Source organism: Euprymna scolopes, chromosome 14 (genome assembly GCF_053919585.1).
Source record: "Euprymna scolopes isolate OS-2025 chromosome 14, ASM5391958v1, whole genome shotgun sequence".
Taxonomy (NCBI): Eukaryota; Metazoa; Mollusca; class Cephalopoda; order Sepiida; family Sepiolidae; genus Euprymna; species Euprymna scolopes.
In genome coordinates this window covers 54,675,819-54,802,184 of record NC_136495.1, presented here as the reverse complement: position 1 = coordinate 54,802,184, position 126,366 = coordinate 54,675,819, and the positions used below count along the sequence as shown (strand labels likewise).

At 33.1% G+C, this 126,366-nt stretch overlaps 2 protein-coding genes across 4 annotated transcripts in view; both read left to right on the top strand.

Moving 5' to 3' along the window:
- The first annotated feature begins 20,895 nt into the window (after nucleotides 1–20,895).
- On the top strand, nucleotides 20,896–90,264 carry LOC145293024 (peroxisomal ATPase PEX1-like). Of its 3 annotated transcripts, XM_080139314.1 has the most exons (21): nucleotides 21,033–21,172; nucleotides 25,304–25,390; nucleotides 34,868–35,008; nucleotides 39,207–39,290; nucleotides 43,843–43,957; nucleotides 47,841–48,679; nucleotides 51,077–51,227; nucleotides 54,515–54,743; nucleotides 57,346–57,569; nucleotides 61,351–61,509; nucleotides 62,668–62,822; nucleotides 65,065–65,242; nucleotides 69,394–69,602; nucleotides 70,828–70,962; nucleotides 71,840–71,904; nucleotides 73,020–73,079; nucleotides 74,817–74,899; nucleotides 77,102–77,205; nucleotides 81,896–82,234; nucleotides 83,256–83,416; nucleotides 89,622–90,264. In XM_080139314.1, exons 2-21 carry the CDS (start codon nucleotides 25,388–25,390, stop codon nucleotides 89,701–89,703), a joined length of 3,516 nt encoding a protein of 1,171 aa, XP_079995440.1. In that variant the 5' UTR covers nucleotides 21,033–21,172; nucleotides 25,304–25,387; the 3' UTR covers nucleotides 89,704–90,264. The 3 variants fall into 3 exon arrangements, with proteins under 3 accessions (XP_079995438.1, XP_079995439.1, XP_079995440.1); XM_080139312.1 differs by lacking the exon at nucleotides 25,304–25,390 and having other exon boundaries at nucleotides 20,896–21,172; XM_080139313.1 differs by lacking the exons at nucleotides 25,304–25,390; nucleotides 34,868–35,008 and having other exon boundaries at nucleotides 20,896–21,172.
- A 32,070-nt stretch (nucleotides 90,265–122,334) lies between these two features.
- The window catches only part of LOC145293023 (phosphatidylinositol 4-phosphate 3-kinase C2 domain-containing subunit beta-like), a 264,977-nt gene continuing 260,945 nt past the window's right edge, over nucleotides 122,335–126,366 (top strand). The window contains exon 1 of the mRNA XM_080139309.1: nucleotides 122,335–122,557. The gene's annotated coding sequence lies outside the window, so the exon portion shown is untranslated. The remainder of the gene's footprint in view (nucleotides 122,558–126,366) is intronic.

Sequence of the window (126,366 nt, the reverse complement as noted above, 5' to 3'; positions counted from 1 at the left end):
ATCCCACCTCTTCATTGTGGAGGTCTCTAGATACCTGAAAGCCTTCTATTCTAATAGTTTCTTCCTTCTCCTTCAGACTTGTACGAGCCTTTTCTAGTCTCGCACAAAAACACACGTTCACACCTCAAGCCATTTTTCTTGTCATACACATATGCGCACACAAGCATATGTGCGCACATACACATACGTACATATATTCACGTTCGCGTACATACACTCACGTTCACGTGCATATACACACACGCTAACATACACACATGTACTCACATACACGCACACGTATGCACACATGGGCAACGTCACTTCCCCTTTGAAGGAAATCCACACATGCGCAAAAGACCACCAGAAACAACTATAAAAGCAAGAGACCAGCTGTTTCCATCCTTTTTTTCAATTCGGCTTCCGAGCTGAGAGGTCGACGGACCAGCCGCCTCCCTTTCGGGGTGCGCGCGGCCGCGCACGTCACATCCCCTCCTACTGTATGTGGGGCAAGAGCTAACAGACAGTACATACACTTTATACGCTTTCTCTCTCCATGAACTGGATTGACTTTCTCACTCTTTTTTCCCTTTTGCTTTGGTCCATCAACCAGACAAGTTCGCGTCCACAGCTAGTGACCTGAAGACATTTCCATGTTGACAAGTACCAACATGTGCGCGCAGCTTTACTGATGGCAACCCTCTATCTTTTTCTTTGTCTACACGCTGGACTACATTACTCACTCCTCTTTCCACACGCGAACATGAACACAAGTTACACCTAAAACATTCATTTTTCAACAGAAAATAAACGACATGTTTATTTTATCCAGCAATTGAGTTTTGTTTCTTTCTTTCCATTCGTTTCATTATTTTCTTTTGTAGTGAGTTAGGATATTTATATTCTGGCCCGCAACAGACTATTAGACTTTGAAATTAGCTCCCTGTGAACATGATCCCAAGTAGAGCCTCTCATGCCTAACGTTTAGAGGGAACATGAGTTGGAACAGATACATTGAGAGCATTGCCAAGGCTGCTGTGAAAAAGGTGTGCTCTCTCTGCCGTGCTAAAAACCTACTTATGTCTGAAAGTATCCTGTACCTCTATAAGGCCACCATTCGCCCATGTATGGAGTATTGTTATCACATTTGGGCTGGTGCATCTGCTACTGGTCTTTAACTCTTGGAAAGGATTCAAAAGAGAGTTGCCAACCTGATAGGTCCTGAACTGCCATCTGAGCATCAACCTCTGTCCCATCGGCGAAATGTTGCATTCCTCTGCCTGTTGTACAAGTATTTTAATGGTGGATGCTCTGACAAACTACAAGCACTTGTATCCCCTCGACGTAAATACCCCCGACAGACCTGACAAGCAGCTAAATCCCAACCCTACACAATAGAGATCCGTAGGTGTAAGAAAGCCTTCTATTCCAATAGTTTCTTCCTCAAAACTGCTAGACTTTGGAACTCCCTTCTGGGATTCTGCTTTCCCCAACTGCACTGACATGCAGAAGTTCAAGTGTAATGTGAACAGACATCTTGCTGCTTATCTCCCTTCATAATATCTCTGCAACTTATGTCCCAGATAGTAGCCCCTCCCCCTACTTCAAAGTGGCACTGTGCCTTGTTTGGGGTGAAAATTGAATAGAAAAAAAAATGGCAATACACGATTGAGGTGAAAAAGAGCCAAAATAAATCCCTGCTTCCAAAGGGAGATATAATACCTGGGATGATGACCTTTCACTGAAGAGAACCATACTTCTTATTGGAATTATTGATGGGCTGTGATTATGGCGAGTTAAGACTAAGATAGACAGAGATGATTGCCCTTCAACTCCCATTTCCCCAATTTTAGGGCTTCAGTCTCAATTTTGTGAAATTATTTTATTTTTTATTTTATACAGAATACTTTTTTGTGTAGCTAAATTTTCCTCCCATTAAAACAAATCTTGTGTCTAACTTTCTCCTCGGAAGTAAGCAAATAGGGACTCACTCTTTTCACTGTCGCTTTTTACTTTTAATTCTTTCTATCCACTTATTTTCATAATTTATATAATTTTTTTACTTGATCTAAATTCGTCACTTAGTTGTTTTATATAATGTTAGTAAAGTTGCAGTATAGTTAACAGTTGAGAAATTGTAAAAAACAACAACAAATAAACAAATAATTCATAGTAAATGAAATAGAATTTAATTCTCTATCAACCTGCATCAACTCTGTAACATATGTGGTTTGGTTGTTTTTGTTTTACGGCATATCAACCCTTTTCGGGTTATTTAATGCCAACTCTAAAGATTTTGAAGAAAATCTTTTTTATAGAATATATTTGTTGTTTTCAAGTCGGTTTCTATTTAACCCATAGTTGGGACCCTAAAAGGTACTACCATTCCGGGTCAGTGGCAATTAAAGGGTGGTTCCACACACCCCAAAGCCTGCAAGCTGGGGCGTCACCACTGGATATAACTTAAACAGTAATCTTCACCGACCATTCTCACTGTCTGTTTCTGTTTCTGTCTGTCTGTCTGTCTGTCTGTCTGTCTCTCTTTCTCTCGTTCTCTCTCTCTCTCTCTCTCTCTCTCTCTCTCTCTCTCTCTCTCTCTCTCTCAGGTGTTCAAAAGAAGACTACCCTGGGCTTTCCCCCTTCATTCTTTTTCACAGCAATCATTGTCCTCATATGCAAATTAATACCATATGTATATTAATAAACCGTCTATAGACAAAAGTTTTTCTTTTCTCTTCCCTTTGATTCCGTCTTCCTAACAGGATAGACAGAGGTGCCGTTGCTTGTGTAAGTCACGTGTTGCATTATTTTCAATACACTGTAGAAGACGGTTATGTTCAATGCTTTTACCTATACTTATGTTTTTCTTGGTCCTCTTGGGGAGGCACGTAAGGAAAAGTAAAAATCATTGACGATGTTAGAGAGAAAGAAAATGTAGGGCAGGCTTAACTTAAGAACAATACGCATTTATTAATGTGAAAATGTCGACAGAACGACAGAAAAACAAGCCATTTTGGCAGAATTGTGTTGTGTCGTCAGTTCGACTGAATACTTTTTAGTTGAAATTTCATGAATCTTCAGTGCTTAGTTTTTTTGTGTGTTTTGTTTGTATTTTCTTTTGGTAGAATGTTATATTCTATAAAATATGTATAAAATACGTTTATAAGCCAAATTACAATGCAATATTATGAAAATAAACAAATGTTTATTTGTTTAAAATTGATATATTCGGGAGATAGTCTCCATCCTCAAAATTTTATACATTTCCTTCTTTTTTTTTTTCTCGCCATGATGTCAAATTGAAGAAAAAAAAAACAGTTAGTAAAGAGTCCATGTGTTGTCTGTTTGCGGTGTTATTTTGAAATGCTAGAAGAATACGCTTGGCGCATATGATATGAATGACTTGTTATATTCAATGTTTATTTTTGTGTTGTTTTGTTTTGTATGAACAATGGCGATTAAAAGTTAGAAACAGCATCTTTCTTTGATTTGTGTCTTGCTATTTTATTACAGTAAGAACATATGTCGAGTAGGTCAAGTGCAGGAAGGTTAAAATGCTCCATTGCAGGTACACATTGGATTTCTTCAACCAGAACTAGCTCCCATACTTACGAAGCTGTTTAAGTGTTGTCTTAAGGAGAATTGCTTCCCAACACCCTGAAAAACCTCATTAGTATGCCCTGTATTTAAGAATTCAGGTGATCGGTCATCTCCCTCTCAGTACAGACCAATAAGTCTCCTGTGTGTCATAAGTAAGTTGCTGGAATCTGTGTTAAATAGAGTAGTCTACCACCTCAGCAAAAATAACCTTCTTAGTGATATTCAATATAGTTTCCGTTCTGCTAGATCTACAGCAGATGTGCTTACGGTTATATCTCATAGGATTAGCAAATCTCTTGACAGAGGCTTCCTTTCTAGGGCAGTTGTTCTTGACATATCAAAGGCCTTTGATAGAGTATGGCATAAAGGTCTACTTCACAAGATCTCCAGTTATGGTATAGCTGGAAATGTCTTCTCAATTATTAAATCATTTCTGTCTGATAGGTACATAAGAGTAGTGGTTAATGGGCAGAAATCAGAAGCTCAGAGTATTAATGCTGGAGTCCCTCAGGGGTCCATCCTGGGTCCAACTCTCTTCCTAATCTACATCAATGATCTTCCAAATCACATCCTTAGATCATTCGTAGACATTTATGCTGATGATACTACCATGTATGGCAGTACATCAAAGACCGTTAATGACCAAGTTCTCTGATTCTCTCTCCTCTGATCTTGAGCATGTGGTACAATGGGAAAAGAAGTGCCCGGTTACTTTTAATGCATTTAAAACCAAACTTCTGTCTTTGCATCATCAACATTCTGATCCCCATCTGGCATCAATTGAAATGAATGGCTCTTATCTTGAGGAGGCTCCATGTTTTGACAAGCTCCTGATCTGAAATGGAACACATACATCAAATCTGTTGCCAAGGATGCTGGAAAAATGGTAGGATCCTTCTATCGATCCAGTAGATATCTCACTGCTGATGCAATTCTCTACCTATACAAGAGCCAAGTACATCCAAGGATGGAGTTCTGTTGCCACATCTGGGCAGGAGCTGCTAGAAAGTTCTTATCCTGCCTTGACAGGGTTCAAAACAGACTCTGTAGTCTAGTGGGGGAATCCCTTTTCTCTTTCCTGCAACCTCTTTCTCACAGAAGAAACGTTGCGAGCATGTCTCTGCTTTATCATTATTTTCATGGCAAGTGCTCGTCTGAGCTATAATCTATGGTCCCCCCTCACAAAACTTTCATGAGAAACACTCGTCTAGCTGAAAACACTATCAAAAATTTACCCCACTCTTTATCTGTGCCTACACCTAATCCTAGATTCCATGAACAAAGTTTCTTTCTTAGAACTGCATACCTGTGGAACTCTCTTCCTTTTGCCTGCTTTCCAGCTGACTATAATATGGTCGTTTTCAAGTCCAACGTAAACAAGTTCTTGATGAGCCGTTCCCCTTAAGTAATCCAATTTACCAAATTTCCACTACTAACAATTATTACAACATTGTCCCATTGACCACTTCACGCTTATTAACCCTTACCCTTGAGTGGCCTCTGGGCCTTGATAAGTGGTGACTCCTTTGTAAAAAAAATAAAAAATGGTGATTTTCTCCTTGGAGGGCTTCAATCCATGCAGTTTCCCTTCATCAAAGAGATGAACTAATTACTTCTCCTTCCCACGATATTTTTTTTTTACCTTTTTGCTGTTTTCCCACTCGTCTTGTTTTCCACTGCCACTTTTTCTTTTTTTTTTTTTTTTGACTCTGTGACCTTTTCCTCTTAGCAACAGGTTTCATGTGGTTTGATTGGTCTGCCTGGCCTGCTCATTAAAATGAGGGACTGATTCACGAGATATCCTTCGTCTCCAGTTACATGCAAAAAAATTTTTCAGGGAAGAGGTTCAAGTGAAAAAAAAAACAACAAAAATATAGTAATGGAGGGGCACAGGTCTATAATACATTCCTCTGAAAAGGGCACTTTTGAAACAAAAGTAAAAAGGGTAGGTGTTTGGGCACCCCAAGCACCTCCCCGCTCTGCACATCTTTGCTCCACCCTGTGTCAGGGAATTCTATCCTTTAATTTAAATTGGCTGGTCTGGATTAAAATAGAGGAACATGTGCCAGCAAGTCTTCTCTCATAATTTTCATGTTTATGGAACAGAATATGTGAATATAATAAGACCAAGGAAAACCTGGCTTGAGGATCGAACCGCATGGAGAGAAGGTGTAAAATGTCACGTGGTGTTACTCACACCAGAGTCGAGGACACTTGCAATATCTTAAATAAAACTTTCCTGTTCCATAAAAGATGGAAATGTCTAAACTTGACGACAATGTAGACTACTTAACGTTTGCAACAATCATAAATAAACACTGTGACAATTTCAAACTTTCTGAACTTAGTGCAGATAACTTTAAATGCTTAATATTCGTACAAGAACTGGTATCCACAAAAGATTCAGAAATTAGATGTAGAATGTTAACCAAATTTAATGTTATAAAAATTATCTGAAGACTGCCAAAGACTTATATGTATCAAGCAAGACTAAAAATCTATAAGTGTAAGCCATGTTTAGTTTCAGAACAGTTTCCGATGGTTCATTATTCTACACAAGTCCTGAGAGGTGACTGGTTTGTAGTAGACAGAACAGTTGCCGATGGTTCATTGTTCTACACAAGTCCTGTCAGTTGACTGGTTTGCATTAGACAGTTCTCGGATTGGAATCCACAGAGCAAAAGATTCTTCCGTGTCGAGATGAAAAAAAAAACATATGCGAAATTGCTACAGAAAGGTTTAATATTTATGGAGCAATTCTGGTTTCTGATTGGTTGGTAGCAGAATGTGAATTAATTTGATTCGTCAGTTCCTAGCAGCATCGTTTATAAACAGAATCTCCTGACTGTGCGGAATCATACCCCATTATACGACAAATATTGTAACATCCTCCCTATTTTTTTATAATGGGGAAATCCCTTATGTTTATTCTGCTTAAAAATAAAAATATATTTTTATATTCAATTATACATAACAAAATTAGAAATCATTTGGATCTTATAATTTTAGCATGTAAAAAGACGCCATCTTTAATTGTGTTCAAATGTCAAACAGATATATATGTGTACAGAGAAAAGAAAAAAAAGAAAAATGGAACTTATCTTTACCTTAAAAGGGATGGGTTTTTGAAAAAGAAGCCATTTCTTAAATTTGATTATGCAGTTTTGTAAAAAAGAAAGAAAAAAAAAGAAAACGCATACATATGTACATATAAATAAATATACATAAAAATAAACATATATGCAATATGTACCCGTTTAAAGAGGGTTTTTTGTTTTGTTTTGTCTTTTTTTAATTTTAGTTTTTTTTTTGTTAATTAAAACAATGCAAAAAAATAGGATATTTTTTAAAAATAAGAAAGAAAACTAATGTGCACAAAAAATAAAAGTCAATTCTAATTTATGTGCGTCTTAAAATAAGCATGCAAAAAGTATTTGTTGAAAAGAAAAATCGCACAGAAAATGTTTGCAAAAAAAAAAAATGATGCAAAAACTATTTGTCAAAAAGGATATTTACAAAAAAAAGGTTTTAAAAAAGTGACTTTTTTGTTACAGTTTTTTTTTTTATTTCAGTAAAAGTATTAGTTATACATTAGTAGGTTAAAGTGTTAATACAAACAAAATGGATGCAGTTTAATGTCTTGCCCAGAACTATTTTTATTGTGTCCAAGAAATATACCTTTATCGGTTTTAATATTTAATTTACTCTTTTATCGATATATGTGAAGCAACTTGAACCAAATATATGCATTCGGCTTAAATTAGGTTTTTTTACCACAGAAAGCTTCATGTGGGGTTTTAGATAGTGTTTTACTAAAACACCTGTTGCGTATATAAGCAGCCGCCATAAGTGCGTACGTTCAGAGGTTTGGGGGGAGTTTAGATTCAATGAGTAGGCATCTTGCCATTTCAAAAAATGTCCGCCATGCACGTTCTGCAGTCCCGTTTTGGTGTGGCAATCTAGGAGCTGATTTTTCATGCTTGATACGATTAGTAAAAGTTCAAAGTCTTTATTAGTGAATTCCATACCGTTGTCAAAGCAAATACACTCTACTTTACCGTACAGAGCCATGTCGGCTAAATATTTTTTAGTTGCTAGCAGGGTATCAGATTTGTTCTGTAAAAAGTAAACCATTATTAAACCTGAATGGTCATCTACGAAATTCAACATATATCTATAATGTTCTCTGGCCATCAGTTCCACGGAACCGTTCAAGTCACAGTGCACCATTAATAGGATTTTTTTGGCCTTCTTGTCTGGTATCTTGCTTTGACAGTTTGTCATTTTCCCTTGCATACAAATGTGGCACTTGAAGTTTTTTGATGTTTGTATTTTCATTCCATCAACTGCAGTCAGCAATCTTTTGATATCAGGAATATTGCAGTGTCCAAGAATTTTATGCCATGTCTGTAGATCATGGCAGGCAGTTTTTGATGGGACCACCTTATTTAAATAATATAGTCTTCCATTTTCTTTAATGTCGAATACAGTTCCATTCGGGTACACCGGTTTTGATTTATTGGGGCTAAAGTTTATATTTGCACCTTGTTTAGTGGCAGCTTGTACAGAAAATATATTTTGTTTAAATTTTGGGATTAGAAGAGCATATTGCAACAAAAAATATTGAAGAGTTGGACATTGTTCACACAAAGAAGATACATCAGCAAGCACATTCCAACTCTCCATCAAAAATAAGTCAAACCAAAAAAAAGACTCATTCAAAAACTAATGGATATTACTAAAGAAATGCGGACCTCAAATCTAATTGTAAAGGATTGGAGATATGGTCTATGTAGTCCTATAAAGATAAGTCACTTCAGTAAAAATCAGGAAAAATTACTATTTAGGCCCCCCGTTACCATTGTGGAGCCCTCCATTGGTTTAGAGATTGCCCATATCATTTTAAAATATCAATTTCTTACATTGCAAAATGAATAATGGAAATAAAACTCAGGTTAAATTCACAAAGAACAGACGAACAGGATGATATATGACATTCCAATTCGGTTTTGCGAATTCAGTATAAGGAAGTATGTACGAGTAAAAATGCTGAATAAAAATGTCAAATTACAAATAGACTCTGGGTCTTATGGCACTTCTACAGAATTGGGACGAGATTTTGTAGTTGATAAATGGGGTTTTCAGATAAAAAAAACAATGGTTTCAACTGATTTTTTGTCAATTCTAATAAGTTACAATGGTAGCTCCCAAATTATGCAATTGAAATTACCTGAATATTACTGAATTATTAAAGAAACAACATTCATCGTGTTAGCAGGTGAAAAATTGCCGCCATCTTGCTTAAATATAAATGGAAAATTACCTCCCTTTTGAGTTCTCCTGTGTTTTACGACTGTTTTCATCAAATTCTATTTTTTTTTATTTTCTTTAATAAATAATTTTCTACCTTATCGATCTTCGTAATCTTAGGATATAATCATCTTAAAAATATGAGGAATACATAGATACCATTGTTTTTATGTGAAATTCAGTATTACGATTTCCGAAATTTCGTCCCAATAGTATAGAAGCGCTGGTCCTATTTGTCCATAATCAACCTGTGCACATGGAAAAAGTTGAATAAATCAATCATGCTAAAAACATAGAAAATAGCCAGGTCGATTACTGGTAAAAAAAAATAAAATAAATTTGAGGGTAAAATTATTGCTAAAAGGAACTCCAGTGGAACCTCTAGATACAAAATTAACTGATTCCAGCTTTTTGTATCTTGAAAGTTAACACGTAAATCGGCTAATTCGTTCAAAGCCCTATAAAAACACTCATTAAATTTTATAATGAGGGTAAAACTAAAATGAAATAAGAGCCAAATAGAACCTAACCTACCTATTAATATTTGTCAATGAAGTAGATATTAGAACATAATGAAATAATAAACTTTGATAAAATTCATATGAAACTGGATTTTTGAGTGAGGTGATGTTCGAAGTTTATGAAACACTTAAAATGTATTTTTATTTTTTTGGTTTCTCACTTTTCATTACTTAAAACTTAACTTTACGAAACACTTCAATTTAATTTTTACATTTTCAATTTCTAATTTTCATAACTTTATTTTTCCCTTCTCTGGTCTTTCACCTTGACTTTGAAAAGAAATGATACAATTCTGCCTACGTTTTAATATGTTCCTGAAATGACTCAGGCAAATGTCATAAAATTGTGCAAGAGAACAACCTGTTCAAACGTTTTTCGAGGTTTTTCTTTTATATGAATTCTGTCAGTTTCTGATACGAAGATAGGATTTCTGTAATTTCTGCCATTGTCATATCTGTGTATTCCTTCTCGTTGCTGGCAGAGAACTGTTCCTGAACAATGTTCAGTTTCATGACCCCCCAAACTCCTTCGGGTCATCATCTATAGTAAGTTCGTTTCTGTGTTCTTCGAGAAGTTCATCAATGTTCTTCTCATTAACAACCAGCTGCGAGTGAAACAATTTCCTCAACTTAAGGTTGTAGAACATCTTCATCTTTAAATCCCTCAAAGTCTCATGCAAAAACAGAATCAGGTCACAGTTCAAAGTGCACCTCAAAACCTCCTGCTCTAAGAATACCACAATATCAAAATGCCCCTTCTAAAATTTCCATAGGGTGAGGTTTGTGCAGTCAATGATTTCAAAACATCGTTTGAAGAGATGTTTTATATACAGCTTCATTGAAATTTAAAAAAAACAAAAAAAACTTGCTGGTTTATAGACTGCAACATAGGTGGAAGAAATAGAAACTTGATAAAGGAATATTCTGGGAGAATATCATCTTTAAGTCCAGGTGGTGAGTGGCAGCATTGTCCAACATCAGGAGACATTTTAGAGGTATTTTATACAATCAGATCAAATGTGAGGATTATCCACTCGAACAAAAACTGCCTCATCATCAAGGAGTTTGCATTAGCCTTCCATATCACTATAAGCTTCCCCTGCATTACTTTGATGGACTTGAGGATTCTCTGAATTATATACCAGTAGAGACTTAACTTTACAATTACTGCTGGTTTTGCTACATAGAGCAAGGGTAATTTTATCTTTTATAGGTTTATGCCCAGGGAGCTTATTCTCTCCTATGATATAAATCCAACAAGGCAATTTTTTTCCAAAAAGTTAAAACTTGCTGTGGAATGTAGTCTTCCTGCAGAGTCAACTCATCGAATTTCTTAATGAAGGATTCAGCTGCTGTGTCTGGGCTGACAGTCTCCCCATTCTGCACCATCGAATGAATGCCGGTCTATCTTTCAAATTTCTCAAACTACCTCCATGAAGCTTTGAACTCTAGGGGTGCCTGCTGTGAGCTCTGCAATGTCTTTTCACCTGGATGGTCTTCTGTCTGAGCAGGGACAAGGTCACCAAAAATGGTGATGACTTTCTGACTGACTACTGTCTCGATGATAATGTCTCCAGTGATTTCCTAGTATCTCCATATCACCATGGACGTGGTTCATCTTATTTGAAAGGACATGCCCTAAGAAGGTGTTGCTGCTTTGATGTTTTTTTTTTCTGCTTCAGAATGGTATCAATCATAGATGAATTTCAGCCATACTCCTTCACAATAGCACTCAACTGCATGTCAGACACGTATTTCTCAAATATTTTCAGCTTTGTTTCTATAGAAAGCATTTTCTTCTTTCCTTGAATATCAGAAACATTCTTCAGTCCCATGGTTACAGTATGAGTTCAATAAAGCAACACAAAACACAACAAAAATGAATAATAGCAAATGCCGAAATAAAAGCTAGCTTGAGACAAACAAAACAAGAGACTGATCCATGCTGAGAAATATATTCGGCTAATAGAAGAAAAAAATTGAATAAAAAGTAATAGTATAAAATCTGTCCAGATTAAATCATTATTATAACTGCTAGAAAACTGACATTTTCATTTTTGAAAAGCTAAGAGATGGTTCAAATAACTTGCTATTTTTATTACTTTTATTTGATATCCAAATATAAAATTCTATTTAAAAAAAATGATTGAGAGACACCATAGTTTTTGTGATATTATGTACTGTCAGGTCGGCGGGGTTTCAATGGGGAGTCCGTTGGCCCCAACTTTAGCAGATATTTTCGTCGGGTACCATGAATCCGTTATGTTCAATTCTACAACTAAACCCACTGCATATTTCAGATATGTTGACGACACTTTTGCTATTTTTCCATCGCAAGGTGAAGCGTCGATATTTTTTAATAGGTTGAATTCTTTGCATGGGGCTCTTAAGTTCACTATAGAAAGTTAGAAAGACAATTCGCTTCCCTTCTTGGATGTTCTTGTCGAACGTTCAAAGGTGGGGGGGGGGGCTTTCTCACTACAATTTATAGAAAGCCGACATTTACTGGTCTATATGTGAACTGGTTGTCTTTTGTACCAAAATCACATAAGGTCAGCCTAATTAATACTTTGGTACATAGAGCCCTCATGATTTGTTCGCCTAACAGATTAGACGCCGAACTCGATAAGACCAGGGAAATATTCATCAATAATGGTTATCCTGTTGACCTTATTGATGACTGTATTTTCAAAAAGGTTGCGGACTTTAAATCCCCTAAAAAGTTTGGACCCTTGAAATGCCCAGTTTATTTAAAATTACCGTGGATTGGGGAAAAGAGTAATAGACTTTCCAAACAGATTCGCAGAAGTATTTACGACTGCTTTTATTCTGTGTCCTTGCATTTGATATATACTACGAGACCTGCATTTCCGTCTTTTCGCAAGGATAGTTTGCCTTACATCCAAAATAGCAATATTGTATATCAATTTAAATGCCAGTGCGATGCTGGTTATATTGGGCGAACATCCTTGCACCTTTTGACTTGTATAAACCAGCATGTTCCATCGAAAATCAGACAAGGGAGGATGGGGTCTGGTGGTCTCCCTCCTTCTGCAGCCTTGGACTCTGCTATTGGCCAGCATTTGGTTGACAACCCGTGCTGTGCCGATAGATACAAAATAGAATGATTCGAGGTGCTACATAGAGCGGACTCCAGAAACCATTTAAAGATTTTGGAGTCTGTCTCTATTGCGGTGCGTAAACCTTCTTTGTGCCGGCAAAAGGAAACATCCAACGCATTGTTTCTCTTTGGGGAACTTTGAATCTTTTCTTCCATTTTTTTTTTTCTTTCCCCTCGTTGTGCCAATATTTTAATCGTTTTTTAAACGTTAATAAATTTATTTTAGTGTCCCCGTACTTTTGGCACATTCAATAAGTTCCCCATTAGAACTCTTTATTTTCGACATAATATTATTTTGCACGCTATCGATTTTCTCCTGATGAGATGATAGCTGAAAGAGCTCTTGAGAAACTTCCACTTATTATTTTCAAAACTGTATATATATATATATATATATATATATATATATATATATATATGATGGTGGTCAAGGTCTGGTGTGGACGTGTGTTAAAAGCACACAGATGTCTTAGTGTCATCTTGTGCTTCTCCCAGACAAATTAACGCCACGTGCATGTCGTGACCACTGCCACGCAGACGGGGCTCTGATGAACGGCGAGTGTCCTGCACTGTATAACTGGACTTCCACTGCCTTGTGGGCCAAGGTGCTTACCAAAGGCTAAGGATGAGGAAACCCTGACAAAAACCTCCAGAGGAGCTTAGGCCCTATAAGCTGTGGCATACATGACCCACCGGCATGGGGAATATGCTCTGGTGTCCAGCAACCTAAGTCCCAGTCATGGATCAAATGGCATAATGGGTGGAGAGGGCTCCATAAGCCATGGTGAAGGCAACCTCTCTAGGAGAAGGAAAACCCAGATATAAAACCTGTGGCGATTGCTGCATCCAATGATGTTGATTTGCTCTTCTTTTTGGTTCAATGTGGCAGTTGTTTAGAGAGTGGATTGTCTCAGTGCAAAGTCTTTCCTCACTATAAAAAGCTTCTAGCACAGGCATTACTTGATATGTAATGGAATACACATTTTACCATCAATATGTATCTCGATAACAAAAAGGCTGGCTGTAGCCTAAAATGGCAAACGGACACTCAATGAGGACTGATGCAGATATGGGCGTCAATGGAAATAAAAGCTCTGGAACATCCAAGATCTGGACTGGCAGGTGTTCAGGGCACCACAGCTTGGATCCAGTCATCAGCAGATGTGCAGGACTGAAGAAGGTTCAGAGAAGTGACCGTCCAGTACATGCTGTTTGTGGTGCTCATGTCTGCCTCATTTGAGCCAGAGATGTATTAAGTAATGGCAATACTCGAGAATGATTTTGCTGCCATCATATATGAAGAAAATGGAGAGTTATATTTTTTGAATTAAAAAAAAAAAAAGTTTCTGAATCGGCTTAGATTTTTGCTTCAACTTAGAATTTCTTTCTAAGTTCTCTTGGTGAAGTTTGGTATCGATCCCAAAGTCCAGGTAATTTGAGACTGGCACGAACATTGATTTGTCAGGAATTACTTAATCATCCCAGAACCCCTGCTTTTATTGACCCACCACTGCCACCTCTCCCTCTCTGTGATTATCATATCTTCCTCAATGACTTTTCTCTAAGTTATCTTCCTTTTTCCTTCTAATAATTATGTTATTTTCTTTTTTCTTTCAAAATCACCCTTTCCTGTCCATGAGTAAGTTGCTGAATCCATGATACACAGAGAAGTGGTCAACCACCTCAGCAAAAAATAACCTGCTCAGTGACATGCAATATGATTTCTGTTCTGCGAGATCTACAACTGATGTACTTACTGTAATATCACACAGGATTAATGAATCTCTTGACAGGGTTTCGTTTCTAGAGCAATAGCTCTAGGCATTATCAAAGGCTTTTGATAGAATATGGCATAAAGGTCTACTTCACAAGATTGCCAGCTATGAAATAGCTGGAAATGTCCTCTCAATTATTAAATCATTTCTCTCTAATAGGCTTATAAGAGTAGTCGTTGATGGGAAGAAATCAGAACCTTAAAGGACGTCAGTGTTAATACTATATTAACACTGACGTCCTTCAAGGTTCCATTCTGGACCCAACTCTCTTCCTGATATTCATCAATGGGCTCCCAAATCACTCTCTTAGATCATTTGTAGACATTTATGCAGATGGCACTACAATCTATGGCAACACTTCAAAGGCCATCAATGACTAAGATCTTTCTGATTCTCTCTCTTCTGATCTTGAGAATGTGGTGCAATGAGGAAAAAGGTGGCTGGTTAATTTTAATGCATCAAAAACCAAACCTCTCTCCTTTCATCATAATCATTATCACCCTCATCACGTCCTAATTGAAATGAATGGCTCTTGTCTCGAGGAAGCTCTATGTCTTGACAAGCTTCTGGGATTGATTTTCATTCTTGATCTGAAATGGAACATATGCATCAAATCTGTTGCCAAGATTACTGCAAAAATGGTTGGATCACTCTACCGTTACAGAAGGTATCTTACTGCCGATGCAAACCTCTATCTGTATAAAAGCTAGGTATGCCCTAAAATGGAGTACTCTTGCCACATCTGGGCAGGAGCTGCTTGGCACTCCCTATCCAGCTTTGATAGAGTTCAAAACTGGCTTTGAAACCTAGTAGATGATGCTATTTTCTCTTCCTTGCAACCTCTTTCCTACAAAAGAGACATTGCAAACCTGTCTCTGCTCTGTTCTTATTTTCATGGCAATTGCTCTACTGAACTCCAATCTATTGTCCCTCTCCTGCTAAACTTTCACAAAAATCCCTCAACTAGCTACAACCACTATATACGATTTTCCCCACTCTCTATCTGTGCCTAAATCTAAACATAGATTCCATGAACAAAGCTTTTTTCTCTGAACTGCCCGTCTGTGGAACACTGTTCTGCTGGCCTGCTTTCCGGTTGAATACAACATAGTAGCCTTCAAATCCAATATAAAAAGTTCTTGTTGAGTTGTCCCCATAATCAAATTCTACCCAATTTACATCATTAACACCATAACGATTACTAAACTACCACCTTACATTCAGTAATCATTATCCTTGAGTGGCCTACGGGCCTTGATAAGTAGTGACTACAAAGTAAAAAGAAAAAAATTCTACTCCTTTCCTTCCTCTTCCATATAAAGTGCTTGATTTTCTTTTCTTTTCTAAATTAATAATCTTTTTTCTCTCTCTTTTCTCTTTTCTTTACCAAAATAACTTTCCCGTTGTCAGAGAAAATGTTAGCTTAAATTGCAAGAATCTATCTTTCAATAAATCGTCAATCACACCCTGAATCAAACTGTGTAAACGTCCCCAGATCTGGGGTTTTTCAACTCAGTGCCTGAGAATTTAAATTCTGCCTGTTTCACTTAACAGTGTTAAATGAATCATAAGAATTTATCAGCAGGGTCACTTGACTTCACCTGAGATGCATAATATTGCCACAGCCGGACTGACATGTATCAAGACTCTTCTTTTGTTGTATTTGTTTTTTTTTTGTTCAATATAATTTGTTTCTACTAATTACCGAGCTGTGTCTTTCTTTCAGGACCATAGAACAGTCACTTTTCTAAAACCTACTTTCTTTTGTATTTATACGTAATCTCTTGCACAGGTTTCATCTAGCTAAAACTTGTGTAGAAATACATTGAACAATTCAAACACTTCTGCACATACTCAGCTCCCCTAATTTCTTAAGAACTCAATTCTCGAAATAGCTAAAGCCCACCTGCCAAAACAACTTGCCTTACATTCTTGTATCCCTGCACCATTGAAACTGTTAAATAAAAATGGTTTGGTTGGAGAGAAGATGTTAAAATTTATATATGAAACACTGGTGATCCTTTTCTTCTTCATTTTAAGTCAGGCAGATACAGACGCTGCTACGCAATGGCTCTCTCTAATCTCCGGCAAGTATCTTATCACGTCCCACACTACAATTCCATATGTTTCAGATTCTGCCTATCAACAACTATTTTTATAGACCTATCAGAGAGAGAGAGAGAGAGAGAGAGAGAGAGAGAGAGAGAGAGAGAGAGAGAGAGGATTTAATGGCTGTAAATGCATAGATATTCAATAGCTAGCAAGCTTGTAGATCAAACTTTCTTTTTTTTTTTTTACATAGGCATCACCAAGAGACCACTCGAGGATAACCTTTGTGCCAAACTCTATCAAAGGCCTTTTGTAATATTATCGTCTATATAATTCATTGTTCACACTTTTACTAAATGCATACCATAGTATATACACTCTGAGGACTGTGGTTTTTGTAATTGCACAACAACTTGTTAAATCAACAAAGTTTTATTTACATTACAGTGATAATATGACAAGCGAGAGAGTTCAGGTCAGTATAGGGTGGTGGGTAGCAGTGATGGCAGAAATATGTTGGCTCTTCTCTTTCTTCTGTCCAACTTATTTTGTTTTAACTTATATTTATATTTACATAACCCCACATTCCTTGATCAGAATCTAATTGTTCACTTATTTTGACCTTCAAGTTGAAATATTTTCAGCAATTTCAATCTAGTTAATATATTTTTTTCTCATTGTTTCATGATCTCGATTCTTCAATCGGAATGTAGGGTAGACGTCATCGCTAGAAATCCGGTTTACATCTGATTTTGCCCGGATCTGATATTTTCCAGTGTTGTCCGTCACCTGTGCAAACACTTTGATATGTCAAATCCTATCATCTTAAAAATAAAACGCCCCCCCCCCTTATCTGTATACAGATTTATTGATCCCGTGTCCCTTGTCTCCTGAAGGATAGTGTAGCTTGGACAAAAGCTAACAAAACACTGTTTTTTTTATGGGGTCATTCATATATATAAACTATATAAACTCCAACACATGCTGCTCCAACCTCTTTTACTATCCTGGACATTCTTTCCAAGCAGTTATCGGAACAATATTCTCCTGAAAGCACATATTTGTAAAACTCCTCTTTCCGTACATTTTAACCATTTTCTGGTGCATACCATTCTTTATTATTTGCCCAAGTAAAATTGTTTCTTCTTACTAACAAGTCACCACTTATCAAGGTTTAAAGCCACTCGAGAATAAGGGTTAATGAGATGACTAGATTGTCAGTTTAATGATGAAGGATATTATGAGAGGATTGCAAATGATGAATGGAATGAACCAAATTTGATGAAGTATCAGGACAGCTTATAACAAATATTAGTTGACATTGGATTTGAAGATGATGTTGTTGTAGACTGTATATGTGAGGTTCTAGGAAAGAAACTCTATTCATGGAAATAATTTATGGTGACTGAAATACAAATTAAATTCAAATTTTTATTGCATTTTTTGTTAAATTAGAAGATCTGATATTATTGTGGATGAGCACCCTCAGCTAAATCACACCATCAATACCATAAATAAGATTATACCTTTTAAGTGATTATGTCTGAACAAACAAAACAACAACAAACAGAAATAGATTTTTAGGATTTATACTACTGGATCAGTTTTGCATATAAATTCAACATTCCACTTTCTAATCATATAATGTTTGAACAACATGTAATCGTTTAAGCTAAATCTTAGATGCAACTATGTTCCTGCTTTTATGGGGCAGAGATCTCTATATACCTTGACGTAGAACAAGGGTTGGCAACATTTGACACACGGGCTGGATTTAACTCGCAAAGCCATTTTGACTATCCCACAAGCTTCATTACTAATGACTCTATTTTTAATACAAGAGATGAAGATTTTGAAGTTAACAAAAGGTTTGCTGTTATCTTCCTCTGATCCACCCAACCAAATTTGAATACTATGACCACAAAAACACAGTCAAAATTCAATCACTTCCATTTCTGTGCAAAATAATTAAAAAATAAACATAAAACAAAAACTGAGAGCCGATTCAACTGACTGACAGGCAACAAACATTGGGCAGGGACAGCTTCCAAGTGCCAATGTTGTCTCAATCGGCTTTCTATTTCCTTCCTTCAACAGCAACCCTCTTCTCATCGCTTACTCCTGCCACCTATCTATGTAAATTGCTGGAATGTTTGAATGGGCCATATTTTTTATCTTTTCAATAATAGTTTCAAACATACACATCATAATTTCATCCATATATCGCTTTAAGTGATTTTTCACTTTGAATATTTTGACGCTCCTTAAGGAAAAATAATTAATTTGTTTTTTAATTCAAAATCTTTTGTTTTTCTGATTTCTCAGTGTTTATTTTCATTGTAGTTTCAAATGTTTAAATTGACAGGAGTTTGATATGTCATTTACCTTAAGTTTTCAGTAATGGCCTTTGCGTGGCTAGCAACCTGTCATTATAACACATTCCGGCCTGTGGAGTCAAATGAGCGGCAAACACCTACGTTAGTAATAGAGTTAAGAGAGAGAGATTTTTTATTACTAACTACTCAGCATATCCCCCACCCAAAAGCACACATTCTATAACCAAAAAGATCTAGTTATATGCACTTAAAATGCTATCCAGTTAGACAATGACCATAAATGGGATAATTATTTGTTACGGTAAACTTATACGCAAAATTGTCTACCCATACACTGGCAGTGTCAGAAAATCCCATTAAAAATGCGTGATAAAAACTTGAATAATTAGGTTTACTATCTTTCGAAGCTTATAACTATTTGAAAAATGTAATTCAAACCCTAATTTTTGTTTCAATAAAAGGTGAAAAGACCAAATTTTAAAATAATAACAAGTTTAATAGCAAAATATGCAATATTTTTTTTTAATCGCTTTTCTTTAAAAAAGATTTCAAGAAAATCAATGAATTTTAACTTACTTTGAATATAGTGCAAAATTTTGTTGAAAATTCAAAGACTCACGTTTTCTTTTTATAACCTTCGTTTATTTCCTGGATTTTTTCCATTACAGCTGTTTCATTGATGAGTTGGCAATTTTACGATTTATGTTTCTATTAAAATATCCTATCCCCACCAACTTCTTCAGATATTTATCCATTAGATTTTTACAACAAAAGGTATATTTTTAACATGCTGGACATCGTATTCGGGTAAAAGGATTTCCAAAGTGCCATGCTTCCTCACTTCCTCCATCTTTTGGTGTTATATATATATATATATATATATATATATATATATATATATATATATATATATATTCCAAAAAATCACTTACCTATAAAAAAAGACTAATCAATGGGTACTTGCATTCTTCATTGTTAAGAATTTATCCATATTTATATTTTATATTCTATGTCCTTTTTAAATAAAATACTTTTTTAAGCAAGGATTCAAAAATACCGCGATAATCAGATGTTTCACAACTGGAATAAAGGGAGACAAATGTCTCTTTATTTTATTCTAGTTGAAAACTTCGGTGGCCTGAAGTGCCAAAAATAATCTCCCTTTATATTGCTGGCTGTAATCAAAAGTTAGTCAATATGAGCCATCATACTTCAAAAATGATCACATTTCATTTATCAGTTTTTGCCGTTACAAAAAATTTCACTCGACCGATTTTCCATTTTTTTATTTTATTTTATTCTCTTAAACAAATAAATGACTTTTTGATTTAATATATTTTATTTTTTCTTTATGGAGTGAGTTTTTTTTTAATCTAAAAAAAAACATTGAATGAAGCAGAAAATCATTGTTGTAAGTATTCAATCTTTTCAGGACAAGATTTAAAAAATGTGAGGTTTCACTTAAAAAAAAATCAACGTGGTTTAAAAAAAAAAGGGGGGGGATTTAAACTTTACAAGTAAATTTGCACGAAACTATTCTTTTTTTTTATTAATTAGATTATTTTATTTATTGATCTTTTATCTTCAATTTGTGATATATATAAATCTGAGGTAAGAAAATTAATTATTTTCATTTTAATAGACATTTCAAAATGGGGGGGGGTAAAAAAAACGTTTGTCTAGAATATTATATTCGGTTTATGGGAAATAGCATAAAATTTCACATTAAACCTGCAAATATTGTAAAAATTGAACCAATAGAAAAATTTGGATATATTTTTAAATTGAAAAAATTTTAACTCGTAAAATTAAATTCATTTTATTAACAAAAAAAAAAAAAAATAAAATGGCTGCATGGAGCACGCGCAGGCACTTTGTAAACACTGTTGTTGTTGTTGTTTTTTTTAATAAAAAATAATATTTCTATTATTTTTCAAAAAACTTTAATAGTTTATTTTTAAGTATATTCCATAAAGAAATTAAACAAACCACTTTAAAAAGAGAAATTACGAGTTTTGTATATTTTATTCGCAGCTTTGTGTTAAGAGTGTCAAAAATTCCCAAAAAATTCTGACACACTAATTGTTTTTGTTTTTCAGGGTGTGCATCCGTAATCAACTAAAGAAACTAGAATCTCATGAGGGTAGCCGGTAGCTGAGGATTTCCTCCTACAAAATTATAATAAATGTGTCGAGGAGAGCCTTTCTAATCGATCTGTTTATATATTTGCTATTTGTTGTGTAACTGCTGAAGGGAGTGGAATAATAAAGGGAGTTGTCTATGAATGAAATTGCGTTCTGTTTAAAAACGTGATGAATGGTTTTGAGGCGAAGTCTACCTCCGCGCATTGAAGAGTTCCAATATAGAGTAGCAGACGTAATGTCCTACTTGGGACTAAACGCCAGGTACACCTCTGAGAAACATTGTTTTGGATACATTGCCCGTTCCCTCCTCCCAACTAGGCTTCGCCTGGACGACCAGGTAAGAATATGACTGATACGGAAAACATTTATTTCTGGTAGAACTCCATTGTTTGCCCCGGAAACTCAAAATCGATTCCATCTCGTGTGGAGAACAAACAGTAGTAACGACGCTCCTCATTCAATGGTGATCATTTACGCAGCAATTTCACTTTGTTTCGCATCAAAATATGAATGGATTATCATCGTTATTCTGGTTTAGATTTAAGTTTTACATTTTTTTTCATTATTAAATTATAATTTGCTAAGAATTTTAAAATTAATGTAATAACTTTCTATTCGGCAGTTTAAATGCTTCCGAACGTCTTTCTAATTTCCAAAGATCACGTAGTTAGTACTTACTTCATTTCTTTTTTCCACTATTAAAAAAAAATTCAAATTGTTGACTTGTTTACAAATAAACTGAAATGCATTCTGGTGGATTTAATCTAGTAATGAATTTATTTTTTAAATATGAGTTGTTGTTTTTTTTCGTTTTATGCTGTTGTATTTTATTTAAAAAACAATTAATTTATACTCTGTTAATAATGAATATAAAATTAAAAATTATATTAATTCAATTCTAATAATCGCGAGGAAAAAACACAAATACACGAAGGTGTTTCATACCTAATTTTCTGTGTATTCGATTTTAAAAAAAAAATTTTTTTTATAAAGTAAATGAAAACAACAGTCTCGTATTATTCTTCATTTGTTCATGTTTTTCTTTAAAAATAATACTCTTATAATTTGGTATGGTTAATAATTTTACAAACTAATGATACCTCAGGTGTAATAATTATATTTAATTTTAAAAATCGTATATAAAAGGAACGGATGCGAAGTAGAAAAATACTCCTACACAACAGCAGGTAAATGGTTTAAGAAAAACTGTAAAAAAAAAAAAAAAAAAAAAGTCACACCCTTTTAGCTCTAATTTGTTTAAATAAAAAAAAATGGTAAAACTATACAAACACCGTGACAGCGAATTAACCCTACCCCTAACCCTAACCCTAAACCTAACCCTAACCCTAAACCCTAACCCTAATCCTAACCCTAACGCTGTCACGGTGTTTGTATAATAATACCAAAAAAATTGGTACTCATGCATGCAGAGAGTGATCCGTGCTGAAATAATAACGTTATTATTTAAAATGCCATTCTTAACGTGGGAAGGGGAGGGTGTTTTGTACATAATCTGTACTTTAACCTTACAATTGAATAATAATAATAAAAAAAACATAAAACTTTAATTAAACGTGGAAATATGATTTAAAAAAAAATAGCGCGGATCACTCTCTGCATTAGCACCAAATATTTTTTTTAATTATACTTATGCAGAGAAGGCACGGTGCTAAAATAATTAATGGATTATTTAGAAATCCATTATTGATTTTAAAACTTGAAATATATAGCGCGATGTGTGTAGCAGCACTAGCACAGCACCTAAAAATTATTAAAAAGTTAAAAAACTTCAGATTCGAAGACTAAATTCATTCATTCGTAATAATAATAAATCTGAATGAATTGAAAAATACATAATTACCAAAAAACGTGAGTGTGGGAGGAATATGTTACAATAACATTTCAGAAAAATAGTAACGTATTATTCGCTTAAGAAATATTGAAAGTAAAAAAAAATCAATTTAAGGATGTTTTAAAAAAGAAAAAATGAAACTTCTATAGAATTTGAATCGAATTTTTTTAAAACTATATATGAACTAACTCTAACCCAAACTTTAAACTCAATTCAGCAAAAGTTCGTATGTTCGGTTCATATTCTGTAGAAGCACCTTTTACGTTAATGCATTGCTTATTATTTTCGATCCATTTTTAGATTAATGGTAAAGAAAAAGTATTTACGCCGCGTACAGACAAAAAACATGGAGAAATTGTCTCAATTTTTATTTATATATAAATTAATATCTTTTGGAGATATATATATATATATATATATATATATATATATATATATATATTTTAAGAGAGTTTTAAGGTTCAGGTTATTAGAAAAATAACAGAATAACGAGGGAGTTGTTTGGGAGTAATTATTTGTAAATAATGATTGTGTGTATGCGTGATCAGTTGTGTGCGCGTACGTGTGTATCCCCACTCCCTCCCTCCCATTACAAACACTTCTCTAGAAGACCATTTTGTTAGTTTTTCTCTCTAATAAACTTTTATCAATTATTTCATGGAGGTCAAGACTTATGCTAACATCACTAATAGCAAATATGTTAAATTCGAGGAGAAAATCACATGATTTTATATTTTTATCAAGATAAGCACCCAATCTTGCGAGTCTTGTCACCTGACACTGACTGCAAGTTGGGCTTAACGACAGACGAAAACAAGATAAGACACGGATTTATTCATTTAATAAAAGATTTAAAAAAAAAAAAAAAAATCAAGACGCTGAATGAACGGAATAATTTAAGAATAGTAAATTATCACCAACAAAAAAGTAACAAAAGTTCAATTTTCTTCGTTTAAAAATGTAAACTTTGTTGCTGTCCAATTAATTCTAAACAATCTTTCAACTGTCAAATTTTCAAGTTCAACATTTTACGTTCTTTTGAAATCAAATTTATTCAATAAGTTTTTTTATTTTTTATCGATAATATCAGAATCTTATATTATTGAAGTGCTTTAAAATGACAAAAATTCTGTTTTGGATTTTTTCCATTTTTGTTTAATAAAGTATATATACACACACACACACACACACACACACTTATACATGGTGGTTATTTGGGACAATTTTTTTGCTTTCATTTTTGAAGAACTCCTTTCAGAGCATGGCGAGACAAATCAAGAAGATCGCCCACACCCGAAAATGTCAAAAATTTGCCTAACATTTAGGTAACAACAAAATAAGTACATTAAAATAATACGAAAGCACAAAATAAATCATTAATTATCGGAACATATTGAATTAAAATAAAAATTATAAAAGTTGTCATTAAAATTTATAGTTTTCGAATAATCATTATTGAAATGTGTGTGACTTTTTTTTTTTTTTCAAAAGTTAAATTTCTTATTAAATAAAGGAACTTTCATAATTTTATTTTAATTTAACTAAATAACTAAAATGCGCAAGTGCTAAAATACAGTGTCTTTATATAGATCAACCTCTATGGTTGTATATATTGGCTCGGTAAAATAATCTGGTGTATTGATTTTAAAACTTGAAATATATAGCGCGATACGTAGAAGCAGTGGTATCTCACATATGCAAATGACCAAGTTATGGCGCAAGGTGACATCTCAGAGAAGGGAAAGAAAGCGGAGATAGATTTTTGGAACCTCGTGGCAGCGACAGTAATAGTAATATAGTAATTTTGCAGCCGTTAACAAAATTTGACTTTAGGATAACAAAAAGTTGATAGGAACAAACCAAACGACAAAAATAAAAAAAAAAACGGGGGACACCCCGTAGTAATTCAATCCAGCTTTATTAACATTACTACTAGCTGGCCGCTCAGTGTTTCCCAGTTGCACAATACGCTTACACATATAGAATCAATCTTCTATTGATTATGTATTACGAGGAATCATTTGCCCGTTGGACTAATTTGCAAAAAATATTTTAAAAATTAAAAAATAATAATGATAATGTTGTTCATCAAATTTCGTCTGTGTTTGTTTACAATATCACGTCAGCTGATGTTTTGGGCATGTCGATCTTAAAGATAGTCTTTCTTCTATTATAGATAAAAAGAAGAATTTTTACAGGGGATTATTTTAAGTTACACTGACCGATGTAACATAAAATATTCCACTGTAAAAATTCTTCTTTTTCATCTATAACAGAAGAAAGACTATTTTTAAAATCATATATTTTTCGATTTCCAATACTTATCAGATGAATTTCTGTACAAAACATATCTAAGAACACTTCCAGACATATAAATTACCTTTGTGTGAAGTTTGCAAAAGATAGGCTCAGCCGTTTCAAAACCTATGAGGAAGGAAATCTCTCTTTTTCACACACACGCACACACAAAGTGACTTTTATATAATAGAGATAAAAACAAAATAGTGTGTGAACTTTTCCTTTCATAGAAGAGACCTTATAGAACCCTGAACCGAACCGTTAAATAAAACACATTTATCTTAAAAAAAATTCAGTACTGTTTTTTTGTTTTTACAGAATGATATATCCAGTGTAACCACAGCTTGTAAAATGGTTATCAAGTAGTACTGACCTTCATTTGAATGCAGTTCATAAAAATTAATGGTAATAACCAATCAAATTTCATTTTTATTAGCGATGAGAAAATGGATCTCTCTAAAAACAGTGCACTCCTGTCGATTGAAGATTCATAAATAAACATGCAAAAAAATAATCTATTTTTTTAAAGTGTTTTTGAGAGATGGAAGTGAGGCAATCAGCGAACCAATGTTGGCATGACATACCTAATCAGGTTCATCTATATATATAAAAGACAAAACGGCCACACACGTTTTTGTATGTCCAGCAAAGGCTTTTTTTGAGGGGGGGGGTTACTATTTCTTAGAACTTTTTATATACTCCCTAGATCATAATATCTACGATTTGCAAAGGGACGTTGTCTCTAAATTTATTTTGATTGATTTTTATAAAATTTGCACTATTCCGTTCTGTCACGTGTTTGTTGGCATTTTTTGTATAAAAGCGAAACTGAATTGAAATAAAAGCAAGTCGCTGCTTCATGCCCGGCACATATTGAAAGGCAATCAGCTTTGATCACTGTGGGGAATACCCTTCATATCAAACAATTGCTATTCATTAAGGCACTGCCAAAGCTTCCCCGACTTGGGAGTAGCTGATTTCTCCCATGACGGCAGAAAGCTGAAAGCTTAACTGCTTACGGCCAAACTTAAGTACATGATTTCATTTCTTTGCCTGCGTGAATTCATTCACTTTCACTTTCTGCATGTCAACTTTTTCATCGCTAAATTATAATACTTTTTCACTTCCTGTCCCGTCGTGGCCGAGCAGTAAGATGTCACATTTTCTTTCACTTTCTTTTCTGCCTTCACGTCGAGGCCTCGGGTTCGAGCCTGACTGCCTACTACAACTTTTTTTTTTTCTCAACACACACCTCCAAACACCCAGGCAACGCCGGGCAAGTCTATAATATAAATCTCACCTGTCTATTTATATGTATGTATGTATGTATGCCTGCCTGAAACTTTCGACAGAGGCAATGGATTTTTAAGAGATCAATATCATTTTGAAGCTCGACCCTTCAGATGACAAATATCGAAAAAAATGGCTAAAAACATGAATTGCTTTACCTTCAAATGGACATTTTTCTACAGGGAGGGGTCGCTTTTTTTTTTCGCCAATATTTTCATAAGTCATGCTTCCTTTTCGATTGACTAGCCTTAATTTAAACTTTTGCCACTTCCGGTTTGGCGATGGACCCAACGGCAAAAATATCACTTTTATTTTTACGTTCTTTTCCTCATTCATGATACAGGTTCGAGCCTGCCTGCCTACTACCACTTTTTTTTTTGCTCAACACACCTCCAAACACCTGGGCAATGCCGGGCACCCAGGCTACATATAAATCATAAAATTATCTGAATTTTCATTAGGAAATACCTCTAGTAAGCAAATCCCCAGGATTCTCAGTAGTAGAAACATACTTGAATAGGAAGGAGATTCCAAATTCATCCTTTATTTCTTCTATCATCCTTTTAACATCTGTAATACAATTCTCAGTGTAAAGATTCCCACTAAGTTGATTTGTCATAGAAAACCCAAGACAAAACCATTTGAACTTCTGTGATTAGATATGAGGACTGGGTAACAACTTGTTTCAAGGTCTTCAAAATATTGGGAATAACTGAGCATACAACCATAGGTCCTAGTATGAGCAGAGATTTCTTTTTGAGGGGGCCTATCTTTGCCTTTGGAAAAATCAAAAAGCAGTCATTCCCTTGCTTAGCATACAGCAAAAAGCCGTAAGCTGTTTTAGAAGCATTGCAAAAGCATAGGAATTCAATAGCAATGCTTTCCTTCAAGGCCCTTTTAGGAAGCTCTACTTCACTTAGTATATTCAACTCCTTGGCCAGGGACTGCCAATTATCATTAAATTTTTTTTAGGATTTCCTGATTTTTTTTTCCTGAGTTTACTAATCAAATCTTTACCTTGAATAATAACAGAGAGGGATACTGATAGAGGATCATAAACCTTGAAAAACTGAGCCAATATACTTCACAGTGCTGACTTCAGGATCTATCATTGTAGATGAAAGGCTCACACAATCCTTTTCTTAGAAATAATATCTGAACACTTTCTTCAATAAAGAAAGAGGAAAGGAAACACTCTCATCCTTGTTCATCTCATCCTGCAAGCTCTGATTTTCAAGTTGCAGGATTCTAAGTCAAACCCAACTTCTTTCAACCTGTCACACACTGAATGGTAAAATTGAAATTACTGCTGGTCTTGACATATTATCGACATAAAGGTTGTTAAGAAGTATAGATGATGTTTTATCATAATTGTATTGTTCAGCATGATATTTGAGTATAAAACTCAAAATGAAAGGGATTGCATTAAAGCTGAAGATAAGTTATATCTGAAAGTGTGCAAATTATCACCTACTTTCATGAAAAAACAAAAACTATTTTTCTCTTAATTAATCCTTGGACAGACTTGTAAAATGCCTCCCTGAAATTTCTCAAGAGTACGTGATCATCTTTCTGTTTTTCTGTCAAATTGACACTCAAATAAGTTGCATCATTTAAAGACTCTGCCTTTTTGAAAAAAACAAAGATAATCTATCTCACAGAAGAGATGTTGTGAGTTTGTCTCTGCTGTATCGTTATTTTCATGGAAAGTGTTCGACTGAGCTTCAATCTATGGTCCCCCCTCGCAAAACGTTCACAAGAAACACTCGTCTAGCTGTAAACACTATCAATAATTCCCCCCACTCTTTATCTGTGCCTAAACCTAAACGTAGATTCCATGAACAAAGCTTTTTTATTAGAACTGCACGCCTGTGGAATTGTCTTCCGTTTTCCTGCTTTCCGGCTGACTACAATATGGTTGTCTTCAAGTCTAACGTAAATAAGTTCTTGATGAGCCGTTCCATATAAGTTATCAAATTTAACAAATTTTCATTACTAATGATTATTATATTGTCCAATTTCTACTGTACACTCTTTAACCCTTATCCTTGAGTGGCCTCTTGGCCTTGATAATGAGTTGATACCTATGAAAAAAAAAAAAAAAAAAAAAAGAAAAAGTCCAATGTGAACAAGTTCTAATTGAATCGTCCCCCTAAGTAATCCAAGTTACAAAATTCCCACTGTTTACTATGCTAAAATCACAATGACTAATGTATACCTATTAACCCTTATCCTCGAGTGGCCTCTGGGCCTTGATAAGTGGTGACACCCTTGTAAAAAAAAAAAAAAAAAAAAAATTCTGGTAACGACACCTGATCCTTCCTTAATAACTGGGCAATGGAGAACCCAGCAATAATTCTCAAACTCTTCCAAAGAAACATAAGCAGGTTCAGTAATTTCTATTTTCTCATATTCTCAGAAGATTTGTAAGTATCCATTGTATAGATTCCTTTTATATAGGATTCTCTCATGCTTTACACAATTTTTAATAATGGCATATAGTTGGATTTAATAGGAATAGATTCCTTTCATCTGTTGGTAAATCTACACAATACTTCTCATTTTTGAGGACAATATTTTTTTTAAATCATTGATTTTGCATTCACATACGCTGACAAGTCAGAATTGTTAACAATGCCTGTTGAGTTGAGAGAAAAGAATTCTTTGCACCATGATCAACAGAATGATATTAAAAGAAATGGAAATTTGATTTAAAATTCCTTCAATAAGGTAATTCAAGCAATCAGGTAAAACATGGACTGTCTTTGCAAAGGAAGAGAATTTGTAATGATTTCTGTCAGTTTTCAAACTTTCCCTCAAGAAACAATTGATAACACCACATTCTTTTTTTTTAATATCCTGGATTGAGGCAAAATCATATCTCTTCAACTGTAATCATAATCTTGGCAAAATGATATACTTTAGATTTCAGATTCAAATCATCGGTTAACAAATCAGCAAAAAGGGAGGGAATTTACGATTCCAATTTTACTGATACCTCATGTTGGAAAAGATTGGCACATTTAGTACTTTTAAACATGTTGATATGCATAGCACGACACTAGATGTAGATTTCTTCATATGAAAACATTTTTCTTTTAAAACGACACTAGAGAAAAAGAAGTTTTCATTTTTAGTGTCACCAAGACATTTTCAATGGATGGGTGGGTCTTCTCTCTTTAGAGAGACCTTAACAACAGGGCAAATACATTTATCATATGCTGATACCCACATGCTATGCAAAGAACCACTGCATTTTTCTTCTGTATTGGCACCTAGACATTTCTTAGAAAGGCTGAGCTCTTTAACATGTTCGATTTCTAAATTTATTTGAATACAACAGTGCCATTGTATAATAAATTTGATTAGATATCAGAGATATCACCTATGATAGTGCTATGCAAAAGGTAACTTTCCCCTCTTAGAGATTAGTCTTTCTAAAAATTCCCTGTTCCTAGAGATTAGTCTTTTCCATGGAAATTTTTGGAAACAAAACGTGAGCAAATGAGTTTACCTAAAGTAGAAGCTTGCTCATAAAAAAATCACTATTAAAGGATTTATCTAATTCTGTCAAGTGTGTTTTAACTTGCTCAATATATATCCTTAATTTTTCGATGTTTATAATTGGGTTAAGCTGGGTAAGAATGTCTTCAAATATTTTATTCTTAATTTAATTAATAATTTATCAGGATTTAGAAACAGTTCTTTCAATAAATTAAGAGTCCATTATAATTAATCTGACATAATGTTGAAATCTGCTATTAGTTTGAACGCTCTAGTTTGAAGTTTGGATTTTAAATAAAGCAATTTATCTGCTTTGTTATCCATCATGGCAATCCAGAATTCAATGCATTTTAGAAAGGTCCTGAACTCAAACTTGTTTGAAGAAAAGTTGCTGGCAAAAGACAAATCACTCGAGTTTCAGTTTTATGAGAGTTCTTTCCCTGTTTCTGAACCCCCCCCCCCCATCCCCTCACCTGAGCCAATCCTCTTGAATCTAATCAAACCCTCTTGAACCGTATCCGAAAACCTGTTAGCCAGTTCACAAACAAACATTTTTCTTCTGCTTCACACTTTAACAATATCTGGTCAGCTTAATCATCACAATCTGTTATCAATTTTTTAATATTTTGTATGTGGAAGTTCATGACTTATTTTCTACTCATTCGAGTGTTAAAATAATTAAAAATTTTGTTGGCTTCAACTTATTCTTTAGCTATATTTTTAGAGAGAGACATAATTGGGTAATCTTTTTTTTTCTTTTTTTTTTTTAAAACAAATAGCATGATAAACTAGCAAAATATGTTTTATCATTATGGTTGACGAAGTCCCTGTATGATGGAAAGGCTTTACAAAGTTAACCTTGTGTTTAGGCAAGTTTGTAACATTGAGGTACTTGAATGATATTGTGTTGTACATCTTGCACAAAGTACACAAAGAAATAACAGTTTTCACTGCTTGCCTGGACTTGTGTATCCAAAAGCCAGACAAACAAAGCTTACTGAAAGTATCTGCAATGTTTAAATGTTTGCACTTGAATTGACAGTCCATAGTAATTAAATCTATCACATTGCTATATCACATCAACAAAATAGAGTGCAAAATCTCCTGAGAGTAGAGGCTGGACTTGCCAACTCTTCTCGAGATTTGGTCAATCTTCTATTGTTTAAGTATAAATCCAACTTCACAACCGGGAGAGGAATTTCATGGTTGGAAGAATTCAACAGGAAGGATTTCTCTCTGAAAAGAAACAAGGACTGCACTAAGTTTAGCAAATCAACTCTGGCCACCAGCCCAACTTCCGCAGTTTTAGCACAAATCTGAATATGTAAGACAAAACTCTCACAATTTTGTTAAGGATGAAAATCTCAAAATTCATCATAGGAATAACATTCTAAATCACTAGTGAGTTAGTGATGGTATTGGCCAGTATCATCATTTGATTATCAGAACTCAGACACTTCAAATCACCAAGAAATGCTTTCACCAGCTTACCCACTCAGGCCCAGTCAACCAAAACTAAAACTTAAACTTCTCTAAAGTAATTCCTCTTATGATCAGATTAATTGGATTATCCGTAGTATTCACATATTTAATAAATATCATATCAAATCCCTGATCAGTTAATTTCCCAATTATTTCTAAAATCTCATTCAAATGATTTCAAATTTTGTCTTTATATTTTCCATGGCAAAACCACTTGAGTCTCCACTACAATTACAATCCTTTTCCTCAGTCTGCAAAAGCACTTTCAAAATGCTCAGAATGCACTTTATTGGCAGAAAGACAAATAACAATTTAAGTGAAGACAAAGTTCTCCTTGCTAACCTTAGTTCCCGCTAATCCATTCTGAAAGATGTAGGCTGCAAGCTCAAAGGCCTCCTGATAGGCATCGCAAAATATTAACAATGATGCAAGAGCAAAGAAGTCTATAACATATCTGGGAAACCTCAAACTGTAGAAGCACCAGATCTTGAAACAACTGGTTTCAAACATGTTAGAACTGATGGATCCATGTTTTATCCATTATCACATATTGCCACAAAAAACATCCTTTTTGTTGTGTTGAAATACTTGTTTTGAATAAAAATTTATTAAGAATAAAAAACATCCTGTTACCGGCTTAACTATGAGTTTTTCTTTTTGTTTAAGAACGGAACTCTATTCAAGTGGTAATATATTTGAGTGACCCAGTTTTGTTTTTGTTTTTGTTTTTTTTTGGTTCTTTTTTCTTTGCAGAGGGGAGTGTATAAGAAAATGAGGTTAGCATCCATTAATTCACTTGTCAATAAATCTTTATTTCAATCATTTTCATGATTAAAACTATATGATGTGCAAGGAAAATATCTAGCTATATATCTTATATATATATAAAAGGTGTTTTTTTAGAAACGTCAAACTTTAAAATAAATCAGAAAAATACTTTTATTATAGAAATGTGATCTAGGCATATGGTCCCACAGCTTGTGTGTATATGGCGTAATCCAGATGTCCAATTTTCACAAACTCTATGCATTAAATTAAGCTGTATTTCAGCAATAACGCATAGGATGTTGTCTTCCAAGTGGTCTGTTGTGTATGGTTTATCAGTATAGACATGGATTTTACATATCCCCAAAGAAAATAATCTAATGGGATTAAATTGCATGAACGAGGTGGTCAGTTGACAGGTCCATTTCGTGAAAGTATTTGTTCATCAAATGTTTCTCTGAGTAAATTGATAGTATGATTTGAAATTTGCAAACACTGCTCAGGTGTTAGTCTTGTTGCAGAGGACAGAGGAGTGAAGGTGCCAATCGACCATACAAGTAATAAAGTAGGCAAAAAGCAAATACATAGTGTCAATAGCAAAGAAGGATGACAAACACAAGATGATCGGTTAAAGACTTCATGTTTTATTTTCACCAAGAAAAAAGGTAAAATGTATGGCAATGAATTATAGATCAGTTGGAGTGAGACTAGGTGTCTCAGGAGTTAAAGATTCTTGGATCCATGAGGTAGGAACTTGTAGCAGCATGTCGGTGGGCACTGGACAGGTAGCCAGACGTCTGTGAGCATTGGAACAAGGTACAGGTAGCCAGATGTCAGTGGGCACTGGAACAAGTAGCTGGAGTCAGTTGGCACTATAGTAAGCAGCCAGTGGGCTGGTCGCTGGAAGTGCTGGAGCTGCAAGAGTGAGCTGGAGAGCTGCTGGAGTCATTGGAAGCTGCAGGAGCGAGCAGGAGGTGCTGCTGGAGTTTGAAGCAGGTTCAGGAATTGAGAAACTGAAGTGGTGGGCTGTGATGGGGATACCCAGGAGGCAGGCAGGCAGCAGTAGAGAGTTAAGTGTGCATCGGGTTCTGCCACCTCTGGTCCCCCGTGGCAACAACGCTGACTTGCCTTTCATCAAGTCGAAATGGGAGTTATCCTAACTTCTGAGCTGAACTTTTTAAAGAAAAGCATTTATTAAACAATCAATACATAAAGTTGTGAGTAGTGGTGAGAGAAAGGAATGCCCAAACCAAGAGATTGTGTTATGGTCAGAAAGAAATTGATATGAAATACATTTATTTTTATTTTGTTTTGTTTTTGTTTGTTTTTTTAAATTTTTTTTAGTACTTTTTATTTAATTAACATGGCATAATAAGAGAAAATAAATATTGGCTAGTCAAAATCAAACTTTGATTTATCAGCTTAAATTTTATTTAGGTCTAACGTCTAAAATCCAGTTGACTTAATTTTATAAGTTAGATATGAGTATTATGAGTAATTCTCTAATATTTATATGACGAATATTATTTAAATGTTAATTTCACCCTGGTATGATAAACAATAAGCAAATCATCTCTAAATGTTTTTTCTGGGCGTTACCCAAATTATTTCCATTAATTCAGAAATCTAAGCTCCAAGTAAATTCATCAACCAAATTAGTTTTGTTTAGTAGATTAGTTGGTTGAGCAATGGTGGTTTTATATACTAGTTTATTACATACTAGCTGGACACCCGGCGTTGCCCAATCGTACAATACACTTAAACATGATATGTTTTGCATATGTATTATTATAGAATCAATGCTCTATTGAATATTATATATTACGAGGAATAATTTGCCCGGTGAACTAATTTGCAAAAATTATAAAAAAATTTGAAAAAATAATGATAATGTCGTTCATCAAATTCTGGCTGTGTTTGTTTACAAAATCATGTCAGCTGATATTTGGGTTTGACAATGAATGCCCTGGAAAAAACACTTCTGATTAATGTTTAGTTTTAAAATATGCAAGCGAAGAAATGATTTTCAGCGATTTTTAAATGGTACATCTTCTTTTATCATAAATTGAACTCATTAATAAGAAAAAATTAAAATAAAATGGTGAGGTACACCAGGACTTGAACAAGGGACCATTTGATCTGTAGTCGAATGCTCTACCACTGAACTATATCACTAGATGACAATAGTTCTGTTTTTTTTTTGGGGGGGGGGGGTTAAGAAGAAATCTCTCTTGATTTGCTAAGAATTATCTTCTTTGGCTGGTGTAACGTAAAATATTGCCATATAAAAATTCTTTTTTATCTATTAGAAAGAAAGACTATTTTTAGGATTGGATTGTTTTCAATTTTTGAGACATATCGGATGAATTTCTGTACAAAACATATCTAAGAACACTGCCAGACATATAAATTACCTTTGAGTGAAATTGGCAAAAGATAGGCTCAGCCGTTTTGGAACCTATGAGGAAGGAACTCACACACACACAAAGTGACTTTTATTAGGAGAAATACACAACTACTGCCGGATTCTGCTTTTGGTATGAAACTCTGATGTTCATCAAAAGACGCCTGTATTGTTGTTACGTAATCATAAGCAGACAAAGTCAGCTTTAGTAGTTTTTACAAGTTGTTTATCGAATATTTCTTCATGAAAATTCTGTTTCATATGCAACTGCATTTTCCATCAGTGCCACAAGTTCATCCTTTCTTCATTATTGAATCACATCATGGCATCCACATCGTCGGCACCTTTTTTCAACTCTATCCTCATTGCTTCTTCCTTTTTCAAGACAAGAATTCAACCTCAAACGCAACCTGTTTTGTTTTTTTTATCATTTTTAGGTACATGTATTCAAGGCAACGTTTCAGAATGAGCAGACTGCCTTCTTCAGTTGTCACTACCGACTCTCCGACTCTCAAGAAAATGAGCTTCACATCAATGGGCTCTATGCAAACAAGCTGGGTATCCGAGAAAAGGATGAAGTAAGATTTTGCTTCCAATTTCAAAATCTTTTCACACTTTTTACCGGTTCCTTTTTTCAGAACCTCTTAACATTGATGACCTCTTTTAACTCCTGACACCTCTAACCCTTGATCCTTTCTTTACCAAAAATGTAAGGTTCAACAACAGGAAAGTATTCAGGATGTCTTGCTTGGCGACAAAATGCTAATGCAGTTAGCAAATCTAAATTTGGCTATCTTGGGAGTTAACCACTTCAAGATGACTCTACTTTTTCTTTTTTGTAATAATGAAAACCTATTAATCATTTATTATTCATAGTGAAATGGGGGTTTGACCATTGCTTCCAAACAATTCATTTATACTTAAAACCATTTGTGATTAAAAAAATAAAAATAAATAAAAATAACAGTAAACGTTAAAAGCATTTTATTGATTTTGTTAAATACTAACGGGTGAGTGCTTATCAAGTCTAAAATCTACTCAAGGATGAGGGCGAATGATATTTTCAGGTGAATGATGAAACCATTTTGATTCTATGAGAGGATTGAAAACTATGGAAGAAATGAGAATGGAATAGGAATATGGTTCTACAGGTATTTGTTGACGTAGGACTTGAAGACAACTCCATTGTAGTCTGCAGGGAAGCAGTTTTACAGTCCACATATTTCACAGATGAGAAGTTCTTGGAAAGAAAATCTGTTCATGGAGATTCCATTTTATTTTGGGTAAACAGAGGAAGAATGGAAAGTTCTTTGTGGCCATGGTAGGGAAAGGAGTTCTTGTTATGAATGTTTTACTAAGCGGATTCAAAGACTGGAGCTCAGTCGAGTACTTTCCATGGAAATAATGAGAGAGTAGAAAAATACTAACAATGTCTTCTTCTGCAAGAATGTAGCTGATTCTTATACAAGTAAAGGTTATATTTTCTAGGCCAATAGAATCAACTGCTTTTTTAGGAATCTTAAAAACAGATTGGATATATAAGTCTTCCATTTTAGATCTGAAGTAAAAATCTGTTCTAGGTGCTTATCAAAATAAGGGGTCTATTCAAGGACAGAGAGAGAGGCCTTTATTTCAACAAACAAAACAAGGAATCAAGTATTCATATCATTATTTACAGGATTTACATGTTTCCGACGGTTTTTCTCATTCCACAACTTTTATGGTACCCTCTTTCAGCAGCAGCTAAACAATTTCTATAAATACTAAATTTTGATTGGTTAATTTTTAAAATATTCAATTTTGACTGATAACCAATCTTAAAGAGTTGCTTTGAAAGCTGAGCACCAGTTTTGTACTGTTTATTTAAGCAACAAAAACGAGACTAAATCTGCTACTATAAATCCTTGACAGTTGTTTCCATAGCAACAACGTGCAAATCAATTACTACTAGACTTCTTGCTGGCTAATTCAAACCTAACCTTAGCCGTTAGGTTGACAGTCCTCACAGATAATATTAGAGATATGCACAAACTCACTCACACAGAAATTCACACATGTACAGACTAAAACAAATATGCGTGCGCACAATGATGTATGTGGTCAATGTAACCTCCAACCTTCTTAAGGTATATCATGTTGAACTCTGGAATCTTTCTCTTGAACTCTGGAATCTGCACAGAATTTCAAACAGAACCCTTTATTTAATCCACAGGGGTAGCATGCTTTCATTTCATCAGCCATGTCTGGATAAAATTCCTAAGTAATTCACAATAGTATTTTGGGTGCTGCTACACTGAGGATTGAACCTTCAACCCCCAGAAGAGTGTAACTTTTACAATTGAATTTTACCAATCACTCTATCCACTGTGCCATGGATTCTTACAGACAGAAAAGATTCCCGAGTTTGACAAGATTACACCTGAAGAAGATCAGATTATATCGACTGAAACATTGTGCAAATGACAGTCAAAATGAGAGCAGTAGTCTGAAAAATAATACAAATGGCAGAATCTTTTCTAACATAATTTATCAACTTTATTTCAAATCTTTATTCAACAAGTAAATGAAAGATATTAGTAAATAATTTATTGAATGTCCATGTGTCTTAACACAGAAAAGTGTTATGATGGGAGCCCTTGAGTCAGAACAAAGAAAATATAAGCATGAATGAGGAAAATGTTGCTATAACCATACACATGCAACTTGAAATAGGAAATTCATTAGATTGACAGAATTTGTGATATTCCGATTTACTTACTTGTAATATTCCAATTTACTTTCCTCCCCACAAAGACAGAGTTAGACACCAAGGTCGGTTTTTAATATTGGAGAAGGAACAAAAATAAAAATTGTCTCAGTCGTGAAGGATTTCTCCTCAACGAACCGAGAACAAAAAATTGAAGTGTAGTGTCAGAACAGATACTACACTTTAAAAAGTAAGCCCATGTTTGGAGATGTCGCCATCTTAATAAATTAGGTCAAACTGTGTCTTGTTTGGGGTGAAAATGCAATAAAAAAAAAAATTTAAAGGAAATTAATATATACAAAAGGTGCACCATTTCACAAATTAATTTTTATACTGAAAACAAACTTATATACTCTTCTATTCCAGAATGATTTATATATATATATATATATATATATATATATATATATATATATATATATACTAATTATTCAAAAGACATTTACATTCAATGAGTAACCTCATTTGGATATTACATTAAAGAAAATCTATTTGAATAATTAATTCCATGTTATTGTTTGTTGCAATATAATCGTTTTAGTTGTTCTATTTGGAAATATTATTTAAAGTTGATTTATTTCATTTATTTTTTAATTTAATTCATATTCAATTATTAATAGCTAACAACAGTTGTTTAAAACCGGAAGTAAAATTATTTAAGTTGTGAGAGTTTTTTCTTTAAGTATGAGAGTTACTTCATGTTTGATTTTCGTAGATAAAGATGGATGTGTTTTATGCTTCCCTAAGACCAACATATGGGCACTTTTCGTAACAAGTTAGAATATTCAACATATCTTAAATGCTATGTGACTAATCCCTCTGTCCGGGAATACGTTTTGACCGAGCAATGCTGGGTATATGCAGCTAGTATTACCAGTATGGCAACAATTAAGATGTAGGAGACAGTTTAAAATGTGTAAGTTATGTAACCATGTTTAGATTTTTCAATATTTTTGTGGCACATTAAATGTGACTGCTGCTGATGTTTTTTTGTGTGCTATGCATTAACTTTATCTTTTTGTGTGTGTGTGTGTTTTTTTTTTTTAATTTCAGCTTCACTTTCTGAACAATTCTTTTTTTAAATACTTTTACTGCCAATATTGAATGTTTTATTTTATTTATATTGTCCCCTAATTTCTGATTTTTTTTTTTTACTTAAAAAAAAAAAAAAAGGAATTTTTTTCTTATCAAAAAATAAAATTAAAGGCTTAAAGGGAAGAAGCAATACATAATTTTTTCAAACTTGTTATCTAGATTGATAGGAATTGAAAGAGGAAACTCAAATCATCCTTACATGCATGAAATATTGGATAGGTGTTTTTAATGGTCTCCTGTAAAGTGGTAGTCCTGGCCTGACTTCCCAGCCATGTTAAATTTTGATATATAGCCTAAAAAACTAATATGATATTAAAATACATGGTAGAAAATGGCAAATAATATGGGATATGTTTCCAAACAAATTATTGAACTAGGAAACGTGGAACTGCTATCTGACTGAATCCAGACATAATATTAAACAATCAGAATCTGTCATACATATCTAACACATACAAATTTACTCAAAGCAGAAGCACATTCTGTAATTATTACTCACGCACGAACATATTTGAAGAATTGATTATAACAAATATAATACTGCCTCCAAGAAATATTATCACACACTAAACCTCTTCATGTTGTTCAAAAATCTACTTTATAAGTAATAAATTGTCTAAAAAAAAACCCACTCTTTTCCAGCTTCCTATGGAGAAACCGGGGATGCAATTAAATAACTTATTATCCCCAATATTATATAAATACGTTGCATGAAATAAAATGACCTATGATATTGTAAAACAAAAATCCTAATCTATTAAAAAAATTTTTTTTTAATTTTGATTGTTCATAAAACATTTTTTTTTTTAAATTATAATGGTTTTAAATGATAATAAGTATGAACCAATTTTACTTCTATTGGAAAATGTAAATCAAATTGAATATTAAATAATTGTATAAGTTATAAATTTTTCTTTTTTTTTAATTTTCTGCAGATTGTTTTGGAACCTTTGAAAAAGGTGCCATTCTGTGAGAGTGTCTTTGTAGACCCTCTTTCAGTGAATGACTGGGAGATATTGGTAAGCAACTCTCTCTTTCTTTCACACACACAGACACACACAGAAAAATAAATTGATTTCTAGTGAATAATGATGGTTTTAAAAAAATTCTATACATGGACATAAAATTTCAAATTTATATATGTTCAATATTAAATTAGAATTTTGTATCGGGACAGAAAAACGTTTTATGTTATATAGATTCGTTATTGTGTAAAAAAATATTTAAAATTTAAAGGAAAACAAGCAAGTATTTGTTTTTTTATTTAATATTTTTATATCAAGACAGGTTTTGTCATCCATCTTGAATTTTAGTCTAAATGGATTTTTGTATAGTTTTATCTTCAAATCATAATCAGACTTGCATTTTGAAAATGACATGAAAAAACATCAGTATACTTTTTCTTTTTTTTCTTTTTATAATATCAATCAATTACTATATAAAAAATGAAAGAATTCAAGAGAGAAATTACTGCCATCAGGTGTCTATATGTAGTGTGTAACTGTTCCCTTCAAAGCATCTTGTTTATCTGCTTAGGCATGACTTATTACCAACTGTTCTGATATCAGCAGAAAAACTTTACTTCTTGACTAGGCCTGCTTTATGAAGACTGTGGTTATGTAAACATGTTCTCTCTTGGCATGCTGCATTTGAAGGCACGTTCAGTTCTGCCTTTCTTGGTTGTGCTTTGTTTCCAATTAGAGGTTGAGGCACTGGCCTGGTGATACAAGGATGAGATCTGATTTGATCCTAGTGACGACGAACAACTCTGCCATCTTCCAGTCTGATCAACAATATAAACAACCAAGCACATAGGCTCAGAACTAAAGTTCTATGCTTGTCCTTCATCAAATGAGCACATCTGAGCAGATTTGTTTATGGTGGATTTTTGGTCTTTTTCACTGTGGTATACACTGGTCAAAGTGGCAGGCCTTATTCAGTAGATTGGTGTGTAATGTTCACTTCATTAATAACTCTGCTAGAATAATTCTTGTAGTTGTGTGTGATGTTGTTTGGTCAATAAAAAATGTATCTTTTTTCCAGAGTTCCTCTCTTTAATCCATTCTTGATTAGTTCAACTGGATGTTTAGCTAGGTCATTTGATGCCTGATAATATGGACATACTTGTGCCTGATACCATTTTGTTTTGTGAACTCTGCCAACTCTGAACTGGTAAAATATGAACCATTGTCACTGATCAAAATATGCAGGAAATGATTTGTCTCAAAACAGCATCTCAATTGTCTAATTGTGGTCATCGATGTAGCTATGTGTGCACATCAATCTGTTTTGAATGTGCGTCTATAACAGGCAAGCTTTGACCATTATAATCTGCATAGTCAACATGAGCATGATGCCAAAGTTCCGTAGGTGTAGTGGTGCCTTAGCAGGTAATCCTCTGAAGTGTTGACATAGGTAACAGTTGTTAGCCTTCTCAGTTCATTTTTTTTTTTTTTTTTTTTTTTCAGTCATGGAATGCTAAATATAGAGGATCTTTGGCAAGATCATTCCTTCCCAATTACAGAGCTAGGACAACCCCTCTCCCCCCCCCAAAAAAAAAAGAATAGGATTATTACGAGCATACGTAAATGTGTTAATTAAGTTAATGATAGCTATTAAAGTGGTCCATGAGATGCATAACACAATCTGGTATTGGAACATCAATAATCTTCTGTAGAGGCAGACAGCTCATTGCATCAGATATCTCAACTACATAGTCATAAGCACTCATCAATAGTGACCATTGTATGATTCAGGGTGGTAGGGTATTTAATGTGTGCTTTGTTGGACTGAAGAGGCTAATGAGTGGCTTATGATCCGTGATGATGCCAAATGCATATCCAAAAAGAAACTGAAAGAAATTCATCACTCCAACGATGATGCTCAGGCCTTCCTTATCCAATTAGCTGTAATTTTTCTCTGAAGATGATGGTGTTCTAGAATAAAAGGCAACAGGATTCTTTGATCCACCAGGTTGACTGGCATCACAGGTGAATATAAATTCTTTTTCAGAGTCATAATAAGCCTAAAGAATCTTTGACTTGCTGAAAAACTGTTGATTACATGGTCTTCTATTTTGAGGAAACACCTTTCCATAGGAAGTAATAAAGAGAACCTTGCTTATCTGCAACATTAGTGTAACTCTGAAAGAGCTCCCAAAAACCCTTGAGTTTTGTTTTATTATGAGGAGTTGGTACATCCCGAACAACACAGATATTTTCTTTAGTAAGATGTAGACCTTCAGTTGAACAAATGACGTAATTAGGTGATGAACAATGCCATGAATTTGCATTTGTCCAGATGAATACATAAGCCAGATTCTAAGAGTTTCTTTAACATCCTATCAAGGTTGCTCAAGTGTTCAGAGTTTGTTGAACCATTTCTCAATATATCATTGTAATAGCAGATGACATGACTACATTTACTAATGGTGACTGCTATGTTGCCACAGAATCTAGAAATCCACATATTAGGAAAAAATTGCCCCGTCTCTCAACAAGAGAAAATCCCAAGAAATGCTAATTATATGTGTTTATGATCCTGAAAATAAACTTTTACATGGATCAATCAATAAGAGTATGAATTATGCTAATAAGTAGACATGACTTATCCATGATTTCAAAGAATTTATTGTAGCGACTATTTACATGCCAGAGATTAGTTTTGGTTGCAAGTTTTGGTTTTGTTTATATAAAATAAATAAAACTTCTCTTTAAATTATTTTAAAAAAACAAAACAAAACAAAAAAAAAACTGTTCAGTCATTTAAAACCAGACAAGAAGATTTGTTTTGCTTGGGAAACAACCAGCAACAATTGATACATGGACAAACAGAAACACATATACACATTTTTTCTTTATTTATATCTATACTCCTATAAATTTTTTTTTTTTTTTTTTTTGTGTGTATTGATATTTGTTGTGTCGAGGCACAATAGTAAAAAGAAGAAAATCAAGTCTAGGTTGGTTTAAGGAACAAGTGTATTTAACCTCACAGGTACAAAGGTAGGAAACTGGTATAACTGGCTTGCACGCAGCTAGTCAGTGGTTGTACTGTCGCTTCTTCCATCGGTGTAGGTATTACTGGCACTATATATAGTGAGAACCGGTGTAATTTTCCTTGTGTTAGTAAGGCCGGTGTAACAATATTCATATTAAAACTCCTTTTTTTCTATTCATTTAAAAAGAAAATACAACTTTCTTATATATGGGTTGGGAAATTGCATTCATCTGCAAAAGATCTAGCTAATTTTCATATTCTTTTAAACATTCATTTTAATTAATTCTTTATTAGTTGTTTCGGTGTTCTTATGGAATGATCATCTTTAGTTAACTATTACGTGTAATTACATTCATGCAGATAGTCTACATGGTTTATATTTGCGTAATATTTGTGTAAAAAGGTTATAGTAAACACAAACCTCTTTTTATATATATTTATGTATGCATATATATATATATATATATCTGTTTAAACACTTTTTTTCTTCCAAACTCCTTTGTCAGTTTTTGATCTACAGACCTGAAACTTAATATATAAGGTATTCGAATCCATGTGAAACTTTGTGTTTTAGCCGGGGAAAATCGGTGCAAAAGTGTGAAAATTAAATAAATGAAATTTGTCAGGTGATATTCGAATATGCATGCGTAACATAATAGCTATTTGTTCATGTTTTAATTTTTAGTCTTGTAGCAAACATGTCTCCATAGTTCAGGCATTAATGTCAAAGGAAAAAGTAAATTGTAAGCTAAACGTTTTGGTTTCAGTTTTTGATGGTGGTGCATGAGCCACTTTTTTTAAAAACTTTTTAAATCATTATTATACATTGAGTTCAATATAATATAATAATAAATACGAAATCTGCATTAATCAAAATATCATATTTAAACATATTTTACAACTGGGCAATACTGGACGGCCTGCTAGTATGTATATATATATATATATATATATATATATATATATATATATATATATGAACGACCATATGTAACTGTTTACCCTCAAATAATAAAATATATATCCTAGCAGAGCCACCCAGCATTGGATGGGAAACTACAAAATAAAAAATTTTAAGATAAAAACATAATGAACAAGAAAACATTATTCTTTGTAGAATTAAACTATTATGAAGTGAAGTAAAAAGTAAAATTCTTTTGAGAGCATTTGCAATATCAGTGTAAGTAAAAAAAAAAATGAATAGTTTAACTATTAGAAGTTTTTCTTCAAAAAGACCAGAAGAAATCTATGATCTTCAGCAACACTGTAAGATCTTAACAATGTAAAAAAAAAAAAGAAGTTTTGTATCACCTTGAAAAAGGCTCATGGAGTTGACAATTTGGATATAAAAAAAAAAAAAAATTATTTATTTGAAAAAGCATCCTGCCTCGTGTAATCTGGTTTCATAACAGATTTTCAAATTTTTTATAATATTGTATCAATTGCTAAAGATTGTTAAATATTTGTATAATTTTTTGAAATATTTTTATTTAAATAAAGGCAAATTTTTACTTTCTATTATTTCAAATTATTTTATCTTATTCCTTATTGTGATTTTTATTTTGTTGTTAGGAAAAGAATTCCAGTTTCATTGAGAATCATCTGCTTGATCAAGTACGTGTCGTTTGGGAAGGACAGATACTTCCGGTTTGGGTTCACCAATCTGTGTGCCTTTTCTTAAAAATAGGTACGGCTGAACATCTTCATTGCTATTCAGCTTTTATTTCTCTTTTCCATAACAATTATTAACTATCTTCTCGATGTTGCCTGTTAATCTTTTTACTTTCGTTTTGGTTCCTCCTACACCCATCCATCCGACACCTGTTTATAATTGATTTATTGTAAGAAAATATTTCCATGATAATTCAATAGACGTATATGTCATTAATAAAAATTAGTTTTGCAATAAAATCGATAAGGCGTCTTACAGATTATTAAAATCTAAATTCCACAAATATTTTCCAAGTTTTTAAAAAGAAAACAAAAAAAAACAAACTTTTAAACTTATAAATAACCAGCAGGGCTATTTGGTTTAACCTGAAGTTCTAATTTCTGTAAATCATGTAGATTACACAAAAAAAAAAATAAATAGAATAAACAATCTACTTAAAATTTTATGGTATGAAATATTTAATTTCATTTTGGGACAAAGTAAAAGTACAATTTAAACTCCAAGCCTTTTTCTGGAAGTGTAAAGTGTTAACCACGTTGATAAGTATAAAATGCACATTGTTAACTGCATAAACATAACAGGACTCCCTCCCTCCCAACCACACCTAGTCGAATGCGGGTCAAAACTAAAACAAATGACTTCCTTTCTTCCCACTCTTTCTTTCTAGTCTAATGTGCACCCATGAAAGACAAGGAAAGAAAGCGAAAAGATAAAGCAAGAATTTGTTTTTTTCCTTCTTTTAGGTGAATCTCTAAAAATTGTCATTAAATTTTTTCCCAATGTTTATATCATTCAAACACTACCGTATATGGTTAAGTGGCAGTTTTAGTCATTTAGAACTGCTTTAAAGCTTCACCACTCACTCATTTTTTGACCAAATTTCTAACAATTATTAGTTTATAGATCACCTTCTCAGCTATATTGTGAAAAAAAAAAAATTCAATTTTCATTCAGTAGAACAAAAGTTATGATGGATTTACTGGTGTTCAAAATCATAAAAGACGTAAGAAAGTGAGTGACGTTTTTATGACTGGTTTCCATAGCAACTATGTCGCTTCAGCAACTACTGTTGCTACCAATTCACCGCTCTCGCGAAAAGAGAAGTAACAAGTGAAACAGAATGAAAGGAAGATAATTGGATGGGATTTTATTGAAAGCAGACAAGTGTCATACATTGTTATTACATATGTGTATGTTATGTTTATGGGGGCAAAAAAATAAGACTGAAATCAAACAAAGAACAAGTGAATTTACTGGAAGCCTGGAAAAATCATGGATTATAATAGAAAAAAGTGATCATGAAAAGTAATATTGTTAAGCTTAAACATGGAAAAGTGAAGGACTAGTTGCTAAAACTGAAAAAGAAAAGGACAAGATATTCTAGTAAAAAATATAATAAATTCATAACTTAAAATATTGCAGCATTAAGAATTTCTTTTTTTAGATTCAATTCATAACATCATATAACCAATTCTTAATGCTGCAATATTTTAAGTTATAAATTTATTATATTTTTTACTAGAATATCTTGTTCTTTTCTTTTCCAGTTTTAACAACTAGTCTTTTACTTTTCCATGTTTAAGCTTAACCATATTACTTTTCATGCTTGCATTTTTCTATTGTAATATGAATTAGTTAAATGCTATCAGCGATTGGCTGGCAAAGTAACTCATCTGCATTGCTGATGACACAGATTAATTGATTGCCGTAACTATTTGTTTATGGCCAAGAGATGCTGACTTCACTTGTTTAGAAAAGCCACTGTCATCTTTCACCACAGACGCAGCACATAAACCAGTGACTCTTTACCTGACAAAGGCTGCTATGATCACCAGAAGCGGTGAGCATCAACTCCACTAAAAATAAAAATACATACACATCATCTTCATCTTCTTAATATTCATTTTACATGCTGTTGTTTATATGTTGGAAGGATTCTAAAAATTATAAACTAACCTATCATTGATCCGGTCCTTATTTTTCTTAAAGCCCATTTTTATCACTTTTTCTTATGTTTTCCTTGGTTTTTCTCTATGAACTGGACTTGCTACCTCAACTGTTCTACATCTATTAACCCAAGAATGCTCAGCCATTCTTTCAATGTGACTATACGAATCAAGTCATATCTGTAACACACATCTCCTTATACTGTCCAGATTTGATTTTCTTTTGGAGTTCATCAGATCTGACTGTCTAAGACTCGCATCACATATCTATTGTATCATTCTCATATCATTTCCCTTCATGCAACACATGTCCTCAACACTCTGATTAGATTTCACTTCCATACATCATCACACTGTGTATACATGCCTGGTAGACTCTTCCTTTGGTTGACAGTGGTAACACTCTGCTAGTTAGCAATAGCAGACTATGAACCAAACATAAATGTAATGGCACTGTGCCCCCCCACACACACGCACACACTGGGAGGGGAGACTTTGAAAGTTTATCATTCTCCGCATTTCAATCTTTATGCAATTAGAAACCATTTTCTATGAACTAAATTTTATCTTTTCAGATTTTTCTACTCCCAATCTACCATTCGAGCCAGCGATTTCAGTTGGAATTAGAAAACATTTAGAAAAGTAAAATTTTTAGCCACTTCTCAGATTATGAATTCATTAGTGAATATGCATTCAAAACAAAATGTTATCTATATATCTATAAAAGTGAGAATGTGTGTGTGTGAGGACACTTCTCAACCTATATACTCAGCAAATTTTTGATCTACAGACTTGGAATTTGGTATATAAGGTATTCAGACATATGGAAAACGTTTTAATTGGCTTTCATCTGCAAAAAGGACTGCTAAAGGGTCAGAATTTAAAAACTGGTACGTCGGGACATTGTATTTTTATCTGTTTGTCAACTGTTTCATGCCTGTACATGTGCGGCCGTGAAACATGACAGCTTTCTTATGTTAAGAATAAGTAGGTTTGAAAACACTTTTTAAATATTGTGACAAGCTGGTCTAATGGTTATAGTACTTGACTCACTGTTTTTAGGTTTTAGTTTCGATCTCAGCTCGAGTATTTTTTTACTTACAAGAAGTGAAATCTTTTGTTAATTGCAATAATTAAATTCTGCATTAATTATCTCCCCTTAGCAAGTGGTCCCCCTTAGATCTGAATAATCGCCTTATGTTTTACAAAAATCAACCCAACTTTAAAGCGATAAAAATAATGTGTTGCTGTTGGGTACGAATCGGCGAACATTCACAGTCAAGAGGTCTCTTCCTTTTTTTTTATACAGTTACTTAAATTGATTGAAATGACTTTAAAAAAGAAATTATTTAAAAAATATTTTCATTTAATTTTTATTTGAAATACTTGTGTTACATTATGTGAAGAATTCTTTTGACCCTCAACAAATTGCCAGTAGTTGTTTTGTAAACAACTGTGTTGACACATTTAGTTTTCGTAATAGTTGCAATGATAACAAATCTAGTTGTAGTTGCCATAGCCATCGCAGTAATGTTGCTCCCTTTCTTTTTCTCTTTCTTTTTGTTTTAGCCTCTTCTTTAGCTTGGGAGTTGTCATTCTAGCTCTATTTCATGCCCTCCCTTTTCTTTATAGCTGTAATAGTTTACCAAGATGATTGTATAGCATTAATCTCTTCCTAGGAATAAAGGTGGAAGAGCCTAAACATGACGTCCATTCACTGCAGTATTTAACACCCATTTATTGGCTCCTTTGCCACATTGACTTCCTGTTTTAATGCTTAGAGGCTTAATTTTCTAACTTGAATGGAAAATTCCTCTTTACTTAATCTACTTTCATGTTGAAAATTCTGTTACATCTTTAAAATTGTTGTTCAATGATTTTAAATAATATTCAAATTAAATTAAAAAAAATGTTTTTGTTTTTTTTGACACTTACTTTTTACTTCACTGTAGGAAAAATCCAGCCACCTAGTGAGTGTGTATTACTTCGGCAAGAGACAGAAGTCATCGTCGCACGCTGCACTCCCATTGTACCTACTGAAAGCAAAATGACAGAACATGCTCCTCCTGCCACAGCTCCCACGACATCTCTGTTTAAAAAATCTAAAAAAATGGCCGTCCATGAGATGCCACCATTAGATGTGAGTCAGTCGTTGTCATTGTATTCAGGACTCTTTCAGTATTTCCAGAGTTTTTTTATGTGGTCAAATGCTCAACCAGAAAGTCAGCATACTGAGCTCTTCTGCAGGAAGGGTGATTTCTCCCCCGATTCCGTCACTATGACATTGCGAGTGCAAGGCTTTAACGATCGTTGGGATATATTTAAAGGAGTCCAAGACCCATGTCAAAACAATTCAATAAAACCAAAAAATTTCCTCAAGAACCCGGGACTTGTTTTTGTTAATATCTGCGATGTAACCGAACAGTGTAATCTAGTGAAATCCATTCCACGTGTGTTTTTTGCTCGGATGATGAAGCTACGGTCACCACGTGAATCTCATGGGGCCAAACCGGAACCCGTGAGTAAGCGACATTCCTCATCAGAAGACGGCAATCAGCTGAGCAACATTGTTCAGGTGTGCCTTGTTGGTATCCACGAAATGATCTGTGAGGAGGACAATTCCCTCACAAGTCTTCTGAATGAAAACTGTGTGCTTGGTGGCCATGTTTTGATCCCTAATCCGCTGCGAATTGTGCAGCAGTTGGAAGTGACCAGCAAAGTCGAACTTCAAGCTATCCGAGCGCACAGAGTGAAATTACGCTATCTCTACATTCTTCCACTCAGAGTTACGGTAAGTCATTTCCAATTTTTTCGATCTTCTATTTATCTTTATTTTTAATTTATTACTGAGCACACTTAAACACAGTCAGAATTCTCTGGATTTTTACATTGTGGATATAAACTTTACCTGGAGTTCTTTATATACAGGGTGAGTATAAAGTAGGTGGACAGTAAATGATAACATTTATTTTGAGATTACATACACATACAGTTATATTAACTAATAAAATTATTATATTGACAATTAAATTTTATCATGAGCAATAACACAAAAGTCCTTAAATTTTATTAGCACAGGTATTCAAAATGTTTGCCATCACAATTAAAAGTTTGCATCTTGCGTTTCAACAAACATTTTTGCCCGCACGTGTTTGGGTATGAATTTCCTATGTCATTTTTCAAATCGTTGACATACCTTAGTTTTTTAACTATATTATTTGTCCATGAGTACTACTCAAAAGAAACAATTCATCGGGGTCAAATCTAATGAACATGCTGATCATTCAATTGTAGAGTCTATTTTTCAGGAAATGTTTCATTAAGATTAGTGACAAGCCGATTCTAAAACGCTTCCCAATTTTTGTTTCTTAATTCCTAATTCCGATTCTTTTTAAATTTTGAAATATTAGAGATTTCCCTTTTGATTGATTGAAAATGGTGAAACAACTGAAGATTTATTTTTCTTTCAAAACAAAACGGATTTGTATTAGTTCATTGTTAGTTACAAAAATGTTATTTGAATTTGTTCGTGAACAATTGAAAATAGGCAACAATTGGTGTGCAAAGTAAGAAAACAATGTAGGAACAGAATAGTTAACAAAGACCCCTTCTCATGTAAAAGATGAGTTTCTAAATAATAATGTTACTATTTAGAAAATTATTCTTAACATGAGGATGGGGGGGGGGGTGCTTTGTTAACTATTCTGCGCTTTCCCTCTATCAAAGAATGTTCATATTTTTTATCCTAATAATAAAGACTGATCGGTTATTGCTGCTGTAAATATAACATGTTGTAGATTAAATTATTTTATTGTAATTGTTATCTGCATGCATTGCAACTATGCACTCCAATAAACATGCAGGCTTATGCATGTTTACACCTTGATAAAAATAGTATCATGTTCACGATTTTTAACAACATGGTTGCCATTATACTGGGTGGAACGATAAAATTATCACCCTAGAAAAGACAACATGATTCCATTTCCGTTTGATGGAAACCAGTTTTCTTCTTTTTTTTTTCTTTTTTTTTGTTTTTTTTTTTTTGTTGAAGACCATCTCCTAGTTGGTCAGTTGTGTACAAATCCCAAGAACAATAGGAGCCTTCTATCATGTCTGAAAGTGCCACAATGTTCAACGAGCAAGATCAGAGATGCACTGCTGTACTGATCCAAGTTATGACAACAAGACCATTGCTAGCACCCTTAAAATGCAAATTGAGGGCAAAGCTCAACACATTGGATGACCCACAGTTATGATCTTTGGTGTGGTTTCAAGTGAGGGCCACATCATCCCACCTCAAATCCTCAAAGTCGGTTTGAAAGTCAACACCAAAGTGTACCTGGATGTGCTGAAGAGTGTGATGATCTCTGGTGCAATTAGGTGGCTGCTGGCAGACTTTGGGTTGGCAGCAGGACTTGGTGCCAGCGCAAAAGTCCAAAGAGACCCAGGCTTGACATCAGAAGAAGTGTTATGACTTTGTACCCATCTCTCACTGGTCCTCTTTCTCCCCTAACCTGTACCCGCTGGACCACTTCGTTTAGTCATACATTGAGAACATCACCAACATGATCTCCCTCAACACTAAAGCCATCCTGATCGCATGCTCCCAGTTCTGGACTGATATCGAGGTGGTAATTGAGGCTGAAGGCAGCTACATTGAATAGATGTCAGCTCTACTACATAATCAAGTTACCTGAATTGATTTTTTTCAATAAAAGTTTTAAAATAAAGCTGTAGTGTTGTTCTCTTTAAGGCTACAATTTTATTCTACCCTGTAATTTACCTGTGAAGCCATTAACTAGAGTTAAATTTAAGCAAAATAAGATATAATCTCAAAATAAAGTGAGACTACCACCAGCAGGTAAAGATGTGACAATAACGCAGTTCAGTTGGCATGGCCAGCCTACCTGTCCTCCTGACTATCGTCAGCTTCTCATCAAATACTAAATGCAAGTAACGTTACTGTCTTCTCAATGAACTCTTACTATCTCTCTCACCTGTATTAAATAAATCTACTTTTATTTGTTATCATATATCAGTATGTTTCATCTCTTCAGTATGCAACCCGTGCTTCTCAATTCCCTACCATTCATTAACAAAAGAGGATGGGATCGTCAGTTGCATAAACAGAGCATCTTATCCACAACAGTTTTTTTCTATTTTGAGTTTTTTTTTTTTTTTTCAGTTGTTTGGCCTTCAAGAAAGTTTACAGCGATTGGATGAGAAAACTGTTCGTAAAGCTTTTGAACAATGGATCATGAAAACGACGTCTGTCACCCGGCCAATGATTGTCTTTGACAGAAAACTTATAAAATTTCGAATAAAGAAAAAAGCAGGTAAGTTTATCACATCACCGTCATCATCTTTAGTCATTGCCATCGGAATCTGTGGGCCACACATGTGTCTGCCATCCTTAAATTACACCATATGTGGTCATAGAAGGCCGCCATTGTAAATACTACATACCAAGTGTTTAATTCTTTTATTTGTGTCTGGCCAAAGAAAACGTTTCATGAATAGTGGCACTGCCATGAAGATATACACAAACTCCTCATTCACTACCGTCCCATGCTGTTGTCTTTCGAATACTCAGGACATTTGCTTGTAATATTGCCAAGAGGAATTCTTTGATCCACACAATTGTTGTGCTTAACAGAAACAACAACTAGTTCATGGGTAATGGTGGTTTATTCTCTTAGAGTATTATGTGAGTTACTTCCCCTTTTACAATGATAAACTCATTGATCAAAGAAGGCTGACCTTTTTTTTTCTTTGCCACATCTCATTTCAAACTTCCTGTCATACCTTGACATGTACTTTTAACTTTATTTCTAAAGGAATTTTTCACTCTTCTTACCCATTCATGGAGGAGGAAGCTAAAAAGGTGCTTTGAATAACAACATTCGAACACCATCAGTTTACAGCCCCCCCCCCCCAAAAAAAAACAAGCAGATCTCTCTTCTTTGCTATTTCGTACTTATTAGTGACATCATATCCCGACACATATTCCTAACATCTAACTTGACTTCTAAAAGAATTTTAGACTCTCTGCTTAACTATGTGGACTACCTTTTGCCTGCTCCCCAAAGGGGGCAAACAAATCAGAACTTTGAATAACAATGTCTAGTTGTTAATTTGGTCATAGTGATTATGTGGCAGCTAAAGTTTCTGTGCCTTCTTCTCTCCTTGTCTCTGCAATAATGTAACAAAATAAAAGAACTTTGAACAACATCTAGTTATAAGTGGTTGTAGTTGTGATGTGGCAGCCAAGGTTTCTGTGTTTTCTTCTTCTCTCCTTGTGCTTAAATAATATAACAAAAGAAAAACATCAACAACATAAAAAAAACATCTGAACACGATTGTCTCACAAGCCAAAAAGAAAGACCTTTTTCTCTTCTTTACCATGTATCACTTCCAAAGAGCTCTTCTTTAAACAGCTTAATATTCGCAAGCAACATAAACTAGAACAAATACATTGCAAAGGCTGCTGCAAAGAAGGTGGGTTCCCTCTATCATGTTAGAAGATTACTCACACCTGAGAGTATCCTGTATCTCTACAAAGCCATCATTCACTCATGCATGAAATATTGCTGTCGTATCTAGGCTAGTGCATCTATCATTAGTCTCTTCCTCTTGGACAGGGACCAAAAATTTATCTAATAGGTGCCACACTGTCAACTAAGTTCCAACCCCTGTCCCATTGTTGCAATGTTGCATCCCTGTGCCTGTTTTACAAGTATTTTAATAGAATTTATTCTGATGAACTCATCACACTTGTACCTCCCCCGATAAACCTATTTAGCAACAAAATCCCACCCCTTTACTGTAGAGGCCCGTAGATGCCAGAAAGCCTTCTGCTCTAATAGCTTCTTACTTCAGACTGCTAAACTTTGGAATTCCCTTTGTTACCTGCTTTCCTGACTGTACTGACATGCAGAAGTTTGAATGTAATGTAAATCAACATCTCGCTAATCTTTTCTAAACATGATCTCAAATAGTAACCTCTTACGTCCAAGTGGTAATATCCATTGTTTGGAGTGAACATGATTTAAAAAAATAAATAAATAAATAAAAACAGGAGCCAGCGACAATGAACTCCCTCTATCTGGGGTTTTTTTTTTGTTGGTTTCCTCCGCCTAGATGTCTTTATCACAGCTGAGAAACTCCATCTACCTTTTGTATAGCAATCCTTAGAATATCAAAGAGAAACTAACCTGTGCTACACCTTGTCCAAGGGCGACGTAGAACTGTGCAAGACAGGAGCATTCAACTCCAAGATTATACATACCTATATACATAAAACATTGTCCCTATACTTATCATTAAGTCCACCTTTTCATATCTCCAAGCATTAGGAATTTGATAAACATTTTGTATATTTACACGTGAATGTAAATATGTAAATAAATCCACTTATATATATATAAAAGTGAGAATGTGTGTGTGAGAGGACACTTCCCAACCTATATACTCAACAAATTTTTATCTACAGACTTGGAATTTGGTATATAGGGTATTCAGACACATGGAAAATTTTTAATCGATTTTTATCTGGAAAAAGGGCTGCTAAGGGGTCAGAATCCAAAATTTTGGGGTCATCAGATTTTTATCTGTTTATCAACTGTTTCACGAATTGTTCGCATGACAAATTAACCATGTTAAGAATAAGTAAATTTGAAAATACTTTTTAAAGATTGTGTCAAACTGGCCTAATGGTTATCATCCTGAATTCACTGTCTTTATGTTTTGGTTTCAATCTCAGCTCGAGTATTTTTTTTTTTACTTACAAGAAGTGAACTGTTTAGAAAAAACATAATACATGCATGCACATTTCTCAGTTTCCATTTTATTTTTTTTTTACTTTATTTTTTTTTTTAAAAGGAATTTAACGTTACATTTAATACCTATGGTATTTTTGTTTATAACACATAGGAAATATGCCTTGATTAAAATATAATATTTATGCATATTTTATGACCAGGCAATGCTGGATGGCCTGCTAGTATTGTTATAAAGACAGTTTTTAGTTCTCTCTTTTTTTTTTTTGGTTTAATCATTTATCATGATTATCAACATATTCAGTTTAATGTCCATTTTAGATGCTGGCATGTGTTGCACAGCAACTCTGTTATCTAATTGTAATTATAATGAAGAGACTGATAAATAGCTTATATCATGATTATTCTGAAGCATCAATCTTGTTTGCTTAATGAAACCGGCATGTAGTTATACAAATTAGTTCTGTTGTGTCATGGGTGATTGATATGTCCAACAAAAAAAGATATTTTTGTTTAAAGTAGCTGAGTGGTCTTCACTACTGTAATCGAATAATACAATCAAGTAAGTCACCTTAATGAATGGGTGTTTGTAAACATAACCGGTAGTATCCTTAATGTTTAGGATTTCGGCATATATTTAACATCTCTCCCAGGTTGCTATACCCGTCCATATTTATGGCTTACATCAGCCAATCATATTCATTTGAGGAAGAACTCTGATGTATTCATATGCATTACATCAGTTAGTTTAATTCACAACTAAAAATTAAAAATATTTTGGATTTTAATTTGCTTTCATAATTTTGTAAACGTTCTCGTCTGATTGCGTTTTTTTGTTCTTGCAGATTATTGGGTTGAGGCACTTTTATCTTTTAACCAAAGTAACCATTGTCCGAAAACGGAGGAAGAATTGATTTATGTCGAGCTCCATCCAGATGCACTGAAATCTCTCCATTTGGTTATCCAGTTGGAAGCTGAGGCGGCAGTGTCGCAATTACAGAAGTCTTATCCAGTTCTTTTACCTCCGACAGAAATCGATCCACGTGTGGACACCATCAAATTAAATACAATCAAGTATGAACTATTTGTACATTGTGTTTTTAAAATTTTTTTTTTACAATAAGAAATCAGCATTATTTGGGTTTTTGTGAACTGGACCTGCTACCTCAACTGTTCTACATTTTACTCTCATCCATTATTTATTTATGGAATTTTGAACTGAAACTTTTATTTAATCCATGAGAGTAGATTGTTCTTATTTTATCACTCATAACCAGGTAGAAGTGTTAGTTTATGTTATTCCTAATTGTTAACACCGCTAGTAGGGATTGAACCTTCAATCTTCAGAAGACTTTCACTTAGATTGTTAAATAACGCTCTTTATCATTAGAACATTTGCCAGAATGATGTACACATTTCACAGTGGGGTATAAAGTTTCTCAACTTTAAATAAAAACTTTGCAAGTTTGAAAAGATGCCTTTGAAGAATGTCAAAGGTTACACTAACAAAAACATTGTGAATATAACAAGTAAGATGAAAATAATAGTCTGAATAATATAAATTGTTAATCCTCATCTCAAAAATTCCAAAAACATAAATGACAACAGTATCGAACGACTTCTCTGTACTTTTCCGGTGTTGATCAGGAATCTTTACTTTTATTTTTGTTTCTCATTTTATTTTTTTCATAACATATGCCTTTTGTTTTGCTTTTACCAAATTATTTTTTTTAATAGGATTTTGAAATTCTATATAATATATCTCTCTCTTCGTCTGTCTGTCCATTTCACTTTTTCTAAGAAACTACTGAGCTAATCTGGCCGAAATTTAGTATTTGCCTTTGCTATGATAAGGTGCAACGAACTAAATAGTATGGTATCGTTTTGATGCACAGTTAGGAATAGAGATTAATATTTAATGCAAAAATGAGCCCAAATTTAGCTATATTTTATCTTCAATTTGGCAGAAAGCACTCATTCTAAGTCAACAAGCTATAACTTTTGTCCATTTTTAAGGGCTAAAAAGTCCAGTATTATTATTAGTAGTAGTAGTAGTATTAGTATTATTATTTTTAGTATTATTATTAGTATTATTATTATTCAATTTAAAATGAGTTAGTCTCCTTGTTTATTTCTATTTTTAGGTAATTATTTTAAAATGTTTCATATTAACAGTGATCTTGGCTGGACTACATAACTTTGTAAATAAATTGTAGCTAAGTAGATTTTTATATTCCCAACTAGCCTGGTAGCCCAGCGTTGCCCGGGTGTTTGGAGATGTGTGTTGAACCAAATAAAAAACAAGTGGTAGTAGACAGGCAGGCTCAAACCTGTACCGTGAAGGAGGAAAAGAATGTGAAAAAAAAACGTGACGTCTTTGCCGTTGCATCCATTGCCAAACCGGAAGTAGCGGAGGTTTAAATTAAGGCTAGTCAATCGAAAAGAGGGGATGATTTTCAAAAATATCGGAAAAAAAAACTCCTTGTAGAAAAGTGCCCAGTTGAGGGTGAAGGAATTAATGTTTTCAGACAATTTTTCGATATTTGTCATCCGAAGGGTCGAGCTTCAAAACAATACCGATCTCGTGAAAATCCATCGCCTCTGTCAAAAGTTTGAGGCTTTACATACATACATACATATATACATACATTTAAACAGACAGGTGAGATTTTATTCCCAATAACATGGTACAACAATAATAAACTGTGGCATCATTCCTATTTATATATGCAATGGATTCCTCTGATAAGTATATAATACTTTGACTGTAATCTACTCAGAATTCATAGCAGAAGCTGTACTGGCAAGAGCTGGAGGATTATTGGCAGCTTTTGTTTGAAAGTGAGGACACCTACAATGAAGAAACCCAACAGATCCTAAATGCTGCTAAAAAAAACAAACCTGAAATGCCAGAGCCATAGATAAGTTGACATGATAAAACAAAAGCTGAATCGATTCTAGAGTTGCAAAAGGCCTCACATACAAAAACTTACCCAATTTCTGGCTTAAGTAACTAACAGCATTTCATAGTCATTATAACAGTTGCTTCATCAGACTATTGAAAGGTGAAGAGGCCACTCTAGCATAACTGTTAAAAGGTGAGACAACCCTCACATCCAAAATGAGTGAAAGACAATACTCTAGTAAATACAGACTCATCTGTTGTCTCACTTTGACCTACAAGCTCTACACTAGCTTGATTGCAGACAGCATCTATCAACAGATAGCTGTCTCTTTTATTCAGTTTGACTAACTTCTCAATTACATCATGTTGCCTCCAGAAGGATCTTTAAATAACTCCATTTTCACAGTCCAGAATTCATTAGCTGACCTAAATTTGTCTCTCAAGAAGAGAGTGGAGAGTAAAGTGTTGATAGCTTAATTGCTTAACACACGGTAATTACAAAGAAAAGTTGTGAGTTAAAACCCTAACTTGGCACATGAATATTTTTACTTTGATTTTATTCCAAATGAATTTAAACATTTCAAATTATAATATTAAGCAGATTGCTTTTTTTTTTTCTATAATTTATATGATTTATGGAAATTAGGACCCTTTGCAACACCATGTAGCCCTGCTTATGAAATAATACACTTATAAAAATTATCATATTTTATCATCAATAATGTCATTCTTTGTTTGTTTTTTTTTTTTTGTTTTTTTTTTGTCTTTCAGAGGTTTACAAGAGCAATCTACAAAAGCAATGCAGTATTTCCGAATGATACTCAGTACGATGGGTTGTACGACCATAACGCAGTCTCGTCCTTGTCTTGGAATGTTGCTGATAACAGGTGCCACTGGGACCGGCAAAACCATTTTCGCCTCTTCCATTTGTAAAGAACTCCTGGAACCCCCCATTCTTGCCTATCCGATAATTATTGCATGTAAATCTTTAGTCGGTAAGGATCACTCTCTGCCATCATCAACCAAATTACTTGCATTGAGATTTTTTTTTTTTTTTTTTTTTTTTTTTTACTACCTGCCCCTTTCTTTTCTACAAGTAATGATAATAATAATAATAATAAATATATTGCGTACAATAGTTTGCAGGTACAACTTATTAAAGGTGTATGTAATACATATGTCTTCTTCTTTTTGTATCATGGAATGTTCATGCTGTAGATCATGGTTAATGTTTGTAAATCATGGTTAGTGTTCTCCATAGACTTCAGTCCATTGTTAGTCCGATTTCTCTGAAGGCATCACATTGGCAGAATACATGGGGTAGGTTGCCATTACCTTCCCCAGTGCAGTGGCATCTGACTCGCCTGTTTGCACCTATCCGTTATCCTTAGATCATCCGCATAGCTGCAGCCGAATAACATAACTCTTAATACCATAGAACTGTTGATCTGCTAGAGATTCATCCTCCTATATGGCCATTCAACGTCCTGCTGCCGACGTCATCAGAGTTACCTTCTCCGAGATGCATTCTTAACTAAGACTAGGGATGCATTTCTCCCAGTGAATTAATGCACCTCCAAATACCAACCTGGAAATTTCTTATGGCAGCGTGGTACATACAGTGCCCAGCCTTCACAGATGGTCACCCATCTGGTATTGGCCAGGCTCATCATTGCTTAACTTTGGTGATCTGGCAGGTACCAGTGTATCAATGTGATTTTGTCATATATGCGTACATGTATGAAATGCGGAATCCATATGAAAAATGAGTTTCTAAATAATAATGTTATTATTTTGAAAACCATTCTTAAGATGTGGAGGGGGAATTTGTTAATTATTCCGTACCTTCTCTCTATCAAAGATTGTTCATATTTTTTATCCTAATTATAAATATTTTGTCGGTTATTAGATTGATTTGTTTTACCACTAACCATAAGTCTGACTGGCAACGTTATAAAATCATGTGTAATCTCTTAAAATCGTGCACCCTCCCCTTCAAAAAAATAAATGTACAAAATTTATCTCCTAAAGAAAAATAAAAAAAAATATAGTTTAACTGCTCTAGAATGATAGAATGTCTTGACAACAGATCAATTTACCTTAAATTTATTCTTTAATTTTTTAATTCTTTAAAAAAAATTTCAGTGTTCACAAAAATAAAAAGAATTTCATTTTTTACGGGGGTGAGGGAACACTGAACAGACAAAAGCCTACCAATGAAAAAATTATTCTTGTTCTTAAATTGAAAAAAAAAAATAGCTTTATATTTAATTTTTTATAATTATTAAACGTTTATCTGTAATTTTTATCTTGATAAAAATGTTTTTGCTTTATTTTTTAACATTTTTTCAGTACTTTCTAAATACAGCATTTTCATGAAATTATCAGTGCTTATTTTTTTTGTTTCTTTCACTAATTTTTAATTATAACATTTTATTATTTCAGAGAATAAGGTATTATTAGAGCTCTGCACCCTATGCTAATTCACCCAAAAAGAAAAATGAGATTCTTCACTCTCTTTTTAGGCAATTACATGTAAACATCTTGAAACCAATTTTGTTTGTTTTAAATCTTGACCATGTTCATTTACTGATGAAACTTTAGTATAAAATGTCATTGTTTAAAGTTATAAAAGACACACCTTCTCCCTGTTAACTAAACAATTACATGTGGTTTTGACTTTCCAGTCAAACTTACAAGGTTAATAGTAAAAAACTTAGTTAACAGCCCAAAAAGGTTAGAAAAATCGGGTATCATTTTACATTAAATTTATGTGTACAATTAACCCCATCCTCTAAATTCTAAAAACAATTGTTTTTTTTTTAGTGTGTTCACACATAACCACTTTTAAAAAAAGTAGAATCTAATACTTTTAGATGAGAGTACTTTTAAAGGTAGATATGATTTCTTTTTTAATTTGACAAACTTCTAAATGTTTTCCCTTTATGTATTCCATCCAAAATTTTAATTAACTCATTGTGGTATTTTCATCTACGTTTTTCACTTGTGCCAAATTCAAAAAAGAAATACAATAAAACATTCTTTCAAAGGATATATAAATAGTGACTAGACAACTGCCAGGATCAGAGCTAAACCAGCAAAATAAATACAAATGCATTTTAAATCTTTTAATACTTAATGATGAATTCTCAGAGAGACCCCATTTAAATGCTTAGAAAATAGATGCAAAAAAAGTTTGATCATTTCAAAAGGTTTGATAAGAGAATACATGTAAGTGAATTCTAGAATATTTATTCTGTTTACCATAATTTCCCAATAAAAACATTTAAAGTAAACTTGGAGAGTCAGTGTTTAATCTGGAAATGGGATTCCTCACCTATGGTCCTGTGTTTCTTTTATTTTCTTATTGTCAAGAATAAAAATGAAAAAAATCGAATTGGGAATAAGGCTAAAATTTTTCTGATTAAAATGCCTCCAAAAGTTATGTTTTTTTTTCCAATTTCGATTAATCGTTCTAAAGCTACTGATAATCCATCCCCTCCATACACATACACACATACACTTTTGATAAGTTATAATGTTGCAATAAACCTGAGCATTGTATGCATTGATTTCATTATTAAATAATGTAAAAAGTAAAATCAGTATTAAAAAAATAAAATTTTATTTTTGATTACTTCCTTAGATTATAATATTTAGTCCTGGTCAATATTTACTTTCCTTTTTTTCTTTTCATTAACAAAAGATGTGGGGGTGCTCTTTACTCCATATTTCGTATATACTCTTATTTTTCTCATGTACACTAGGGTCTAAAATTATTTAGATACATGTCTATACATTCACCAGTGCATCTGCTTACTTAACATGTATCATTCTTCTGAAGAGGTTGCACAAAATAAACAAACCTATAAACCATAATAACAGTATGCGTTTTGCATATAAATGAATGAGCTCCTTTTTTTAATTAAGAATAAAATTATCAACGTTATTCAGCACTATTTACTCTTGTGTATAGCATTTTTTACTGTTTTATATCATCAAAATTTTCTATTTTTAGAAGACACTTTTTTTCTAATGTAGAAATATACAATTTTAAAAGGAAAAATAAGATATTTGTATAAACAATATTTAACAAAGAGTTTATGTTCTTCCATTAAAATTTGTAACAACAAAATCGTAAAAAAAAGAATTTAAATATTTTTTTTTTAGTTTTTTTTAATTTATTATTGATAATTATATTATAAAAAAAGTCTGAGAAAAATTGGTTTACCTATAAATGGACATGTATTGCTGGGTGGAGGGCTTAGAGAAAAATAATTTTGCAGGTTTACAATTTTATTTTTAAATAGGATTTTTAGAAATTTGTTTAAAGTTCTTATTGTTGATTTCAATGAATATTTCCTTAATAGTAAATAAAAATATGATACAATATGCATTTATCAAAGTTATGCATAGGTAAAAAAAAATACACACACAATGTTGTTTTATAGTTTTATTAATATAGATATGCCAATTCTGTTTTCTGTTATAACTCAACTTGTCATTTGGATAAGTTGTTTTTAAGTGTTATTCTCATGGTTTGGTTAATATAATCTCCAGCCTTCTTCAGGTGCATCTCATTGAACTCTGAAATCTGCACGGAATTTTGACAGAAAGATTTCCATGTTTGACAAGACTCACCCAAAGAAGTTCAGAGGTTATGTCAGCCAAATGAATAATCTAACCACCAAGATAGAAAGAATACAAATAATGCAAAACAATGTTAATTTTGTTTTTATTGCAAAGATGTTTTGTTTTGTTTTTGTTCTTTTCTAGGTAAAAAATTGTCAAGTGTTCATTCGATTTTAGAGCAACAATTTGAAGAAGCGATGTGGCGGCAACCCTCCGTCATTGTCCTTGATGACCTTGATTGCTTATGCAGTCGAGATACAGACATGGACTTGGATCCGCTGGAAAATGTGCGCATCTCTTCAGGTACACATGGAGCAGAATTTACTTTTTTTTCTATTTCTAAGCATTAAATTTAAAGCTGTTTTAAGAATAAATTATTTGTTTTATGTAAGAAATTCATTCCAATTAACTTTACATTCTGAGATTGATGAAATCAAATATTTTCTTGAAAACATTTTTTTTTTTTTTTTCGGATGACGAATATATATATATATATATATATATATATATATATATATATATAAAATAACAATTTAGAACAAAAATGAAATAAAATTTTGATTGTCATGTGGGATTTAATGCATTTTCTGGAATTCTTGTGTTTCTTAAGGATTTTGAAATAAGTAAGGTATTTAGTTTTTCATCTATCAAATCTTAAAATTCAGCCCCCTTGAAACAATGGATGCCTCCTGTAAAAATGCTTACACTGAGAATTTTTAATGAAGCAAGGGTTTAATGAATCATACACCTCTTGAACCAATATTACTTCAATCCAGTAGCAAAGAGAAGTTCATAACAATGCTAAACCATACTGGAATAAGCAAAGAGAGACTAATGTTATTTTAGAGTTTTCCTTCTCCTAGACTAACTTCTCAATCAAGAAAGTCCAGTCTGTTCTACTATCAAACCCGACAAGCTACTAAGTCTCATCCCTTTACAGTAGAGATCCCTAGGTGCAAGGAAGCCTTTTACTCCAATAGTTTCTTCCCCAGAACTGCGGGTCTTTGGAACTCCCTTCCGGGATTCTGCTTTCCCAACTGCAATGATATGCAGAAGTTCAAGTGTAATGTTAACAAACATCTTTCTACTCATCTCCCTTCATAATGACCCCGCTAATTAAGTCCCTAATAGTAGCCCCCTGCTTCAAAGTGGCCCTGTGCCTTGTTTGGGGTGAAAATTGAATAAAAAATAAAAAAAATAAAAAAAAACTATTTAATCCATGGAAGGAGAATACATGAATTCGTACATTCTCCTAGGGCTATTACTGAATATCATACAACGAATGTAGCCACAACAAAATTTTAATCCAGTATACCAAAGTCATAGTCCATGTGTCATTACGATTTACATTTTAAAAATATCGATGAGTTTAAAAGAAAAAACATTAAAAATAGTTGGATTTTGAAAATAAAATTTAGTTTCATATTTATATTTTTCCTTTTGGTTTTGTCTTACTTCCAGTGATCTGTGACTTTTTGAAAAAACTCAATACACTCCATCCTCGTGTTGCTGTCATGGCAACCAGTGAATCAACAATGACGCTCCACCAAAAACTAATGACTTCACGAGGCATGCATTACATTCAAATGGTCCTTAATATTTCGCATCCAGACCTTGTAAGTACAATAACACATGACAGCATCTACAGATCATTCTTCCATTTGTCCTTTTATTTACATTGTTTTCATTTTTTGATTAAAAGAGGCATTTCCTGCGTGTGTGTGTGCCTGTGTGTAATAATAAAATTGGCAGATAAATGTCTGTTTAAAAAATATGATCTAGTTTTTTGAGTGTTTTATGACATATCAACCATTTTCGTGTTATTTAATGCGAATTACACTTGTAATCCCTAAGATCTTCAAATCATGTTTTGTAGGTGTATAGTTTGTAAATGATAGATTTTATTTTTTTCATAATAGATGGGACTTTGACCACTTTTCTGGTTCAGAATGGACCTAGGAGTAATACTAGCCAATGGTGACTTCACACTTCTTAAAGTTTCCAAATTAGGACCTCACTGGTAATATCTTAACAATTAGTTGGAAATTATTAGCGATGAAATGAGTTCTAATACATTCCTCCTGAACAATTTATTTTTTACTTAAAACCATTTATTAGTAGAGCAAAAAAAAAAAATCAACATAAAAACAATAAATTATAATAAGTTCAATCGTCTATATGAAATGAGATGAAACAAGTCGATTAGGTAAAAAAAACATGCCTGATATATCAATAAATCAAGGGAGTTAACTTCATGTTTTGCTATTTAAAAAAAGTAACATTTTTTTTAGTAAGAAACCGTTTCTACCAGATATGATTAAAAAAGAAATTATTTAAGATCTATAGTCAATCATTGTATTACCAAACAGATAAAGAAAAAAAAAAACGTTAACAAACCATGTTTTATGACATGGTGGTAGGTTTGCTCAAATAAACAAACAAAGAATAAAAGATCTTTTCTCTATTTTATTTATTTATTTAGTTGATTTTCTAATATTTCATTGAGTTTTTCATTTCTTGCCCTGGATAGTACACAAAACTACATCCAATAGTGAGACCCTAATCCATAATTGGTGGTGGTGGTACCCGTTTAGTTATCACTACTCCCAGATCCACTCTGTTGACCCAGATTGATAGTACATATACCATATATGGATTAAATAGGAATTATCATTTCAGATTGTCTACAAAATATATTTCAATGAAAGAATTTAATCTACAACCAAATCATATATTAAACATTTCTTTTGGCATAACTCAACAATTGTTGACGTGATGTAAAAACCAACAATCAACCCTAATCTTTTGTCTTTAGAGACAATGGATACTCTTTGTATGATAAGCTTTTTTTTTTATTTATGGAAACCGCTCCAGACAAGGCATGAGGCCACTTGATGTGTAAGGAGCTAACAAGAACGAAAGATGATTATTGTAACAACAGGAGATGCTTACTGGCCTTAGTTTTAACAAGATCAAGGCTATAAGTAGGAGGCAAGCAGTCAGCAGAAAGATAGTTCCACAAGCCTGCAATTCTTGGAAAGAACCTACTGGAAAAAGAGGATGTAATACAGTGAGATATTAAAACAGCGAATTGATAAAGACCACTAGATCAAATTTTTGCCGATAATTAATCCGTGAAAAAGAAAAAAAAGAAAGATCTGTTCATCATTTTGTGTTTTTCTGTCAATCAAATGAAAATATTTTATTCAATTAAAACAGTTGCAGCAAAAGATTATTACTTTTTTATGCATTTTTTTTTTTTTGATAAAAATAACTAAGTCCATGTCTGGTTAACTCAAGTTTTATGTGTCTTCTAATAGTTTCTGGGCTAAATTTGTGCTGTAGATGCAAATATTATGTGATCAGTCAATAAAGAAACACAGCTCTAAACAACAAGGAATTTTATTCACATGGGAAGAAACATCATGTCATAATATACATTATGGAGAGAGTGTTTGTATGGATCCAGCAGTGTGTCTGTGTGTGTGTGCATCTATGTGTGTGTGTGTGTATGTTGATAAAGAGTAGCCTACTCTGTGTGTCAGTGTCATTGATTGTTGCCTGTAACCGCAAATTAGACAAAAGTAATTTTCTCGCACATTTGTAAGTGTGTTTATGACATGGAGATTAATGCATGTGTGAATCACTACTCATGCTAGCGATTGCTTCACTTGAAAATTTGCTTTACATAAGTTTTGGATCAGCCTTTTCTCATTGATTATTTTTATGTTAGCTGAAAGAAACCTCTGCTCTCTGATTGAAAAATATTTTTATGCGACTGATTTGCAAGCAAATTTTTACTTTATTTTTGCAGAAAAATTCTTAACTGCAATGAACGCTACATTTTTTTTTTTTCAGAAAACCAGAGAAGAAATTCTCCAAGGTTTACTTGAAACGAATTTAGCTGTCAATCCTGATTCTATAAAAGAAGTTGATTTAAAGAAAATTGCTGTCAAAGCTGAAGGATTCGTTGTGCAAGATTTGAAGAAACTTGTCAATCGAGCCATTCATGCTCATCTCCAGTATAAACAGTCAGGTAAGCAACCATCAAAACCCGAATGTCCACTTGTAGAGATGTGTATTAATAAGTCAAATCGGTAAACTGTGTTTGATATAATGATTATAGGAATTTTGGGTTATACGCAACTAACATACTTCCTAACTTCCAGCATGACTACTACAAGAAACAGTGACAACGCAAGTCAGTTTCTTCACTTTGATTGTTTTTCAGTATTTCTATTATGAAGCGATTTATTGAAATAAAATATAAAAAAAGGACATTATGGAAAAGTATACAATAAAAATTAACAAAATTATACAGATAAAAACAACAGTATTTTTTGCACTTTTAATAATAAAATTTTAAAAAATTTATTTGAAATTTTATAAGAAATATGTTTATGAAAGTATAAAAATGCGTTTTGGGGGAAATTTTAAAAAAAAAAGGTTTTATTTGATTTTATATAATAAATATGTTTATAAAAGTATAAAAATAAAATTATTAAAATCAAAATAAAATTTCTGAGATTATGAACTTACCTAACCGAGGCCTCATGTGGTTTAGTTATGTACACCATGCCACCTCTTTTATCAACTTCATTCTGAGTAAATTGAGGAAAATGTGGCTCAAGAGGCGATCTAACTGCATGCAATCTGATATCAACTCTTTGAACCAGACTGCATGAAAGACGGGCTTGAAATGTTGCCTTGTATTGCCCACTGTGTAGTCTGGGATACTCCCAGCACTTTAAATACTAAAACTGGATGGAGAGAAAGTATTTGTTATCATTGCATGAGTTACTTCCCTTGATCTGAATTCATCAACTTTACTGATCAAGTTATCTCATTCTGTCCAGATGTAAATTTTCTGAAATTTAATAGTAAAAGACAGTATCTAACAAAACTAAATATTTATATGCTCTATGCTTATTTTCTAAGTTTGGTAACCTTTTGGAGATGACAATGAACAGTTGTGTGGTTTGAGGAAAATCTCATTGCTAATTCTCCAATTGACATTGTTCTCTTTAAATAATGCCACAAAGAGTTCTTCGTCAAACATTCTTTTAAAATAATCTTTTTATCATAAAATTAATGCGCCACTGAATATTCTTAAGATGAAATAAATATAATTTTTTCACATGTAATATGTAATCTCATTAGGAAAAAAATAAATAACTGACAGCATGCTCAGGACATTTGGATTCGTCTTGTTCTATTTGCTGCCAACCACTCAGTCGTCCTCTTGCAAACGGTCTTTTTATAACGTCTTTTTAGGGGAGCTAATTCATTGATATGCAAATCAATGAACATTAAAGTACATAATTATTTGTAACAATTTTATGCATATTTATAATTATATTCAAGTAAAATTAATGCAAAATCTAAGCTTTTAAAATTGGTTAAGTCGAATGGGCAATAGAATTCGATTTTGGAATAATTCATTTTAAAATAAGTAAATTGGAATTTTTACCTCAATGATACCAGTTATTTTTCAATTTCTTTTTGTATTGAATTTCATCATTGGAAATTGGATGATCTCATTTATTAAAATAGGCACGGTAGGTAATAACATATATACAAACGTGAATAAGCATGGTATTAATTTTGTTTTTTGTTTTTTTGTTTTTTTCACCTTTTAGCAGCCATTACAATTCTTTCAAATAAATAATTATAATGATTTTGGTGAGAATTTTTTACTGTCTAACCTCCAGCTGAATTTATGTTGCTTCCTTCAGAAAAAACCACTTCCTATACACATCCAGACACAAATCTACACAACTGAATTACATGCAAAAAATATCACCAGAAATGGTGAGATAGGCCAGGGTTCGTACAGATTTTAAAAGTCCTTGAATTTTGACTTTTACCTTGAAAAAGGCCTTTTTTCCATTCTTACTTTGAAATATCCTTGAAAATATTGAAAATGTCTTGAGAAAGCCTTGAAAATCATATTCTGCATGTTCAGTAAAAATTTGTGTCAAAATATTAAAAAAATAATTGAAATAAATACTATTAAATTATTTTTTAAATATTAATAAGCATACCATTAAAATATATTTTTTAAATATCTATATATCTATAAACGTGAAATTGTCTGTGCATTTGGTCTAAACATTTGAAATTTTACATAAAAGGTATTCAGACATGCAGTACGCTTTTTAATCAGTTTTGCGGCGAAATTTTGGCTGCCAAGAGGTCAAAGTTGAAAGAGTTGACCTTTGCAGACTCTACCAAACTCCTCCACCAATTTTGGGTCTAAACACTTGAAATTTTAGATGTAGGTTACCTGGACATGAGTCAAACTTTTTAACATGTATATACATATACACATAAAGTTTTGACCAGTACATATTGAATTTTGTTAGGAGAAGGTCTTGAAAAACTCTGAGAATGGACATTGAAAATAAGTACGAACCCTGTACTCAAGTAAGGTAAAATACTTTGTCAGACTTATTGTCTAACCAGACGGTGATTAAAAGAGAGAGGATGAAATATTGAAAAAGTGTCACAAGCAGTGTAATAGTCCTAGCCTGGCTTCTCAACCATGCGAGTATTAGAGGCAATCAAAGAGCTGACATACAAAAGGAGCAGTTAAGTGAATAACAGTTCTTCAACTTCTTCTATATGCAGATTATAAAACTAAGATCATGCACAACATGAAAAGAAAATGGCAAACAATATGGGATCTTGTTTGCAAACAAATTGTATAAACATCAACCAACATTTGGAAGAATGAAGTAATACATATAAGTACATCCAGGTTTTTCCTCCTTCAAAAAATATGATTCGCTGGTTAAGCCATACCGACTGGTAAAGCCACCTGAGACAGATGTCGAAAGGGACAACACAAGCCTCATGCCAGGAATGCCAGCTTTAACCACAAACAACCATTCATTCAGGCAACTCACCAGATTATTACTCTAATAGTAGCAAAACCCACTCAGCTACTTCAAACGAATATATTCCTTTTGTGGGATATATCAAAGAGAAAACTTGGAACTGCTGACTGACTGAGTACAAAACTTAGTAATAAGCAAAATCAGGCATATATATCAAACACACAAAATTTACTCAAAGTTGTTGCACCTCAATGCACCTTCTACAATTAATTACTCACAGACAAACATATTCTAATCGACTGTAAAAAAAAAATACAGGAATCTTCTTATTCAGTTGTAGGCAGGTTTTCATAGCTTGTATGGGTCTGTCTTTTGGCAGCTGCTCAGACATGTGTTCGCCATTTAGTTTGGTCCATGGTATCCCTCTCATGAAATTGTTAAGTTTTCAAGTTCTCATTGATAGTTGCAGTTTAGGTTTTGTGTGAGCAACAAAAGCCAGACAAGCCATCAGCTTCTATGATGCAGGCTTTGCAAAGTTACTTAGAACAGCCATAGTTTGTTTGAAACAAAAATTTTACTTGCAAGAAATACGCCAGTTTCTTGGGTGATTTCTTCTCTTAGCTAAACATTTCCCCCCTTTGTAGGCCTGCTACTCATAACATGTAACATTGTATATTTTTTTATATATTTCTTTTTTTACAGAGGAGTCACCACTTATCAAGGCCCGGGGACCACTCGAGGATAAGGGTTACTGACTGTACAGTAGTCAGTAGGATAATATAGTAATCATTATTAGTGGAAATTTAGTAAATTGGATTACTTAAGGGGACAGTTCATCAAGAATTTGTTTCCGTTGGACTTGATGACAACCAAATTGTAGTTAGATGGAAAACAGGTAAACAGAAGAGAGTTCCACAGGTATGCAGTTCTAAGAAAGAAGTTTTGTTCATGGCATCTACGTTTTGGTTTAGGCACAGATAAAGAGTGGGGAAAATTATTGACAGTGGTTTCAGATAGACAAGTGTTTTTCATGAAAGTTTGGGGGGGGGTCCATAGATTAGAGCTCAGACAAGCACTTGCCATGGAAATAACAATAAAGCAGAGACAAGCTTGCAACGTCTCTTCTGTGGGAAAGAGGTTGCAAGGAAGAGAAAAGAGCATCCCCCCACTAGGCTACAAACTTTCTATTATATCAAATAAATACATTTTATAGCACAAAATGATCTAAAAAGGTTTGATGTGGTGTAAAAAATTTTACATTTGAAAAGGAGGAGTAGGGATGTTATTGATTAATTTTCTAGACAATCAATAATTGATTTTCACTTTGATTTTTTTTTTTTTTTTTCAGATTTTTCTGCAACTGGCTGCAAATTACAACTTGACATGTCAGAATTGATGTTGCAGCAAAAAGATTTTGATTCTGCATTTGTTGGATTCTCTCCTCTTTCTCTCCGAGGGATTGAGCTTCACAACTCAGAAACGCAGGGCTGGTCAGATGTTGGCGGATTAAACGAAGTGAAAGAATTAATGATAGAAACTTTTGTTTGGCCGGCAAAGGTAAGAAGATGATTTCTCTTTCATTACGGACTAAGCCAAAAATGGCAGTGTCATTGCCTGTTGAGACTTGGCCATTTTTGGTTCTAGTTATAAATCATATTTTTACATGTGCAACAAGATATGTTAATATAAATTTATGCTAAATAAATACAAGGCTCTACTTGTTAATGAGCATTATTGTATGAACATTTACAGGAGTGTTTATCCAACCTCTATGAACAAAATTACACCTGGAATATTATATATAATCAGATTTTGAAAATGTTTCTTGTAAATAAAGTGAGAATTTCCCCTATTTCTTTGACTAGTATAGCTCCTTAAACAAAAGATTCATATTGAATTTTGCTTCATACATGCTTAGTCGCTTATGACATGTTTTCTGAAAAAAAATGTTAGTTTTTATTTGAATTCACCAATTTTTATATTTTATTCACTCCGCCATTTTCTTTTTGCTGAGTAATTTCAATGCAGGAATAAGAATAATAAATTCTTATCATTCATTCCAAAACACTGTGAGAGAAACGCATTAGAAATATAATTAGAGACATTTTATTTTTTTTTTTTTATATTACACTGTCTACTTTCTTCATATAAATCACTACATCTATCAGCAATTACATTCATGATAAATAAGATTTTGCAAACTTTTGTTTTTAGATTACAAATAATAGACAAACATCCAAAATCAATGATGTTCTTAGAATATGCATAAAAAATCGTCCACTACACTTTATTTTAGACTCAAACCTAATGCAATATTACATACTAACACATGCTTAAAACTTTTTGTTTACTTAATGAAAGAAAAAGGGTGCATGTTCATCATTGGAATAGTTGCTCCATATACGAGTGCTGAGCATTTGTGTACTGGTTCATGCTAGCAAAATGTCAGTTTTTACTAATCAGCAACAAAATCTAGTGTAATCATGGTTTCACACAAGAAAGTAACCATGGAGATACAGGCACTCATGAATAATATAAATTACATTATTTACAAAATAGATTTAATCACGCAAAATAGTACTTTCCTTCCAGTGTTTATGTATTGACATTATTATTCAAAATCCCTTTTGCTAGTTATTTAAATTTTCCTGGGCAACGTCCATGCACGGATCTGCTAGTTAAAAATGAAATGCTGTTTATTTACAGTCCATTTAATTTTTTTTATAATTTAAAATTCTTTGTTAATTGATCAAGTATCTTGTTTTTACATTTCTGTTTTCAGTTTCCAGAATTATTTAATAAATGTCCGATTCGGATAAGAACAGGGATTTTGTTGTTTGGTGCGCCTGGAACAGGCAAAACCTTGTTGGTTGCAGCTCTGGCCAAAGAATGCCACATGAACTTTATAACAGTCAAGGTGAGTTCTTGCCTCCTTTGCAATCATTCAGCACAAATCAGTTTTTAAAGATAAAATATTTATTTCCATTTTATATCCAGTTACAAATGGCATTACATTACAGCTGCTCAGTTGTTGTTGTTGGTGGTGGTTTTACAGCCACATCAATCCTTGTTGGGTCATTTTGTTGTATGATGGGTTTGTTTTTTTTCTGGTGTACTGAGTCTCTCAAACATGTGTACGAAGTGTGATGTATGGAAGAGAAACCTGGCCATGCAGCATAGAGAAGAATGATATTAGAATGATACAATTTATGCTTGGTGTGAGTCTTAAAGACTGACTTAGTTCTGATGACCTTATAGGAAAATTAAATCTCAACAGCATAGAGAGAGATGTGTGAAGGACATGAGATTTCGATGGTATGGGCACAGTGAAAAAATTACAGAGCTTTTTTTTTATGTAGAACAGCTGAGATAGCAATCAGATAACAGAGGAAGACCAAGAGAAATATGGTCGGAATTGATAAGAATGGTCTTTAGAGAAAGAGATGAATAAAGACCTGGCCAGAAATAGGTTAGTTTCGAAGTGAATTTCTAAAAGCTCTCCAACACATGCTGGATAGAACTTGAGGGTTGGTTATTTTTTTCTTCTTCTTTTGCTGCTGTTGGTATTTGGAGTAGGAGGGAATCTGACTTCTGCACAAAACTCACGATTGTTTGGTTTACATGAAGTCTTCCTTGTTGCTTGAAGCTATTTATTATATCTGCATGTTGCAATCTGTGAGGAACAAAACTTTGTGAAACTTCTATTTCCACTGATTTTGTTTTTGTTATTTTCTTAATTGACCATTTCTCTTTCATTGATTTTTCACATTTGAATTTGGATTTCTATTTTCTAGGGTCCAGAGTTGCTTAATAAATTTGTTGGGGCCAGTGAACAAGCTGTACGAGATACATTTAATAGGTAAGATATATATTTATGTTTCTTTTTTCTTTTTTTCTTTTTTTCTTTTTTTTTTTTTTTTTTTTTTTGTTTAAAGCACCCTAAACAAGGCATATTACAACTGAAGCACAAGGGGTTGCTGTGATAGGAGTCACTTTTTTTTTTTTTTTTTGAGGTGGGGGTCTGGCGAGATCTGAGCAGTAAGATATTTGTTCACATTACATTTAAATTTCTGCATGTTTGTACTATCGGGGAAGCAGAGAGCAGGAATAGAATTTCAAAGCAAATGGTTTGAGGAAAGAAAGTGAGTAGAAAGATTACTGGCATCTGGGGACCTTTACAGTGAAGGGGTGGGATTTTGCTATTAATAGTTACTTGGTATAGTACGAATGCAGTGAGTTTGTTGGAGTACAATGTAAGAAAGACTGGAGATGGTAAAAGACTTAATAGGTTGGAAATTCTTTTTTAGGAAGAGACGAGTATATGAGCAGGAATAATATGTGAAAAACTCTGGCGTCCTACAAAACCACATTACCTTTTATGTTCGTATCTTTTAAATTTTACATTAATTTTTAGAGTGGGTCCCAATGATGTACTTAACATTGATTGCGTGTGTTGTTGGGAGTGCAAGTACAATTTTTCAATAAATGTATAATCTTTAACCTTCTCTCGAAATCCACATTGTTATTTCTATTTTTATTTCTTAATATATATAGAAACCAGAAAAATTGATGTTAAAAATAAAAATTGAATAAATATTGATTGATCAAAAATTCAAACAAGGAATTATAATAAAGAAAAATCCTTAAACCATGGATTTTCAAAGATAAGATATTTTCATCAGAGGATAAGCATTAGTAAAAAAAAAATGTATCGCTGGTTAGTATAAATTTGAAAAAATAAAAATAACAAAATATTAAAACTGACTTGGTTTTCTAACAAAATTTCAATCCCTTTAACTTTATATAAATGGATATATTTCATTTTGATTAAAACATGGGGGGGGGGATAATTTCCTGGTGGTCAGCATTCACACTAGACATCCATAAAAAAAATCATGTAATCAACAAAGGGAAATATATAAATTGCTTTGTTTAATTTACTTAAAATGTTTCTTTTTTCTTCTCTTTTCTCAGAGCCAAAAAAGCGAAACCGTGCATCATATTTTTTGATGAATTTGATTCCTTGGCACCGAGGTAAGTTCTTTGTTGTGATCCCTTGTTAGTTTATTCTGTTTTCTATATGAATGGTTTGTAGATTCGTTTATTTTGTATGCTTATTGTTCATAAAAAATTCAGTTGAGCCCATAAAAGGGACTGGCAGATACTACCAATCTGGGTCAGAATGGACCTGGAAGTAATGGCAAGAAAGCAGTATATAGTCTCCAAAGCTCATCACAACTCTATGTAATTTTGGTCATACGTCTAATCATTTATAATTTGTTTTTAAACATTTCAGTTATATTTTTACATAATATAAATAAATTTCTGTTTTGTTTCAATGAATGTCACTTTGGTGATAACATTGGAGCACAAGGTGAGGCAGGTGCAAGTGTGATTGTAATAATTAAAAGTGAATTGAGTAAGATTAGGGAGCTTCTGTCATCACTAACCAGAAGAGTGTTACCACTGTCAACAAAAGGAAGAGTTTATCAAATATGTGTATACAGTGTGTTGATGTATGGAAATGAAACCTGGCCAGTGAGTGTTGAGGATATGCATTGCATGGAGAGAAATGATATACAAATGATACAATGGATGTGTGATGTGAGTCTTAAAGACAGACATATAGTGAGATGTGTGCAGAACAGTAGACTTACTTGACATATTGGAAGAATGAGTGTTCTTGCGTTAAAAGATCCAGAACAGTTCACAGGGGAAGGCCATGAAAATATGGGAGAAAGTGATAAAACTGGACCTGGAAGATAAAGACCTGACCCAAAATAGGTTAGTTTGGAAGTCAATTCTTGAAGCTGTCCTACACATGCCAGTATAAAATGAATGTTAAACTGATGATGTTTTGTTTTGATTTCATCTTTCACAGCAATAATTTATTTACCAAAAAATCTTTTCTTATTTTGTCTATTTAAAACTAAACAGAATTTCCATGAACAGAGTTTCTTTTCAAGGATTTCCCAACCATGGAACACATTATCATGTGACTGCTTCGATGCAGACTTTCATAATCATCATCAAGTCTAATGCCAACAAATACTTGTCAAGTCATCCTCTTAAGTAGTCAAATTTTGTCCATCGTATCTTTTTCAATCCTTTCATGGTGGCGTTCATGGTGCTGATTTAACCTCTATCCTCGAGTTGTTTTGGCCTTGATAAGTGTTGACTCATTAATAAAAATAAAATAAAAATAAACTGGGTTCTGTGGTTCATCATCTAAAATACAAAAGGTTATATGCCTGTCTGTCTCCATATTTTCAAACTCTATTTCTTCCAAAACAAAAAGTCTCAGAGCGGTGATTGAATCTTTTATGGACTGTTCTTTTATAAGTCTTTAGCCAGTTAAAATAGATTTTAAAGGGTTAAAAATTAAAAAAAATTCATTATATATTTTGTTTATTTAGCTTAGTTTATTTTTGATTTTTAACCAGTTCATATGCATATCACATTGGTACAGTGGTAATGTAACCAGCTTTTAATGCTAAAGTTTTGCTTTTGGTTTCGATTCTAGCTGATGGCACTTCAATACTTTTTTTTTTTTACCTTTGAAATCATGACTATAATAATATATATGAAATCTGGACAAATTAAAACATCATATTCAAGCGTATTTTATGACCAGGTAAAGAAGCCCCACCCCTAGTAATTTTATAAACTGCAATTTAAATTTGCATGTTATTTTCCTGTTTATTCATTTGTTTATGTATTTTTTGTTAAATTGATTATTTCTCTGTTTTTGTCGCACTTGTCTTTATTCAGGCGTGGTCATGACAGCACTGGAGTCACCGATCGTGTTGTTAATCAATTATTAACACAGTTAGATGGAGTAGAGTCATTGGACGGTAAGTTAAATGTGTTTATCAATTAGAAAAGAACATTATCAAGAAAACTTTCTAATTATAAGATTTTGATGATTTGTACCTGCGTTTATTATTTACAATGAAATGGGTTTTTGCAGTGTCACTGTTTACAAATTTATTTTTCTTTAAAACCACATTTTTCTAAAAACAAAAGTAAATTATGATAAGTTTAATCATGAAAAACGATTAAAAAAAAACAGCAGTAAAAGATAGCTGATATTAATAAGTCAAGAAAGGAAATGTTTTTATCCAGAATTCCCTTATATTGATAAATAAAAATAATAAATAAATTAATAAATAAAAATAATAAGAATGATGTACATACCCATGATGAAACAAAACTATCATATTCACAAAATTCATGTAAATTGATCAAGTAGTTTTATTTTTAAATAAGAAAATAAAATTTCATGAGTAACCGAGGAGTGACTATCCCACCACCATTTAGAAAGTAGTCTCAAGAAACAAAGGACTCAGCAATAATTCATACTTGTGAGATATATGTTGTAATGCCTATGAATTCCCATTAATCGCTTGAAAATGAGTTTCTTTATAAAATAAAACTACTTGATCAATTTATGTGATTTTTCTTTTTTTTAATTAAAATATCTTAACTAGTGGTAACTTATTAGTTAAAGCAAAATAAGTTTCGGCCAGGTTTCAGAATTGCTCTCAGACAACTTATTTTCACATAAGATCAGAAATAGAAAATAGAAAGAAAAAAATAACCCTCCAAAAAAACTGTAAAACTTGGGATTATCTTCCATTTTTTATTCATTTGTATCGGTTATCTTTCGTTTCTTGGTCGACTTGATTTTAAGTAAAGTGTTTGCGAGCACTTCCAAAACTCATTTCATTGTAAATAATAAGCAATCATACACTAAGAGATTATCTAATCATATACTAACTTTGTATGATGGTTTTCGTCCTGGCATTTCTGAGTTGATATTTTTCTAGAGTTTTCACAAATATCCGAAAGATTCTGCATTTGTCTATCTTTGGCAGAACTAATCTACTATGTCGGATCGAATTGGATGCAACCGATCTCCCAGATAAACTGCCAAAAAACAATTGTGCACTGCCATTTATACTGAGAGTGTTGGCTGTTAGAGATGCAATTTCACCTTCCATCAACCAATTAACTCATTCTACCTTGATTCTCACTGAAAAATGATTGGTCAATCGACTGACTTGACTCAAGTTTTTCAAGATAACAATTAGTAAACGACTTCAGCCCTACCTTACTGGGCCTAGGGATTGAATCTCCCAGGACTAGCTACATCGGTGAGACACTGGAATTCTGTCCAAGCAACAGCATTACATTGTGAAAAAATCTCAAACTTTTCCACCTCCCTTTTCTTCTGTTGATTACTCTCCTAACAAAATCAAAAGTAAATGACTATAAATTAAGAGATTATCTAATCGATATCAACTTTGTTGAAAAATCTCTTTTCCACCTCCATTTTTTTTCTGCTTGTTGCTCTCCTAACAAAGGGAAGTAACTAAATTTTTAGTTTCATTTTATCCATAAAGTTTTTTTTTCTTTTGGTAATCAACAACTTTTATAAAAACTTACGTTTTAGTTTTTTTGTTTTTTTTAATTTTTTGCTTTTAAGAACAATGTATTAAATGCAGATTCCATCTTCATTTTTAATCCTTTTATATTAAAAACTAAAATTTAAGTTTTTTTTTTGTTTTTAATACATTTTTGAAACTGAATTTTCTCATTTGATTATGAAACCAATAAATACAATTTAGTTTTGAAAAAAAAAATTAGTTTATGTACTTATATATTTATTTTACTTAGAACTGATTATTAACTAATGCTTTTAACTGGTGTGCCATGGATCCATGTGGAATAACTAAGAATAACATAAATTAACAGTGTTCTACTTTATCATGGCTGACAGAATGAGAACAAGTTACTCCTATGCATTTTGTTTTTGAGTTCAATACAAAGATTCCTAACTTTGACAAATACATTCCAAAATTCAAAAGGACACACCTGGACAAAAGTCAAAATCAGTGATAACAACCAAGATGAGACTAGTAGCTTAAATAATCCAAATTATCAGTCCTCATCTCAAAAATTCTGAAATGTAAAATTTAATTAATATTTAAGAAACGATTTTGGAGTCAAATAATGGCTAATTTAATTATTTTTTGTTTTGTTTTCTATTTCAGGTGTTTATGTGCTTGGGGCCACAAGTCGACCTGACCTAATTGACCCAGCCTTGTTGAGACCTGGTCGTCTTGACAAATGCCTGTACTGTGATATACCAAGCAAAGTAATACTTACAATTTATCTAATCGGGGTTGTTTATTTATTTATTTTTTTTCTTCTAATGCATGAAGTTCACATAATGATGGGTCAGTTAACGATTCCTTAATTAAGTCATATGTTCACCCAGATAGATGTCATGACCCAATAATACATTTCTTTCTTTTTTATTTCCTTCAGACGAAGTGCTCAGAAATCAAGAGGCCGCCTACCTGGGGCTAACACTTGAAATCTATATGAGATACATAGATATTTGAATGTTCCATTGAATTTATCTCTCAAACATTGAGTTAGTAAAGAAGTTGAGAACATAATTTTTCCTCTCCCCAATTAATCATTTTTATATGTTATAATATATTTTTCGTTTTGGTCTCTTGGTCTTAGTGAATTCCAGGAAAAGAATTTATCTAGTCTGGTGGAGTATCCAGCTTCGTGCTATTACTTGAGGTAACATCATTTGGAGAAGGTGCACCATTCTTCATAAAAGCTAATGTGGGTTAGCCATTGTGAGGAGATCTTATTTGGGCAGCGAATATTATGTGATTTTGAATGTTTGGTCAGGTTTACTTCTAAGGAAAAGTATCCTCATGCCAGGTTGTTCTGACAAACCTTTGTACAGAGAGACCTTACACACTCAAGAATAGTAGGAATTCAAGTTCTCTCTTTTCTTTTGAGGGACATGTTTGCCAAAATCATTTTCTCTTTTGCCCCATTTTTAGTTTAATAATTCATTGACAACATTTATCTATCACTCTTGTTTTGTCCACTAGTGCTACTAGATCAGGCTGTCTGAAAACACCGGCTTCCTGAAATGCAGCAAGTGTTAATGTTATTGTTTATGTTTTTCCTTTCCCTTTGCAAAATTTAATCATGTTCTGTAAAGCCAACATCAAAAATAACAATTTTTCTCTACAAAACAACCAAACTAAATGCCACAAATAAATATTTGAAGATATAAAAAACTTGAAGCATGAAAAATTTTACCAAAATTACTGGATTTACAACTAAACAATTCAAAAAGGATTGATATGCCATAAAACAAAACAACCAAGCTCATTTTGTCCAAACTAGTTTTGTGATCAGCAGTCAATCCTTACCTTATTCCAGTTTAGTTCTGTCAAGGTCACATCAATACTAGTTATGTTTGACGTACCTCTACACATATTCAGTGTCCACCATTTAATATATCCATATATTAGGAAACCTTGTCTGCATATTTTGGTGCATTAATTGGAAGCACAAATAAATCCTGTTATATTTTTATCAGTATGAATTTTAGTTCTTTCTTTCTCTTATTTTTTTATATATAAGAATAATAAAGATAACTGATAATTTTTATAGTGTTATTATTATTATCCTTATTATAAGAAAAAATAAAACTTTGTACTTAATTTCTAGAAATCAGTAATAAAAATAATTTAAAAAGTTTTTTTTTCAAAAAAAAACTCTTAATAAATATAACAAAAAAACATTAAATAATTTTTAACATTTAAAAAAAAAAAATCCATGATAAAAACAACAAAAAACATTAAATGATTTTAAAAATTTCTTAAAAAAAAAAATCCAGAATAAAAACAACAAAAAACAGAATAATTTTAAAAATTAAAAAAAAAAAACTCTTAATAAAAACAACAAAAAAACATTAAATAACTGTAGTGAAAAGGTAAACAAAAGAATAATTCGTCTTATTTGAATTATAAATGGTGCATGTCTAAACTCCTTCAACCCAGCAGGCCTGATCATATATTATAATGACATGTTGCAGGACGAACAAAGGTCAGTAATGAAAAATTAAGGAAAATTACATATGCAGACCACTGTCAGACTAAATATTTAAAACCATAATGAAAATAAACATTGTAAAAACAGAAAAACAAAAGAAAATCTTAAATTAAAAAAAAAAAAGCACCCAACAAAAATTAGTTTTCCTCAAGGAACATCAAAATACTTTAAATTGAAAAAAGTCACCTGAAGCGAAATGGATGAAATTATGAGGTATGTTTGAAAGATTTAAATAGTGTAGGTACAGGAGTAAGCAATGGGGTATGTTTCTGTTGAAGGAATGAAATAGAAAGCCAACTAAGATAACATTGCCACTTTGAAGTTGTTCACGCTTAATGTCTGTCATCGGTCAGTCAGTTAACCCCACTCTTAATTTTTCTTTTACATTAATTAAAAATTTTTTTTTATATTGCATTTTCACTCCAAACAAGGCACAGTGCCACTTTGGTGTCATCATCATTATCATCATGTAGTTCGTCAATCTTGACGATGACTAGTGGGGCCCTCACTGCTTTATCCCTCGGTGTTGGCGTATTCTCACTCAATCACTGCAGAACTTTCCACCTTGGCTCCAAACTTGCTTGCGCAGTTTAGTAGCAGTATCTGTTGCAACTCAGATAGACACCCTTTGAACCTCCAATGTTCATGTCCAGTGGAGCGAACCCGCGACGACTGGCAGCAGTGGAGGCGGCAACTTCTAGCCGAAAGTAATCTCAGTGAGGTAAACAGTTGCCCTATCGTGTCCGCTACTACGCCTTTTCTTTCTGGTTGAGGTTCCATAGTCTTTTAAGGAAAACTGCAAAGCAACAGTAGGATTTGAAGTCAGAGTTCCCATCTCTTAGCCTTTTTCTTTGATAAGGCCCACAAGGCAGTGGTGTTTGATTTTGGGGTTGGTTCCCCTAGTCTTCGCCCAACGAAGGGCACCCACAAGACAGTGGGGTAGGGGGTTGGTAGTGTACCAGGGCATGTCCACACATCGGTGGGCCATAACGCATTACCTCTAGGGTCCTCTACTACTTAGAGATCTCCTACAAGTTTAGCCTGGGGTGCAAGGCACCCAATTACCGTGTGTGGTCAACGTGGACGCACTGTAGGAGTCTTGATGATGGAGAGGCTATGTACTGGCAGGGAAGACTTATGTATAGCTGCTTCCTTTTCACTGTGAGGTTAGTCAGTGGTGTTAGCTGGAAGCAAGAAGGCATGAAAGCATGAATTTAACACTAACTTATACCTAACACACTAGACACATAACATCTCCCTGCCGGATTAAGAATCCAAACGCACACACCCACTGTGATGTAAGGGGCTACTATATGATACATAAATTGCAGAGATATTATGTAGGGAGTTGAGCAGCAAGATGTCTATTTACATTACACTTGAACTTCTGCATGTCAGTACAGTTAGGGAATCGGGAAAGTTTTGGGGAAGAAACTATTAGAGTAGAAGGCTTTCTGGCATCTGGGGATCTCTACTGTGTAGGGGTGGGATTTTGCTGCTTGTCGGGTTTCTCAGGGGTATTTACATCAAGGGAGTACAAGGGCTTGTAGTTCGTTGGTGCATTTATCATTAAAATACTTGTAAAACAGGCAGAGAGATGCAACATTTCATCAATGGGACAGGGGTTGAAGCTTAGCTGACAGTTCAGGACCTATCAGGTTGGCGACTCTCTTTTGAACCTTGTCCAGGAGAGAGACTAGTAGCAGATGCACCAGTCCAAATGTGACAGCCATTCGCCCATGTATAGAGCACTGTTATCTTGTAGAGGTACAGGATACTTTCAGGCATAAGTAACTTTCAAGCATTGTAGAGAGAGCTCACCTTCCTCGCAGCAGCTGCGGCAATGCTCTCGATATATCTGTTCCAACTCATGTTCCCAGTGAACATTAAGCCAAGAGTTTGAACAAAGTACTTTCAGGTAATGTATCATTAGCCATAGCTATTGCTGGTTGAGAAGGTTCTTATAATTATTAAAGGAAACGAGCTTAGTCTGGGCAGCATTAAACATTACCATCCATTTTTGTTCCCATTCCACTACAGATTGGAGGTCTTCTTTATGTAGAAATGGAGGTGATTGAGTTTTGATTGTGTTTTTGTGGTCATAGTATTCAAATTCAGTTAGGTGGTTTAGAGGAATAGCAGACTTTTTGTTTAATTCAGAAGTTTTGTCTCTCAACTTAAAAATGGCCATTGGTAATCAGGTCAAAATGCCTTTGCAGGCTGGATCTGACCCGCAGGTCATAGGTTACCAACTCTTTCTATAGACGGTTCTTATCAGGTGTGATAATTTATAACACACTAGGTGTGGTCATTTTCTATATGTTTTATTGATATGGACTTACAATTTTAAATTACAGAAAATTAGTCAACAACATAATCTCTATTGTTGTAGATAATTTCTTTCTCATCAGTTGGACAGGTTTTATAATTTTTTTTACAATAAAAATCTGGTTTTTAAGTAAACAATTCATCCAACCTAACTTAACATTAGTATTGAATGTTATACGACCTGAGGCAATTGAGTGATAAAAAAAGATGATGAAATCTAATGGTGTCAACTCTGATGAATATGGAGGATAAGGCAACATTTCCAACTCAAATTCTCCAATAATGATTTTGGGCATATTGGTGATGTAAAAATGAAGGTTTTTCAGGTAAAAGAAGTTGATGTGGCCTTTTTTTTTTTTTTTTAATTGCCTCACAGAGATGGTGCAGTTGTTGAACATACAGTTTGGCATTTACCTTTAGTTTTGCACAAGCAATTCATAATGAATTATGTCTTCTCAATACTGCCATATACAAAATAGTCTTTTTGTAGAAAAACTAGTTTAATAGCTCCTCATTATTAAACTCCTCATATTTAAATCTTTTCCAAGGATAAGTTGTTCATTTAATGATTTTTTTTATTTTTTCAGGAGGAACGCTTAGCCATTTTGCAAGTCCTTACAGCTAAAATGCATTTGAACGATGATGTCGATTTGGAATGTTTCGCTGAAATGTGTGACTTCTTCACTGGAGCTGATCTGAAAGCATTGCTGTATAATGCGCAACTTGTAGCGATTCATGAGATGATAGGCGAAGCAGCAAATGAGAAGATGGAAACCAGCAAAGCAGCTAATCAGTATTTGAAGGTGCGTCACTCCAGTGGGGACATAAACGACAAAAGAAGCAAAATGAATGTCACTTATATTCCTAATTTGGAGGTTGGATGCACCACGATTTCATCATCACTTGAGGAGAAAGTAGAAAAAGAGGTAAGTGTTCGCTTTATAAGATATGCATGGATTAGAGTTATCCGCCTTTTAGTGGAATTCTAATGTTTTGGATTTTAAAAAAAGCGTGATTCTTGCTTAAATCTGCTTATTTAAAAAAAAAAAAAAAATGATTTCTACTTGATTTTATTTCTATTTCTTCCTCTTTTCTAGGTCCTGGATATGACCTTAAACTATATCCAATGATGAGGCCCCCAGCTTACAGGCTTTGGGGAGTGTGGAGCCACCCCTTAATTACCATTACTCCCAGGTCCATTCTGAACCGGAGTGGTAGTACCTGTTAGGGTCCCAACAATGGGTTGAATAGGAACCAACTTGAAAAAAAAAAAAGCAAATATATTCTATTAAAAATTTTTTTTCAAAATCACTGAAATTGCCATTAAATAACCTGAAAAGGGTTGATATGCCGTAAAACAAAAACAACCAATCCTCTCTTTTATCTTTCTTTTTTCCTCTTTTTCTCTTTCTCTTCATCACTTCATTTTGTTTTACTCCCCTTTTCCCCCTCACTGAAAGGTTAATTTTGCTATACTTCAAACGATTCATGATGAGAAAAGTAGGGGATGCAGATGACTTTTCTTGTTTCCTTCCCCCGACATGTACACTTAGGATCGTCCACCTAATGTTTTTTTTTTTTCTTGTTTATTTCTTGGACTAAAAATATATTTTTAATGTTTTAAAATTTTATTACACACAAAGCTTTTTTTGACACAGAAGAAACTTCAACCATCCTTTTTACAAAGGAAAGCTAATTTTTTTAATCAAAATTTAATGAATTTAAAAATCAAAATGAAGTTAAAACATATCAGTATAAAAAGATATTGTAGATTAACACCCTGATGAGTTGTAAAACACCTAAACCCTGATTTATTATTATTATTATTATAATTATTATAATAACAGCAAAAAAAAATCAAACTCTTTTTGTTTGAAATTTCACTAAGTTTCCTACAGATTTTTTTTACCTATATTAAAAAAAGAACAATCATTTTTTTTTCTCAAGGTTATTCGTAAAGAGAAACGCATCAAGAATCGCCGTGAATCGATAATGCCTCCGAGTGAAGCTGTTGAAGTGATCCGAGTGAACCACGAACATATATTGAAAGCCTGTTCAAAAATGAAGCCTTCCGTTTCAGCTTCGGAACGAAATAAATATGATGTTATGTAAGTTTGATCAATTTTTAAAAAAATTTTTAATTTTATTACAAATCTTTTTTTCACACTTCAAAGTTTTTCAAAACCATTGAAATGAGTATGGATATTTTGTATTATGAGGACAATTATCGTATGAACAGAATTTTCTCTAGATGGGTAGTATTTACTATTGGCGAGAGGGCATGGCGTAATAGTTAAAAACATTGGTAAGTGATTATCTTCTGGAAGTTGAAGATTCAATCTTCACCAAAGGTGATAATAACTAAGAAGAACAAATTAACACTTCTGATGGAATGAGAACAATCTACAATCATAAATTAAATAAAAAGTTCAGTTTGAAATTTCATACAAATTTTAAGTTCAACAAGCTGGTTTTCAAGTTGAAAACACTACATCTGAAGAAGGTTAAGAAGTTAGCCGAAATGCTGTAAATCCAACAAGCAAGATGTGAATAGCTATCCGAATTATATTTGTTGCAATATTTTGGGCTTATAATGGGGTATGATCCCACACAGTCGGACGATTCTATTTATAAACGATGCTGCTAAGAACTGACGAATCAAATAATTCACGTTCTGCTACAAACCAATCAGAAACCAGAATTGCTTTATAAATATTAAACCTTTTCTGGAGCAATTTCACATGCTCTTTTCCTGGGTTTCGACACGGTAAGAATATTCTGTTCTGTGAAACTGTCTACTACAAACAAGTCACCTACCAGGACTTGTGTGTAACAGCGAACCATCTGAAACTGTTCTGAAACTCAAAATGGCTCACACTTCTAGAGGTTATGAGCCCAGCGTGTGTCTTTATTTCGATGGATCCGAATCAAAATTCGAATTGTGGCAAGTTAAATTTCTGGGATATCTACGAATCCAAAAGCTATACAAAGTACTAGAAACACAACCTTAAAACAGAAACGACCCTGACTTCATTGAAAAGAACGCAACTGTCTTTGCGGAATTAATACAGTGTTTAGATGACTGAAGTCTATCACTGGTAATGAGAGAAGCCCTGGACAACGGCTACAAATCATTAAACATATTGAGAGAGCATTATTTATCGAAAGGAAAACCCAAAATTATTTCTTTATACACTGAACTGGCCTAATCACAAGAGTTTCCAATGTAGATACAGGACTCAAAATGCCGACTACATTAAAAATGTAGAGAGCTCTGTTAGCGAACATACATTTTTTATTTTCGTGTACATTTGATGCGTCAACAAGCAATAATAATTTTCTTGGCGATCGTGGGGCCACGGCACATGTGATTACAAAGGAATCTGATTTTATCAATTTTGATCCCAACTTTATGCAACAAAATCATTTTGTAGAACTGGCTGACGGGAGTCGAGTCAATGATATCGTTTTGAAAAGAGGCAATGCGAAAATCTCGCTAAAGAACAATAAAGGTGAATAGTGTTTCTGTATTCTAGAAAACGCTTTTCTAATCCCAAAATTTAAACAAAATATATTTTCTGTACAAGCTGCTACAAAAGAAGGTGCAAATATAAACTTTAGCCCCAATAAATCAAAACTGGTATACCCAAATGGAACTCTTTTCGACATTAAAGAAAATGGACGACTATATTATTTAAATAGCGTAGTCCCATCAAAAACCGCCTGCCATGATCTACAAACATGGCATAAAATTCTTGGACACTGCAATATTCCTGATATCAAAAAGTTGCCGACTGTAGTTGATGGAATGCGAATACAAACATTAAAAAACCTTCAACTGCGACGTCTGTACGCAGGGAAAGATGACAAACTATGAATACAAGATACCAGAAAAAAAGAAAAATCCTATCAATGGTGCATTGTGTCTTGAACGGTCCCGTAGAACCGATGGCCAGAGAACATTATAGATATGTGTTGAATTTCGTAGATGACCATTCAGGTTTAATAATGGTTTATTTTTTAAAGAATAAATCTGATACCCTGCTAGTAACTAGGAAATATCTAGCCGACATGGCACCCTTGGTGAAATTAAGTGTATTCGCTCTGACAACGGTACTGAATTTACCAATAAAGACTTTGAATTTTTACTAATTAACCATCATATCGGGCATGAAACAGCAGCTCCTAGATCGCCACACCAAAACGGGACTGCTGAACGTGCGTGGCGGACACTTTTTGAAATGGCAAAATGCCTACTCATTGAATCAAAACTCCCTAAAAACCTCTGGACGTATGCACTTATTGCAGCAGCCTATATACACAACAGGTGTTTTAACAAAACATTATCTAAAACTCCATATGAATCTTTCTACGGTAAAAAAAAAAAAACAAAAAAAAAAAACAAATTTAAGCAGAATGCATATATTTAGTTCAACTTGCTTCGCATATATAGAGAAAAAGAGTAAATTGAATATTAAAGCTGACAGAGGTATATTTCTTGGATACGATAAAAACAGTCCAGCCAATTTAATATTTTTTCCCGAAAAAAATAAAATAAAAAGAATCCGGTGTGTAAAATTCACAGACACGTTTAATTGTAAAGACGAAAACCCGTCATATGAAGAGGATGGAATTATATTACCTCAAATAATTAGAACAAACGAAAACAATAAAAATGACGGAGGCGAGAGTGTCCATGATGATAATGATGATAAAGTCGAGATATGCCGAAAGAAATAGAAGACGACCCGATTTTTTGTGGTCGACAGTATAAGGGATTATCAAATCGACTATTGCTGTTCAATGGAAAATGCGCCAAAAAACTTCAACGAAGCAATTAATTCAGAACAGTGTGATGAATGGAAAATTGCCATGAACCGAAAATGATACCTATACGGTAGTGCCTCTCCCAAGGGATAAACATGTTATTTCTACCAGGTGGGTCTTTACAAAAAAAGAGTACAGCATAAGGGGTCGAACAGTACAAAGCAAGATTTGTTGCTAAGGGGTGCTCTCAGATTTACGGTAAAGAATACTTTTCTACGTTTTCGCCGACCACAAACCTAACGACAGAGTTGTACTGCAAGTCGCATCACAATATGACCTAAACATCCATCAAATGGACGTAAAAAATGCTTATTTGAATGCCCCAATAGACTGTGAAATTTATATTACCCCTCCAGATGGATTTATAATGAAAAATAAAAATAGCGTGTGGCGACTTAACAAGTCATTATATGGTCTAAAGCAGAGTGCTCAGTGTTGGAACACAGTATTCCATGATTATATTATTAAACAACAATTTAGACAATGCGCTGTAGACCCCTGTTTATATACCCAACACAAAGACGATAAACTACTGATTTTGGTTTTGTGGGTCGAGGATATTTTAATCGCATCATATTGTGACATGTTAAGAACAAATTAAGTAAAAGATTCAAAATGACCGATCTTGGCAAAATATCCTGGTTTCTGGGGATAGAATTTACTCAAAGCAAAGGACTTGTTACGATGACTCAATCGAGGTACATCGACAGAATACTATTAAAATTTGGAATGGGAGAGTGCAAGAGACGCTCTACACCGATCGAAAATGATATTAATAAAAATATACACACAGAATCTGAAATAATAAATGACACACAATATCGCGAAAGTATAGGTAGTCATATATTTTATGACTGCAACCAGGCCCGACATATGCTATACAGTAACGAAACTGTCACAAAAATTATCACGACCGACAATGAAGGATTTAAACAGAGCTAAACAAGTCCTACATTATTTAAAAGGAACTAAAGAACAGAAGTTAGTATTTAGAAAATCAAGAAATCCCCTAAAATTAGAAGGTTTTTCGGATTCAGACTGGGCAAACGAAGAAGATCGCAGGAGTGTATCTGGATATTGTTTCAGACTCTCAGAAAATGGGCCTATTATTTCATGGAAATCTAAAACGCAATAGATTGTATCTCTCTCTACGTGTGAAGCAGAATTTATCGCGATCACACACACGACCCAGGAAGCACTCTACCTTAAAAATATCCTGAAGACTATTTTAGAGCCAGAATTGATTACAAGCCCCGTGGTAATTAATTGTGATAATCAAGCCAGTATAGTCTTAGCACAGAGCACGGATGATCAACCAAAGATCTAGGCATATGGATATAAAATGCCATTTCGTAGAAAACGAGAGATCTAGGCATATGAATATAAAATGCCATTTCGTAGAAAACGAGATAAAAAAGGAATCCATTATTTTGAATTACATATCATCAGAACGAAATATCGCTGATGTATTTACGAAACTGGCGACACGGATAAAGCTACAACGTTTTTTCTCAAAACTTGTAGGTGAATTCGACTGAATAATTTTTTTTTTTCTTTCACTGCCCTGTATGTATATAGATTTCTATATATTAAAAATACAGACCAGCGAAGTTCCACTTATGAGAAGGCTATTACTTTTTTGCATGAATATCAGCGGAAAACCCTAGGGATAATGCTCAGTATATAGATTTATATATATATATATATATATATATATATATATAAAAAAAAAAAATTAAAAAAAATGGTCCTGGAACAGAAGTTAAACTGTATCCATTTTATTTGTATTAACACTTTAACCTACTAATACTTTTGCTTAGAAAAAAAAAAAAGAAAAAAAAAAATCTTTGTAATTTTCCTTTTTGACATTTGAACACAATTAAAAATGGCGTCTTTTTAAATGCTAAAATTCTAAGATCCAAATGATTTCTAATTTTTGTTATGTCAAAGTAAATATAAAAATATATATTTATTTTTTGAGCAGAACAAACACAAGGGACTTCCCCATTATAAAAAATAGGGAGGATGTTGCAATATTTTGGGCTTATAATGGGGTATGATCCCACACAGTCGGACGATTCTATTTATAAACGATGCTGCTAAGAACTGACGAATCAAATAATTCACGTTCTGCTACAAACCAATCAGAAACCAGAATTGCTTCATAAATATTAAACCTTTTCTGGAGCAATTTCACATGTTCTTTTCCCGGGTTTCGACACGGTAAGAATATTTTGTTCTGTGGAACTGTCTACTACAAACAAGTCACCTACCAGGACTTGTGTGTAACAGCGAACCATCTGAAACTGTTCTGAAACTCAAAATGGCTCACACTTCTAGAATATTTTTAAGCAAATTTATTTAATTTGCTTTGCGTTTTTGTTTTCTAATTTGTTTGAATTGTGCAAATTATTTGAAAGTTAAATTTACAATTGAGATTCTTGCCCTCATTTTCTTCATATAAAACAAAAAATATATACATACACTCCTGATCAAAAATTTAAGGCCACTTGAAAATCTTTAAAAAGAAACCTTTTTTGAGGATAGATTTTAAACTCCCACGTAAAGTTACCAATACTACAACCTAAAAGGTTATGGGAAAAAAAAGCTACATTCACAACATTTAATTCAGAAATTTACATTTTTATAAATAAGGCATTTTACACGTAATCGAAATTATAAGATCAAGGGTATAAATTGTTTTTTAGTTCAGTTATAGATTAGCAATCAATGGGTAAAGATGTCACCATACCGAAAGCAAGCAAACTTATCGAAATTGAAAGTGCTTGAATTGTAGATTTCCATAAGCAAAGTTTGTCACAGTGAACAATCGCAGCTAAGGTAAATCGCACTAAAACTTATCAACAGATTTAAAATTTAAGATAAAAGTACCTCCACCAGAAGGTTGTAAAACCTCAAATTTCTCCATTGCTTCTACCCCTCTCCATTCTTTTTTGTATTTCTTTTTTCCTCATCAACTAATAATATGTATTAATATATTTCACTTTTCTGTAAATAAATCAGGAATTTGGAAGCAGGTAAAATATTGAATAGAAAGTAATTTAAAATCATTTGCAAATTCTCATTTAATAAGATGATTGACAGTTTTGAACACTTTTTAAATTCAATCATTTTAAGACCACATTAATTTAACAAGTTATAGTTTTATAACAATTTGGTTCAATTTATAATTTAATGACAAAATGATATCATAATAATTAAATTTAACTTTTAAAATCCTATTTAAAAAATAATTTGATAAAAAAAAAACAACAAACAGCATGGTTTTAAAACAAAAGTGAAACAAAAATACTCCTGGACAACAGTAGATGTAAGTAAGCTCATGATAAAATCTAAAAAAAAATCTTTCAAATAGGGCTTAGACGATTATAATATTGTGTTCCTCTTGGGCAAATTAAGGATTGAAAGCAGATTTGAATTTTTATGGAGAATTTCTTATAAATAATTTTATTTTCTTTATTTCAGATACAAAGATTTTAAGAAAAGCCGAGAAGCAAATTTTAACCCTCGAACGCCAACCCTGAAGCAAGAATATCTCCTTGCTTGATTCGGATTGAATGAAGAATACTTGGTTCCAAACCTTGGCCAGGAGAATAGTTTGACTCAACTGACAGTCTATGTTGACTTATGTTTGTTCACAACACTATATTATCCGTCGATCAACCAACTGTCCTTGTCATTGTTGTTGTCATCGTTCCAAAAAACGTTAATCCCGCATGTCTTTCCATTTTTAATGTTTCATAAAACATAAACTGCTATAGCAAAATAAAGAGGAATAATCCTCTACCAAAAAATTCACATTTGCTTTCCTTTCAAAATGAAGGATCTCCACAAACCCATTGATTTAGCCATCTCCTACCTCTTGCTTGTCAATGGATTTTGATATTAAAAGATGGAGGATCAGGAAATGGAGTAAGATTCCAGGAGAATCAGGCAATCTTTTTCAAGTCTCAGACAATTGAAGATTTTTTTTTTAATTTTCTCTTCCTGAATGCTAACAAAAATGATATTGATGTGATCTTCAGGAAGAAGAGAAATTGATTGAGAAAAAGCTTAGAAGCAACAAAACAGATTTTTATTAATAAAAAAAAAAGGGGAGGGCAAAAAATGTGACTTATTTTATTATTTGTAATATAATACTGTTGTAAAATTTTGAGCAGTCTCATATCAGATAATATTTATGTAAAGATAAAATCCAACATAATGTATGGAAAGATGGACAAATCACAAAATATAAAGAACAAAATTACATTAGTAAATGAATAATTAATTTCAGGACTGTTTAATCAAGACATTGAAAAATGAAAATATCGAGAAAAAAAAAAAAAAAAAAAGAAAAGGTTATATTGTACGTATCCTTTTTGAACTGAAGATCTCAAAAAAAATTTCACTTAATTTGATCAAGTAGTTTTTTTGGGGTTTGTTTGTTTGTTTTGTTTTTTTACAGCAGAAAAACATGATTTTATGACAGCACATTGAAGACATCTTTTAATTTTTAAAATTTTTGTTTGGATTTTTAGAACACGCTACGAGGAGATAACTCAATTTAAAGCGACAACACTCTCTGCCCATCTTTAATACTAGCTTTTCTTCCTAAATCGAACCTTCAGCTCAGTATCATAATAAATTGTTTTTTTCCTGTAAAAAAAAAAAAAAACTACTTGATGAAATTAAGTGAAATTTTTTTTTTGGAGAACTTCATCCCATAATGAATACGTACAATTTAAACTTTTTTTTCGATATTTTCATTTTTTTAATGTCTTGATTAAACTGTACAAATACCTTAATTTCTTTTAATAAGAGAAACCTTGCCAAAGTAAAAAAAATATATTGCTTTATACCATTTTCACAAGATACGAACATGAGGAGGAAGTAATAGCGGGGATTATAGACATAAGAGGTTGTAGGAATCAATCTAGTGATAGTCCGTCATTTCATTAATGCTATTTTTTTTCCAACCTCAGGATGAATTTAGACAAGCATGTTCTACTTTGGATATCCTAATGGTCATCTCTGAATGTATCTACCATACATTGGACAAGGCAGATAAAGCTAAGATAGTAGCACTTAAATCGTTTACCAAGTTCTGGCATAAAAGTATTCTCTGTATGTCATTACTTGATTATTGATTATTTGATATAATGAGATCCTTTCTTGTCAAAAGAAAGATTTAGGCTGTCCTTGATAGCCTTACAACTAAATATGACATTAATGTGGGTGTACCTATAGGATAGATCCTTGAACCATTATTAGTAGGGCTATGACAACAGCATATTCTTTTCCTTGTTTTGATTCTCAGGTATATATATCCATTGATATCTTGTATACTTTTTATGTAGAGTGATGTGATCCTCAGTTGATTAATTGTCTAACCGTGTCGGATATATACTCGAGAGTAAAAGCAATAAAAAAAAATATGCTGTTGTCATAGCCCTAATTATTAGTCATGATTTTCATGAACAACAACTCTTATGAAATTATGTCTCTTCTCAACATGTGGGCAAAAAAAGAGTATCTAATCTAACAGTCTACACTATTTAACAAGTTCCAGCCCCGTGTCCCATTGCTGTAATGTTGCATCCTTGTTCCTATTTTACAAGCACTTCAATGCTCCAACAAACTTGCTGCTCTGGTGTCCCCCACGACATAAACAGACCTAACCAACCAGACAATCAGCTAAATCCCATTCCTTCAATCTGGAGATCCCCAGAAGGTTTTCTACCCTAATTCTTTCCTTGAACTGCTTGCCTTTGGAATTTCATCTCTGTTCCCTGTTTTCCTGATTGTACTAATTCCTCACTTATGATGCTTCCAATAAATCTGGTCTGTTGATTCACAGTAGCTTCTTATGTCTCAGTGGTAACGGGCCTTGTTTATTGTGACCAAAAGTAAAAAAAAAAAAGAAAAAAGAATTGTGTGGTCACACCACTGTGAAATGGGGAAATGTCTAGTATCCAATGTTGTTTTCTGATGACCTTAAGTTGGACACTGGATGATGTAGCCATATTTTCTTCACATACTTTGCCACACTTCTTTTCATGCCTCTTCACACATTTTAAAACAAATAGAATGAGAATCTTTAAGGTTTTTCTTTGCACCCCCACCCCCAGTCTGAATACTCAGGTATGAGTTATATGCCTTTTATGTTCCTCCTCCTCATATTCATCTCTTGTGCAAAAGATATCCAAAAAATTATCTCTTTTCACTTTGACAAAATTTCTATTATTAAAAAAAATAAAACAAAAATAACGATATTTACAGATGTGTATTTGATTGGATTTTGCTTTTCTTGTGATGCAGTTTGTCTACTTTACACTCATATACACACATTTCTCTTTTTCTTTCTCTCTCTCTGTCTCTCTCTCTCTCTGTCTGTCTGTCTCTCTCTCTCTCTGTCTGTCTCTCTCTCTGTCTCTCTCTCTCTCTCTCTCTCTCTCTCTCTCTATATATATATATATATATATATATATATATATATGTGTGTGTGTGTGTGTAGTTACTGAGAAAACCACAGAATTTTCTCTTTCCATTGTCTTCAGTCAGACTTGTATCAATAACAACTTGCTGCTTAAATATACATACATGTGTGTGTGTGTATATATATATATATGTGCGTATGTATGTATGTATGTATGTATATACACACACACATGCACATTATAAGTAGAAGTATTGATTTTTTTTTGATTTTTTAAAAAATATTGTTGAAGATTTTTAATTTTCATGTTTTACAAGAAAATTTTTCTTTGGTCGATAAGTGTTTGCGACAATTCCTTGCAATGTTTGCAGTCACCTTTTTACAATAATTACTGCAAATATCCAAAGCTATGCCAATCTATCACTTTTAGACTGGAAATGGAAAAAGAAATTGAGTGTGTATATATGAATATATGTATGTATATACTTATATATATATATATATATATATATATATATATATACATGAAATATGTGTGAAAAATATATATTTATAAAAAAGTATTTATTTTTAATATCAGTTGTCAATTTGCAGAGTAAATAAAATGATTTTTACTCAAACACTAGATGTAAAATAAAAAAATTGGTGTGAATATTACAACTGTTGAATTATTTTTATTCTAAATCAACAGTTGAAATATTCACACCAATTTTTTTTTATTTACTAATGGAAGTTCAATTTCAGGGCAAGATGGTTCTAACTATAATTTGACTTGCTACAGACTTCTAGATTCAAATCTTAGTAAAATAATTCATGTATCTATTTACATATTTCTAACTTGTAATTTATTTAATCAACCATTTCATTGATACATTGCTTTTACTTAAAATTTTTTAGTTTTCAAATTTATACAAACTAGTAATTCTTTATTTTGCTGGTTATTTCCTCTGATGAGAAAAACCTAAATTTTTGAAACACCATAGAATAAGTAAAAAGATCTCTTGCTACATTCCTTGTTTTGAATATTTGAAGAAATAATTAATAACATAAATTTTATTTTTCATCATTTAATTTTGTCATGAGAGAGAGAGAGAGAGAAATTCATGATGAAAATAAAAATTTGTAAAAAATTGTCAGCATCAAAATCAATTTTGTTATTCCTTAACCCCCATTAATATACCTCTTCATGAATAGATTTAAAATGGGGTCAAATGCAGAAAAAAGGAATTATCTTCATTGAATATCGTGATTATGGAGCTGCTTTTCCACCTACTACTAAAACTTGGATCTATTTTATACCAACAAAACTACTCAATGAATGTATGTAAATTTATGTGAAGTAAATACACCATAAAGATTTCTAACAAGTAAATACACCATAAAGATTTCTTGCTATTTTCTATCTAATAGTCATATTCCATCTAGGTGTAACATCTTCAATGAATTGCTTACAATCTTTGCAACCATATTTGACCAAAATGAAAACACTTTGGACATTTTGGACAAACATAAAATAATTTAAAGAAAAACAAGTCTTGTGTTGTTTATCTTCACCAAAAATATTGTAATTTTTAATATAAGAAAGCAAAAAATAAGGTTTTAATTTTTTGTAATTTTTTGGTATTTTTGTTTCATTCTTTTGTTCTGTCTAAAATTGTAATTTGACCTTCGCAAATCTGACGACATCTAAACTGCTGAAAAAAAAAAAATTTTTTTTTTTATTATTTGTTGCTTTGATCCTAAACTTATTTGTTCACCATGGTTTTTACTCTTTTCAAGAGAAATAGACAAAAAGACTTGCAAAATCAGCTTTCTAAGAAAAATCCAGAATTATAGAAAAAACAAAATAGATAAAAAAGAGACTGCCAAAAAATCTGGCTTCATAAAAAAAAAAAACACCCACACATTTGTTGTACAAAATATATTAAAACAAAATGCTGAATATTTTCTGATCACATTGCAGTGATGTTGTTGTCCATTTGTATTTGCAGTAAAAAAAAAAAAAAAGTGCCAATGTTAAAATGCTTAAAATGATAGCTATATTTGATATTTGCATGTGTAAATATGTAGTCATATGAAAATATACTTATGGCAAGTAAGCTACGCAGAAACGTTTGTGTTTCATTTTGTATTAAGCTCTACTCACATATTGAACGTTGTGTAAGTAAATACTGAAAAAAATATACACACAATGCATTATTTTATACATGAAATAGTATATATATATATATATATATATATATATATATAAACAGAGAGATCAAGAGGGTAGGGAGAGAAATTGTCTATACAAATACAGAAATAAGTAAATATATATAAAACTAACAAGAAGACCTAGCATTGCCTGGGAATGAAAAATCTTACGTTTTCCTGCCTTCAACCCATATTATTTTTATTTTTTACATTTCATAAAATTCATTTTGGAATTTGAATCCAAAAATCAATTTATTTAGTAAGACATTGTGTACATATGGTGACATTTAAATTATTTTCAATAAATTTATTCTCTTTAACTCTCATCGAAGCACACCAGGAATGATTAAGGACTCCCATATAATTCTCCAAGCCCTTAACCCCATATTTCTATTTTTATTTTCTTCCATAATTTTCAAGTTATAAATAAGTGAAAAATATAGAAGTTGTATTTCCTTTTTTATGGATGTCTGATTGACAATTTTATTGTAGCATCTTTGATCAAAATGAAATATACTTATCCAGCATATATAATTATGGAGAGTTATCGCCAAAACCCTAGAAGTTTGTGAACACAGGAGTAGACAAAAAGTACAACTTAATATAAATACTAGCAGGCTGCCCGGCATTGCCCAGTTGTAAAATATGCTTAAATATATTTTAATTTGTGTAGATTTCATATTTATTATTATAGAACCAATTCTCTATTGATTATTATATTATACCCAATATATAGAGATTTAAAAAGTTAAAAAAAAAAAATGACTTTGGTACCATAAACTAAAATCAACACCAAAACATTTAACTTTCAAGTTGTATTCGGTACCATCTGAGCTAAAGACACATGCATATCAAAACTTGACAAATTAATGCAGTTAAACGTATAAATGTATATTTGTGCATGCATAAAGATGCATGTTTAGTTGACTTATGCTTGCCAAGTTCCAATTTTCCTATTTTGAGTCCTTAACAGCTATTTTTCTGGCTAAACACCAAATTGATTTTACTCCACAGGTATTAATACCCCATATATCGTTTCAAGTTTGTAGATCAAAATTGATAGAAGTTTGGTACAGACTGTTCCACTGATAGACAAACCCAAATATATATCTATATATACAAGTGACTGTGTGCATGTGTGGAACAGTCTGTATGTAAGTATTATGTCAATTTTTGGTCTGCAAACTTGAAACTTGATATATAGAGGATTTGGATCTGTGGAACAAATTTGATTTGGTTGTTTGCTGGTAAAAAATAAAGAGGTTAAAATTGGAACTTGGCAGGCATAAATTGATTTTTATTAAATTTCACACCAATACATTTTGTGTCTGGGAGTTTTCTTAGATAGGTTTTGTATCGGAAAGCTTCTGATAAGTATCGAAAATCGATAATTGAAAAATCCGGTTAAAGAAGGAAGGGTATTATTTTGAACAAAGTTAACACCCTTATAAAGCCTAACATCAGAAGTGCATTTGAGAAGTTTTATCACCACACAAGCAGAAGGGCTCAGAATATAAAATCAACAGTAGGTTCTTTGTTAAGATAAGGGCGTGTTCAAAACAAATGTTTCTGTTTAGAACGCAATTGAACAATGATATTTAACTTTTGCATTTTTAACTTAAATTTAAGCCATTATATAAAACTTTTCTGAAATCAACAGTCGGGTTGTCTACAGTACAATGTAGATCACAATGTATTGTGGACTAAGTCACTGCAGGATAGCATGTGATATTTTCTCCCAGTGCACCACAGGTAATAAATCAAATTCATTGAAAAATGGGCAATTTCACCAATTTCGATGAAAATGATGAAAGCATGCCGTGGAACATTTGTTGATCCTCATATAATCCCGGGCAATGTCGGGTCTCCCTGATAGTATGTATGTATGTATATATATATATATATATATAAAAAGATTTGTTATGTTTCCAACTGTAATTATGAAAATGTAAGTAAAAATTGAATAGAATTGAACAAAAGTCTCTTAAAAACTTCATCACAAATTCCAAAATACTCACGTTCTCGAATTGAATAATAATTAGTCATTGGATTTTTCATGAAATTATAACTGAAATCATTCTTTGATCTTTTTACAGAGCTTTGCGGTTTATGGATGTCTGATGCACATACACATTCAACTATATAAAAATCCTAATACAAAATTGATATCACCATTGGATTTTGCCCTTTATAAAACTTTGATAAAAGTTGTGTTTGACCTTAGTATAGGGCTTTCTTTTCAATTGCATCCTCAGACAGAGGTAAACATAGTATAAATTAGTGTGCACATGTTACAGAAATTATTAGAAGGAACAACAAATTTATCAATTCTCAATGCTCTTTTTATTTTGTTCATTAAAACCGTTATTTATTTTTGTTTTTTGTTTTTTTTTGGGGGGGGTGAAAGAAATTCCTTCCTGTAAATCTATAACAAAGACTTTTTTCAATGTATTTTAGTTAGATTAAAATTTCTTTGAAAAGGAAAATATTTATCAAATCAAATTTATTGACAACAAATGTGGAAAAGTGCATCATGCCATTAAAAAACTTATTTCTTGCATGAAGGTTTACTCATGGATTAAATAAAATTAATTAGAAATTCTATGCCGTTTTTTTTATTTAGTTTAAAACCGAAAAATATAAAAGGTTTTTCATGTTTAGAGACAGTAAAAGTCAAAGTAATTTGTTTTTTAACTATAAAAAGAATTGAATCTTGATTGAAAAAAAAAAAAAAAAGTCCACAAAAATAAGTGAATTATTTAACATTAATGAAATGTTTTTAAGCAGATAATATTCAAAACTCAAAAAAACATTTAAAGTTTTTTTTTGTTTTGTTTTTTTTGCATTTAAATTTACGATTTTTTTAATATCATTTTCTACCGGGAGCTGCCTTAAAAAAAAAAATGTTTTTGTTTGCATTTTCAGAGAGTTATCTCTTTGTGAAAAAGTCCTTGAGTTTTCACCAGAGTTATATATTAAAAGGTGACATATAAAGAATTTGTTTATTTAATAAAACATATACTTTATATTAACATTCATTTAATAAAACATATACTTTATTAACGAATAAAATTACTTTGAGATTGAATGAATATTTAAAGCAAACAATTTTTTTTTTTTTAATCTCACACAATGATTATGAAACCTGTTTAAAAATGAACAAAAATCAATCGGGCATTTTTATCAAGGCCAGTATCCATGCAAAAAAAATAGTAATTTTCTTGAAAATTGAATTTAAGAAGAAAAAAAAAAAAAAAAAAGACCTCTTATGAAAATATAAAAATCTATACTTCTAAAAAAACAACAAAAAAAACTCTATTTAATTTTGTATTTAAAGTTTATATATTTGTAGAAACATTTCAGAGTTTATTATACAACTGGTGAAAAAAAATGGAAAAATTATTTTAAAAAACTTTTCCTTTTTTTTTTTTTCTTCTCTCGAATTTTAAATTCTCTTAATTTTCGATTTAGATTTTTTTTTTTTTTCCTCAAAAGTTGAAAATCGTATTTTTTCCAAATAATTGCGAAAATAAAAATGATCAGTTGATGACAATTGTATTTCATATCATTATATTTCATTGGATCACTGTTCTCATCTTGAGTGTTATTTGCACAAAGCTTCGGTCGATGTTATCTTCAACCTGAAGAAGGTTAGAGATTATATCATTGTCAAATTGAGAAATCTTTCTGTCGGACTTGGGAATCTGTATGGAATTCTGAATGGAACCCTGTATTAAATTCATGAGGGTAGCATGCTCTCGTTCCATTAGCCATGACTGGGTAGAAGTTCTAAGTAATTTGCAATTGTATTTTGAGTGTCACAAAGACTAGGGATTGAACCTTTAACCTTCAGAAGAATGTGAATTTTACAACTGAATTCTACCAAGTACTCTATCTCTGTACTACAGGTTTTTGCTGAGGTCAACAAGATACACCTGAAGAATGATGAAGGTTTCATAGACCGAAATGTTGTGCAAATTACATTCAAGATGAGAACAGCAGTCCGAAGAACCCAAATAATCCTCATCTCAAAAATTCAGAAGTGTAATTTGTATTTCACTTCTTTTTAAGAAAAGTACTTCGCTAAATAAGGCAAAAAATAAAGAAGAAACAAGATTATTGGGAATTTTTAACAGGTGAATTTGGGATGCTAAAACCTACATAATCAAAAAATTCTTTTAATTTTGTAATGTGTGCCTATCAGACAATTTAAGTGAGACTTTAAAAATAAAGTTTCTAATAAAATCGTGCATATTTTTTTTCTTATCAAAGATTTAAAAAAATTTCTTTTCATGTCTAAAATAACTGAAAACATTAGTAAAAGTTAACAAAAATATTTTAATAAAAAATTTCACATTCTATCTGAAATAAACTCTTAATTTTTAATCTCTTAACAATGTAAAAAATGTATATATTTTTTCTTCTTAAAATCCATTTTAAGCTGCAAATTGTTGCAATGAACTTTGATTTGATTACCATGCATACAGGTTTTTTGCTATAAATTTGATATTTGGAAAGGAAAGAAAAAAGCATCATATCTTGGCCAATAGATGATGTATTCTCAAAATTCAAGTGCTTTTCTCGGAGAATCTTTTGAATACAGCTTAGTTGAAGACACCACCCTGAATTTCTACGATAGGGTGGAACTTGGACCTGGAACAGGTGACTTATTTCACCGTTTTTGAGAGATGCCTAAACACTAATTTGATCCTGATAATTGTCTTGTCTTTAACATTGCAGGCAATACGATGAAGATTAGGGTTGGTGTCTTTCATGACTGCACATCACACAAAAAAGTTAATGGGATTAAGAGTTGAGTGGCCAGATGTTTGGACTGATGAAGTCATGGAAGCTTTCAGATAACCACTTATATGTTTTTCTGGGGGTGTGACATTGAGCTGAGTTCTATTGCCACACGTATGACTTTCATGCAGTCACCCTCTCTACCTAGTGCTTGCCATGTGTGGACACCAACAATATACCCATCTAAATTGAGTCTGCATCCTTTTTCAAAGATGTAGGGTGATGCACACCCAAAGACCATCACAGTTTGAAAAAACTTGATCTTCATAGCATGCTGTATATGAGATGTAGCAAAGTTCCTTGTTCAGCATTTTTATCATCAGCTCTCAACAGCCCATCTTTTCTCACCAGAATCTTGCTGTATCTTTTAAAAAAGATTTTTTATTTTTTTATTTTGCAGTTTCTTAATGAATTTCATTGTGCAGACACAGTCAGAACATTTGCTGTGATTTTTTCCTGCTTGCTATTTGCTTCCGTGTCTTTATTGCAATTCTCCATCTCATGACTTTCAAAGTACTCCACATATCTAAATTTTTAATCCGCCATAGATCATGATTATGCAGGTCATTCTTTTCCAGTATTCTGGTGTTTTCCAATTGTCATCCATGTTTTTTAGCCCTGAAACCCATCAATAAACATGCATAGAAACAGATATTCAATGCACTTTACCACTATGAAATGCATCAAATAGTTTTGGAATGAAAGGATAGCAACAACGCATCTAATTTATCTTGGACAACCTTTAAATCATATGAATCATAATTGTAAGAAATTCAAAGAAAATTTTAGCAAAATAGGAATATGGTGGCAAATGGTGCTTTTGTTTTTTTAAGTTTTTTGTTTTCATATTGATGAAAGAGGAAAATGTCAACTTCATTGTTCGATCCAAAACTTACCATGAATTGGATTTCAGCTGGTGAATATTTAAAAAAAAAAATTGATTACATAAAATACAAATACTGGAAATCGTTTTAGTTTTAAAAAAAAAAAAAAGTGAAAAGCGATTTAAAAAAAAAAAAAAAAAAAAAAATCAACAAATTTAGATCAGCTTAAGGAATTGTTTTTGCACATCCAAGTGATCGTACAGCTATTGGCACTACAGCATTATAACTTCACTTGTTTTAGTTTTTTTTTTTTTTATATCTGTTAGTTAATAAATCCAAATAAATTATTAACAATTATTAGTTTTAAAACCTCAACCCAAAATAATTATTTTTGTGCATATATTAAACGACTCGAATTACGAACAATCTCTCTGCGGAATATGCAGTGGGATAAACTTGTTGAATATTCTCAGTCTGCAAATTTAGATCAGCTTAAGAAATTGTTTTTATGCATCCAAGTGTTCATACAACTATTGGCACAACAGTTTTACTGGTTCATATCTTTTCATTTACTAGTTAATGAATCCTGATTGTTCATGAAGAATCCTGTTTGATGGTCGAAAGCTGGAAAATCTTGAAATCAGATTTGCAGATCTTTTTGGACAGTACATTTAAAAGTTGAACAAAAAATGTCAGTTACAGGAATAGATTTCTTTTCTGATAAAAAATTTTGTTCAATCCATTTTATTTTTTATGTTGAATCTGTATTATAATTTGTATATAAAAACTTCCAAAATGAAAGATCAAATAATTTATTTCAAAGACAAAAGCGGCTATGATGTTTATCCCCTAGAAAAATCAAATGATTTATTCATTAAAAAAAAAAATACCTGACTTACTTGTGTAAATACCAGTGATCTGTAAAAATAAAAATTTCTGACAATTTTTAAAGATAAAATTGTGTAAGCGATTTTTTAAAACTGTCTTTTTTTGCCCCCGTGACTTAAAAATCTTCTCTTTAAGATTCTTTTCTTATTTAATGAGAAAAATTACTTAAATTTATGAATTCTTTTTTTTTCTATTGTAAAGGATTTTTATTTTTTTATTTTCAAACGATTTGAAATTATATTTATTTCTTACATCTGTCGTCTGTTTTTTTTTTCTTTCTGTAAAATATGAAAATCAACACAAAATATTAATTTATTAAAATCAGCTTCACATGTAAACGTTTCTTTTTCAGATGAATTTTAAACTTGAATCAATAAAATTTTTCGAAATAAAAAATTTTTTGTTTTGAATTTTGTACAAAAGGAGTTTGAATTATTAAAAAGACAAAACTCTTAGAAGTCATACAATGTGAACATTTTAACATTTTAATCATTTTTTTTTTCTTTTGTTGATAGACGGCCTCATCAGAGAAATAGGTATTGTTTGATACTCTTCCCTTTTTTAATGGTTTCACCTTTATTTTTGCGTTTTAAAGTTGCAATAGATCTGTGAGATGTTTCAATGGTTGACAGTCTCCAGTCAAGAATGGTCATGACGGCACTAACGGAAAAAAAAAAAAATTGGACATTGCTTTTGTTATCTTTATAAAGCATTATTGATATGTAAAATGTGCATATTTGAAAAACAAAGCCATACAATGTAAATATTTTTAAGTTTGATCTGAAATTTTTTTACTATAAATGCCTTTATTAAAGAAATAGCTATTGTTTCATACCCCCTCTCCTTGGAGATCAAAAAGGTGTTCAGGTTTGTTAAGATGGTTAATAATTTAATAATTATTTTGTGGGTGTTTGCTGAGTCATATTTCAATGATCTGGCCTGATGTCTGCAGTTCCATTTAGATTTTATTTATTTTTATTCTTATTCACTCCAAACAAGGACTATTACACTTATATGTAAGTTACTATTTAGGATCATGTCTACTAGGGACTGTAGGGAGTTGAGCAGCAAGGTTTGTTCACATTACATTTAGACTTTTGCATGTTAGTACAGTCAGGGAAGCATTGCAATTCATATTATATTTTACATGTTATCGTGTGAATCTTGAACATGTGACTGTCGGCTATATCTCATCCAAACCAAAATCCATTCAGACAAGAAAGATGAATTTAGTACTTGCTAAATGATGACCCTGCTTCATTATCATCATCATCATTATCATCACATTAACTACCTTAACACATCATGTCAATATTAGGGTCAATCGTTGACTTCCTCTCACTCAAATATATTGGCTTCTTGGGAAAGTTGGAATATTAGACAGGGACAACCCCTCATTGTGGTGTGTGTGTGTGTGAGAGAGAGAGGAGGGAGATGCTGAGGAAAATAGGTATGAGCATGTGTCCTGAAATAACCTCAAAGATCAAATTAAGGGAAATGGTCTTCCTATCTAACAAATGGATTACTAAGACCCAGATTATTGTATATATTGATTACACTTAATTACTTGATAACCATTGATATCAAATAAAAATTTATTAACAACAAAAATGAAAAAATATGTAATGCTATATAAAAAATCTTATGCCATATAAAAAATATATAATGCTATATAAAAAATGTTCTGCTATATAAAAAATGTACATACTATACAAAAAATGTTATGCTATATAAACAATATGTAATGCTATATAAAAATGTTATGCCATATATAAAATCTGTATTGCTATATAAAAAATTTTTAAGCCATATAAAAAATATGTAATGCTATAAAAAATATGCTATATAAAAAATATCTAATACTATTTTAAAAAATGTTATGCGATATAAAAAAAATGTGTAATACTGTATAACAAATGTTATGTAATGCTATATAAAAAATGTTATGCCATATAAAAAATATGTAACGCTATATAAAAAATGTTATGCCATATAAAAAATATATAATACTATACAAAAAAATGTTATGCATGTAAAAAATATGTAATGCTATATAAAAATGTTATTCGCATATAAAAAATATGTAATACTTTACAAAAAATGTTATGCTATATAAAATTGTTATGCTATATAAAAAATATGTAATGCTATACAAAAAATGTTATGCTATATAAAAAATATGTAATGATGTATAAAAAATGTTATGCCATATAAAATATATGTAATGCTATACAAAAAATATGCTATATAAAAATATATATACTATTTTAAAAATGTTATTTCATATAAAAAATATGTAATGCTATATAAAAAATGTTATGCACTATAAAAATTTGTAATGCTATATAAAAAATGTTATGCCATATAAAAATATGTAATAATATATAAACAATGTTATGCCATATAACAAATATGTAATACTATATAAAAATGTTATGCCATGTAAAAATATGTTATGCTATATAACATGACATAAAAATATGTTATGCTAATGGTCTGCCATATAAAAAATATGTAATCTATAATATAAAGCTGAACGTTTGTGCATGTGTCTGGTCACGAATTGGCTCCAATATGGTTGACTATTATAGAAAACTGATCACATATAATGATAGAAAACGTATCGAGACATAGGAATGGGTATGTTTGATCTGGCATAATGATGAGTCATTAAAATTGTGGGGTCTGCATACGCGCCTGGTCCACAAAGTATGGAAATACAAAATTTAAAAATTAAAAAAAAATCGTTTACAAGGTTTTTTGATATAGATGTACATAAGAATACTTTGATAAATATGTTTTAACTTAAATAGGGATGGTATAATAAAATTGTGGGGTCTGCATTCACGCCTGGCCTTCATAGAATGGGAATAGGCACAAACTTTAATAAAGACTTTTCATATCTATCTGCATATGTATATTTTGATAATTATGTTTCAGTTTGAAGAAATATGGTATAATAAAATTATGGGGTGTTCGTTCGCACCTGACCTCCATGGAATGGAAATATGTCACAAAGTTTAACAAGGTTTTTTAATATAGATACACAGAATATTGTGATAAGTGTTTCAGTGTGAACAGGTATGGTATAATAAATTATGGGGTTTATCTATTTTATTTTTACTTTCATCATATTTTGCTTTGGTTTTGATCCCCCCAAATTCGAAGCTATCTCTTTACAACCCTTCCTTTTCATAACCTATCATACTTTCATAAACCAGAGTCCATTTTCTATAGGCTGTTTTTGAACCCAGTCAACGGCGAGTACTTTTGCTAGTGTTATATATCAAATGTTATGCCACATAAAAATATGTAATACCATACAAAAAGTTTTATGCTATATAAAAATATTATGCCGTATAAAAATATGTAATACTATATAAAAATGTTATGCCATATAAAATTATGTAATACTATACAAAAATGTTATGCCATATACACAATATGTAATGATATATAAAAATGTTATGCTATATAAAAAATATCTAATACTATTTAAAAAATGTTATGCCATATAAAACATGTTATGCTATATAAAAATATGTAATACCATATAAAAATGTTAGGCCATATAAAAACTGTTACGCCATATAAAAATATGTAATGCTTTACAAAAAACGTTATGCCATATAAAAAATGTTATGCCATATAGAAAATATGGAATGTTATATAAAAATGTTATGCCAGTAAAAATATGTAATGCTATCTAAAAATGTTTTGTCATATAAAAAAATATGTAATACTATCTAAAACATGTTATGCCATATAAAAGATATGTAATGCTATCTAAAAATGTTATGCCATATAAAAAAATATGTAATTCCATATAAAAAATGTTATGCCATATGAAAAAATGTTATGCCATAAAAATGTTATGCCATATAAAAAATATATAATGACATATAAAAAATGTTATGCCATATAAAAATATGTTATGCCATATAAATATATGGAATCCTATACAAAAATATGTTATTCTAAATATAAAATATGTAATTCTATAGAAAAAAATGTTATGCAATATAAAAATATATAATGCCATATAAAAATATGTAATAGTGGACAAAAATATTATGCCATATAAACAATATGTAATGATATATAAAAAATGTTATTCCATATAAAAAATATGCAATGGTATATAAAAATATCTCATGCCATACAAAAAATGGTTAGCCGTATAAAAAGATGTCATGCTATATAAAAAATATGTAATACCATATACAAAATGTTATGCCCTATAAAAAATTTTATGCCATATAAAAATATTTAATTCTATACAAAAAAATGTTGAGCTGAAAAGTTCAATAGTACAATTTGTGTATAGTATGGCACCAACATGGAAAATAATCAAGAGATTGGTTTTCCTGTTCAGGAAAACCAATCTCTTGATTATTCGTCGTGATTATAAGTTGTGGCATTTTGTAAAAATCAAGAACCTTAAATCTTACTTGAATTAACTGTCTTATCAATTCTGAACGCAATGAAATTTAAATAGTCAAACTTTTTTCTTTTTAATTTAACACTGTGTTGTAAACCAATTGCTGCCAGATGAAAACATATTAGACATGAAGGGTCATTGGATCAGAAAATTAATCATTTACTGTAAGAAAACCAAAGGTGTCTTAGTATTATTTAGCAATACCTCTTGTTAGTTTCTAAGCTCTACTCACATATTGAGTACTGTTGAAGTATACTGAAATCTATACATAATATATTATATCACCTGTAGCAGACATGATTACAGGGAACAACAACAGGAGTGAATTCTCACAGTTTAAGATTTTGAATATACTTCCTTTCTGGCTTGTCCAATGAGAAGCCAAATCTCAGTCATGTGACCGAGTTTATGAAAGGTTAAACACCCTGTAATTCTCTCTTTTTTTTTTTCTTGTACCTTGGATTGACAACAACTACATGTGGGATGCTACACATCCCAACCCGGCTTTTGGGCTGGGGTTCAACTAAGACGGAATACAAATAATCCAGCATGGCAACTGGACTTTTAATACGGTACATAAATAAACTCATCTTCCTACAGCACTGTTTCTAATCTTTTGTGGCCATCTGTCTCTAATATTTCGTGACACACACTCTTACTAATAACTTCTAAGAGACGAATAATTCATCATGGCTATTGACCATAACTTTAACACACTCATGAACTCTTCCCCTTTCAACAGGTCTGTCTAATCATTCATCTACGTCCCTACACAAAAACTCTTCCCAATACTGATCCATGAATCCAAATAGAATCAAAAGAAATCAATTCTTTTAGATTCCATCTCACCAAGGCCGAGACATGGCTCCATATATATATATATATATATATATATATATATATATATTAGTGATGGGACGATTCCAATATTTTTCCCGATTCCAATACAATTACCAATTCTTTACTAAATTCCCAATTCCGATACAATTACTGGTCCGATTCTTTATAAATCTCTAAATATTTAACTATAGAGTTGTTATTTTCCCCGATTTCTGTAAAAAGCACGTGTTAAATATGCAGATATTTTCCTAAACATAAAATTACACATGTGGAGGATGATCTATCGATTTTAGCTTTGCTAGTATTTTAAAATAAATAAATATTTATTATTTTATCATTATTACCAGCTATGGAATATTTTGCTTGAAACAAAATCCAATTAAAAAAGACAATTAAAAGAATCGATTTGGTATCAGAAAATAGGCACCAATTTTATTGATTCCAATACCCCCAAATTTGTCGATTTTTCCGATTCCGGATTCTGATTGATCGTCCCAACACTAATATATATATATATATATATATATATATATATATATATATATATATAGCATATTCTATATTCTATAGCAAGCCCCACTCTCCCCAATGGTTTACTTCTGCTTGTGCAGCTGCCATTTGTCAAAGGCAGCATGCGTTCCTCAGATTCAACCGACATAAGTCCAGCTCAAATAAACAGAAGTTTATAGAGCTAGAAATAATTGTAAGAGAGTGATAGAGACAGCTAAGACAGATTACTCTGAAACCACCAGAAAACGCATCGAAGCACAGAAATTAGGAACCCGGGATTTTTGGAAAATCTACAACAGCGTAGTAAATAATGGACAGTCAACTATTCCCCCACTATCAAACAATCATGAGGTTGCTTGCACGGCAACTGACAAGGCTAATCTGCTTGCCAGTCAGTTTGCCTCAAACTCCACACTGAACTCGGTACACCACTCACTCCCTGATTTTCCTCTGCGAACAGACGCCACACTAGACGATTTGAAAATCACCCCTTCTCAGGTACATGCTATTATAAAAAACCTAGACACCTCAAAAGCATGTGGACCAGATCTCATCCCGGCTGTGCTATTAAAAAAATGCTCTGCCGAGGTTGCTCCAGTTCTGTCCAAACTTTACAATAAATGCCTTAACGAATCTTGTTTTCCCGACTGCTGGAAAACCGCCTCTGTGGTACCAGTCTTCAAGAATTCTGGTGAAAGAACTGACCCACTAAATTATCGCCCCATTAGCCTCCTCCCGCTTTTCGCCAAAATATTTGAGTCTTTAGTTAATCAAGCCCTAGTCCAGCACCTAACAGCTGCTAAACTCCTGACTGACAAACAATATGGATTCAGGCAAGCCCGTTCAATAGCAGATATCTTAACTGTAGTTTCTGAACGTATATACCGTTCATTGGATAAAACAGGGGAGGGTAGAGCGGTGGCCCTTGATATATCTAAGGCTTTTGACAGGGTATGACACGATGTTCTTCTAAGGAAAATTAGATCATATGGAATCACTGGAAGAATTCATAATGTAATTAAATCCTTCTTAAGTAATAGAAAAATCAAAGTTGTCCTCGACGGTCGTACATCCAAACAATATGACATAAATGTGGGAGTACCTCAGGGGTCTATCCTTGGACCTCTATTATTCCTGATATTCATAAACGACCTCCCTGATAAAATTGTTTCAGAGATGGGTATATTTGCCGATGACACCACTCTCTATAACAGATATGAGGGGAAAACAAATGAACACATATCCAAGGAAATGGCAGAAACACTAGAGGATGACCTCCAATCCGTAGTGGAATGGGGACAAAAATGGTTGGTCACATTCAATGCTGCTAAGACTAAGCTTGTTTCCTTCAATAACTACAAGAAACCTTCTCTACCACCAATAGCAATGGCCAAGAACACATTGCCTGAAAGTACTTCTTTTAAACTCCTCGGCCTGACGTTTACAGGGAATATGAACTGGAATAGATACATTGAGAGCATTGCCATGGCTGCTGCAAGGAAGGTTGGCTCCCTCTACCATGCTAGAAAACTACTTACGCCTGACAGTATCCTATACCTCTATAAGGCAACTATTCGCCCATGTATAGAGTACTGCTGTCACATCTGGGCTGATGCATCTGCTGCTTGTCTCTCGCTCCTGGACAGGGTTCAAAAGAGAGTCGCCAACCTGATAGGTACTGAACTGTCATCTAGGCTTCAGCCTCTGTCCCATCGACGAGATGTTGCATCCCTCTGCCTGTTCTACAAGTACTTCAATGGTGAATGCTCTGACGAACTGCAAACACTTGTACCTCCCCGACGTAACTACCCCCCGACAAACCCGACAAGCTACTAAGTCTCATCCTTTTACAGTAGAGATCCCTAGGTGCAAGAAAGCCTTTTGCTCCAATAGTTTCTTCCCCAGAACTGCGGGTCTTTGGAACTCCCTTCCGGGATTCTGCTTTCCCAACTGCAATGATATGCAGAAGTTCAAGTGTAATGTTAACAAATATCTTTCTACTCATCTCCCTTCATAATGACCCCGCTAATTAAGTCCCTGTTAGTAGCCCCCTGCTTCAAGGTGGCACTGTGCCTTGTTTGGGGTGAAAATTGAATAAAAAAAAAATTTTTTTTTAAATATTAAACAATTTTGCTAGATTTCGAAATCTAAGATTTTATTAATCTTAAAAATTCATTATTTTTATTTTCAAAATAAGAACTTCGGTACATTTGACAAGTCTGTTTCATTCATAGGAAAACAATTGATATTCGTATATCAAGATTGGATATTTACTCTGTGGACTCATCAGAAAAAAAACAGAAAGTTCTCAAAAAGAAAAATGCATAATGATATAACAGGGAAACTCACATCGAGTCCATTTCCAGTTGTGAAAGTTTTTTTATCACTATCTATTATAGGCTGCCATCTTGCCTTATGAAATAAAGCTACCAAAATTACGACTACCTTTACTAATCAATTTCTATAAGGTTAATTTTGTTTGTAGGTTACAAAATAATTTTCAAGTTACATAAGTAAAAACTAATTGTTTTGAATGACTATTTATGTGGATTTCTTCTTTTTATAAGGCATAAAAAACAGACTTAACCTATATTAACAATCAAATGGACATTATTGTAATATCATGAAGTTTATATTATTATATTGATCAGACTATTGTTCTCATCTTGAGTATTATTTGTGCAATGTTTCGGTTGATTTGGCCTTTGACCATCTTCAGGCATGTTGGTTGTTGTCTTGGAAAAGAAAGGAGAAAAGTTACTGGTTCTGTAGATATTTTCATATTCTTGGAGTTGGTCTCTGTTTTACATCTGCAGTTTCGTATGTGTAAAAAAATTGGTTGACAAAGAAGAAGCAACTCTAATAGAGATCGACAGGAGATTATCTCCCTTCCATTGCTGAAATTTTAAGGGTGTACAATTTTTGTTTTTCCTACAATTAGATGCTCTCAAATGCCATTAATTTCTAAGTTTGGTCTGCTTAGTAATTTTTCTTTTTTTAGCATATGTTCTGCTTCTTTGAGTTGCCTAACTCTCCATCTTGCATCTTTGTCAATTATTTTGACCTCATTCCACAAAGTGTGTACCTTTTTCGTTCCAAATGAAGAAAGAAAAATGAACACACTTTCCTTTGTCGTTTACTTGAGGGGATTGGTTTTGTTAATCGGACATATATAAAATACATATCAAATAAACTGATCTATACTTATCAGGTAAAATGTTTTGCAATTTTTTTGTTATTTTCCATATAAAGTGCAGGAAAATGGTGTGACACTTTTGTACATTTGATAAAAGCAAAATAAAATTTAAAAATGTGACAGGAAGTTTTTATTTTAATGGCAGCCTCCTTTCAGTTGCACCACCTCCTCATGGTGAGAGTTGTTAACGGCTGCCTGAAGCCTTCAAACACACTTGGATGGTTGAAGGGCAGACGGCCAAGCATGCAACCATGGTGGTGGGGGTCTACATTTGGTTCCCGACGTCAACAAGCCTCGACTTAACTAGATGTAAGAAAGCCTTCTACCCTAATAGTTTCTTCCTCAGAACTGCTAGACTCTGGAATTCCCTTCTGGATTCCTGCTTTCCCCAACTGTATGCAGAAGTGTAATGTGAACAGATATCTTGCTGCTCAACTCCTGTCATAGTATTCTTGAAACTTATGTTCCTGATAAACCACTTTCGCGTGCATCATTCTTCAATTTCTCCACATGGAAGCACCAACAGCGAAAATTAACATTTATATTTCTTATTTAATCACAATTCTTGCTAGCGCCCGACTTTTCTCTTCTAAGAAGTTACAAACATTAACTTTATGCCAAATATCTTCTTTCCGGAACATTCTCACATCCTTACGAACTTTGAACACTTAAGTTTGTTTTTGCTTTCTCGTTAAGTTTGTTTTTAAATAAACGATTGAGAAATCAATCATTTAAAATTAAAACCTATATTGTTTGTCTGGTTCCTTCTCGCCACCATACGCTTATTCCTAATATAGCAGTAGGAAAGAGTATGTGTGTGAAGCGCACGTGGAAGCAAGTAGGAGTTTGAAGGTCACCATGTTGGCTTGTTGTACTCACGTTAGCTTGGAGCCAAAAGCTCCAAGTGAGGTCTGCTGCTCAGCAGGGCCAGGAGGAAAGAGGAAGAGGGTTTGTGATTTCACCTTTTTTGTACTTGGTCACGTGATTTAGAGTTGGCTTGTGATTGGACAAGCCAGGAAGAAAATGGATTTTTAATCTCAAGCTGTGAGAATTAGCTCCTGCCTGTGATTGTAGCAAGTTTTGACTGCTACAAATCTTACTTAATTTATGTCTAATGACTATAGATCAAATATTATGCAAATCTGAAATATTTAAATATTCAAATGGGAAATTGTGTTCATATTATGCCCCATAAAACCCTTAAAATGCTCTAAAGAAGCTTAACTTTGAAAGAATATTCATTAATTGGTGTTTAATATTTGTAGCAAACGGATTTGCAAGGAACACAAGCAGGAGAGAATTCTCATGGCTGGAGATTTTGATTACACTTCCTTTCTGGCTTGTCCAATCATAAACCAGCTCTCAGTCACGTGACTCAATTTATAAAAGATTAAACCGACAACACACTCTTTCTTCCTTGGATTGACAACTCCATGTGGAACAGACCTGTTGCCCCAACTTCTCAATGTGAGCCTGGTGTTCGACTAATATATGAATACAAACAAGCCAATATGGCTACCTCTACACACGAACTTTTATGCGGTACACACACAAACTCTCTTTCTCATCTTACAGTACTATCTAATCTTTCGTCACACACATCATCATCCTGCGGCCAAGATAGAACTCACTTCACTCTTCCAGTATTCCCTATCTGTCATATCACTCAAAAGATCTTCCTTGGAGATGAATGTATCAACTAACTTCTAGAAGACAAATAATCCATTATGACTATGAACCATAATTTCCAACACACACACACACATGAATACTTTTCTCTTTTAACAGGCCTGTCTAATCTTTAATCTATATCTCCACACGGGAACACTTTCTATAACTAACCCGTTTCCTTTTTTTTAAATTTATTTTACTTCAGTAAGTTTTAAGAGATCAAGGGGCTCTCTCCTAGAGCTAACACTTGATTCTATTATAATTTAAATTAATATCCGAGGGCTCTTTTAAGAATAGATGCTGTTCCCTTTATGACTGCTATTTGTATTACATTACAGCTTGGTCTTCCAGGGATTGCTTCTAAGTATCTCTGAAGATTCTCTTTTATTAAGTCAGTTGCTCCTATCACAACCGGTATAATGTTTATTTCTTTCAGAGACCATGTCGTTTTTAGATCATTTTTTTAAATCTTGATATTTTGTTATCTTTTCCCGTTCAGCTCTATTAAAGCCAAAATCATTTGGGACTGTGACATCGATAATGAGCGCAGTTCTTTTGGGCTTAACAAAGATGACCAATAAAGCCATTTCTTAAATGTTAGAATGAGATTTCATGTCTTTCCATTTCAAACATACCTATTCATAAAATTTAACAAAAATCAGAAGTATCTTAATTTTCACAATGGATTTCCACCCCCGTCTATAAACTTAATAAAACTAAATAGAGCCTACATTACACCCCTTACACCTAACAGCTCTGTTATAAAATTCATAATGATCAGTTAATTAGTTTACGTATAAATTGTGTACATATATATATATAAATATATACATGTACCTAACTTTCTATGAATAATAATTGACGGAGAATAGAAAGTGGTTTACTTTTGGCAACTTTGTAACTCTCACTTCCCTTAGTCCTCACATTCCATGAGCCATGTTTCTGACAAAGGGGGAAGAATTGCTGTTTTCTACACATGTAACATTTATAGTTGGTTAGTTTCTGACCTTGATGTGATATCTTTTTTTTTTTTAGCTCCTCACATCAAATGGCTTCATGCCTTGTCTGGAGCGGTTTCCATAAATAGAAATAGAAATAAGAGTGTACTTAATTGTGGTCATCAGTAGCTAGATTTAGAATATTGCATCTGATCTTTATATCCATAAAAGTGAGAATGTGCGTGTGTGTGAGTGAGGACATTTCTCAACCTATGTACTCAACGAATCTTTGATCTACAGACTTGAAATTTAATATATAGGGTATTCAGATGTGGAAAGCTTTTTAATCGGTTTTCATTCGGAAAATAAAGGTAGCTAAGGTGTAAAAATTGAAAAATTGGTACGTGGGAGAGGGGGTAATCGGATTTTTTATCTGTTTGCTAACTGTTTCACAAATGCACATGCATCAATCGTTCACATGACAGATTTTTTTATGTTAAGAATAAGTAGGTTTGAAAACACTTTTTAAAAAGTGTGTCAAGCTGGCCTAATGGCTATCGTATTTGACTCACTGCCTTTAGATTTTGGTTTTGTTTTCAGCTTGAGTAGTTTTTTTTTTTTCTACTTACAAGAAGTGAACTTTTTAGAAATAACATAATACTCGCATGCACATGTTTTAGTTTTTGTATAAATTAAAATATAATATTTATGTGTATTTTACGACCGGATAACACAGGGCAGCCTGCTAGTATTCAATAAAAGTAAAATAACTCCCGGGTAACGCCAGATAGTTACAAGTAGTAAGTGGGGGGGGGGCACATAATCAATCCCAAATTAATTTATCCATTTCTTTTGTTTATCGCATTAAAAATTTTTTTTAATGCAGGAGACATTTTTGCATTCATAAATTAATTGCTTTATATTAATAATTCCTGCAAGACTTATTTGTCTAGCAGAAATTATTAATATCAAGAGAAAGAGAGGGACAGAAAGGAAAGCAGAGATAAAGAGAGATAGAGAGCAAATAGAGAGAGAGAGGGAGAAAGAGAGAGAGAGAGGGAGAGAAATATATATATATATATATATATATATATATATATATATATAGAGAGAGAGAGAGAGAGAGAGAGAGAGAGAGAGAGAGAAAGAAAGAGAGAGAAAGAGAGAGGGAGGGAGAGAAAGAGCAGAAATTATTACATTAAGTGATTAGTTTATTTTTTCGCAGAAGTTTAATTTCTGGTGCATTTTTAACACAGATCTCCTGACCTAACGTTAACTATTTACATTAATAACTATTTTATGTTCTCATGTCTATATTTCATTTTCGGTTTTAGAAACTCAACGCTTTGAGTTTGTCATGTGCATGTTGTGTGTGGAGCTCTCCCACAACCACTTTTGAGAAAGACCCAACAAATATAGCAATACTGAAGAAAGACCAGACAAATACACGAATTAAGTTTATAAATGAAATAGTTGGTTTAGTAGGCCATAAAGATACAGGTTACAAGTTTTAGACGCAGAGTTATTGGTCAAGTTACTTCTCCAATGTCAGAGGTTGTCACTGAGGTTAAAGAAAGGGTTTGGTAGATCTGTAGCAACCCCCCCTAATGAAGTATAGTTCATTAGGGGGGGGCTGCTACAGATCTGTGCAATCAATGCTGGTCAGGTATGAATACTGCATCAAAGTTGGATGCTGAATAGACTTAAAGAGAGTTGTTCTGAGAAGGACAGATAATGCATAAAATTCTAGTTAAGTAAGTTTATCCTGCCCCCCCCCCCAAAAAAAAACCCAAAAAAACAGTGTTTGTCCTAGCATGAACGAACAGAATGCCAGTGTTTGGTCCAGAAAAATGAACATCAGTTGCTGTGCTTGATTCATGTTCAAGTCAATGGCTGAACAGGTGGGAGGTCATTAACAGCAGGAAAAAATAGTCAGAAAATTAGCAGGGGCAGTGGATCAAAGAAAGCAGAATATTAACAGGAACGGAGATGCTAGTTGCAGCTGGACGAGGTATATGGAAAAATCAGCAGAACCTGCTGGCCAAGTTGATGGCTAGAGAAAAAAAAGTGCGATTCACAAGTTTCTTTTCTTAGTAAGAAATAGTTTGCCTAGAATTTTTAAAATGAAATCCGATCAAATTTTGAAACTGTTGGAAAAAAAATATATAAATAAATTATTACAAACTTTATTTTATATTGAACTTTTTATTTTAATTGATGTTGTAGTGATTGCTACATATGGCCGGAACAAATTTTCAACAGGAACATTTTTGTAGAAACCACCATTTTCAACGCCCACAAGTATCAAAGTGCTAAGCACACAACGTTGCGATTTGACCACCTGCACACATATTAACAAAGGAACTATGTTACGTTTCAGTAGAGTTGAATGCAATAATCAAAGAAGCAAGAACCCACGTGTGTGTGCCTTGTGTGGCTATATGACTTACCTTTAGGTGGGATCTGAGAGAGAGAGAGAGAGAGAGAGAGAGAGAGAGAGAGATTAAAGATGACGGCCGTAGCTTTATAAGGTGTAGTCTCATGGAACCGCACGAGATCACACCACCCACTTCACACATATGCAAATGACATGCAGTCAGCTTTTTTTTAATAAAACGCCTGTTGGCAGAGGTGACAGGAAGAGAAGCATACTGGAAGTTGGCAGAGAAAGTTGTGAGGAGGAAATACAGTGATGAATTCTATCCGTGAACTTTTGTGTTTTTTTTGTTTCTGAGGAAAAACAGGATTATGAAAGGATCAAGGCAGCACTATAAAAGGTGTTTGCTACTGCTTGGGAGCAATCTGAGGCAAGAACCTTATGTCCAGATGAAACTGTCAATGTATATATGGCCGAGCTGATAAAATTGACGGTGTTATTTGGTGGCCTGTCTGAGCGGACCTTGGCATGCAAATTTCTGGCAGGGCTCCCAACTGGAGCAAAACAACTCCTGTGAGCTAGCTCAAGCATAGCTTCGTTGTCCCTTAATGACCTGGTAGACCAGGCCAGGACCATGATGAAGAATACCTATGAGATAAGAGAACGGGTAGTTCCTACTGCACAGTCCACACCAAGTGATGATAGACCGTTTCAGGGGCCTGAGCCGCGTAGTGAATCATGTGTTATAGGTGCAATGGCCAGGGCCACATGACAAGGAACTGCCACCAGCGAGTGATAGCTGTTTGCTGCTACTGGTGTAATGAGACTGGTCATATGGCCCTGGATTGTGCAGGAAACGGGGTTGGGGACAAGGTGCCAGCATCAACCTCTTTCCAAGCAGAAATTAGACAATGTGCTTCCAACCATTCAGGTCTATATCAACGAGACATTGTGCTCAACACTCCTTGATTCTGGGTGCTCTCGCACCATAGTGTGCGTAGACTTTTGCCGCGCTTAGAAGAAGAAGAATGTCAGAGTGACTACCATCGGTGGAGAGACGTGGACATGTTGCTGGGTGGGCGCTGTGAACATTTGTACAAGAACTGGAAATTCGGCTAATATTGAGGCGCTGGTAGCACTCGGAACCCACTGAGCTTTGACCTGCTTCTAGATGCCATCAGCGCCCTAGGTGGTGTTCACAAAACACAAACGGGGGTGGTACAGTTTCAGAAGGCTCCAGTGTGTGCTGCATTGAAGATTAACCAGCCAGACTTTATTGGCGAATTTGACCAGTAGCAGGAGGCTTGGACTGCCTCATGAAAGTGGTTGGAAAACCAGGAACCAGCCAAACTGCAGAATGAGGTAGCTGAGTACCATGTGCCCGACCTGTATACAAAGAGGAACTCTGCAAATGGATCAAGGATGGCTGGTTAATTCTCTACCCGTATGAGAAACTTGGACCTCTCAAAGGCCTGATACTGCTGATGACGGTTGCTCAGCACAACAAAACAAAGGTGAAGCCAGTGATGGACTACTGTGAACTAAACGCGCATGTGGATGTGTTCATGGCAGATGCTGACATTTGTGCCAGCAAGCTACGAGAGTGGCACCAGCAAGGTTCCAATGTGTCCTTCCTGGATCTAAGAAAAGCGTACCTGCAGGTGCAGATCAGCAAGACAATGTGGCCATTTCAGACGGTGGTGTTTGCCGGTAGGCGGTACTGCCTTACCAGACTAAGCTTCAGGCTGAACGTGGCATCCCAAATAATGAAGACCATCATCAACGCTGTGTTGTCACAGGAAGAAACAATAAAAGAGGGGACATCAGTGTACCTTGATGGTATATATGTGAATGAAGATATTGTGTCATCATCACGTGTAAGGTCCAAACTGACTGAGTTTGGTTTGATTTGAACGTTTGGAGGATGGTGCCAGTGTCTTGGGCCTGAATATTCGACAGGAGTGAGCGACCTTGCAGTGGAGGCATGGGCCTTCTTTACAAACTAGCGACACTGGTCTCAATAAAATTAGCGATTTATGCCAATAATCGCTCAAAAATCTAAAATTAAACTAAACACGATTTCCCTACGAATCTGACTCTGACTATAGTGAATTAGCATCAAACACACGATCCTCCTATGGATTAGCGGTCCCACAGCCAGTACATTAAACAATTCATCCACCAATAAGATTTTACCTACATCATTTTCAGCAGTATGTATCAACGCCTATTTCACGCCAAATCTCCCATGAATTTGCGATACAATGCAGACAAATGCTCTCGCGTCAACCACAGCCACACAGGACTCATCAGAGATACTGCCATTTTTCGCATGTGCGAAATTTAATATCGCCTCCCTCTCCACCTTGGGCTAACCACACTGGACACCTTCAGAACAAGCTCATTACAAGCACCTCGGATTCTTAGGTAACCCCAGTACATTTTCACGCATGCATAGGGAAGCTTCTTACAAGTAAATTGCACTTTTATGCAATGCCAATGTACCATACCAGTACAGACTTACTTGTTCTTGGACTCTGCAGACTCACTTGCAGACTTATATGGATCTATGACAGATTGCAGCAAACCAGAGGAATGATGAGGAATCATAACCTACGGCATTCTGCTTTCACTCAACTCCTCGGTATACTCCAAACAAACAGGAACATCCATGATGCACCTTGCAAACACAGATGGCTCATTTCTTTCAAAATGACACAATTCACCGCACCCAGGCAACTGTGCAACACAAAAGTTGATGACGTCACTTTTCTTTCAGGCTGCTATCAACCAAGATATACCGTTCAAACAGGATTAACTACTGCCATGCTTAATGACACAGTGCTGCCTGGTGCTGCAACTTTCACCAGGCACATAAAGCGTCCATTCTGTTTTGCTACCTGCACCCAGTGAAATACTTGCAATATTTTTATTCCTTCTTCTTAGATAGACTTTTTGTCTAGGAGGAGAGTCATGTAGTAACCGTTACATATGGCCAGAACAAATCTTCGGCAGGAACATTTTTCTAGCCATCACCATTTTCAACGCCCATGGGTATCACAATATCTAAGCACGCAATGTTGTGATTTGACCACCCACACACATATTAACAAAGGAACTATGTTACGTTTCCGTGCATGGAGATACAGCAAACTGGCTGGAACTTTTGAGGACATTTATATATAAGGATTTGCCATGAAAATCAAATCATTTTATTCCAGTTTATTTCCCCAAAACTGGATGTCACTTCGAGGCGTTAAAATCCCCGTTATGGATTTACGCACCATGCACATGAACCCTAATTTTCATAATGAAAAATTATTACACTGAACGAGAATTTAATTCTTCTTTTGAACAATGTTATTTCGAACTACTATTTCTTATGTGATGAACACACGCGCACGCACGCACACACACACACACACACACACACACACACACACACACACACACGCACGCACACACACACATGCACACACACACACACGCACACACACACACACACACACACGCACACACACACACACGCACACACACACACACACACACACACACACACACACACACACACACACACACACACACACAAATTCTGCTTACATGCTTTAATGACTGTAATTGCATTAATTTCAAACCATGTGTGACACTCTGTTCATAAAAATCAGTAACTTTAAAATCCATGCTATTCTCCCGAAATAGTAATTTAGTTTTACGTAATGAACATTCCTTATGAGAAATCACTTACATTGGAACGATTTGAATTAATATTCCTAACACGTAAATAACCATTGTTATTTCATATTAATACAGTGATTTCGAGCTCTTTGTCAAGTGTCGTTATTTTCCGGAAATATTTCTATCTTTTTATCTTATGTATGTGAGGATGTGACCTGATTACATCTTTCTATCAATCGGCAATCTCGTTTAATTTACCTTTAATGGTCCCATGGATACTCTACTACTTTCAACTTCAAAAGATTCCTGCACCTGCAACCACGGTCCTAAAAATTGATAGATCCCGATTATATATTGGTGAACACCGACTCACAACCTTACAAATTACTGACTCCCAGTCAGAGTTCCTATAATTAGTAACCACTCTACTGAGAGTTACTATAATGTACAAACATTAAAAAAAAAGAAAAAAAAAAATTCTGAAAGTGGACTTTGGAGAGGACAGAGGCCATCTCAGTAGAGCATTTTTTTTTTTTAATTGATAGATCAAATTCAAGTGCTTTGGAGGTGTTAAGGCTTATTTTAATGATATTCAGGATATGGGAAGAATTGGTGATCAAATCATCAGCTGCATTTTCTGTCAGTAATGAGAAATTTAAGAGAGAGTAGTTTATAGAAATGAGAGAACGCAATGGAGTTTCATTCTATATTAATAAACAACTTTATTTGTCATCCTCGTTAGTAGCGTTAGTAGAAGAATGTACGAGAGAGAAATGGGTTAGTAGGTTGAAGTGTTCTTGTGTGAAGATGGAATTATTACATTGTCGGCTTGTTGAGGGGGAGAACAGCTCAATCCACACATGTTTATAGCTAGTAGTTGCTAGAGCGAAGGAGGTCGGTTAAAAGAGAAAGAAAGGGCAAAGTCTTTAGAGTGTTTGCATGTTGTCGTAGGTCAGTGTGAGTTGTATGTTTTTTAGCAATGACAAAGAATGTTCGTTTGGGTACAGCACGTGGAAATAAATCTGAGTTTGAAGAGAGCTATAGCTAGCTCGTAGTACTCAGGCAGGGTCAGGTTGAAAGAGAGTTAATGGTTTCAGATTTCAACTATTATATACTCTGTCACATGATAGAGAGCTGGCTTGTGATTGGACAAGCCAGGGAGAAAATGGATTTCAAATCTCATTGAGAGAAGTAGCTCCTGCCTGTGATGTAGCGGGTGTTGGCTGCTACAAGTTTGTAGAGTCCAAAGTAGAGTTTAAGCCAAACCGCTGGGTAAGAAGTTCAACATTTTCTGTTGCTATACAATCAACAACACTGTTAACCCAAAACCTGGGTGGCAATTCTCCCTCTCCTAAATCCTGTAAATGAACGAACTCAGAAAGAAAGTAATTACACAATGTGGTGTTTACCAAGAAACACATTAATATTTGAGAAAAAAAAAAAAAAATCCAAACAAATTAATTTGCATAAATTTGCACGATTAATTAGTTTGTCATTCGTCTTTGTTTACATTCTTCGCCAACTGATCATTCTGTTTCACAGTGAATTCCATGGAAAAGTCACTTCTGGTTGATGTTTACCATTTTTTAAATATGCAAACGAACTTGGTTGTTTTTCAGAATAACAGAATATTTTAAAACTAGTATACATTGATCACAATTGACTTTTTCAAGACATTCATCATAGAGCAGAATTAGGTGTGTCAGAATTTTGGGGGAATTTTTGACACCCTTAACACAAAACTGCGAATAAAATATACAAATCTTGTAATTTCTCTTTTTAAAGTGGCTTGTTTAATTTCTTTATGGAATATACTTCCAAAATAAATTATTAAAGTTTTTTGAAAAATAATAGAAATATTATTTTTTATTTAAAAAGAAACACTGTGCCTGCGTGCGCTCATGCAGCCATTTTTTCTACGTAATGAAATGAATTGAATTTTAAGAGTTAAATTTTTTTCAATTTAAAAATCTATCAAAATTTTTCTATTGATTCAATTTTTAAGATATTTTCAGGTTTAATGTGAAATTTTATGCTCTTTCCAATAAACCGAATATAATATTCTAGACAAACGTTTTTTTTTAAATTCACCGCCCCCATTTTGTCTATTAAAATAAGAATAATTAATTTTCTCACCTCAGATTTATATATGACAAATTGAAGATAAAAGATCAATAAATAAAATAATCTAATTTAAAACAAACAAACAAACAAACAAACAAATAAGAATAGTTTTGTGCAAATTTACCGGTAAAGTCAAAAGTTTAAAACCTTTTTTTTTTAAAAAACCTCTTTGATTTTTTTAAGTGGAACCTCACATTTTAAAAATATTGTCAAGTAAATATTAAGCACTTGCTATAATTTTTTCTATTTCATTCAATATTGTTTTATTTTAGATATTTAAAAAAAATTCATTCGACAAAGAAGAAATAAAATATTTTAAATCAAAAACTCATATATTTCTTTAAGAGAATAAAAAAAATGGAAAATTTGTCGAAGGTTTTGTTTATAAAAGTAAACTTACTTATGAATGAATGTGATCATTTTTTAAGTACGGTGGTCCATATGACTAACTTTTGTTGACAGCAAACACATGTCAGAAATAGAAAGGGGAGATTAATTATGGCGCTTTTAGGCCACCGAAGTTCTCAACTGGAAGAATGGGAGTCGTTTGTCTCCCTTTCTTCAACTGGAAGAAAGGGAAACAAACCATTCTTCCAGTTGTGACCATCTGATATGAAAATTTTAAGTCGCGATATTTTTTAATCCTTGCTTAAAAAATTATTTTATTTAAAAAGTACATGCAATATAAAATATAAATATGGATAAATTCTTAACAATGAAGAATGGAAGTACCCATTGATTAGTATTTTTTATAGGTAAGTGATTTTTGGAATTTATATATATTTATTATATTCAAAGTAAGTTAAAATTCGTTGATTTTCTTGAAATCTTTTTTAAAGAAAACCGATTAAAAAAACAAATATTGCATATTTTGCTATTAAGCCTGTTATTATTTTAAAATTTGGTCTTTGCCCCTTTTATTGAAAAAAAAAAAAGGTTTTGAATTACATTTTTCAAGTAGTTATAAGTTTCGAAAGATAGTAAGTTTAATTATTCAAGTTTTTATCACGCATTTTTAATGGCGATTTCTGACACTGCTAGAGCAGAATGTAAACAAAGGAGGACGGAACTTGATTTTAATTAATTTATCCAGTAACTGCTGCCAAAACAATTATAGAAATAGTCGTTAAAATATAGGAGTCAACCGATTCAATATACCCTAATTTTCTTAAGCGGTTTGTCAATGGGAAGTGAACCCAACTACAGCTGATGACGTCGGTAGCCGTGACAAAACTCATTCATTAGGATTTCAAAAGTTGTAAGCAGCAGCAGCACAAGTGTCAGACATAACTAAGCGAAACGAGAAAGAGAAATACATTTTTTTATATGCGTTAGTTTTGTCTGACCTTTGTCATCGTCAAACTTTTCTTTTAACAGAAAAATGTCGTCGGACGTTTATTTTTCATCTCTGGAAGGAATTCAATAAAGTCTTTTGCGTTTTATATATATTTTTTTTGAAATGTTGAGTACGTTTGATGACGAACGGACTTTTTATGGATTCGTGTAAGTATGGATTATTTTATTTTGTTTTGTTTTGATCGTTCTATTTCTTTGAATTGAAACTTTTTAATTTTGTTGGAAGAAGAAATATAATACAAAAAAAAAAAAAAAAAATCAGAAAAAAATCTGATAAACTTTTAAAAATCGTAAATTAAAAAAAAATAACGAATTTCTGGTGACTTTTATTCATGATGGCAACGACAAAAGTAGACATGCTTTTCCTTTTATCTTTGACACTCCTATTTATTATTTATTTATTTGTTTATTTTTATTATTTGTTTTATTTATTATGTTAATTGGCGTTACCCGGGCGTAGAAAAGTTTGCAACATTAAAAAGAAATTAAAAAAAAAAAAAGGATTTTATATTTCTACATAATTAGAACAGAAGCATATTTTTTTAAAAGCTCCTAATCCTACGTCCAGTTCGGCAAAAGTTGGTTTGGGTCAAATTTTGTAAGAAAAAAAAAACAAAAAAAAAAAAACCGCCTAAGATCTTACAAAAATCCTTTAATTTTTTTTTGGAGGGGGGGGGGCTGTATTTCAATAAATATTCGATTAATAGTAAAAATAAATACATTAATTTGTACCGTATTAATCAAAGTTACGTACAAGCGAGAAACACACACACACACACACACACACACACACACACGAAATCTTTGATGGTTTTACTAACCGATATGCATTTATGGTGTTAACTCGGAATTACTCTTCTTTAATAAAAATAAAAATACAGAAAAATCTTTATGTATGTAAATCGTTACAGAATGAAGATGTCATATTCCAAAAAAATTACATAAATTGATCAAGTATTTTTCTTTTAATTAAGAAAATCCGGTACTAGTGCACTAGTGCAGAGAGTGATCCGGGCGTAAATAATATAATAACGTTATTATTTAAAAAGCCATTCTTAACATGGCGAGGGGAGGGTTGTTTTGTACCTATTCTATACTTCAACCTTACAATTGAATAAAAAAACATATCATAAAACTTTAATTAAACTTGGAAATACGATTTAAAAAATAGCGCGGATCCGGATCACTCTCTGCATTAGCACCGAAAATCCAAATTTACAATTTTTAGCGATTTTCTACTAAACGAGGTCCGGAACTACTAGAGTTTATTACCGAAAATGGAGACACCATTTTTTTTTTTTCGGGCACCTGTTATCAGAATCGAAACGGATTCCAAACTATGAGCTACTTTCCTTGTTTGAGTTACACTTCAAAAAGAATAATAATGGCGGATCAGTGTATCGTGAAATCGTGACAGAACATGTTTTATGTAAAGGCAGTAATGTGTGAATTGTGATATGACCATTGCATGCCATTGCTTTTAGTTGAAATTGTCATAAAAATTAAGTAGATAGCAATAGTTTTCAATGGAAACTCAATTTTGTGACTTTCAGTTTTTGCTTTGCTGCTTGCTTGTCATATATAATAATAATAATGATAATAATAATTATTTTATATATATATGATGATTGCAACGCCTTGTCAGTCGAGTGCCACTCCCTCAGACACTTGAAATCCATGAAGCCAAAAATGACTTCCATGGCCACAGGACCATTTTAATTGACAAATGCCTGAGGGAGTATCTATACACAGATGATGGTACAGAGTCTTAGCTTTGTACGACAGCTAAGTCTCTCTCTCGGTTCAAAATGTTGAGATCCAGCAACAAGCAAGAGCAAGATGGCCAGCAACAAGTTAAACTGCAGACCAGCTTAATGCGGGTGCTGGTCTCCTGCTTTGTTTTTTTTTTTAAATCAGAGATTTGCTTCTCCTAGAAAGGTTGCCTTCACCACAGCTTACGGGAGCCCTCTCCACCCCAACACACACACACATACATACACACAAACACACACGGTGCTAGTTGGCCGTTGACCCCCAAAAAGGGTTCATTCGCCCTTTGGAAGGTCTTGTTTTTAATCCTTCAGGGAGACTAGCCACTCTCCTCACCAAACAAGTCTGGTGGGGGAACCAGTTTAGTCGCCGGTGATCCGACCATGAGGCAGGTAGTACTGGGTTACATGGTACCAGTAGCATATGACATGAACCTGACATACAATAAATATATATATAAATTTTAAACGAATTAAAATCCATTATTCTTGAGCAACTTTTTTTTTTCCAGAAAGATAAAAGCCTGAATTTTATATGAAAAGCAGAATAATATGAAACTTTTTCTATTTTTAAAAGAATTAAAAATTTTCCAAAAACCACAATTAACTGCTATTTTTGTCTTGATGGATAACATATTAAAATATTTTTTTAAAGGTTTTCGTATCAATTAATTTTTTTTTTTTTTTTTTGTCTAAATAAGATTTAGGATGGGTTGCTATAAGAATATACAAAAATATTATAACATAAGTACCTAAATTTCAAATAATTCCATCTTTTATCTCACTCTATAGATTTTGTGTGGCGAAATTAAAAAATCCAAAAGTTAATGATAGTTTGGAAGAAACTACGGTCTGAAGTCCTACCTAACTAATATTCCTGGTGAACCAAGTGCAAAAGAGATTCAGACAATTGCACTTAAGGGAACAGCGAGGATACTAAAAAGAGCTCTCGGTTGGTTTCAATAAAAAAGCGGGGCAATGTTGGCAGCTGGTTTGGCTGCCCCATACCCGGCATTACAATCTTCAAAGGAAGAAAAAAAAAAAAAAAAAAGACTTCAAATTTACAGGAATTTTTAACGTTTGTTTTGACGATTAAGTGAAGAATCAACTTTATAAGTTTTTTTTTTTGCATAAGCGATACATAGACATATATATGTGTGTGTGTGTGTGTGTGTGTGTGTGTGCGTGTTGCCTACATAACCCTCGAAATTAAGCAACGATGATGCTGGCCAGTACCAGATGGGTGACCATTTTGGAAATGCTAGGCACCATATGTGTTGGAGGCAACTCCTGCATCTAGTATCACACTTGGTCATTTTGACCCTATGTTGCCATCAGGACCAAGTGTTTCTGGACGGGATAGTGTGGTAGATGCAAGTCCCCCACACTTTAAACTAAGTCAAGCGCAAGTCACAGCATCATCAGATAATTGACAAACCAGTAATGTGCCTATTTACTTGCCTCCCAAGGAGGGCAGAGTAAGACACAAGGTTGGTTTTTAATGTGGGGAAAATCTGGCTCCCCAAAATGAGGCACTCTGAATAAGAACAAAAATAAAAATTGCCCCAGTTTAGAAAGATTTCTCCTTCATTGAATGAGGAAAGGATGGGTTAAGTGTAGCATCAGAACAGATAGTACACTCTGATCTTAGCCCCAAACCCAGTGATGTTTGTGGTCTTCATCGACAACGATGGATGACATAACCCCCACTTTTTCATTTCTGGTCACTCCTACCTTTAAAATATTTTTTTAATGTAACCAAACAGGCAAATATTCTGTTTTTTTATAATTGAATTAAATTCTAATTCCAAACGTCATTTATGGTGAAGTTATTTTCACTTTATAGTTTTTCATTCACACAAATTTCTATGAAGCTTTAAATTTTTCCTAGTAAAAACTTGTAAATAAAAATAAACTGAAACTGATTGTTTTTTTTTTTTCTGATATTTTTGTTTTGCATCAACCGAAAATTTTATTTTCATAAATTGAATCGATTTTTAATTTCATGATTACAATCATTTTCCCTTTTGTAACCTGCGAACCATATACTTGTTCATTCAGAGGAAGGAGCCTCTATTTTTCCCTCTATTAACACCTCTACCAGTTGATACCGGAACAAATTCTACACGTTCCATAGATTCTGTTATTACCCCGACTGTAAGTGGCTATTGCAAACATAAACCTAAC

Coding starts and splice junctions, on each gene's coding strand:
- LOC145293024 (XM_080139312.1), top strand. CDS start 21,008: ATGGTTTTGAGGCGAAGTCTACCTCCGCGCATTGAAGAGTTCCAATAT. Junction 57,570..61,350: donor TGCATGTAAATCTTTAGTCG/GTAAGGATCACT, acceptor GTTCTTTTCTAG/GTAAAAAATTGTCAAGTGTT. Junction 61,510..62,667: donor AAATGTGCGCATCTCTTCAG/GTACACATGGAG, acceptor TCTTACTTCCAG/TGATCTGTGACTTTTTGAAA.